At 42.7% G+C, this 121,896-nt stretch overlaps 4 protein-coding genes across 4 annotated transcripts in view; 2 read left to right on the forward strand and 2 right to left on the reverse strand.

Annotated features, from left to right (window-relative positions):
* Positions 1 to 4,936, forward strand: part of LOC120025390 (prostacyclin synthase-like) — a 24,391-nt gene extending 19,455 nt beyond the window's left edge. Inside the window, exons 6-10 of the mRNA XM_038969945.1 lie at positions 621 to 802; positions 2,404 to 2,557; positions 3,181 to 3,362; positions 3,914 to 4,065; positions 4,422 to 4,936. Of these exons, the coding sequence (XP_038825873.1) occupies positions 621 to 802; positions 2,404 to 2,557; positions 3,181 to 3,362; positions 3,914 to 4,065; positions 4,422 to 4,572 (821 nt within the window). The 3' untranslated portion in view covers positions 4,573 to 4,936. The remainder of the gene's footprint in view (positions 1 to 620; positions 803 to 2,403; positions 2,558 to 3,180; positions 3,363 to 3,913; positions 4,066 to 4,421) is intronic.
* Positions 4,937 to 10,817: 5,881 nt separating this feature from the next.
* Positions 10,818 to 83,042, forward strand: LOC120021278 (potassium voltage-gated channel subfamily B member 1-like). The gene is made up of 2 exons (XM_038964960.1): positions 10,818 to 11,372; positions 81,156 to 83,042. The coding sequence occupies exons 1-2, from the start codon at positions 10,818 to 10,820 to the stop codon at positions 83,040 to 83,042; spliced, it is 2,442 nt and encodes an 813-aa protein (XP_038820888.1).
* Positions 83,043 to 93,439: 10,397 nt separating this feature from the next.
* On the reverse strand, positions 93,440 to 105,426 carry LOC120061521 (exportin-2). Its single transcript, XM_039011429.1, has 25 exons — positions 105,312 to 105,426; positions 104,275 to 104,365; positions 104,018 to 104,160; positions 103,806 to 103,907; positions 103,460 to 103,605; positions 103,259 to 103,349; positions 102,974 to 103,081; positions 102,768 to 102,860; positions 102,491 to 102,658; positions 102,066 to 102,195; positions 101,867 to 101,932; positions 101,554 to 101,756; positions 99,814 to 99,898; positions 99,641 to 99,702; positions 99,377 to 99,513; positions 99,074 to 99,177; positions 98,784 to 98,881; positions 96,862 to 97,012; positions 96,467 to 96,675; positions 96,232 to 96,329; positions 96,036 to 96,121; positions 95,769 to 95,850; positions 95,307 to 95,453; positions 94,994 to 95,225; positions 93,440 to 94,290 (listed from the first exon to the last, which is right to left on the reverse strand). Exons 2-25 carry the CDS (start codon positions 104,357 to 104,359, stop codon positions 94,201 to 94,203), a joined length of 2,916 nt encoding a protein of 971 aa, XP_038867357.1. The 5' UTR covers positions 104,360 to 104,365; positions 105,312 to 105,426; the 3' UTR covers positions 93,440 to 94,200.
* A 557-nt stretch (positions 105,427 to 105,983) lies between these two features.
* Positions 105,984 to 121,342, reverse strand: LOC120061528 (protein polybromo-1-like). The gene is given in 30 exon segments (XM_039011441.1): positions 105,984 to 106,156; positions 106,433 to 106,631; positions 106,766 to 106,803; positions 107,134 to 107,292; positions 107,749 to 107,820; positions 107,945 to 108,146; positions 108,424 to 108,625; positions 108,830 to 109,013; positions 109,189 to 109,346; positions 109,455 to 109,600; positions 109,707 to 109,958; positions 110,097 to 110,254; positions 110,474 to 110,659; positions 110,852 to 111,063; positions 111,220 to 111,859; positions 111,984 to 112,086; positions 112,300 to 112,579; positions 112,769 to 112,869; positions 115,996 to 116,137; positions 118,192 to 118,408; positions 118,567 to 118,652; positions 118,761 to 118,846; positions 118,931 to 119,029; positions 119,125 to 119,193; positions 119,286 to 119,402; positions 119,585 to 119,734; positions 119,905 to 120,052; positions 120,160 to 120,257; positions 120,502 to 120,653; positions 121,257 to 121,342. Coding segments are annotated over 29 exon segments (4,818 nt in total). The 5' UTR covers positions 120,643 to 120,653; positions 121,257 to 121,342.
* Between the last annotated feature and the right edge of the window lie 554 nt (positions 121,343 to 121,896).

Here is a 121,896-nt window from a genome sequence, read left to right on the forward strand (position 1 = left end):
CAGCTATTTTCAGGTCTCTCCAAAGATGTTCGATCAGGATCAAATCTGGGCTCTGCCTGGGCCACTCAAGGACATTCAGAGAAGCCACTCCTGCGTTGTCTTGGCTGTGTGCTTAGGGTCGTTGTCCTGTTGGAAGGTGAACCTTCGCACCAGTCTGAGGCCCTGAGCACTCTGGAGCAGGTTTTCATCAAGGATCTATCTCTGTACTTTGCTCCGTTCATCTTTCCCTCGATTCTGACTAGTCTCCCAGTCCCTGCTGCTGAAAAACATCCCCACAGCATGATGCTGCCACCACCATGCTTCACCGTAGGGATGGTGCCAGGTTTCCTCCTGCATAACTTTATTTATTAAATAAATGTAAAAAGTATCCAAATATTGTGTTATATGTTCACTCAGGTTCCCTTTATTTAATATTTGGTTTTGGTTGATGATCTGATAACATTCAGTAAAACTATGTAAAAATAGAGAAAATCAGAAAGGGGGCAAATACTTTTTCACGGCACTAATCACATTAACTCTGTTTAACCTGTGTGTGTGTGTTTGTTTGTTTGTTTGTGTTTACTCTTGACTCACCTGTCTGTGCCTGTGTGTTTTTGTATGGGTGTCTGTCTGTCTGTCAGAGGAGAAGAGGACTGCCCAGAGTGTGCGGGTGCGTCTGTGGGAGCTGTTGGCCCCGGCGGGGCTGGGTGAGGGCTCGGGGTCCAGCACCTGGCTGAGATGCTATAGGCACCTCCTGCAGGAGGAGGGAGCTGACGAGGAGACACAGAGGAGAGCCCTGCTGCTGCAGCTCTGGGCCACACAGGTCAGTCATATTCAATGCCCTAACTCACCTCCCTGTGAGTTCTGTCATTGTTACAAAGCAAGGGCTGCCCAGCTATTTAAAGCTGTTCTGAACAGGTCTCATGAATGATTGGTGAAAATCCCTGTTGTTCCATTACACACATAGATAGAAAAATTCCTTTCTATTCAATAGCTTTTTGGAGGTGGGCCAACAATGACACCAAGTTATTTAGCAGCACACCCTTCTGGCTAGCAGCCATCTTAAACATGACAATGTTCCAATACAAAGACGCTCACATGCCAATGTCAGATGCTAGTCTCGATTGGTTAGGGTTACCCTTTGTCAAATTCAGCTTTCAACACAGTGCGCCTCTCAAATTCTGATTCTACTGTGCCTGTTTGTCTGCCACACCTTTTATGCCTTGTCCAACCATTGTAGAATCGTTTTATAATAAGTGATTATTCTTGAAAGACTAGAAATAATTACGAGCCCGTGCAGTGCTTTAAGATGAATACTAATGCTGTATTCTCAACCACTGGAGTGTATGGAAAACCCCCAGAACAGTTAGTCCTTATTTTAGTGTTGTTATCTAAGAGAGGGCAGATATACTATCTCTATGTTAGACTACTGCGAGTCCCAGTGGCCTTCAACTACACATGGCCTCAGTGGGATTGTCTCAAGCTGTGTTTCTCTTCCGTGCTAGAATTGTTGTCTGCACTGCAGTCTGCTCCTCCTGCTCTAATAAGTATTTCACAACAGAAAGACAGACATGAGTTTAATACTCATCTTTACCACAAGAGTGCACTGGTAGCCTCTTTATGTAGAGAAAAGTGTATGATGTCAGCGAAATGAACCCTTGGAATCCCAAGATGGAAAAAGTAGGCTGTAAACATAAAGATGTCTTCAAGTGCATCTGAACACATTCTGAGACTAAGTACATTCTGAGTACACTCTGCTTTGCAGGGTTGGGGTCAATTCCATGAGCCCAACCCTGCTGCTTAGACATTACTTCACCCATTGAGAACTGATAACTGCCTCTAACATTTCCCACAGACACATGATCTACCATCATCATGTAACTCTTGATTGCCATCTTTCAGTTCCCTTTTTTTCAGTAACCCTAATAATTTAGTTAAGAACAAAAGGTGTTACCAACAATATCCTCACCAAACCCAGTCTCTTCCTTGTGGTATTATATTGCATACAACTCCTAGATTGTATATTGTGCAGTTTATTACATAGGAAACATTGTTTGGTCTGGAGGCAATGTAAATTCAGTGGTCTTTCCAGTCATGTACAAACACAGAGAGATGGCCATGGACAGGCCAGTGTGCCCTCAAACACTCCATATTGAGTATCTGTTTGGTGTCTAATGTATTTCCTTTTGAAGTAAGCCATTACAGCACTTACTTCCTGACAGGAAAGGATTTAACTGTACAGACAAGTGTTGGTTGCCCTTTGTGTGAACTACACGACTATGAGAGAAAATAATAAGAGCTGTCATGTAGTGTGTAATGTTCTCTTCTCCGATTACATAATTGCTACCTGTACAATCTCTCTGTGAACTACCAGAGAGGGAACTCACTGTCATTGCCTTCATATCAATCTTCATTTGTGGCCAGGGTAATGTTGGACCTGCTGCATTCTGGCTCTTGGGTTTCCTGTTGACCAATTCTGAGGCCATGAGGGCGGTGAAGAAGGAGTTCAGCAAGATCTCAGGGCAGGACTCAGTACAGTGTCCCCTACTGGACAGGCTACAGCACACACCTGTGTTTGGTGAGGGTTTCTTGTTTCATGGGTCATCGGCACAAAGACAAGGAGCTTCATCCCTATGGGCACATGTACCCTAATGAACAGGGTATTTCTGTTTAAAATCATGAAAGAGAGAGGGGAGGGGGAAAAAGAGATGGAGAGGTGCTGAGAGGGGGAGAGGAAAATTGAAAAGAGAGACACATACAACACACACACACATACACACTGTTCCCAGGCGAGTGGCCACACAGTCTTTCCCTGAGACCCTAATGAGCTCAATGACTAAAAGACCAGGGCAGATCCACCTGCTCAGACTATGAAAGATGCTCTCAATTAGCTAATGGCTCCCATGTCACCATCAACAGGTGGTCTAACCTCTAGTGCAAATAATGACACTAACCTGAATATAGTAACCTGACTAGCCCTTTTTAATGTGTAACTCCTCTGCAGGGAGTCATCAAATAAGAATGACCTTGGTGAATCTATTATGAGGACATAACCCCTACAAAACCCCAAGCATTTCGCTACACCCGCAATAACATCTGCTAAATATGTGTATGTGACCAATACAATTTGATTTGATATGCCTAATGAGTCTGTGTACATTAGTGTTCATCTTCTTCTTTTCTTTGCCCTCCCAATCCCAGACAGTGCCTTAGAGGAGACGCTGAGGCTCAGTGCTGCCCCTTTCATTACCAGAGAGGTAGTGCAGGCAAAGACCTTGCACATGGCCGATGGGCAGGAGTACAAACTCAGGAGTGGGGACAGAGTGTGCCTGTTCCCATTCATTAGCCCTCAGATGGACCCTGAGATCCACCAGGAACCACAGGTATGGATGTCACTTGTCCCTCCCACATTATCAAAGAATAGCTCCCTAATTAATGGACAATAAAGATTAGTTTCAAGTCCATCTGCGCATGTTGTCTATCCTATACAACACTAGTTGTATTAATTGTATAGCACAGGTTGAAGAAAAGGTACAGTAATAATCATTGACATTTGTTTACATAAGGAGGAAGCACACCTACACAGTTTCTAAGTGCCCCTGGATTACTGATGGAGAGGGAGAAAAGGTTAAACCCGTAACACTGGACCACTACAGGATTAGCCTGTATGGCACAGGAACACAAACAGAAACACGGCTAATAGGTGTGGGAAGGGATTTAGTAACACGGCTGTGTCATTCTGTTGTCCTTCTCCACCCTACAGTACCATCCAATTAGTGGAATATGCAGGGAAATTGAAATAATAGGCTAATATTGCCATGTGATATGATATGGTTGCGTGTTGCAGGAAGCGTGAGGGAACGGTCATGTTTGATCATCATTTGTCAGTATGAGCTGGATTCACTGCTTTACCTCCCTGTGTTTCGTGTCATAGAGATTCAAGTATGACCGCTTCCTCAACCAGGAAGGCTCTGTGAAGAAGGACTTCTTTAAAGGAGGGAGACGGCTCAAGTACTACACCATGCCATGGGGCGCGGGCACCAATGGCTGTGTGGGAAAACGCTTTGCTATCAGCTCAATCAGACAGTGAGTGTCTGAGTGTTCCCTGTGGGTGTTAGGGGAGGGCAGAGGAAGTCGGAGGGGGTCAGAGGTCCCCACCTCACCAGAGTCAGGGACAAACTAAATTCTGGGACAGACAATTGATTTGGGGAGATGGAAGGCTTAGCAGCTGTTTGTGACTACGCAGACTCCTCCAGGTGTCTATGCAAGATTGGGTTCCAGTGAGATGAATTTCACTGCTATGCAAATATCCCATTCCAAAGGAAAATACAAATGGGGTATGCAAAAACTGGTATATGCAAATAGAAAATGTTACAGTTTAGACACGTTTGTAATGTATTATGTCAACAACTTACCTATTGTGTCTCTCTCTGTGTGTTCAGGTTTGTGTACCTGGTGCTGTCTCATCTAGAACTGGAGCTGTGTGATCCAGAGGCTCAGATGCCAGAGGTGAACACCAGTCGCTATGGGTTTGGAATGTTGCAGCCTGAAGGAGACCTGGCCATCAGATATAAACCTAGACGGTCACATTGAAGACAGAGAGGGGTGCGGAGATCTCTCAAACCAGACATCAATTTATGCTCATATCAAAGTGTTTGACATATGTCAATATAAAGTCAATATATGTCAATATAAAGTATGTATTTTTGTAACAACACAAATGTACAGTGTAATGTTATTGTGCTATTTATCTTGAATTATAATTTATATATTTCACTTTAAAGTGTTTGTTTTTGTTCTTCACTATATGCTGTATCAATGATTAGCTTGGCTCAATAAAACCAGCCCCAAGTGTTTAAAGTGCTTTCCATATAAACTCTTGCCCCACCTAATTACAATGATATATATTTTTAAATGTTCACAACAATTTGGAGCTTATCCCAGTGATTAAATGGTGTCATAAATCCCCTCCAGTCTCATGACAGTTGTGTCCATTGCATCAGAGAACTATTTGGTAGATGCTTTGAGAGTAATGGCGTGGCTGGCCACTCTCTAAACAGAGCTAACCACACATTCGTTACACTGACATTGCCCTGCTGGTCGGGGGCAGAGTGAATGGAAAGTTTAGATTTATATGTCATTTGAAAATAAATTAATAGCCCAGGTGACCAATAAGAGCTGACCTACTTTTTAGTCACTCTACATTACTGAGTCCATATCCCTCTCACAGGTTTCTGGGGATCCCAGCAGCATAACATTGAGTGGTAAGCTTATGCATGTACAAAGAGGTTACAATTGTAAAGCATGTTGTACCCAATGATGTATATAAACCCTGGCTTGCTGAAGCAATGTATTGCCCATTGAGAAGCTTTGGAAACCACCGGTCGGCCATATTGGCACTCCCTAGTAGGAGCAGTCCTCCATAGGAATTAATGGAATTCTACAGTATTTTAATTAAAAGGACAAAATTACATGTATTTAAGTATTTGTTGTTTGTAGTGGGGACAGTAACATTGGTACTCTCTAAAGAAAATACATTAAGGAAAATGTTTTAACATTTTTTTTCTTTTTTTAAATGTTTAGTTCACATAATATAATTTCTGTCACGATCGTCGTAATGAGGCAGAGTGGACCAAGGCGCAGCATGATAGAAAGACATCTTCTTTATTATGAAGACGAAACAAACAAACAAAACAAAAACAACAAACGACCATGAAGCTATACAAACAAATAGTGCTGCCACTAAACACTACACATAGACAATTCCCCACAATAGCATACTGCCTATGGCTGCCTTAAATATGGCTCCCAATCAGAGACAATGCATGACAGCTGTCTCTGATTGAGAACCATTCAGGCAACCATAGACTTACCTAGACACCTACACTCAACACAAACCCATACACTCTACCAAAACCCCCTATACCATACAACCACCCAATACAAGACAAATACACACAAACATCCCCCCTGTCACACCCTGACCTAACCAAAATATTACAGAAAACAAAGATAACTAAGGCCAGGGCGTGACAATTTCAAAGTATGCGTTAAGGCGTCTGTAATAGAATAAAGGTGTCAAAAACGAATGTAGACATTAATAAATGCATTCCTATTGCTTCCTAAATATTTTGTACAATTGAGGAGTACCAAGATAACTGTGAGGTTTCTTCAATAAAGCGCCCCCTGTCAGTCATCCTAGGTTTGTACTGTACACATCGTTGGTTGTACCAAGTGCAATGAGGGTTCCTCAAATGACAAACTTTGGAGACCCGCAAATGACCCTCATATCCAGATTGTATAACTTTGTTATAATAGCCTAATAGGGTATAAAATACAATAGAAGGCATATCATAGTAATGATGTAACATAGACACCTGCTCTCTCTTGTGCACGATGGTGCTGTTGAACCCCATGATTGCTGCTTGATTTGTTCTCTTATGTTTTTGTGTCATCGTGTACATTGGCCATTGATCATGCCTACTGCAGGGGACACCAAAGCAGCTACCTTGCCAAGACTGTAAATCTTGTAAAATACCTTTAGCTTAGATCTTTTCCCACAAAATACTGGTTAATGATGATACTAATATTTAGTCTGGTTTGTGCAAATTATAGTCTAGTAAGCTACTGTACATAAAAGTTGCTTATTGCGCTAAATGGATACATTTCAAAACTTTGTTCTGATTTAAATGGTGTGATTTTTAAAAATATTTCCTAAATAATGTCTTATTTGATTATGAAAGCCTTCGTTGTTTGCTTAAATAGAGCACTTAGTGGTCAATATCATTATTTGCGGTTTCCAGAGTAGACCTGTCATCATTATGTACTAAATGTTGGCCGTTGATCATGCCTACTGCAGGGGACACCAAAGCAACTACCTTGCCAAGATTGTAAATCTTGTCAAATATATATGTATACACTAGTGTGCAAAGCTGTCATCAAGGCAAAGGGTGGCTATTTGAAGAATCTAAAATCTAAAATATATTTAACACTTTTGGTTACTACATGATTCCATATGTTATTTCATAGTTTTGATGTCTTCACTATTATTCTACAATGTAGAAAATAGAAAAAATTATTTGCTACGTCACTCCTCCACCGGGCTGACTCCCTTCCGGTGTGTTCTGGGTTATCAACCGGCCCTGGTTCCGTGGACCCAGGGCCAGACCAGCGCTCCTGCGGTGGATGAATGGTTCAAGTGCGCAGAAGTGTGGAGCGACGCTCACGTGAGACTCCAGCACACCATCCACTGTCAGAAGCAGGCAGACCGCCACCACAGTGAGACTCCAGTGTTCCATCCTGGTGATCGTGTATGGCTCTCTACCAAGAACCTCCCACTCCACCTGCTCTGCAAGAAGCTGAGCCCCCAGTTTGTGGGGCCGTTCAAGGTTCTCTGGAGGGTCAGTGATGTGACGTATAGATTACAGCTCCCCAGTGACTACCGCATCTCACCTTCGTTTCATGTCTCCCTACTCAAGCCGGTGGTTCCTGGTCCCCTGGCTGAGGCTGTCCCCCACGACACCCCTCCACACCCCGTGGATGTCGAGGGAGGGCCCGCCTATGCCGCTAGATCCCTACTGGACTCCCGACGTTGTGGGGGTCGGCTACAGTACCTGGTGGACTGGGAGGGGTACAGTCCAGAGGAGCGGTTGGGTTCTGGTGGAGGACATCCGTGATTTCCATCTTTGCCACCCGGACCGGCCCGCTCCTCGTCCTTGGAGCCGTCACTCTGGCCGGCATTGTCCTGTGGCTGGAGCTGCGCATTATGGGAGAGTTACAAAGAAAAACCCATATCTCAGACCGGCCAATTAAAAGAAAAGATTAAGATGGGCAAAGAACACAGACACTGGACAGAGGAACTCTGTTTCTCAAACTAGACACTCTAATGTACTTGTCCTCTTGCTCAGTTGTGCACCGGGGCCTCCCACTCTTTCTATTCTGGTTAGGGCCAGTTTGCGCTGTCCTGTGAAGGGGGTAATACACAGCGGTGTACGACATCTTCAGTTTCTTGACAATTTTTCGCATGAAATAGCCTTCATTTCTCAGAACAAGAATAGACTGACGAGTTTCAGCAGAAAGGTCTTTGTTTCTGGCCATTTTGAGCCTGTAATCGAACCCACAAATGCTGATGCTCCAGATACTGAACTTGTCTAAAGATGCCCAGTTTTATTGCTTCTTTAATCAGAACAACAGTTTTCAGCTGTGCTAACATAATTGCAAAAGGGTTTTCTTGTAAGAAACGACGCTGCAGAAGAGAAGCAGGTACCGGGAGTTGACATTTAATTAGGAACGGACATGCAACAGGACAGGAACAGCGTCAGCCCACGGATAACAAAACGACATGCGAACGTTAATGCGGAAGCGGGAAACAGAGCTGTGGGACAGACAGATATAGGGGAAATAATTAACATTTGGTTGAGTCCATGTGAGTCCAGTAAATCGCTGATGCACGTGATGAGGGAAGGCAGGTGTGCATAATGATGGTGGCAGGAGTGCGTAATGCAAGGCAGTCTGGCACCCTCAAGCACCAGAGGGGAAGAGCGGGAGCAGGCGTGACATGATCAACTAGCCTTTTAAAATTTTAAACTTGGATTAGCTAACACAACTTGCCATTGGAACACAGGAGTGATGGTTGCTGATAATGGGCTTCTGTACACCTATGTAGATATTCCATAAAAAATCTGCCGTTTCCAGCTACAATAGTCATTTACAACATTAACAATGTCTACACTGTATTTTTGATCAATTTTATGTTATTTTAATGGACAAAAAACAAGGACATTCCATTTTTGAACGGTAGTGTGTATGTATATATATATATATATATACACAGAGTACAAGCCAAAAGTTTGGACACCTACTCATTCAAGGGTTTTTCTTTATTTTTACTATTTTCTACATTGTAGAATAAACTATGAACTAACACATATGGAATCATTTAGAAAACAGAAAAGTGTTAAACAAATCAAAATATATTTTAGATTCTTCAAAGTATCCACCCTTTGCCTTGATGACAGCTTTGCACACTCTTGGCATTCTCTCAACCAGCTTCACCTGGAATGCTTTTCCAACAGTCTTAAAGTTGTTCCCACATATGCTGAGCACTTGTTGGCTGCTTGTCCTTCACTGTGTGGTCCAACTCATCCCAAACCATCTCAATTGGGTTGAGGCCGGGTGATTGTGGAGGCCAGATCATCTGATGCAGCACTCCACTCTCCTTCTTGGTCAAATAGCCCTTACACAGCCTGGAGGTGTGTTGGGTCATTGTCCTGAAAAAACATTGTCCTGAAAAACAAATGATAGTCCCACTAAGCGCAAACCAGATGGGAGGGTGTATCGCTGCAGAATGTTGTGGTAGCCATGCTGGCTAAGTGTGCCTTGAATTCTAAATAAATCACAGACAGTGTCACCAGCAAAGCACCATCACACCTCCTCCATGCTTCATGGTGGGAACCACACATGCAGAGATCATTCGTTCACCTACTCTGCATCTCACAGAGTGGTTGGAACGGTGGTTGGAACAGAAAATCTCAAATTTGGACTCATCAGACCAAAGGACAGATTTCCACCACTCTAATGTCCATTGCTTGTGTTTCTTGGCCCAACCAAGTCTCTTCTTCGTATTGGTGTCCTTTAGTAGTGGTATCTTTGCAGCAATTCAACCACGAAGGCCTGATTCACGCAGTGTCCTCCGAACAGTTGAGATGTCTGTTACTTGAACTCTGTGAAGCATTTATTTGTGCTGCAATCTAAGGTGCAGTTAACTCTAATGAATGTATCCTCTGCAGCAGAGGTAACTCTGGGTCTTCCTTTCCTGTGGCAGTCCTCATGAAAGCCAGTTTCATCATAGCGCTTGATGGTTTTTGCGACTGCACTTGAAGAAACTTTCAAAGTTCTAAACATTTTTCGTATTGAGTGACCTTCATGTCTTAAAGTAATGATGGACTGTCGTTTCTCTTTACTTATTTGAGTTGTTCTTGCCATAATATGGACTTGGTCTTTTACCAAATATGGCTATCTTCCTTATACCACCCCTATCTTGTCACAACACAACTGATTGGCTCAAACACATTAAGAAGGAAAGAAATTCCACAAATTAACTCTTAACAAGGCACACCTGTTAATTGAAATGCATTCCAGGTGACTACCTCATGAAGCTGGTTGAGAGAATGCCAAGAGTGGCGCACAAAGAGAAAGCAACTGCATAATTTCTCGTCACCCTTTAATGAACCATTGAGCTTTTTTTTACAACTACATGCACTTTTGGGAAGACTATTTCACCGAGTCTGGAGCCTCTTACTTATCGGTGTTAGGCTAAGATCTATTTAGGGTGATCAGTTCAAGAACACCTTCAAATGTCAGGCCGTGGCTGCCTCGCTCTTGTGAAACACCGCTCTTCTATGTGGTGCTAAAGTTAAATGATTTCAGAGCCGAAGTATAGGGACAGCGCACAGCGGGGAAATGTGATGGTTTTCTATACTGACATATAGGCGTTTTCAGCACTGGACAGCGCTCGCGAGTGTTGTCGAGTTTATCATTACGCACCCCCCCACCATGCTCACTCATCAACGAGGAAAGCGGCTGTGCGGATTAAATTATCTATTTGTTTCTCTAATGAGTGGATAAACCACCTGACATTGCGTTCTTTATCAGCCCCGTAGGTCATCGGGCTCGATGGCAATTTTATATAGTTACCCCTGATGTTTCTCTTTTCCCCTTTTGTAGCCATTGGAATAGGGGAGAACAGACCCTAATGTAGGACCGTGTCTTCTGGACCTGTCTGGCCATATAGTTTCGGACATTATTCATTCTCAAGTGACTGAACGTCTTGAGTAAGGATGAATAAAGGGGGCTCTCGGTCGACCACCTCGCTTCCACCGGAGCCGGTGGAAATAATCCGGAGCAAGGCGCACTACCGTCGGGTAAGACTTAATGTTGGGGGTCTCCTCCACGAAGTTCTATGGAGAACGCTGGACAGGTTGCCCCGAACAAGGCTGGGCAAACTACGAGACTGTAACACCCACGAGTCTCTCATGGAGATATGCGACGACTACAGTTTGGATGATAATGAGTACTTTTTCGACAGACACCCCGGGGCTTTCACGTCCATTCTGAATTTCTACCGCACGGGAAAACTGCACATGATGGAGGAGATGTGTGCCCTGTCGTTTAGTCAGGAGCTGGACTTCTGGGGTATAGATGAGATCTACCTGGAGTCCTGCTGTCAGGCCAGGTACCACCAGAAGAAGGAACAAATGAACGAGGAGCTCAAAAGAGAGGCCGAAACTATGAGGGGCAGGGAAGGCGAGGATTTTGATACCACATGTTGTTCCGAGAAACAAAAGAAACTGTGGGATCTCCTGGAGAAGCCGAGTTCCTCGTTAGCTGCTAAGGTAAGCAAAGTCAGGTATAGCTCTTCAAGTTTGTCTGAACTTTTCCTTGCATGGTCTTACTGCTCTGTCATGGGATTGCATGTCATCTTGCTTTAAGTGGATCGGCAGTTAATACGCGAATGTAACTTCACCTAGGTCCTCCTAGATAAACATTATTGGTGGCTTACCGCCACGTTGAAAAGTTCAATTTAGTCATTTGCATTATACTCAACAAATAATAAAAAGGTGCCACATTTTGTTTATGACATTTTGTTTATGACACGTCATTTGCTTAAATTGTTCATATTTAAACAATTACATGGCCTGTCCTTGAGGGTGGGAGTTGTTCTAAAGAGGTAAGTCATAACTAAAGATAAGCATAACTTTAAGTTTCTAGACTTGTAAGTGCTATGACTCTCAGTTTGAGTGTGTTTGTGACGAAGTATGTCATTGTAGGTTGACTTCACTAAAGTTGACATAAACCATTGTGTGGCCTCTGATGCCTGGCTGGCTCCCTTCATCTCGGATCCAGTGCTTTTAATCTGTCATGTTCAATGGCTCTGTCGCTCTCTAGTCTCTCCATCTCAGCTCCATCTCAGCTCCCTCTCTCTCTCTCTCTCTCTCTCTCTCTCTCTCTCTCTCTCTCTCTCTATCTCTCTCTCTCTATCTCTGCCTCATTTCCAGCCTTGCATTTACTCTCATAATAATTTATCTAATTTATAAGCTCATTGATCACGCTGCTTCAATAAGGCCATTTCACTAGGCTGGATCAATGTCATATTCAGTCATGTTAACAGCATTTTAAGTGAAGTGTTTTCACTACTGTTTGACTGTGTCAATAATTAATTAGCATGATTAATAACAGCCCAGTAACATGTTCTGAATACAACATCTGTAAATAGATTGAGTAATAATTAGGAGAGTGGGGGTCAATATTACACAGGTATCATTATATAGCTGGCTTGGCAAATGTGAGTGTTGTGTTGTTTTCTTGTTGTTGACCTTTTTCTGCTTACTTGTAACCAAGACAGCATTACGTTTTTATGAAGACGTTATAGAGTTCATGGATCATGCCCACTCCGATTTCAACCTTCTGTATTTTTCACCTGCTCTGCCTACTATTATATATTACAGTGAGGTCCAACAGTATTTTGGCAGTGGTACATGTTGTGTTGTTTTGGCTCTGTACTCCATTACTTAATATTTGAAATGATACACTGACTATGATACACACAATGATACACAATTATACACTGTCCTTCCATTTTAGGTAACCCAAAGTATTTGGACAAATTCAGTTATATGTGTGTTAAAGTAGTCAAACCTTTAGTATTTCCCATATTCCTAGCACACAATGACTTCATCAAGCTTGTGACTCTACAAACTTGTTGGATGCATTTGCAGTTTGTTTTGGTTGTGTTTCAGATTATTTTGTGTCCAATAGAAATGGATAGTAAATAATCTATTGTGTCATTTTGGAGTAACTTTTATTGAAAATAAGAATAGAATATGTTTCTGAACATTGAATATTGTGGATGCTACCATGATTATGAATAATCCTAAATGAATCGTGAATAATGATGAGCGAGAAAGTTACAGAGACACCAAAGATCATACGCCCAAGACATGCTGACCTCTCACCATTACCAATAACAGGGGAGGTTAGCTTTTTGGGGTGGTGTGATATTTATACGTAGGAAGATAGTAGTACAGAGTTACTATGTTTTTCTTGTCTAGTCAACATTATTCAGATTCATCTCAGTGCATTTGGCTCATGCTGCACAGTAGGATTAGGGCTGTCTGAGGACATGGATATCTCTAAGGGGCTCAGAAACCTCTGAATGGAGGGGTGGGGGCAGAAGGGGGATGCGGAGATGAGGCAGCGGGAGTAATTCGTTCACTTGACAAATAGGGCCCTTGTCCCATGTTTTCCCTCCGTAACGGGGGAGTGGGATAAAAGTGTCATGCTGAGGTCTAATGGCAGGTGACGGACGCAGCCTTGTTTTCCCGTGCTTAATTGAAGGGTGGCATCGTTAAAATAAGCTGTTCCTAAACACAGATTCCACGTAATTTATTTTTCAGTGCAGATACATTTTAAATTGCACATTAATTACGCTTGACTTTGTGTCAGGTGATGGGTTAAGGGAAGGTGCGATTCGCAGTATCTATAACTCAAGATGTCACCCTGGCTGTGCCTGGCCCTTTGGCATTATAACCTCCACAAAATACACATATGAACATGGGCTCTGAGACAAGCCATTCCTGATAGTCAGACCTGCTGTACAATGAAGGACACTGTGTATGCACGAGCCTCCCCACTGGTCACAGACGTCAATTCAACATCTATTCCATGTTGGTTCAATGTAATTTCATTGAAATGACGTGGGAAAAACATTGATTCAACTACTGTATTTTTGATACGCTCTCATGTGGTTGTAGACTCGCAGAGGTCTCCATGTCGACATATTTTGGGTTTTTCCTTCTGAATAATTCACCCAAAGAATATAGAATCTCTGGGAAACAAAACGTTTGAGATCATTAATTCATCCATTATAAATGAGTCTCCTTTCATACATACAGTATGTCTGCAAAGCGTGTACAGTGTGTATTCACTGAGAGGAAATGGAAAGCAGCTTGTGAATGGAAGACCTGGCTGGTACTGCACTAAAGCATGTCTCGGCATGTTTCTGCCTCATAGACCACAGTTCACTCTCAGTGCCCTCCGCACCATGGCCATACAATATGACAGGCTCACAGTGCATCAGAGGGTTGTAGCCTGTACACTTCCAACTTACCTTACATTGGAACACTGTTTAAAGAGAAGATCACACACAGACAGGATCAGATGACAAAGCTACTATCAATGATAGTACTAGTTTGATTCAATATTTAATTGATTGTCCTACGGCAACATTATTTTCCCTATACAACGTCAGGACATGTCTGCTGGGTGATAAAACATACCAGGGGCAAGCAGGTTGTTGAGTCACCTGGTCGTGGCTATCGGTTGTGAGTTGATGGTGATATTTCCATATTTCCACTCTGCCCTATTCCACTGACATCGCTGATTCTCCGTCTCCACATACAATCACAGCACCCTCCCCAGTCCAACATCCCCATCCCCTGAAAGTCAAGCAATGGAACCTAAAACTACTGCAGTTTGGACCCAGAATTGGACTTTAGCTAAGCAAAAAGGGTGCTAGTATGGTATTAACTAAATGGCTTGGAAAATCAGTCATCAGACATTGTAATAAGAGTATATGCTGTTACAGCCATGATTCAGTGGTGCTTGACCGTGATCCAAATGCACCATTCAGCTGTAGTTAAAAAGCCATTTAGTTAATACTATTTCATAACTATACCGAACAAAAATATAATCGCAACATGCAACAATTTCAAAGATTTTGCTGAGTTACAGTTCATATAAGGAAATCAGGTAATTTAAATAAATTCATTAGGCCCTAATCTATAGATTTCACAAAGGTGGGCCCACTTGGGAGCCAGGCCAACCCACTGGGGAGCCAGGCCGAGCCAATCAGAATGAGTTTTTTACCCCACAAAAGGGCTTCATTATAGACAGAAATACTCCTCAGCACCCCCGTCCGCCCTCCCCCATCTGATGATCACACAGGTGAAGAAGCCGGATATGGAGGTCCTGGGCTGGCGTGGTTACATGTTGTCTGCGGTTGTGTGGCTAGTTGGACGTACTGCCAAATTCTCTAGAACAACATTGGAGGCGGCTTATGGTACAGAAATGAACGTTCACTTCTCTGGCAACACTCTGGTGGACATTCCTGCAGTCAGCATGCCAATTGCACCCTCCCTCAAAACTTCAGACATCTGTGGCATTATGTTGTGTAACAAAACTGCACATTTTAGAGTGGCCTTTTATTGCCCCCAGCACAAGGTGCACCTGTGTAATGATCCTGCTGTTTAATCAGCTTCTTGATATGCCAAACCTGTCAGGTGGGTGGATTACCTTGGCAAAGAATAAATGCTGACTAACAGGGATGTAAACAAATGTGTGCACAACATTTGAGAGAAATAAGCTTTTTGTGCGTATGGAACATTTCTGGGATCTTTTATTTCAGCTCATGAAACATGGGCCAGCGCTTTACATGTTGTGTTTATTTTTTTGTTCAGTATAAATCCTAATGTATAGATTTACTACCACAGTATATTTCTGTTGGACTTTCCTCATACAGGACTGTGATGCCTCTTGAGCATCCCTGAACCCTGACCCTCACAGTAAACTCTTGGCTATACTCCTGAATGGGTTTTTGCTAGTTACAGTCACCCACTGCTATTTACGGTCACCTGCTTTAAGTTCTATCTCCTATTTTCCAGAAACATGTTTTTTACTCAACCCCCGTCTCTGTCTCTGGTTGAGTGATGATGATTAGGCTTACATTATGGCCAGGTTGACAGGTCCTCTGTAAATAATGAATGAGGGACTCCAGCAGCCTACAGTACAGCGGCCCTGTTCACATCTCCTCACGTTTGACCTCTCACTTCTTAAATGTCACCATTGGAAATTATCTGCAGAAGTTGACTTTTCTACCCATGTAACGGCATTCCTCCTCCTCTTCATACGAAGAGGAGGAGTAGTGATTCGACCAAAGTGCAGCGGGTTGTGAATACATAATGATTTAATAGACAAAACGACAAAACACGAAATAACACTTTAGAAATACAAAATAACAAAACGAACTAAACAGACCTAAACTTACGAACTTACATATAACACGAAGCACGTAGGAACAGGTACAGACTATAACAAACGAACGAACAAACGCTACAGTCCCGTGTGGTGCGCAGACACAGACACGGAAGAAAATCACCCACAAACAAACAGTGAGAACAACCTACCTTAATATGACTCTCAATCAGAGGAAACGTCAAACACCTGCATCTAATTGAGAGCCATACCAGGCAACCAAAAACCAACATAGAAACAGAAAACATAGACTGCCCACCCAAAACTCACGCCCTGACCAATAAACACATACCAAACAACAGAAAACAGGTCAGGAACGTGACAACCCACACAAGTTTTTTCAAGTTTTATTAGTCGTATGTACAGGATACACACGGTATACACCTTCCAAATAAATGCTTACTTGCAGGTTCCTTCTCGACAAAGCAACAACAATAAGAAATAATAAAAGCTAAGAATATGAACATACAGTAAACGGTTCAGTAGAATATAATTTTAGGATAAGTATATTACAGGAATCTCAATTTCTAGTCCAATATTTACACGTCTTTTGGGGAACGGGGGATTGGGGGGCAAGTGTTTAAATTATGCAGTATTTAGCAATCATAATAAGAGTCTGTTAGCAGAAGATGTGTGTGTAGTATGAATGTGTGTGTGTGTGTGTGTGTGTGTGTGTGTGTGTGTGTGTGTGTGTGTGTGTGTGTGTGTGTGTGTGTGTGTGTGTGTGTGTGTGTGTGTGTGTGTGTGTGTGTGTGTGTGTGTGTGTGTGTGTGTTTATGTCTGTGTGGGTATGTGCGTAAGTGAGTGCATGTGTGCTAAGGTGTGGAGAATCACAGCAGGCTGTCAGTCCGGTTTAAGTGTTCAGCAGTCTGATGGCTTGTAGATTGTGGCTTGTAGACCTAATGCTCTGATACCATCTGCCCGATGGTAAGGGAGTGAACAGCTCGTGGCTAGGGTGTGTGGTCCTTGATGATGGCGCAGGCCTTCCTCAGGCACTGTTTCGAGTAGATGTCGTGGATGGGTGGGAGGACAGTTCCAGTGATGTACTCGGCTGTCTCCACCACCTGCTGGAGGGCCTTGCGGTCGTGGACAGAACAATTCCCGTACCAGGCTGTGAGGCAACTGGTCAGGATGCTCTCGATGGTGCAGCATTAGTATTTAGAGAGGACCCAGGGTGGCATGCCGAATTTCTTCAGCCACCTTAGGAAGTAGAGACGCTGTTGCACCCTCTTGACAAGAGTGGTGATGTTGTTGGTCCATGGCAAGTCCTCGGTGATGTGGACGCCGAGGAACTTTAAACTGCTGACTCTCTCTACTGCAGTCCCTTTGATGTGGATCGGAGCATGTTCCCTCCTCTGCTTTCTGAAGTCAACAATCAGCTCCTTTGTTTTGCTGATATTGAGGGAGAGGTTGTTGTCCTGGCACCACAATGCCAGTTCACTTACCTCCTCCCTATAGGCTGACTTGTCGTTGTTGGTTATCAGTCCTACAACCGTGGTGTCATCAGCACACTTGATGATGGAGTTGGGGTCGTGCAAAGTTACACAGTCGTAGGTAAACAGGGAGTACAGCAGAGGGCTGAAGACACGCTCCTGGGGTACACTGGCTATGTGTGAGTAACGGCTTGGAGCTGCTACATACTGTAAGGTATTCAGACTGTCTTAGAACACACTCTCTGCATTATAAGAGGGTTGGTCAGTGTGTGTGTGTGTGTTTGTGTGTAGTAGTGGTAGTAGTGTTACTCTGATACGGTAGGCTTAGTGGCTCCCTCCATTAGGCAATAAGCTTATGTAGATCACCTCTCTGAGTGGATACCCTCCAGTGCCAGTAGTACAGTGTTGCCTAGTTCCGCTCCAAACCAAGTGGGTCAAACTGCTCTTGGCAGACTACTGTGAAAGCACAGAAAGCAGATGTCTCTGCCACGTACCCTATGGTCAAATGAGATTACCTTGTTAATTGGATGTTATTATTTATACCTGTCCAGACCTTACAATATTTAGCAAGCAGAGACTTATTAAGCTATTTTAAACCCATTACGTAATTTACTACATTCAGATGCCTATGGTGTATTACTGTAGCGGTACAGAAATATCCATCCCATTGAGGATGGATCTGTTCCATTTATAGACGATCAACCCAGCCATGATGACAGGTATCTACAGTCAGCCAGTTGTTGTAGGCTAATTCGGATGTCCTCATTAAAATGTGAAAGAAACCCCACATTTGTAAGGGAAGCCTTCTCAGTCAAAATGTTTACAGAACATCAGCCTGTGTCTAGCCTATTAGAACCTCTCTAATGCTTTCTCCATATCATTAGAACCTCTCTAATGCTTTCTCCATATCCCTAGAACCTCTCTAATGCTTTCTCCATATCATTAGAACCTCTCTAATGCTTTCTCCATATCCTTAGAACCTCTCTAATGCTTTCTCCATATCCTTAGAACCTCTCTAATGCTTTCTCCAGATGGTGTTGCAAAAATTTTAAGTGAATCTTCTTTGAAATCCGAAGCAAAGACGTTTACATATTTTGTCTGCTATCAGACCTAACCAATATTCTTAGAGGAATGTGCAGCCTTGGTGAAAGTGCTTTGTGGTTCTTGTTGGTTACTCTCTCATTGTGTCAATAATCCCCTATATGCCTCTAAAGCAGGGTACCCCAACTGGTGGCCCGCGGGTGATTTGATTTGGCCACCAATGTTTTCTGAGCAAAAAAAAGAAGTATTTTTTTGTTGTTGTTGCAATTTGTTATTGTTCAACATAAAGACTGTAAAAACACCAGAAAATCAGCTCCAAGTATTCCCATGCATAATAGAGAAATATTTGTAATTGTATATGAATATTATATCTATTTGGACTTCTTGTGGTCAATTTGCAGTCTACAAATGATTTGTATTTATGTTCCGGCCCCCTGAAAAGAAAATGGCTTGTGGCTGAATCTAGTTGATGATCCCTGCTCTCTAGCTTAACCTTTGAGAAAACAAAGGCATAGCTCAAAGAAATAAACAGACAATTAGACAACTTGTTGATTTTGCCTGTTACTGACATATCTTTAAGCCGTGTCTATTTTTAGTTTAGATTTTAAATCCATGACCACAGGGAGACATCAAGCACACAGCTCCTCTTCACACCTTGCTCACAAACCAACATTTACATTATCGATTTTTCATGTCTTTGATAGCATTTGATCAATGTGTGGCAGGACATGGCTGGAGAAGGAGAGGAGCCTGTAATCGATGGAGAAAATCTCCTCCATCAGTGTGCTGCTGAAAAGAGGATTAAATTGTTTGTGTTGTTGCCAGTGTTTCCCGTATGTGCCATATTTTCTAAGCCTGGTAGATTTTTTAAAGCCTTCAAAGACTGTCTCTCTTTGCAATCACAGTAAACTACTGAGGCAGTAAGAAACATATATTCTGCTGTCAAGCAGACATTCAGATGCATGTAGTATGAGATATTCCCTTATTAACTTGCCTCTGAAAGCAACCTTGTGGCTATTTGGCAGAATGGGGTCCTGGAGAAATGTGTTGTTAATGTGTTGAAATTGAGGTCATACCTTTGGGCTACGGTTTCCTCTCCATAGAGATTATGAGTGGTGAAGAAGGTGGTTCCCTGGGACACTATTCAGGGTATGTGACCTACAAATAACTTCCTCCATTGATGGAGGTCATCTATTACCTGTATGTACAGCAGCTCCTGCCTGGCTCACTATGCTCCTCCGGGGCAGCCTTTGAGTTGACCTGAGCATGTGACTAACCATACAAAGCTGTGTTATTTGTTTTGGGATGTATTTTTTGATTGCTTGATGTTATTTGGGATTTTTTTTAATAATTCACTGATACTACGGCCCATACACTGTAAAACCAAGTGTTTTCTGTAACACTTTTAAATGCTTCAAGGCATTTAGAATTTAAATGAAAATGCGTCACGGTGTTTAGATTGTAAACACCAGAACATGCTTATTTGCTGTAACACTTTAAACAGATGAACACGTTTATTCAGCACAAGGCGTTTAGGTTTTAAACACTACTGCATGTATTTGCATATTTCCCAGCATGCCTTTCAAGTGAATGTGAGAGATACCCATCAATGACTGTGTTGTTAGTGACAGTGACATGGTTATTGCATTCAGAAACTGAGATTTTGAATTTATTATTGCTGAAGCCTTCAACAAGTGACTGTGTAAGTGAATGTGTATCAATTAAAAGTTAACAAGTTCTGGCCACGTATAATTCATTTCATAAGACATTTGTTATGGGCTAGTTATCTTTGACCTTATGGTCTGAAACTCTTGGCCCACGAGCCACATTAGACCTGTGAATTACAATACTGTGGTTTGTGAAGTGATTAGTATTCCTATCACAATCCAGTCAGAAGGAGGATATCCAACAATTGGAATATTTGACCACCCCACAACCTGCACTCATAATGATTGCGATGATGAAAGACTTAATAAACAAGACTACCTAAAACATCTAAACTGGAATAACCATCTCAGTAACGGGTCCAATAAATCCAACCCCTTACAGATTGGATTAGTTTAGAAACATGTAAGTTATTTATCTTTGTTTAGTATAAGATCAAGTAATCAATCAATGTGTATGAGGGCGGCAGGTAGTCTAGCGGTTAAGAGCGTTGGGCCAGTAACTGAAAGGTCGCTGGTTTGAATCCCAAGCCGATTGGGGGGGAAATCTGTCGGTGTGCTCTTGAGTATGGCAGAAGCATTTGCTAAATGACTCAAATGTAAATGTAGGAAACATGGATATTAAAAAAAAATCTACCTGCAACAAAGCATGCTGGGAAATATTATAATGAGGCCCCTCCCATGTCTTGTTCACTATGAGAGAAGATGGGTTATAAATGTGTCAAGTTTCATGGTTTTAGAGTGTAAATCATTAATCACGCACTTGATATACATACATTGGAATGGTCTCAGGGGCAACCACCACAAAGAAAGGTTAAATGCTAGGGTTGGTCAATATGAAAGCTGCGTCTCTCAGACCATATCTATACAGTATACCCAGGAGCAACAGGCTTGGCTGTGCGTGGGGTGCTGCAGGTGAATTAAACATCTGTACCCCATTTCTGTTCTGTTAGAGCACTGAGAGTGAGCATTAAGAAATTGCATGAATAATTAAATGAAACAACAACATCGAACAGAGTGCAAATTATACCATGACATTCAAGAGGGCCTCTATTGGGTGCACACGCTTTTGAAACAAAAATATGGGCCTAATTCTAAAGACGTCATTTAACGGTAAAAATGTATTACTTATTAATGTGGCATGAACCTGTCGTGATTGTGTTCATTCCTGCACAGCAGCAAATGCAAACCTGTAGTGTATTCAATGTTTAAAAAGGCTTCTAAAGTTTATAATTTTCACTTAAAATGTCCATTAATTATAATCCACATAATAATTCACATTTCCTGTTGCTGCAGGATTATTTTCCTGCTGTGAGAAACTATTCAAATTAAGATAGCATATTTATACCTGCGTATGTTCATCCACTCCAAAATAATTCTAGCATCCAAACAGCACCCGCCGTTTGATGAATGGAACACCAAAAAGTGCAGTGACATTCAGCTGTTGTCATTAGGCCTACTCTCTTGTAGCCTGAATTAATTGATGCGTCTTTATGACAAATTAACCTTTTTTGTTAAACGAAAAGTCGGGACAACTGAAAAGGGGTTGAAATACGGGATTGTTTTAGGATGACAAGTGCACCCACAAGGAATATTTAAAAAAAAAACATGACAGAGAGGTGGGGGTGTTTGTTAAATTTGCCATATTTTTTTCCTTCATATTTACCACTGTAGCAGTTCAAAATTGCATTTGAAACAAATTGAAGAATGGTTAAATTAGCAATAAAGTATTTTGAGCCCCACCGTAAATCACACTAACATCGGAACAAAACAAACAAACTGACTGAGGAAGAAGACTTTCGGAATAGATCCAGTGTTATGGTGATTTTGCATGATTATGCATGTTTGTATATTTACCTCATATCTATGAAATGGTTTATATAAATTACTGCATTGCATTTCTTGTATTATTTCATCTCAGTTGTAGGTGAAATGTTATATCATTATCTCTGGTAATAAGTGCTAAAATGCTGATTAAGTTATTTTGACCTAAGTAATCAGAGCGGAGAGAGGGAGAGAATGAGAAACAGGGAAGGAGAGAGAAAGATGAGAATTAATGATGTAGAGTAAGGAGGAGAGAGAGATGAGATGGAGAGACGAGAGAGAGAGAGAAAGAGAGAGAGAGACGAGAGAGAGCTGAGATGGAGAGACGAGAGAGAGAGAAAGAGAGAGAGAGAGCTGAGATGGAGAGACGAGAGAGAGAGAGCTGAGATGGAGAGACGAGAGAGAGAGAGGGAGAGGGAGAGAGAGAGAGAGATGAGATGAGATGGAGAGACGAGAGAGAGAGCTGAGATGGAGAGACGAGAGAGCTGAGATGGAGAGAGAGAGAGAGAGAGAGAGAGAGAGAGAGAGAGAGAGAGAGAGATAGATAGAGATAGAGAGAGAGAGAGAGAGAGAGAGAGAGAGAGAGAGAGAGAGAGCTGAGATGGAGAGACGAGAGAGAGAGAGAGGGGAAGATAGCATGTGCGTCAGTGCTCTCTGTCTGTCACTTTGCCTAGCGGTGTCAGGCCAGTGGGAGATATATGGCAATTGAATCAGCAAGGCAGCGGAGAGGCTATGTGCCATGGATTTTATAGGCATTCAGAAAGCACCTCAGCACCACAGCCAGACACTGTCACCCAGCATTGACCCCTCAAAAACATCTCCTTCAACACAGATCATAGGACAGTCTCTCACACATCTTGTCAGCATACTCCACTCCTCACACATGTTCACACGATCATTGGCACGCATACACACACACACACACACATCCATCCCTAGTCTAATCTTATGTCCTAGTAGTCATAAAGCATCTGTGGTGTCAATCATTTATATAACACAAACCCCAGCATGCTACTGTACTGTAATTCTAGAGTGGCCATCCATCGTCAAGTCATGCTGAGCCAGTGGTCTAGTGGTCCATGCACGTTACTTTGCCTTTCAGCCTTTCTCTATCTCTCTGTCTGTCCAGGGTGTGTCCTGACTGTCCTCACCCGACCCAACTTGCCTTTCATCTTAATGCAATTGTCATCGATTTTCTCCGCAGCTTAAAACAATTTGCTTGTCAACCCATACTGGGTGAAAATATATGGGACCTGGCGGGAGCTGTAGAACACTGTTGATGGCTTCACCTTGACAGAGCACATAAAACTGTCAACCTCAGCCCAGACGGATACCCAGTTAATCCTTAAGAGTCTAAGCCAGAGGGGAGGAACTGTTTGGAATTGTTTTAAGATGGTCATATCAAGGATCATTTAGCAATATGATTTGGAATGGAAACACTTTACTTGACTGCCAGCACTATAACACGTTATGACACGGTCATAACCATGTCATAATAAGTCATAATAGCTGACATAACTTGTCATAACCTTTTATAATATGGTCATAACACTGTCATGACACATATACTGTATTTAGACCTATTGTGACATATATTGAGTTATTTTATGGCTGGTTATGACACCTACATAACAGTGTCAAAACCCACAAAACCTACCACACAAGGCAAAACATTCCATTACAACATAGCCTATGTGTTAACAGTATGTTTACGTCATATATACAGAACCAGTCAAAAGTTTGGACACACCTACTCATACAAGCGTTTTTATTTATTTTTACTATTTTCTACATTGTAGAATAATAGTGAAGACATCGAAACTATGAAATAACACATGTAGAAACCAAAAAAGTGTTAAACAAATCAAAATATATTTTATATTTGAGATTCTTCAAAGTAGCCACCCTTTGCCTTGATGACAGCTTTGCACACTCTTGGCATTCTCTCAACCAGCTTCACTTTGAATGCTTTTCCAACAGTCTTAAAGGAATTCTCACATATGCTGAGCACTTGTTGGCTGCTTTTCCTTCACTCTGTGGTCCAACTCATCCCAAACCATCTCAATTGGGTTGAGGTAGGGTGATTGTGGAGGCCAGGTCATCTGATGCAGTACTCCATCACTCTCCTTCTTGGTCAAATAGTCCTTACACAGCTTGGAGGTGTTTTGGGTCATTGTCCTGTTGAAAAACAAATGACAGCGCAAACCAGATGGGATGGCGAATCGCTGCAGAATACTGTGGTAGACATGCTGGTTAATTGTGCCTTGAATACTAAATAAATCACAGACAGTGTCACCAGCAAAGCACCCCCAACCATCACACCTCCTCCTCCATGCTTCACGGTGGGAACCACACATGCAGAGATCATCCATTCACCTATTCTGCATCTCACAAAGACACGGTGGTTGGAACCAAACATCTCCAATTTGGGCTCATCAGACCAAAGAACAGATTTCCACCAGTCTAATGTCCATTGCTCATGTTTCTTGGCCCAAGCAAGTCTCTTCTTATTATTGGTGTCCTTTAGTAGTGGTTTCTTTGCAGGAATTTGACCATGAAGGCCTGATTCAAGCAGTCTCCTCTGAACAGTTGATGTTGAGAAGTGTCTGTTACTTGAACTCTGTGAAGCATTTATTTGGGCTGCAATTTCTGAGGCTGGTAACTCTAATGAACTTATCCTCTGCAGCAGAGGTAACTCTGGGTCTTCCTTTCCTGTGGCAGTTCTCATGAGAGCCAGTTTTATAGCGCTTGATAGTTTTTGCGACTGCACATGAATAAACTTTCTTCAAATGTTCCATATTGACTGACATTCATGCCTTAATGTAATGATGGACTTATTTGAGCTGTTCTTAACATAATATGGACCAAATAGGCTATCTTCTGTATACCACCCGTACCTTGTCACAACACTGCTGATTGGCTCAAAAGCATTAAGAAGGAAAATAATTCCATAAATGAACTTTTAACAATGCACACCTGTTAATTGAAATGCATTCCAGGTGACTACCTCATGACGCTGGTTGAGAGAATGCCAAGACTGTGCAAAGCTGTCATAAAGGCAAAGGGTGGCTACTTTGAAGAATCTCACATATAAAATATATTTTGATTTGTTTAACACTTTTTTGGTTACTACATGATTCCATATGTGTTATTTAATAGTTGTGATGTCTTCACTATTATTCTACAATGTAGAACATAGTAAAAACAAAGAAAAACCCTGGAATGACTAGGTGTGTCCAAACCTTTGACTGATACTGTATATTTTTTTAATTGACCATATTCAATTATCATTGTAATTGCGCACCCTTTGATGTCAGACATGCACATACCTCAATGCTCTGTTGTTGATGACTGGGATGAATGCAGGAGCAGATTTCAGGAGCAGGACAAGACACCATCTTTTTGACTGATGACTGATATAAGGGCATGCACGTGATAGGCCTATCTGGCTTACAGTTTATGATTATGATGATCATAATGCTTCTTGACAGTATCATAAAGTATATTTTCTTTGTCCAAGCAAAGTGACACAGGAGGGTCATAATGCAGTATGCCATTGGAAGGGAGGACAGTAGCAGGTGACCGAACTGTGGTTTTTAGCCAATTCAATTTCAGTATTTTGTATTTATTATGGATACCCACTATCTGCTGCCACGGCAGTAGCTACTCTTCCTGGGGTCCAGCAAAATTAAGGCAGTTTATACCATTTTTAAACATTACAATACATGCACAGATTTCACAACACACTGTGTTCCATCAGGCCTCTACTCCACCACTATCACATATCTACAGTACTAAATCCATGTTTATTTGTGTGTATAGTGTCATTCTGTCATTCTGTTACAGATTTTGTAAGAGTGTATTTACAAGTTATTTAAAATATGATTTAAAAAAACATGACAGAAGATTTCATTACAATAACAACAAAAGATTTAAGAAACAAACTTTCAAACTCTAAGGAAATTCAGACGACCGTCCTACCCATGATAGTATAGTTTGGCAGGTAAGGGTGCTCTCGAGCAGCTAGATGTTCTTTACCATTCGGCCATCAGATTTGCCACCAATGCTCCTTATAGGACACATCACTGCACTCTATACTCCTCTGTAAACTGGTCATCTCTGCATACCCGTCGCAAGACACTCTGGTTGATGCTTATTTATAAAACCCTCTTAGGCCTTACTTCCCCCTATCTGAGATACCGACTGCAGCCCTCATCCTCCACATACAACACTCGTTCTGCCAGTCATATTCTTTTAAAGGTCCCCAAAGCACACACATCCCTGGGTTGCTCTTCTTTTCAGACTGGAACGAGCTGCAAAAAACACTCAAACTGAACAGTTTTATCTCCATCTCTTCATTCAAAGACTCAATCATGGACACTCTTACTGACACTTATGGCTGCTTCACGTGGTGTATTGCCGTCTCTACCTTCTTGCCCTTTGTGCTGTTGTCTGTGCCAATAATGTTTGTACCATGTTTTGTGCTGCCACCTTGTTGTGTTGCTACCGTGTTGTTGTCATTTGTTGCTACCATGCTGTGTTGTCATTTGTTGCTACCATGCTGTGTTGTCATTTGTTGCTACCATGCTGTGTTGTCATTTGTTGCTACCATGCTGTGTTGTCATTTGTTGCTACCATGCTGTGTTGTCATGTGTTGCTACCATGCTGTGTTGTCATGTGTTGCTACCATGCTGTGTTGTCATGTGTTGCTACCATGCTGTGTTGTCATGTGTTGCTACCATGCTGTGTTGTCATGTGTTGCTACCATGCTGTGTTGTCATGTGTTGCTACCATGCTGTGTTGTCATGTGTTGCTACCATGCTGTGTTGTCATGTGTTGCTACCATGCTGTGTTGTCATGTGTTGCTACCATGCTGTGTTGTCATGTGTTGCTACCATGCTGTGTTGTCATGTGTTGCTACCATGCTGTGTTGTCATGTGTTGCTACCATGCTGTGTTGTCATTTGTTGCTACCATGCTGTGTTGTCATGTGTTGCTGCCATGCTTTGTTGTTGTCATAGGTCTCTCTTTATGTTGTGTTGTGGTGTATCTCTTGTTGTGATGTGTTTTGTCAAATATTTGTATTTTTTATCCCAGCCCCCGTCCCCGCAGGAGGACTGACTTGCCTAGTTAAATAAAGGTGAAATAAAAATATATAAAAATATGACCGTGTAATGTAACTGGGTGTCAAGTAAAGTGTTACCAAAAACAGATAGTCAAAAATAAATCAAAAGGAAGTTTGTTTTAAAATATCTGTCCTATATCTGTGCCAATTGAACTGATATGTTGCAGTAGTGCTCTAGCAATTGAATGTGTATAGTGGACAGATTAGAGTGGTTGAAGTCTTAAACCTTTACTGCAACATTTCCCAAACCAGTCCTGAGCACACCAAGGGGTGGACATTTTGTTTTGTGTTTCTTTTATCAACCTTGCACTGACTGTAAGTCACTCTGGACAAGAGAGTCTGCTAAATAACCAAAATGTAAAGGTTAAAATTAACACTTGCAAAGCACACTGCTGGGTATTATTCTAATGAGCTCAGCTCTATTTATATTTTGATTAAATTTGGCCTTGTTTGGGGGCGAAGTCATTAGAATAATACCCAGCAGTGTGCTTTGCAAGTGTTCATTTTCAACATTTACATTTTGTTCATTTAGCAGACACTCTTATCCAGAGCAACTTATAGTCAGTGCATTAAACTAAGGTAGATAAACAAAAACATCACAGTCATAGCAAGTAAAAAGATGGCGTTACCATTAGTGCGAATGTTGTAGTGAAGCAGGCTACTTTCAAGTTTATTTCTGTATTAGAAAAACCAAAATACATGTATTTTAATTAAACTGTTACAAAATACATAAATTGTACTTCAGGCCCAGTGAAATACAAATTAGGCATTGAAACTATTGAAATACCCATATTATGAAGAATAACAATATTAATGCAACATGCAACAATTTCAAAGATTTTACTGAGTTACAGTTCATATAAGGAAATCAGTCAATTTAAATAAATTGATTAGGTCTTAATCTGTGGATTTCACATGACTGGGAATACAGATATGCATCTGTTGGTCACAGATAACCTTTTAAAAAGGGAGGGGCGTGGATTAAAAAAACAGTCAGTGACCACCATGTAGCACATGCAGCGTGACACATCTCCTTCGTATAGAGTTGATCAGGTTGTTGATTGTGGCCTGTGGAATGTTGTCCGACTCCTCCTCTTCAATGTCTGTGCGAAGCTGCTGGATATTGGCGGGAACTGGACGCTGGGCCAATTGTGCGCCGCCCCATGGGCCTCCCGGTCACGGCCGGCTGCGACAGAGCCTGGGCTCAAACCCAGAATCTCTGGAATCCTTAGACCACTGGAATCCTTAGACCACTGTGCCACCCGGGAGGCCCAGAGTGGCCTTTTATTGTCCCCAGCACAAGGTTCCCCTGTGTAATGATCATGCTGTTTAATCAGCTTCTTGATATGCCACACCTTTCAGGTGGATGGATTATCTTGGCAAAAGCGAAATGCTCACTAACAGGAATGTATACAAATTTGTGTACAACATTTTAGAGAAATATGCTTTTTGTGCATATGAAACATGGGACCAACACTGTACATGTTGTACATGTTACATGTTTATATTTTTGTTCACTAACCACTGTGCTTCCACTAATGGACGGTACATTCTAGAAAAACAGCATGTTGCTGTAGTCAGGTTTTACAGTAATATGCTGTAAATTTAAGTTTCAGTAAAGGTCTTTCCTGGCTTCTGTGATGCCAGTATTTTACTGTAAATTGACAGTAACCTACTGTGCTGCCAGTAATTTACTGTAAAAATTACAGGAAGTTTTTTTGACAGTGTACAGTAAGCGAATGGAATTTAACCTAATTGTTATCAGCCTGTGATAGTAGAACAAAGGGATGGCTGAATCATTTGTATTTGCTCACAACAACTACACACAACACCAGACCTGGGATAACCATAGTTTTAAATATGTTTTGTGGAAAGTAACAATTTTTTTGTCGGAAAAAATAGTTATGTTGGCGGTGACTACAACTATTTAAATACAGATCTCAGAAAGTGACTACTTTTTTACAATCTTTGAATATAGATCTAATAAAGCAACTACTTTTTAAAAAAACATGTGAATACCAATCTCAGGAAGTGATTACTTTTCAGAAACTATTGGATTTCCTGCCTTCAACAAAAAGGCTCTGCATGACCAATCTGCCGTCTACAGTGGCTGTACAGCATTTACAGCGATGCGGCCACCGCAGAAGCCAGAGCATTCATACTTTTTGCGCTTCGCAGAGCACAGCTGTTGTGAAGGAAGTTGTCAAGGAAGTGAGTTGGTGTTTATACAGGACCTCCCGCCCCCACCTACCATCAACCAATCATGTCAATGTGGAGCTTTACGGAGCTATACGGAGCCCTCTGTATTCTTACAAAATTTATGTGGCGAATGGCGATGCGGTACGGAGCTCGATTTGGCCTCTGCAAGCCTCCGGATGATCCGCAATTGCATCCTCCGGAATCGCATTCACAGAGCAAGCATGAATTGGCTTTCTATCTGCATGTTGCAGATAGAAATATGATGAATAGAGCACACACAATGTCCTATAATATTTCAATCTATCTCACAATAGATCATATTCGATTTACATAATTAGGGTGAAACTAGGCCCTCAAAAAAAGACCTTATGAAATATATAGAGTACATTTGGGAAATGTTTGAATAAGGCTTTACACTAAGCAGTGTGTTAATTTAACCAGTGTCTATATGGGTCCACAGACTGCACACTTTCATTGTTGATTCAACACTCTCAGTGTTGATTCTTATTAATAATTTTATGCTCGCTTCGTGGCAAGCGTGGACATTTTGTTTGGTGTGCTCAGGACTGGTTTGGGAAAAGACCTTTAAACATTCACAAAGCCGTGGGGCCAGACGGATTACCAGGACGTGTACTCAAAGTATGTGCGGACCAACTGGCAAGTGTCTTCACTGACATTTTCAACCTCTTCCTGTTCGAGTCTGTAATACCTGCATGTTTCAAAGAGACCACCATAGTCCCTGTGGCCAAGAAAGCGAAGGTAACCTACCTAAATGATTACCGCCCCGTAGCACTCACGTCAGTAGCCATGAAGTGCATTGAAAGGCTGGTCATGGCTTACATCAACACCATCATGCCAGAAACCCTAGACCCACTTCAATTCGCATACAGATCACACAATCTCAATCACACTCCACACTGCCCTTTCCCACCTGGACAAAAGGAACACCTATGTGAGAATGCTATTCATTAACTACAGCTCAGCGTTCAACACCCACAAAGCTCACAAAGCTCATAACTAAGCTAAGGACCCTGGGACTAAACAGCTCCCTCTGCAACTGGATCCTGGACTTCCTGACTGGCCACCCCCAGGTGGTAAGGCCAGGCAACAACACATCTGCCACGCTGATCCTCAACACTAGGGGCTCTCAGGGGTGCGTGCTCAGTCCCCTCCTGTACTCCCTGTTCACCCACGACTGCGTGGCCAAGCACAACTCCAATACCATCATTAAGTTTGCTGACAACACCACAGTGGTAGGCCTGATCACTGACAACAATGAGACAGCCTATAGGGAGGAGGTCAGAGACCTGGCAGTGTGGTGCCAGGACAACAACCTCTCTCTCTCTCTCTCTCAATGTGAGCAAGACAAAGATGCTGATCGTGGACTATAGGAAAAGGAGGACCGAACAGGCTCCCATTAACATTGACGGGACTAAAGTGGAGCGGGTCCAGAGTTTCAAGTTCCTTGGTGTCAGCATCACCAACAAATTCGTGTTTGCACGCGCAATGAAGAAAGGACCTGCTAAAATCGGTTTTCTATTGAACATACTTCTTTCGGTAAGAAATATTATAGTTTGATTACATTTTAGGATATCTGGGGAGTAAATAGAAATGTATTTTGACTTGTTGAAACAAAGTTTAGTGGTAGATCTTTGGATTCCTTTCTCTGCATGTTGAACGAGTGGATTACTCAAATCGATGGCGCCAACTAAACAGACTTTTTGGGATATAAAGAAGGATTTTATCTAACAAAATGGCACTACATGTTATAGCTTGGACCCTTTGGATGACAAATCAGAGGAAGATTTTCAAAAAGTAAGTGAATATTTAATCGCTATTTGTGAATTTATGAAACCTGTGCTGGTGGAAAAATATTTTGATGTGAGGCACCGTCCTCAAACAATTGCATGGAATGCTTTCGCTGTAATAGCTACTGTAAATCGGACAGTGCAGTTAGATTAACAAGAATTTAAGCTTTCAACTGATATAAGACACTTGTATGTACCTAAATGTTTAATATCCTTAATTTTTATGATTATTTATTTGAATTGCGTGTCCTCCAGTTTCACTGGAAGTTGTCCCACTAGCGCTTAAGAAATTTGTTAAGGGTTGCAGTCATTTCAGTTGCCGTAGTAGCTGAAGTGTATAGTGTTGAGTCATCCGCATACATAGACACACTGGCTTTACTCAATGCCAGTAGCATGTAGTTGCTATAGATTGAAAAAAGTAAGGAGCCTAGACAGCTGCCCTTGGGAATTCCTGATTCTACCTGGATTATGTTGGAGAGGCTTCCATTAAAGAACACCCTATGTGTTCTGTTAGATAGGTAATTCTTTATCCACAATATAGCAGGGGGTGTAAAGCCATAACGCATACGTTTTTACAGCAGCAGACTATGATCAATAATGTCAAAAGCCATACTGAAGTCTAACAAAACAGCCCCCACAATATTTTTATCATTAATTTCTCTCAGCCAATCATCAGTCAGTTGTGTAAGTGGTGTGCTTGTTGAATGTCCTTCCCTATAAGTGTGCTGGAAGTCGGTTGTCAATTTGTTTACTGTAAAAAAGCATTGTATCTGGTCAAACACATTTTTGTCCAAAACGTTACTAATGGTTGGTAACAGGCTGATTGGTTGGCTATTTGAGCCAGTAAAGGGGGCTTTACTATTCTTAAGTAGCGGAATGACTTTTGCTTCTCCCCAAGCCTGGGGACCCAAACTTTCCAGTAGGCTTAGGCTTTACTGAGCTGGATAAACTTATCTCTTCCAGGAGAACCCACTGCACTTCACTCATGTTTGTGCAGATCAAGTATGCATATATTTGCGCAGTCTTACAAGAATTGGACAATTGTCTTGCTGGCTGGCACTCACTTTGCCTTCCTTGTTGTTTTCCTTACACATAATAACTTTGGACATGTTCCATATTTTCTGTGTTGATATTTCTACTGTAGGCGCATAAAGTATGTATGGAGCATAATGTATTTACAGTTTTATTCACATGTTTTCAATTACTGGTGACAAATAATGCATTCTGATTATTACATATATTGTAATGGACACCTATGATGTGTGTAAAATACTTTTTTGAAGGTTGAACTGATTATAATGAGCTAAGCTATTTGCCGTCTATGTGTGGCGCCATGTTCGTTGACATTATACAGTGCATTCTGGATGTCACGTAATCTGCCAGACCAAAGATGTTATAATGAGGTGAAGGAATGGTTCACAAATTTTTCGGGTAAACTTTCGGAAGTAAATGAAGGGAAGTGAATGATCGTATACGACACACCCCCTTCAACATGCATACTATAAACAGACCAAACTCATCTTGTCTCCTCTTATTATCTTTGGTTGATGCGAGAAAAAAAACAAGCATGGCGGCGCGCAAAAACAACCCATTGTCGGATTACTTTCAATTTCTAGAAAGTGTTTTACTCAATTATTTCGATCAATGGTGAGCTCACCCATGATGTGATTAATTATAAATAGTAATTGCCATTAGCTAATTCATATTTTAGTTTCTATCGTCCTCAATAATTTTCCATCCAGGTTAGCGGGTGCTTGTCATTGTTGATAGACTGTCACGATCGTCGTAATACCACTCGGACCAAAGCGCAGCGTGAAATCAATTCGACATATTTTATTTGAAGTGAACCGCACAAAAACAATAAAGAATAAACGACAAGTGACGCTATGGAGTGCTCACAGGCAACTACACATAAACAAGATCCCACAAAAAATAGTGGGGAAATGGCTGCCTAAATATGATCCCCAATCAGAGACAACGCTAAACAGCTGCCTCTGATTGGGAACCATACCAGGCCAACATAGAAATAAAACAACCTAGATTACCCACCCTAGTCACACCCCGACCTAACCAAAATAGAGAATAAAAAGGCTCTCTATGGTCAGAGCGTGACATAGACAACAATCATTGTTTCACCGCTTCCACACTTTACGAAATAAAAAATTACAATTCTTGTCTTTCATAATTTGGTCAGATATACTTGGATATGTAGCGTCAGCATTTGTTGCTGGCATGTCAGGCCTAAATTTGCTCATCTTTCCAATGAAAAAAATCATTAAAGTAGTTGGCAATATCAGTCAGTTTTGTGATGAATGAGCCATCTGATTCAATGAATGATGTAGCTGAGATTGCTTTTTTTCCCAAAATGTCATTGAAGTTGCTCCAAAGCTTTTTACTATCATTCTTTATGTAATTTATCTTTGTTTCATAGTTTAGTTTCTTCTTATTTTTATTCAGTTTAGTCACATGATTTCTCAATTTGCAATACGTTTGCCAATCGTTTGCCAGCCAGACTTATTTGCCATTCCTTTTGCCTCATTCCTCTCAACCATACAATTTTTCAATTCCTCATCAATCCACGGGGATTTATCAGTTCTACAGTAATTTTCTTAATAGGTGGATGCTTATTAGTAACTGGAATAAGCAATTTCATAATGTGTCAAGTGCAGCATCTGTTTGCTCCTCATTACACACCACGGACCAACAAATATTCTTTACATCAACAACAAATGAATCACTACAAAACGTATTGTATCACCTCTTATACACTATATTAGGCCCAGCCTTTGGTTACTATATTGTGATCACTACACAAGCATTCCGCTACACTCGCATTAACATCTGCTAACCATGTGTATGTGACAAATAAAATGTGATTTGATTTACATCCAATGGATCTGGATACTGATTTCAAGCTAATTTCTGCAGCATTAGTAAAGATGTGATCAATACATGTTGATGATTTCATTCCTGTGCAATTTTTTACTACCCTGGTAGGTTGACTGATAACCTGAACCAGGTTGCAGGCACTGGTTACAGTTTGAAGCTTTTTCTTGAGTGGGCAGCTTGATCAAAGCCAGTCAATATTTAAATCACCCAGAAAATATACCTCTGTTGATATCACATACATTATCAAGCATTTCACACGTGTTATCCAGATACTGACTGTTAGCACTTGGTGGTCTATAGCAGCTTCCTAAAAGAATGGGCTTTAGGTGAGGCAGATGAACCTGTAGCCATATTACTTCAACAGTATTTAACATGAGATCCTCTCTAAGCTTTACAGGAATGTGGTTCTGAATATAAACAGCAACACCGCCACCATTGGCATTTCTGTCTTTTCTGTAAATGTTATAACCTTGCATTGCAACCATTGTACAGTACAATCAAATGTATTATCTAAGTGAATTTCAGAGATAATCAGAATATGAATGTCATCTGTTACTAGAAAATTATTGATTTCATGAACCTTGTTTCTTAAGCTACATATGTTAACGTGGGCTATTTTGAGTACTTTTCTGGGATGCTTATTTGTTTTCATTGCTTTACTGCAAAGCTTAGCAGAAGTAGATATTCTCATGTTATTTATGTTAGTGCTGGGTGAGCTGCACACAGTGGACTTCCTACTAGGGCACACCACCTCAGTGCTAACAGTATACATCTGGTTCATAGGCACATGATTGCTGCATACAATAGTTGTAGGATCAGCAGAGGCATTCAGGGCAGTTAGAGGGACATAAATTAGGTTACATTGTGTCTACCAATACCCCTGGTATAATGTACATTTGCTGAAGGATTATGACAATTCAGCGTCACAATGGTAGGGATTAACTGAGCTGGGCTTGGGTCATTGATAAGTCATTGTCTCAACGAAGCCTTATAATGCTGTGAAAGGATCCAGGAACCCAAATGAATATGTTATCAAAAAAGTATAATTTTTAATACAATACCATACATATTTCATAAGGCCTTATTTTGACGGCCTAGTTTTACCCTAATAGAGGGGCCTGAAACTTATACACATCACTTGAACCAAAATCACACCTATCATTATTATATTTCCTAGCAGGCTCTATTGGAGGTAGATGTTTTTAATTGTTTGTTTATCTCTGTTTGTGCATGTACATTTATTGATTGATTCATCTTATGCTACGCAAAGATAAATAACATACATTTTTCTAAACTAATACAATCAGTTAGTTAGATTTTCTTTGCATCCGTTACTTAAATGTTTGTTCCAGTTTACATGGCTTAGGTAGTCTCCTCACAATGTTGTAAACTCTGACACTTGTTCCGAATGCAGGTTAATAAAATTCCAACTGTTGGATAGTCTATCTCTGGCTGGATTCCAATAGGAATTACACATCACTTTGCAAGCCAGCATAATGTGACTTGCAGATAGGGTTACAAAACTGCAAAAAGAAGCAGAAAATCCAAAATTCTTCAACCAGGATTTTGTGACCATACTTGCAGGCCAGTGATGCACTTAATACTAAAGGTACAAATGATAACCTTACTGGGTACAACTACAGTGACAAGTGTTTGTACCCCTTTACAAACAAATCTAAAACTTATTTTCTTAGAGTCTAATACAATGTCCTGGAACTCACAAATTATAGGCCACAAAAGGCCTGCAAGTCATATTGTGCTGGCTTGCAAAGTGATGTCTAATTCCTGGCAGAGGATTTAGCAGTGTGTTCATTTAACACTATTTCAGTGTCTATATGGGTCCACAGAATCAAAATTGTCTGTGTTGCTGCAACACTGTCAGTGTTAATTGTTTGTTTTGTTTGTTTTATAGTGTCACAACTTATTTATACTTATCTTTACACAATATCATTGGTTGATTGGTTTGACTTGATTATATACACCTGTTCAGGAGAATGGACATTTACAGAAATGTATTGTGTAGATCAAATATGATCTATTGTCAGATAGATTTAAATATAATAGGACATTGTGTGTGCTCTATTCATCATATTTCTATCTGCAACATGCAGTTCCAGATGCAGCCCTGCAGCATATCCAATAGTTTCTGAAAAGTAGACACTTCCTGAGATCTGTATTAAAATATATTTTTTAAGTAGTTGCTTTCTCAGATTTGTATTAAAATAGTTTTAAAAAGTAGTCACTTTCTGAGATCTGTATTCAAATATATTTTTTAAGTAGTTGCTTTCTCAGACCTGTATACAAATAGTTTGAAAAAGTAGTTACTGGGATCTGTATTGAAATAGTTGTAGTCACCTCTAACGTAAATATTTGTTCTGCCCAAAAAACTGTTACTTTCCACAAAGCATCTAACTATAGTTATCCCAGGTCTGTCACACAGTCAAATCTGACATAATTAATGTAGATTTGGAGAGAAATATTTTCATTGCTTCCAGAAATACATTTCATGGTAATTGGACATATAACGATTCCTTTATCCCCTGCAAAGTGAAAACAGTTAATTAATGACAAGATAAATGGAGCTGTTGATAACTTGTTGCTAGATGCAGGCTTTAGTGGGATAATGGTGGTCTTCATGTTGGTTGTGTGTGAAGGGGAGTGAGGTCAGGGGACCTCCCAGAACTATAGATCAGCTCTGATCTAGAAAAGGCCAGTATGGGTGATAAGGGGATCCAGGGGTGCCTGTGTGTAGGCCTCCATTGATCTACTGACTTTTCATTCTCCTACACGGATGGAGGAAGAACAGTGGTTGCCATAGAGATTGGCCTATGTATCCAAGGCGATGCTCGGCCAGCTGGTGAGAGGGAAACAGTAAGAGGGAGTTCAACTGGATTTCTCAATCAATGTCTCCTCCTTTAACCCCTCTTAAATTCGTCAGGGGAAGGACCTATTCAAACAATGACAGTCAATAACGATGGATAGAAAACCAAATGAAAAATCAGAAAGAGAGAGAGAGAGAGAACAGGAACAAAATCTGCCTGTGTTTGCATGTCTGATGACTTCTGTATTGACAGATCCCATTCCAGATAGTGCACTCAGGAAACTCTGACCTGGAGGACATGGGAAGTATCAGTGTGGTGAAGCTAGTTCCTATTCCCTGGGGGATCTGGCCCAGTACATAATGTGATGTGTGTTTAGGGAGATTTAGAAGGACCATGCCGGAGAGGAGAGCCCTGGTACTGTAAATATTCTACCGTGTGCTTCTCTTTCTAGTTAGACTGGGATTCTGTAAGGAGTATGTGTGTGTCTGTGTAGAGGGCTGCCTCTATCCGAGTGTGTGTGTGTGTGTGTGTGTGTGTGTGTGTGTGTGTGTGTGTGTGTGTGTGTGTGTGTGTGTGTGTGTGTGTGTGTGTGTGTGTGTGTGTGTGTGTGTGTGTGTGTGTGTGTGTGTGTGTGTGTGTAACACACTCTCTCTCTCTGGGCTTCTATAAATATATAGCCGTAGACAGGAACACACACGTGGAGATCTAGCTAATGTATTCCCCCACATATACACACGTACACAGAAGGTAAGCACACACACAAACAGACACGCAAATCAAAATAAATCAAATGTTATATTCGTTACATGATTCGTAAAACAACAGATGAAGAGTAACAGTGAAATGCTTACTTATAGGCCCTTCCTAACAATGCAAAGAGAAAGAAAATAGAGAAATAAAATTTAAATAATAATACGTAATAATGAAAGTAATAATAAATACACAATGAGTAACATTAAATTGGCTATTTACACAGTGTACCAGTACCGAGTTGATGTGCAGGGGTACGAGGTAATTGAGGTAGATATGTACATATACAGTGCATTCGGAAAGTATTCAGACCCCTTGACTTTTTCCACATTTTGTTACATTATGGCCTTTTTTCCTCATCAATCTACACACAATACCACATAATGACAAAGCAAAAACAGGGATTTAGAAATGTTTGCCAATTTGTTAACAATAAGAAACAGAAATACCTTATTTACATAAGTATTCAGATCCTTTGCTATGAGACTTGAAATTGATCTCAGGTGCGTCCTGTATCCATTGACAATCCATGAGACGTTTCTACAACTTGATTGGAGTCCACCTGTGGTAAATTCAATTGATTGGACATGATTTGGAAAGGCACACACCTGTCTATACAAAGCCCCACAGTTGACAGTGCATGCCAGAGCAAAAACCAAGCCATCAGGTTGAAATGGGGAACGGTACCAAAACATTTCTGCAGCACTGAAGGTCCCCAAGAACACAGTGGCCTCCATCATTCTTAAATGGAAGAAGTTTGGAACCACCAAGACTCTTCCTAGAGCTGCCTGCTGCCTGCCTGGCCAAACTGAGCAATCGGGGGAGAAGGGTCTTAATCAGGGAGGTGACCAAGAACCAGATGTTCACTCTGACAGATCTCCAGAGTTCCTCTGTGGAGATGGGAGAACCTTCCAGAAGGAGAACCATCTCTGCAGCACTCCATCAATCAGGCTTTTATGGTATCGTGGCCAGATGGAAGCCACTCCTCAGTAAAAGACACATGACAGCCACTTGGATTTTGCCAACAGGCACCTAAATGACTCTGAGAATCAAGATTATCTGGTCTGATGAAACTAAAATTGAACTCTTTGGCCTGAATGCCAAGCGTCACATGTGGAGGAAACCTGGCACCATCCCTACGGTGAAGCATGGTGGTGGCAGCATCATGCTCTGGGAATGTTTTTCAGCAGCAGGGACTGTGAGACTAGTCAGGATCGAGGGAAAGATGAACGGAGCAAAGTACAGAGAGATCCTTAATGAAAACTTGCTCCAGAGTGCTCAGGGCCTCAGACTGGGGCGAAGGTTCACCTTCCAACAGGACAACGACCCTAAGCACACAGCCAAGACAATGCAGGAGTGGCTTCGGGACAAGTCTCTGAATGTCCTTGAGTGGCCCAGACAGAGCCAGGACTTGAACCCAATCGAACATCCCTGGAGAGACCTGACCTGAAAATAGCTGTGCAGCAACACTCCCCATCCAACCAGACAGAGCTCAATAAAATCTGCAGAGACAAATGGGAGAAACTCCCCAAATACAGGTGTGCCAAGCTTGTAGCGTCATACCCAAGAAGACTCTGAATACTTATGTAAATGTAATATTTTTTATTTTAAATGTTTTATCATTTTGCAAAAAATTACGAACAACCCATCACTACAGAGTAGGGATATCCAACATCACACTGCACTGGCTGGCACACTTTGGCCAAAATTCTAAGCGTAACACTGACAATTAACAGAAAAACTCCACAGCAGGCATTAGGGTAAAACTAGGCCATCAAAATAAGGCCTTATGAAATACGTATTTTATCGTTTTAAAATATAATTGTATTGATAACATATTCGCTTAGGATCTCACAATGCATGGATCAGAGGATGAAGGATGGAGGGTGTGTGTGTGTTTGTGTCTGTGTGTGGTGTGTGTACCTATGTGTGAGAGAGAGGGGGGAGAGAGAGAATGAGATAGAGACTTTTCTAGGTCAGCACAGGGAAGCGTTGTATCTGGTTCCATTTCTATTTAAAACTGAGCATACTGTATGAGGACACACATTTATTTTGTTTTGAATTGGTTCTGTGGCAGGATGAGTTTGCAATGCAAAAGCCCTCACATTGGTATATTGTAATTCAGAGTAAAATTTGGGTCTTGAGAAAATAAGAACAGAGGTAATTCAGCCAACAGTAAGCTAACATTCCCAAGGAGCAATGTTCATTTAACAGATATAGTATGTGTGTTCTAGAGTTGTGTTTGGTCTGTCAATTTTCTTCACTGTGCTAGAACTGCTTTGGAGCAGATAGAGAAATACCTGGAGAAATACATTACGAAAGTGCCAGGGCCATATGTGAACATGATTTGTGAGGAATGAGGAGCATAGGTTGTGTCCCTGGGGTCATTCTATGCTAATATCTGTGGTACTTCTGACATCCGTGACATTTTGTTTAACAAGGATCCTCTGCCTCTTACAGTACCGGCTACATGTGAGCTAAAGCTAATGGTACTACTGGTGATGACCTGAAATAGTGTCATATCACTTAAGTAGTGTAAGTGGACTGTGTGAGGCTCATTCATCCCCACTCAATTAAAGCTGTTGGAGTCTATTTCATTCTCATGACATTACTAGGGCAATCTCCAGGGAGGAGTATCCTGTAGTTACAATGCAGTAGACTACTACCAACCTGAAGCCCTATGACAACTCTGCACAGGGAATGATTGACATCTGAGGGCGTTTCTCATTAAAGGATGTCCTCTAATTATCTAACTGATTGAGTACTGCTCTTCTAACCAAGCAAAGTGGCTGCCTATTCAAAACAGTGGGAAAGGTGTTGTTGCTGTAGTGTACTGTATGTGAGAGTCAGTGCTGTGTGTTGGTGTGACTCTATTACAGTGTAGTGTGGGTGGACTGACTGTGTGAGACTCAATCACAATCCCATTTCTCTGCAGGCAGGCAGGAGTCCCAGTGGTCCCCTTTCTTCCCGTCCCAGGCAGACGGCTGGGTAGCCTCCATCCCACTCAGGCTCTGCTCTACCCCCCCATCCCCAGCCTCCGCCACCCCCTCTCCCCAAGTCACTATGGAACAGCCGGGACACAGGAATATTTCTGCTTGTTTCCTTGACAGTGTCTAGGAGGAGAGCTAAGTGGGCTGTGCCAGCTCCCGCCACTGTGCTATATACAGCCCAAAAAGGATCAGGAGCTGAGTCGAGATAGACTGCCTCTCCAGAGAAAGAAAGAAAGGATAGACAGTGAAGGGGAAACGGGGAAGGACAATGAAAGACAAAGGGAGGGAGAAAGGAAAGATGAAAGACTAAAAGTGTAGGAAGTCAAAGAAAAAAGAGGAGAGAAAGAGAAGAAAATGTGGTATAAGAGTGGGTGAGAAGAGAGAGAAGGGGCAAGCAGGTGAAGGTTGGGGATGAGGGAAGGAGAATGGGAGCAGAGTGAGAGAGAGAGGGGGGGGGGTGGTTAAAGGAGAGGAGAGGGGAGATGCAACGCAGCAGGTCAGAGACTTTTGACCAACCACAGATCCTGAACTGTGGGCACACTCCTTACACTATCCTCCTCTCCTTTTTTCCTTCACCTCTCTATTTTCTCTCCCTCCTTCCCCTGGTTTTTCATCTCATCCTCATGTGCTCTGTACACTCCTCCTCAATCTCTTTGTTCTCCCAACCATTTCTTGCTGTCTTTGTCCTTTCTCTTATGCTCCTTTTTTATGTTTTTTATGTCTTTCCCCTGTGTCTCCCCTTCTTCTTTCTACCCCCCAGCCTCCCTAATCCTTTTTACATCGCTCTTTCCTCTGCTTTTCCCTCCCAGCCCATCCTAAACCTTGACAGTTATGTAATGAAGATTACACAGCCACATTGCTGACTCAGAACATGCACTGAATATCGTTGCTCTGCAGCTCTCTCCCATGGCATGTGTTTACAGATACTGATTTGGTGTTATTATTATTTGCCCTCATAAATGACCAGAAGTTATCATCTGGCAGTCTTTTGTGGGTGGAGCTTGTGTGTTTTCGTGCTGATCGTAACTTTTTTTGTACATAATGTTTCCACCATTGTTTCCTGTGACCGAAAAGAGCTTCTGGACATCGGAACAGCGATCACTAACCTCGTTTTGAATGAATATTTCTACTTCAACGAGTCGGCGGTGTTACAGCTCAAACCGGACCAGGCCCTAATCCCTGAGACTTGAAAAAGGAAGAGACGAAATAGAGAGAGGCTGATGTGCTAGAACCCTGATGAAACTACGTTGGCGAGTAAATAAACCGTCTCTACCCTTCTTTCTGTTGGCGAACGCACAATCATTGGAGAACAAACTGGATCAGCTCCGTTCAAGGTGCATCCTGTTTCTATTGATCATTGTTGAGATGTTTCCACAACTTGATTGCAGTCCACCTGTAGTAAATTCAATTGATTGGACATGATTTGGAATGGAAACACACCTGTCTAGATAATGTCCCACACCTGACAGCGCATGTCAGAGCAAAAACCAAGCCATGAGGTTGACGGAATTGTCCGTAGAGCTCCGATACAGGATTGTGTCAAGGCACAGATCTGGGGAAGGGTACCAAAACATTTCTGCAGCATTGAAGGTCTCCAAGAATACAGTGGCCCCCATCATTCTTAAATTAAAGAAGTTTGGAACCACCAAGACTCTTCTGGCCACCTGGCCAAACTGAGCAATCAGGGGAGAAGAGCCTTGATTGGGGAGGTGACCAAGATCCCAATGGTCACTCTGACAGAGCTCCAAAGTTCCTCTGTGGAGATGGGAGAACCTTCCAGAAGGAGAACCATCTCTGCAGCACTCCAACATTCAGGCCTTTATAGTAGAGTTGTCACGGTTTTCTAAAGTAGAACCCAGAAGCAGACCAGGACAAGGAGAGTAGGACGAAGGTGAGTATTTATTTACAAGTTTAAACGTAGAGGTAGAAAGATCCAGGTGGCGGAGCGGGCAGCGGAGGTGAGTTGATGGGAGTGAATAGGCAGATCCAAGGGAGTAACAGAAGCCACCGACGACCAGGCACGGATGGGGTTAGTGTTCCGGGTGAATGACTGTAGACAGAACAAACGGAGGTAAGTTCAAGGCAAGCAAGATGTACAAAACAACAAAACAAACTCTATCAAACTGGAGGCTGATACGCTGGCACAACATACTGTTCATGGCTAACGATCCGGCAGGGAATGGATGTCAGGTCAGAGCTTATGAAGTGGAAGGGTGATGATCAGGACCAGGTGTGCAGATAGCTGATGGGATACAGGTGCGGGTAATCAGAGATCTCCCAACTAGCTACGTCGCCCGGCAACCAGACAGGGTGCGTTCCAGGACACCGGAAAAACACTCCAGGACAGAACACAGGCAAAAACAGACTCAGGAAGCGGGATTCGTGACAAGAGTGGCCAGACGGAAGCCACTCCTCAGTAAAAGGCACATGACAGCCAGCTTGGGGGTTGGCAAAAGGCCCCTAAAGGACTCTCAGACCATGAGAAACAAGATTCTCTGGTCTGATGAAACCAAGATTGAACTCTTTGGCCTGAATGCGAAAAGTCACGTTTGGAGGAAACCTGGCACCATCCCTGTAGTGAAGCGTGTTGGCAGCATCATGCTGTGGGGACGTTTTTCAACGGCAGGGACTGGGAGACTAGTCAGGATCGATGGAAAGATGAACAAAGCAAAGTACAGAGAGATCCTTGATGAAAACCTGATCCAGAGCGCTCGGGACCTCAGACTGGGGTGAAGGTTCACCTTCCAACAGGACGACAACCCTAAGCACACAGCCAAGACAACGCAGGAGTGGCTTTGGGACAAGTTTCTGAATGCCCTTGAGTGGCCCAGCCAGAGCCTGGACTTGAATCCGATCATAAAGTACTTAGTAAAGGGTCTGAATACTTATGTAAATGTAATATTTCCGGTTTTTATATTTAAGAAATTTACAAAATTTCTAAAAACCTGTTTTTGCTTTGTCATTGTGGGGTATTGTGTGTAGATTGATGAGGGGAAAAAAAACATTTAATCCATTTTAGAATAATATGTGGAAAAAGTCAAGGGGCGTGAATACTTTCTGAATGCACTGCACATCTAGCTAGTTTTTCTATGCATCGGAAGGATTGAACGGCAGCCTCGGGTAAGCTCAAGGGGGGGAAGTGTCTCGAGTTTACGCTTGCCTGAGTTAGAATACCTCATGATCAGCTGTAGACTGTACTATATACCAAGAGAGTTTTCATCTATATTTTTCACAGCTGTCTATTTACCACCACAATCCAATGCTGGCACTAAGACCACACTCAACGAGCTGTATAATACCATAAGCAAACAAGAAAATGCTTATCCAGGGAAGTGCTACTTGTGGCCGGTGATTCTAATGCAGGGAACCGAAATCCGTCTTGGCTAATTCCGACCAACATGTCACTTGTGCAACTAGATGCGACAAAACTCTAGATCATCTTTATTCCACACACAGAAACGAGCACAAAGCACTTCCTCAACCTCCACTTGGAAAATCTGACCTTAACGCTATCCTTCTGATTCCTGCTTACAAGCAAAAACTCAAACAGGAAGTACCAGTGACGCGCCCAATACGGAAGTGGTCCGATGAAGCAGATGCTAAGCTACAGGACTGTTTCGCTAGCACAGAATGGAATATGTTCCGCGATTCATCCGATGGCATTGAGGAGTTTACCGGCTTCATTAATAAGTGCATCGACGACGTCGTCCCCACAGTGACCGTACGTACATATCCCAACCAAAAGCCATGGATTACAGGCAACTTCAGCACTGAGGTAAAGGCTAGAGCTGCTGCCTTCAAGGAGTGGGACAGGAGTGATGGGGAAACGAAGCTCCCTGAAGCATTGAGTATTTCCAGCCAATTGTGTCGGAAATAGGTTCATTACTCAAGGCTGATCAACACAGTGTACACTAGTGGAACCTGCTGGTCAAAAGAATTTAGAACAGCCAAATTATTATGGATGACATCGCACACGCCGTAGAGCATGCACAGGATAGCCTTTTGTCTTCTACTGAAACCAATACCAAACCAATCAGGTGGTTGTTCGACAAAGCAGACGTCATTGATTACGTGCTTCTGATAAAGTGACACAAGCATCGGCACACTGTTTCGAAGCAAACTGCTTACCGATTTTGATGCATGCCTCAGAGCTCCGGTGACAAACGTAACATCCCTATGGGACACTAATACATACACTTATAATAAGTCCCAGTACGACCTCTGATGAGCCATCAAGCAGGCATCACGCCAATACAGAACTAAGATCAAATGCTACTACGCCGGATCTGACACTCGATGAATGTGGCAGGGATTGCAAACTATCACGGATTACAAAAGAAAACCCAGTCGCGAGCTGCCCATTGACATGAACCTACCAGTGGAGCTAAATGCCTTCTATGCTCGCTTCGAGGCAAGTAACAATGAACCATGCATGAGAGCACCAGCTGTTCCAGACAATTGTGTAATCACGTGCTCTGTAGCAAATGTGAGAAAGACCTTTAGCTAGGTTAACATTCACAAAGCCACATGTTTCTAGTAGGCCACCTTTTATTTTATTATTTAACTAGGCAAGTCAGTTAAGAACAAACTCTAATTTACCCTGGCCAAACCCAGACGATGCTGGGCCAATTGTTCACCGCCCTATGGGACTCACGGCCAGTTGTGATTCAACCTGGAATCGAACCAGGGTCTGTAGTGACACCTCTGGCACTGAGATGCAGTGCCTTAGACGGTTGCGCCATTCGGAAGCCCAAAAACCTTATTCCCTCTGCCAAGAATACCAAGGTAACTTGCCTAAATGACTATCGCCCAGTAGCACTCACTCCTGTAGCAATGAAATGCTTTGAAAGGCTGGTCATGACTCACATCAACACCATCATCCCAGACACACTGGACCAACTCCAATTCGCATAGAGCCCCAACAGATCCACAGATGATGCATGCTCTATTGCACTCCACACTGCTCTCTCCGACCTGGACAAGAGGAACACCTATGTGAGAATGATGTTCATTGACTACAGCTCAGCGTTCAACACCATAGTGCCTTCCAAACTAATCACTAAGCTAAAGACCCTGGGACTGAACACCTCCATCTGCAACTGGATCCTGGACTTCCTGATGGGGCACCCCCAGGTGGTGAGGGTAGGCAACAGCACATACACTATGCTGACCCTCAACACGGGGGCCCTTCCAGGGTGTGTGCTTAGTCCCCTCCTGTACTCCCTTTCACCGATGACTTTGTGCCCGTGCATGACTCCAACACTATCATTAAGTTTGCTGATAACACATTGGTGATATGCCTATAGGGAGGAGGTCAGAGACCTGGCAGTGTGGTGCCAGGACAACAACCTCTCCTACAACGTCAACAAGACAAAGGAGCTGACCATGGACTACAGGAAATGGAGGGGCCAAGCACGCCCCCATTCACATCGACGGGGCTGCAGTGGAGCGGGTCTAGAGCTTAAAGTTCCTCGGTGTCCACATCATTAAGTATCTATCATGGTCCACACCACGTGTCAAACTCATTCCACGGAGGGCCGTGTGTCTGCGGGTTTTCACTCCTCCCTTGTATTTGATTGATAAATTAAGATCACTAATTAGTAAGCAACTCCCCACACCTGGTTGTCTAGGGCTTAATTGAAAGGAACAAACTGTAACATGCATACACTAGGCCCTCTATGGAACGAGTTTGACACTCCTGGTCCACACACAGCAACACAGTCGTAAGGAGGGCACGACAACGCCTCTTCCCCCTCAGGAGGCTGAAAAGATTTGGCGTGGGCCCTCAGGACCTCAGAAAGTTCTACAGCTGCACCATTGAGAGTATCTTGAGTAGCTGCATCACCGATTGATATGGCTTGGCATCTGACCGTAAGGCGCTACAAAGGGCCAAGTATATCACTGAGGCCGAGCTCACTGCCATCCAGGACCTCTATATCAGGCGGTGTCAGGAAGGCCCTAAAAATTGTCCAAGACTCCAGCCACTCAAGTCATAGACTGTTCTCTATGCTACTGCACGGCAAACAATACTGATGCACCAAGTCTGGAACCAACAGGACCCTCAACAGCTTCTACCCCCAAGCCATAAGAGTGCTAAATAGTTTGTTAAATACCCAGACTATCTGCATTGACCCTTTTTGCACAAACTTTTTTGACTCATCACATACGCTGCTGCTACCGTTTATCTATCCTGTTGCCTAGTCACTTTATTCCTAGTTATATGTACTATCACTTTATTCCTAGTTATATGTACTACTATATGTGTTATATATATCTATCTCAATTACCTCGTACCCCTCCACATCGACTTGGTACTGCTACCCCGTGTACATAGCCAAGTTATTGTTACTCATTGTGTATTTATTATTACTTTTCTATTATTTCTCCATTTTCTTTCTTTCTGCATTGTTGGAAAGGGCCCGTAAGTAAGCATTTCACTGTTAGTCTGCACCTGTTGTTTACGAAGCATGTGTCAAATAAAATTGTATTTTATTTTATTTGTATTGTAGCCCAGGAGAATGAGGGCTCAGGGGCGGATGGGCCTTAGCTAAACTGAGCAGTGTGATTTCAATTGAACGGGTTAGTGATCTTTGGGAAACTTGACTCCCTCACCAACCATTACATAAGCACACTTGTGGTCCCTGAGGCAGCCCAGAGAGCAAGCAATCTGGTTAGATGGAGAGATGAGGGACTGCTCAACTACGACAGAATTGACAAATTACATTTCTCAGTATTTGATGATTTATCTGATGATGATTTATCTGTCATTAAATAGTCACATACATACATAAAGATCCCAGAACACAGGTATCTTTTGGTTATCACTACTGCAACAGCCTCCAGGAACAACACAATATTTTGTGAATGCCTGCTCACTGTTTGCTGCTACTTAATGTCTCTGCATATTGGCCCACACTAGCTGTAGCTTTATCAGGACACCACATAGTCCTCCATAGACAGAGCCCATAGTAACCACATGGAGACTGGAGAGGTACCTCTTAATAAAGGCCATGATTGTGAGAGGACATTCCACTGTCACCTTGTCACCCCCAAAAGGACAAAAAAGACCTTCATCAAACTTTCATGTCAATCTCCCTCTTCTTCTCTCTTTCACTCTTCCTCAAGACTGAATAGTCACCTCAAAGTGAAGGTTTACTTGAGACTGAGGACTTTAACTGAGGACATTGCTTGGTAATGTTATTGTGTAATGCTGTGCACTCTGCCCACTGGCACAGAGTTTCCAGTAGGACAGGACAGGGGTCTGAGGAAATGAGGAGGCTGGTGATTAGATAGTGAGTGTTTATCACCCCTCAGCCCAGATCACACTCAGTATTAACAGGGAAATCCCCCGGGTCTATTCCATGGAAACCTTGAGTGCGTGGCCACAGAGTTACAAAATCTCCCCGGATTTGCTTTCTAATCTTAGTCTGATCCTGGATTCTCTGAGTCTAATGGTAAAAAGTGATTAGATAAATGCATGTAATGGCTCCTGTTTCCCCCTTAATAAATCCACCTCCTGAATCCAAGTGTTTGACATTGGGGAGGTGACCAGTACCTTTATGATCAAACTTTAGCAATGCAGAAGCAAAAGTCATTTTTCCTACCTTGGTCATCATAATTTGATCTGGTTTCATCCAAATATCATCCAATTTCATAAAATACATGATTTCAACCATTGAAGGTTTGAGACTTGCTGCCACTCTGATCTGTCCCATATATATTATTTTTCATGGAACCACTACCACATATCACTTAAATTGGTACAGGACTCTCTCTAACAAGAGTAACAAATATAGTCTCATACAAGACACACCTCCAAAATTGTTAATGAATGCAAAACAACAATACTATACAGTTTCAGTGCACAGTTTATAGAATTCCTAAACAATATATTACCATATTCTGTGTACAGCATTCTCACTCACGGGTGCAACATATATAGCCTCTTACACGGAACGCCTTAAAATATGTTAAAATATGTTTCCATGGCAACAACATTTTCCCACAATGCACCATAGTTAACACCGTAAAACACATTGCCGGTATTTTACTGTGCATTTTAGTGTTTCACTGTTGAAATTACAGAAAGGTCTTAGAGTGTGCTGTAAAGCAATTGTACGGTATTTTACTGTGGATTCTATGGTAATCTACTGTATTCAGTTTATTAAGTATCATACTGTTGTTTAATACTAAAATTACAAAATTACAAAACAACTGCTAACAGTGTACAGAAAGAGACCAACAGCAACTGACTGACAGATCCAATACCAAACAGACACAGTTACAGACATATTATCAGACATATTATCAGACATACTATCAGACATACTATCAGACATACTATCAGACATACAGACAGGGTAGGAGTGTGTTGGGAAGTGGTGGGGGAGGAGAGGCGGATAACAGCCACAAATTAAAAGTCTCAGCATGGCTCCATGATTGATTCACTTCATAAAGTGAAGGGTTGTGTTCTCGGCTGCTTGGGGCTGTGATTGCTTCCTCATTAGAGAGAGGCAGTAAAGTACTTTGACTGAAGGGAGGGGGGTGAGAAGGAGAAGGAAGAAGAAGAGGGGGAGGCTGGTGAGGGAGTGTTACAGCTCCATGTATGGCAGGGGCTGTCTGGGCCAGCGTGCCAGAGTGACGGGCTGTTTACTTGCTGCTGGATGGATGTAAGCAGTGTGCTGTGTGTCACCCCCAGTCTGACGTCTGTTTAGCCTTCCCTCTGCCGGAGTGTGTCGAACCCACTTCACTAACCATGCCTGGGAGACTGGAGAGCTACAGCTAGGGCTGGAGAACTGGGAAGATATTTTCTCTATGTTTGGCTTCCTCTCTCTCCTTGCCTTTCTATACCCCTCTGTCTTGTATTCCTATTTTATAGATGCCCATAGTTGTTCAGGGACATGTATCTCTCTCATTTAAACAGAGACTCCCCCCTCTCTCTTTTGCTCTCTCTCTCTTTTTTCTCCTCCTTCCCATCCTCTATCTCAGCAGCTCCAGGATCCTTGGGATGACAACTGCATTACACACATCCTGTTGTGATTTAAGGTTTCATTCCCCTTGCAAATCACCCTGCCTGTCACTCTCTCTTTATACAAGCGGGATGCGCTGGCCGTTCAGACTGGAGACGGGCAGCCAGCCACAGTCTCCGCTGGCCACTTATCACTCTCACAACAATATGACACAGCCAGAATGGGATTGGCAACGGAGAGTAGAAAACTTTGACGTTTATACCTCCATGTGTGTGTTTCTGTGTGTGTGTGTGTGTGTGTGTGTGTGTGTGTGTGTGTGTGTGTGTGTGTGTGTGTGTGTGTGTGTGTGTGTGTGTGTGTGTGTGTGTGTGTGTGTGTGTGTGTGTGTGTGTGTGTGTGTGTGTGTGTGTTTCCCTTTCCCTCACAGCAGAAGCTTCAGGTTTTTCCTTATTAATTATTCAACTGAGGACACTACTTGAGGGGAGAAATCCAATCTCTCCCTCATTTTCTTTTATTCTTGGTCTCTGCAGCCTGAGAGATTGAAAGGAGGTTTGGGAGAGGTGATCAAGAAGTCACTCTGACACACAGTCTCTTCAGGGTGTTCTGGGCCACTTATGTCCAACTGATCTTACCGATAGTGATAGACTTACTCACTAGCTCCCATTCATCAGAGCGCTATACTAGCTCCCTGGAGCCAGAGTTCCCAGTAATCACTCCTCCACTAAAAAGAAAGAGTTTCTTTCCACTCCTTTTAGCCCATATTGCTTTTCTGTAGAGATTGAGAGATGTACTCCCACTGCTATATCCCACCTCCCCCTCTCTCTCTCTCTCTCTCTCTCTCTCCATGTCTCTCTCCGTGTCTCTCTCTGTCTCACAGCCAAGTTGGGATGTCATTCCTCCAGGCCATCCTCCTCTTTCTGTGTTTTGTTTTGTCCTGTTTTTGTGAATGCCTTGTGTCTCTGCTATGCAAAAAAAGCCTTACAACACCATGGAAACTATCACTTTAGTTATAGCCAAGATACTGCAGTCTCTCTCCAAATTGGAGCATGTGGTAAGTGCATGTGCTTGTGTTTAGTTTTCCCATCATTCAAAAAATAGCCATCCATTGTCATGCATTAGCTTAGATCCTACCATTTTATCAATGATCTTCAGAGGGCAAACACCCCACTGGGCACTGACTGTCAATTCAACGTCTATTCCATATTGGTTCAACATAATTCAGTTGAAATGACCTCGGAACAACGTTGATTCAACCACTGTTTGCCCAGTGGAACCACTTGCTTCCACAGTATAGACAACAAACCCATGCCATGATGTCCGCATGCCCATCCTATGCCCGTCCTATCACGTGGCTGGGCATTGTTTTAGAGATGCCATAAGGACTGTGACAGCCAGCTGGCCATGCTCCCCAGTCCTATTACAGCCCTGTCTAGACTGATCACAGTGTGACCAAGGCCCACTGGACTGGCTGTCCTGCTCTGCTACAGCTGGAGAGTTCCCCTCCACAGTAAAACACACAGACAGACAGAGAGTCAGCAGGGACTTCCATTACACAATGCACACGTCCATTACAGAATGCACAGAATGCACAAACCTTAGCTGGAGAGAGTCTTAATAAGTGAAAAAAGGGTGTGAACTTCAGCAGAAAGGGAGATAATCGGGATGCACCCCTAGAACCTATGGGAGAGGTCCTGTGCAGGTCATAGGAGGGGAAAACATTGTCATCCATTCATCATGTCTTTACTTTATATGTTGAAAACACGTCACCTTGACATTAAACTGGAGCAACACAGTGTAAATATGGTGTATAAGAGCTGAATGTGTATGTTCTGTGTCCCATATGCTTTACTGGCTTAACAGTCACTGCCTGTGTGGAATAAGTACATCTTAAAGTGTTATTTGTAATGAATGGCTACATTTATGTGTCTCAGGAGCTCTCTAAGCCAAGAATGACTGTTCATGTTTAAAGGTTATATCTGTCATGACTTGACTTTAACATTAATCTGATGACTGTCGATTTATCTAATCAACTAACTATGTTTAATTGTTACCCGATTAAATTAATCATGTAACAATTAACTCATTAGGGTCTGGGGCACCACGAGAGCAGTTTTTTAAAGAGTTACCATCTCCCGAATGAAACTCTAAAATGTCTTTACCTATCACATCTATAAACAGTCAACTTATTAATAACCTCGTATCATATCATCATTCTGAACAGTCGTAACCTCCTTGCATATGCAAAAACCTGAGCCTTACTTATGATTAAGTACTACACAAATTTGTTTAATTATTTATTTACTAGCTAATTAAATGGTAACACAGGATAAACATACACATTTAATACGTTAAAAACAGGTTCCTAGCGGAATGACGACAATATAGCTGCTTGTTACAAAAGAGATGGAGAGGGCGAGAGAGGGACATGAGAAATCATTAATGTATTTACATGAAATGCCTAGGGTCGCAGGGTATCTCTCTTGGAATCGGGCCGCCTTGGAAAGGGGGCTGGGCCTTTTCGCGGCACACTTGTAAGGCTCTGATTGTCCAAAAGGGTTCCAACAACTCTTCTACTGTTGTTCTTCTCTGTAGTTGTCTTTTATTTATTTTATTTTTATTTTACCTTTATTTAACCAGGTAGGCCAGTTGAGAACAAGTTCTCATTTACAACTGCGACCTGGCCAAGATAAAGCAAAGCAGTGCGACAAAAACAACAACACAGAGTTACACATAAACAAACGTACAGTCAATAACACAATAGAAAAATCTATGTACAGTGTGTGCAAATGTAGAAGAGTAGGGAGGTAAGGCAATAAATAGTAGGGAGGTAAGGCAATGTCTAGTAGCCGGTGACTTGTCATGTTGTCCTGAACAGAACTACAGAGTTCATTTTCCTTCCAATTGCTCTGGAAGATGCTTCTTTGAAGATAGGCTAGCCAGCTGTGTCGATGGTTCCCAGTGGGGTGAGGAGAGTAGCGTAAAACGATGGTTTGAACAGAGTAACAGGATGGTCCTACTTAAATTCGCTTTCGAAGATACTTTCCTTAGGACAGCTAGTCAGCTGTACCAGTGATTGTCCGGGAAGTGAGTTTATCGTATCTACCTTGTGTTGATATTCAAAGTTCAAACCATTTTAAACGTAAAGCTGCAGCTCTACGTCTCTCTGGGCTGGTATGTTAATTCTTAACCCATAATTTTATACAGTTTGTTCAAAGGGCGTTTTTTTTGTTGCCTCCTGCCTGAGGAGAGCTTCCACAGAGGACTACTGGGCTTATGGCTAACATTATCACATGTACAGTACAGTGCATTCGGAAAGTATTCAGACCCCTTGACTTTTTCCACGTTTTGTTACGTTACAGCCTTATTCTAAAATGAATTAAATATTTTTTTCACTCAAAATGACGAAGCGAAAAAATACCTTATTTACATAAATATTCAGACCCCTTTGCTATAAGACTTGAATTTGAGCTCAGGTGCATCCTGCTTCCATTGATCATCATTGAGATGTTTCTACAACTTGATTGGAGTCCACCTGTGGTAAGTTCAATTGATTGGACATGATTTGGAAAGGCACACACCTGCTTACGTAAGGTCCCACAGTTGTGTGCAATTAGGTTGAAGTAATTGTCTGGAAATATAATCAAAATGTTATTTGTCACATACACATGTTTAGCAGATGTTATTGCAGGTGCAGCGAAATGCTTGTGTTTCTATCTCCAACAGTGCAGTAATATCTAACAATACACACAACCTAAAAGTAAAAGAATGGAATTAACGAATATATAAATATTAGGATGAGCAATGTCGGAGTGGCATAGACTAAATACAGTAGAATGAAATACAGTATATACAAATGAGATGAGTAGAGCAAACATATATAAACATTATTAAAGTGACTAGTGTTCCGTTATTAAAGTGGCCAGTGATTTCAAGTCTATGTATATGGGGCAGCAGCCTCTAAGGGTGCAGGGTTACATAACTGGGTGGAAGCCGCCTGGTGATGGCTATTTAACAGTCTGATGGCCTTGAGATAGAAGCTGTTTTTCAATCTCTCGGTCCCAGCTTTGATGCACCTGTACTGACCTTGCCTTCTGGATGATAGAGGGGTTAACAGGCAGTGGCTCGGGTGGTTGTTGTCCTTGATGATCTTTTTGGCATTCCTGTGACATCGGGTGCTGTAGGTGTCCTGGAGGGCATGTAGTTTGGCCCCGATGATGTGTTGGGCACCACCCTCTGGAGAGCCCTGCGGTTGCAAGATGGCGCCGACAGATAGGGCAGTTCTGCTTCTAGCTCCTGTAGAGCTCCGAGACAGGATTGTGTTGAGGCACAGATCTGGGGAAGGGTACCAAAACATTTCTGCATCATTGAAGGTCCCCAATAATCATCTTACATGGAAGAAGTTTGGAACCAACAAGACTCTTTCTTGAGCTGGCTGCCCGGCCAAATTGAACAATCGGGGGAGAAGGGTCTTGATCAGGGAGGTGACCAAGAACCAGATGTTCACTGACAGATCTCCAGAGTTCCTCTGTGGAGATGGGAGAACCTTCCAGAAGGACAACCATCTCTGCAGCACTCTACCAATTAGGCCTTTATGGTAGAGTGGCCAGACGGAAGCCACTACTCAGTAAAAGACACACGACAGCCCGCTTGGAGTTTGCCAAAAGGCACCTAAAGGACTCTGACCATGAGAAACAAGATTATCTGGTCTAAGGAAACCAAGATTGAACTCTTTGGCTTGAATGCCAAGCGTCATGTCTGGAGGAAACCTGGCACCATCCCTACTGTGAAGCATGGTGGTGGCAGCATCATGCTGTGGGGATGTTTTTCAGTGGCAGGGACTGGGAGACTAGTAAGGACCGGGGGAAAGATGAACGGAGCAAAGTACAGAGAGATCCTTGATGAAAACCTGCTCCAGAACGCTCCGGACCTCAGACTGGGGAAGGTTCACCTTCCAACAGGACAACGACCCTAAGCACACAGCCAAGACAACGCAGGAGTGGCTTCGGGACAAGTCTTTGAATATCCTTGAGTGGCCCAGCCAGAGCCCGGACTTGAACCCGATCGAACATTGCTGGAGAGACCTGAAAATAGCTCTGCAGAGACGCTCCCCATCCAACCTGACAGAGCTTGAGAGGATCTTCAGAGAAGAATGGGAGAAACTCCCTAAATACAGGTGTGCCAAGCTTGTAAAATTGAATCAAATCAAATTTTATTTGTCACATACACATGGTTAGCAGGTGTTAATGCGAGGGTAGCAAAATGCTTGTGCTTCTAGTTCCGACAGTGCAGTAATATCTAACAAGTAATCTAACAATTCCCCAACAACTACCTAATACACACACATCTAAAGGGGTGAATGAGAATATGTACATGTAAGTATATGGGTGAGCAATGGCCGAGCGTCACAGGCTGTAAGGCGTGCGTACTGGCGGTAGAGAAGTCAGGCGCAGGAGAGCAAAGACTGTGTTACAACGGCGCAGTTTAATGATAAAAATCACCGTGAACAAAAACCATATAAACAATGGGACAAAAACTCCAGACATAACGTGCACAAGCACTTACAATAAACAATACCGGACAAGGACATGTGGGGAACAGAGGGTTAAATACACAACATGTAATTGATGGAATAGAATCCAGGTGTGTGGGAAGACAAGACAAAACAAATGGAAAATGAAAGGTGGATCGGCGATGGCTAGAAGGCCGGTGACGTCGACCGCTGAACGTCGCCCGAACAAGGAGAGGGCGACGGAGGAAGTTGTGACACAGGCAAGGTGCAATAGATGGTATAAAATACAGTATATACATGTGATATGAGTAATGTAAGATATGTAAACATTATTAAAGTGGCATTATTTAGAGTGCATTGTATAAAGTGACTAGTGATCCATTTATTAAAGTGGCCAGTGACTGGGTCTCCATGTGGGCACCAGCCTCTCTGAGTTAGTGATAGCTGTTTAGCAGTCTGATGGCCTTGAGATAGAAGCTGTTTTTCAGTCTCTCGGTCCCGGCTTTGATGCACCTGTACTGACCTTGCCTTCTGGATGGTAGCGGTGTGAACAGGCAGTGGCTCGGGTGGTTGATGTCCTTGATGATCTTTTTGGCCTTCCTGTGACATCGTGTGCTGTAGGTGTCATGGAGGGCAGGTAGTTTGCCCCCGGTGATGCATTGTACATACCGCACCACCTTCTGGAGAGCCTTGCTGTTGAGGGCGGTGCAGTTGCGGTACCAGCCCGACAGAATGCTCTTGATTGTACATCTGTAAAAGTTTGTCAGGGTTTTGGGTGACTTCAGCTGTTTCCTGAAGTCCACGATCATCTCCTTTGTTTTGTTGATGTTGAGTGAGAGGTTGTTTTCCTATTGTCTGCATCTAGCTGATTGATCTAGGGTGTAAATCATTAGTCCAACAGTTAAACACAAGTTTCTATTGGACAAATTCAGGTATGTTTATCCCTGTTTCGTTCTGTTTGCTTACGTTTAAGAAAAGTTTTTCTACAGAATCGGCGCAATGAATACATCCCTGATCACACGCAAACACAGTTCACTTTCATACCAGACACATGCAAACAGCTCGTTGTATATATATATAGAGAATTTATTCTCGCATCTATCTTTGCGCTTTCTTCCTCTCACCTTTCCCCTTCACTTGTGCACAACACATCAGCTGTCTGTGACCAGGCAAAAAAAACTTTCCCAGCCAAACCTTCATATCATGACCGCTAACCGCTAACCGCTACGCACAGCCTACATCGTTGTCTCGCCATAGTCAACATAGCTACTAGAATGAATGCGTTAGTTAACTTCTACTTGGTCACCATCCCGGATCCGGGAGCATCCTCATCAGTAAAAAAGCTGACTAGCATAGCCTAGCATAGCGCCACAAGTAAATACTAGCATATAAATATCATGAAATCACACGTCCAAGACACCAAATGAAAGATACACATCTTGTGAATCCAGCCATCATTTCCGATTTTTTTAAATGTTTTACAGCGAAAACACAATATGTATTTCTATTAGCTAACCACAATAGCAAAAGACTCAACCGCATATTTTCACCATTTTTTAGCATAGGTAGCTATCACAAAACCGACCAAATAGAGATATAATTAGTCACTAACCAAGAAACAACTCCATCAGATGACAGTCTTATAACATGTTATACAATAAATCTATGTTTTGTTCGAAAATGTGCATATTTGAGGTATAAATCATAGTTTTACATTGCAGCTACCATAAAAAAATATCACCAAAGCAGCCGGAATAATTACAGAGAGCAACGTAAAATACCTAAATACTCATCATAAAACATTTATGAAAAATACATGGTGTACAGCAAATGAAAGATAAACATCTTGTGAATCCAGCCAATATTTCAGATTTTTTAAGTGTTTTACAGCGAAAACACAATATAGCATTATATTAGCTTACCACAATAGCCAACCACACAACCGCATTCATTCACCGCAAAGGTAGCGATTGCAAAAAAACAGCAAAAGATATAAAATTATTCACTAACCTTGACAAACTTCATCAGATGACAGTCCTATAACATCATGTTACACAATACATATATGTTTTGTTCGAAAATGTGCATATTTAGCGGTACAAATCGTGGTTTTACAATGTGAATACGTAGCCAAACTGCACAAAATTATCCGGAGATATCTTGGACAGTCACCTAATCTAATCAAATAACTCATCATAAACTTTACTAAAAAATACATGTTGTACAGCAAATGAAAGATACACTAGTTCTTAATGCAACCGCTGTGTTAGATTTTTAAAAATAACTTTAGTACGACATACAGCTTACGTTATAGCGAGACAGCGCCCAAAATAAGGGCGGAAAATATGACTAAACATTTTCCACAGAAATACGAAATAACATCATAAATGGTTCCTACTTTTGCTGAGCTTCCATCAGAATCTTGTACAAGGAGTCCTTTGTCCAGAATAATCGTTGTTTGGTTTTAGAATGTCCTCTTCTCCTGTCGAATTAGCAACCATAGCTAGCCATGTGGCGCAAACGTGGCCAACTTCACATGACGCAAAGAAAAGAAAATTCCAAAACTCGCAATAAACGTTCAATAAACTGATATAACTCGGTTTAAAAAAACTACTTTATGATGTTTTTAACACATATATCAAATAAAATCAGAGCCGGAGATATCTAACGTGTATACCGAAAGCTTTTCAGAAGGCAATCTGGGGTTCCTTTTTGCGCCTTCCAAGACAATGAAATTTCCAGACACGTCATTCCAAAAGCTCTTGTTCGGCCTCAGATCAAGCTAGACACCCCATTCCACCTCTCACTGCCTGTTGACATCTAGTGGAAGGCGTATGCAGTGCATGTATATCCATAGATTTCAGGCAAATTAATAGGAAGGCCCTGGAACAGAGCCTCGATTTCAGATTTTTCACTTCCTGTCAGGAAGTTTGCTGCAAAATGAGTTCTGTTTTACTCACAGATATAATTCAAACGGTTTTAGAAACTAGAGAGTGTTTTCTATCCAATAGTAATAATAATATGCATATTGTATGAGCAAGAATAGAGAACGAGGCAGTTTAATTTGGGCACGATTTTTTACAAAGTGAAAACAGCGCCCCCCTATTGAGAAAAGGTTTTAACACACTATAATCATGCAGTGCAGTGTAGTCAGTAGCAATCAGTTTAGCAGTTACGCCAGCCGGCCCCAGTGGCAATAAATTAATAAAACCAAAAGCTTACCTTGACTTCTCTGTTTGAGCTGGGTGATTGAGTAGGCTAAACTAGCTAGCTGCATTTGACACTAGCTAAGTGAAAGTGAAAGTGAAAAAAGATATACTACGAAATATAGATAGCTTTCTCTCTCTCTCTCTTGCTTCTCCTTCATTTTTGAATAAATTAATTTGTGAAAAACTCTGGCTACACCTTGGTGCTACCCTACAGGGTGCTGTTGAGGCTACTGTCGACCTTCATTGCAAAACAGTGTGTTTTAATCAATTATTTGGTGACGTGGATATATTTAGTATAGTTTTATCTAAAATGATAACTTTTTAAATGTTTCACTATTTTTATTTTTATGAAATTCACTGAGGAGAATGGTCCTCCCCTTCCTCCTCTGAGGAGCCTCCACTGATGTACACATGCACACAGAGACACACACAAATGGCAATGTCCTCACTGCAGTCCTTGTCATTCTTACTAAAGTAAAGTTGATAAAGAGGCTGTAGCCACCAAGTGTGCACTTCTAACTGCAGGATTCTAACTAGATATTACAGTTTTTTTGGATTGCTTACACACTAAAATTAAAAGTAGTACACTATTAGCAAAACCTTACACTCAAGAAGCAAAACATCAGCCCATATTTGCACAACTATAAGCACATTGTCAACCTCACACTTGTTGCAAAACTCTACACACAGTGATTTGCAAAACACTAAACACACTTAACATACATTACACACAAAAATCTATCATGAAGTCACGTCCTTGCAATACCAAAGCACTGACTGTCAAATTACCACACCGTCCAACCAATTGGTTCAACACAGTCATCAGGTGTGCAAACACTCGTTTGCTTAATTGTAGACACACCAATCAGGTGTATAAGCACTATAAAAAGCAGCAGGTGAGTTCATCGGTCTTCAAGCACAATGGAAAGAGTCAGAGAAAGAGTAAGACGAGGAGGAGGAGGACGAGGAGGAGGACAAAGAGGAGAACGAGGAGGACGAGGAGAACGAGGAGGAGGACGAGGACGAGGAGAACGAGGAGGACGAGGAGGACGAGGAGAACGAGGAGGACGAGGAGGAGAACGAGGAGGAGGAGGACGAGGAGGAGGAGGAAGGGGAGGAAGAGGAAGACAAGAAGGTGCTCAAAGAGGACCGAATCTGACAAATGAGATCCGCGCAACACTGGTTGACCACGTTGTTAACCACGGCCTGACGCTGAGGGAGGCTGGACTGCGAGTACAGCCAAATCTAAGGTGTACAGTGACAAGTGTGATGAGAACATTTAGACTGGAAAATAGGTATTGTAAAAATATCATCATATCAAAAACATCTGCGCGGTTTCAGTAACTGCTTACAGTACTGTATTCTATGCACTATCAGCACTTCTGTTACCTTTTCCTGTGAAATTACTGTACTACTGTATACTGTTTTTTTTTCTACATAGGATTGAGGGTCAGGGACGACAAGGGGGAAGGCCTCCTATGTTCACAGAACAGCAAGAGAGGGAGATAGTAAACATGGTTTTGGCCAACAATGCTATAACACTCAAGCAGCTCCAAGCTAACATTGTCAATAACCACGCCATGTTCAACGATATCCATCAGGTCTCAACATCAACACTGGCACGCATCCTAAAAAAAAACATATTCAAATGAAGCAAATTTATCGAGTGCCTTTCGAGCGCAATTCCGAAAGGGTGAAACGACTGCGGCATGATTATGCAGAGGTATGTATTCACTTTAGCAGTGTGATCTTACATACTGTCTCATAATCTTTTACTGTACTGTAATATGTATACTAGATCTACACTGAACTACACAATTTTGCCTGACACTGTTTTTCAGAGAGTTTTACGAATGGATGGAGAGGAGATCCAGCATGAGTTCATTTACGTAGATGAGGCTGGGTTCAACCTGACGAGAACACGAAGGAGGGGAAGAAACATCATTGGCCACAGGGCTATAGTCAATGTCCCAGGGCAACGTGGGGGTAATATAACACTCTGTGCAGCCATTACACAGAATGGGGTCCTCCACCGCCATGCCCATATGGGCCCTTACAACACAGCACTCATACTTACATTCTTGGACCAATTGCACAACATAACAGCAGCAAATCAAATCGATCATATGCAATACATTGTTGTCTAGGACAATGTGTCTTTCCACCGCTCTGCTCTGGTTCAGAACTGGTTTCAGCAACATCCACATTTCACCGTCCTATATCTTCCACCATACTCTCCATTCCTCAACCCTATAGAAGAGTTTTTCTCGGCATGGCGGTGGAAGGTATATGATCTCCGTCTCCAGGCTGAGGTACCCCTCATCCAAGCCATGGAGGAGGCCTGTGACCAGATGGAGGTAGCAGCAATGCAAGGATGGATTCGTCATTCAAGACGTTTCTTTCCAAGGTGTCTTGATAATGACAACATTGCCTGCGATGTTGATGAAATTCTCTGGCCAGATCCAGCTAGGCGAAGAGACAATGTCTAGTTTTTTTTAAAGTTTTTTTAAAAAACTTACAATACGTAAAGTGACGTTTGGTTACAGTATTATGAATCTCCATGTCAACATTTTGGGCGAATTGAGAAATAAATTAGTTTCTTCAGTCTGCAACATTGGTCTTGTGTAGTGTTTGGTGAATTTACATTATATTTGTACTTTGTTGATAGTAGCCTACTCTAATCATAGGGAAGTAGAAGTGATAAAAGTGTTTTAGGTTTATCACAGCAGAGTGTAACTCGTGCAAACAGAGTATAGTAATGTGAAATGTGTGTGTTTCATATGGTAACAAAGTGTGGTTTTTAAAAAGAAGTGTATAGTTTTTACAAGAGTGTTTAATTTTGCAAAGGATCTGTAGTGTTTTGCTAATTGGGTGTGTGGTTGTGCTAATTGTGTGTAGTGTTTTGAAAACACGGGCCCTGTTTTGAAAATCGTGCTTAAGCAATCAAAAAAAACTGTAACTAGAGAGTAGCTGAGCTCTTCTCTAGCTGGTAGAACTGAATATGAATGAGGCAGTGGTCTCAGACTGACCTATGAGAGAGAGAGAGACATCCCCTTTCTATTTATGACCATTTGCTAGGACAGGAGGGTTCAGATATAGACCCAGTTATCCTCTCCTCAGTCCTTACCCACTGAATTATTCAACCACAGACTGACTGCTGCAATGAAGAAGTGTGTCCCCTCTCGACAATGTAATATTCAAGTTTTGTGTGTTCTGCTAACTGTGTGTGTGTGTGTGTGTGTGTGTGTGTGTGTGTGTGTGTGTGTGTGTGTGTGTGTGTGTGTGTGTGTGTGTGTGTGTGTGTGTGTGTGTGTGTGTGTGTGTGTGTGTGTGTGTGTGTGTGTGTACACCACCGGTAAAAAGTTTTAGAAAACCTACCTATTTAAGAGTTTTTCTTTATTTTTACTATTTTCTACATTGACGAATAATAGTGAAGACATCAAAACTATTAAATAACACATGGAATCATGTAGTAACCAAAAAAGTGTGAAACAAATTAAAATATATTTTAGAATTTAGATTCTTCAGAGTAGCCACCCTTTGCATACTCTTGGCATTATGATTTAAAGAAGGTTGTACCTCATATGTCATGACTCGTGGTACATGAATACCATGGATATGCTGGCAGTTGTGGACAGATCATTTTATATTAATATTCAGTGTGAATAAAAGGGAAAGTGTTAGTATGGCAAAAAGACGTGTGAGACTGGGTGAGAGACAAATGAAATCATTTATCTGCATGTAACAGGAGATTTTAGTCGTATGATAAAATGTGTCTTTAGTTCAGAATTACCGGAGGTAGTGAAGTTTTCTGCTGTCGGATGAATAGATAATACTCCAAGGGAGAAGTTTGTCAGTGCTGTTAGATGTCAGAAACAGACTGCAGGCAATTTGTATGTCTGCTCATTTTTCTTTCACATCACAAATGTTATAAATGGCTGCCAAAGTGACAGTTAGAGGTAAGTGCCATCATGGCTTCAATATCAACCATAACAGGTCATGGTTTTGAAAAGGAACGTTTATCTGAGACAGAACAGACAAAAACATGCGATCAGGATAGGAAGGCGAGAAAAGTGGTGAGAAAAAGAAAGATCAAAAGAGCAGAGTGATTTGTCAAACTGGTAATGGTCCAGTAACTCTCTATAATCACCACCTGGTGAGCTCTGAGTAGGTTGTCATGACCACAATGAGTGATGGGCTGGGTGGCAACAACAGTTTGATTATTTTCTGGTGATGTGCCCACAAGTTACAGACCACTGTGGGAGCTCTACACCTGTGCTTCCCAAAGAGTGGGTCACAGCTGGACCCTAAGGCGACTATAGAGACACTGTCTCTGGTGAATTGACGGGTCAAGAAAACTCTAAAGGCTTTATGTGGGAAAACTTCTACTGTTCTAAATACGCCCTCCACAGGCTACAGCTTGCTGGACAGGAGAGCACTTCTCCACCGCTCATCAGGGCCGTTGTTTGTCAGAGGTCTAGAGGAAAATATAGTGGACCTGCCGAAAGCAGGACCTGCTGATCTGAGTGCACAAAGCCTTCTCCTGTTTCAGGAAAAAAAAAACTGTGGGTCCATCCAACCTACATTTTGCTGTGACAACCTGCTGTTGCGTCAAGTGACACCTCTCTTTGTGGAAAACACAAAACAGGACTGAACAGGTCGCTAGGGTCACTGGAGCGGGATATATTAGTGACTGTTAATTAGTGGTCAACTGATCAGCATAGGCATCTTATCGCTTCCTGTTGTACCCAGCTTTCAACAGTGGCTGATATTGAGCTTCAGGTTGTGGTCGATAACATTGGAGATGACCAATCAAACAACAGGGTTTAGCCACAGGAAATCTTGAGATTTACATCGATGCAGAACAGCAAAGATCTAGCTGTCACTAAGCTTCTGTATTGTATCTCATGTGATGTTGAGCACACCAACGTTTCCGGCTCATCTCAGTCTAACTAATGCGAACATGGGTCATGACCCTTGCCCTTAGCCCTGTGTAGTTTAATCTCTGATTTGTACAGTATGTTCTCTCTGATCCTAATCATTGTTTGCAATCAACCTCTTATTGTCCTGTGGCCATCTCTAGCTCAATGGTTGTTTCATAGCCCTCCTGTCACTCCAGATGTTTCAACATGCCTCAGTTACTTTAATCGTGATCAAATCCTCATATTGTCCATCAGCTAATCCCCATGTTACACACTCGGCCCGCCAACTAAGGACAGATGGCCCACACTGGGTGTTGTTTAAATATGTTTACTGGATGGCAATCTCAAATCTCATAGATATCCTAGTCCCCACTTAGTTCACTAGAGAAATCCTGGCAATAGACACCACTGCCAGCCCTGGTATACCGTACGTGTGTCAAAACCATAACAAGACAAGAGAGCTGTACTTTATGTATGAAATAAGAAAAAAGAACAGTCTTTAAGTACTTGTCATGTCAGCGGTGTGAGATATCTTTATCAGTAGGAAGAGTGTGAGTGCTGTGAGCCTCCTGGTGTTGTGTGTTCCTGGCCCACTCAGACACATGCCCACCACACGTAGATCAGGGTCACAGCCACATTACTTCTTCCATTAGAGGGAGCCTCACAATCTGTCTGTTTTTCCACTGCCCTGAGGAAAGCCTCACTGACAGTCTACTGAGGGTTCCCACTGCAAACGCAGCCAAACAGTAACTCAGAGAAAACGAGAGGTGCCTCCTCCATACCAAGATACAGCACAAAGAGAGGGAGAAGGAGAGAGAGAGGGGGGAGATAGAAGGTGGTGAGAAATAATGAGAGGGGAGAGGGAGAAAGAAAGAAAGAAAGAAAGAAAGAAAGAAAGAAAGAAAGAAAGAAAGAAAGAAAGAAAGAAAGAAAGAAAGAAAGAAAGAAAGAAAGAGGGAAAGAGAAAGAAAGCAAGAGAAAGACACTATTTAACCACTCACCAGTCAAAACATATAGAAAACATCTTCAAAGCTTATAGAAAACCAGAGCATGTGGGCTGAAATAGCTTCTTAATAAACCATGAGTCATATGTAACATGTCTCCTGCCATGACTATCTGTATTTTTCATGATGATGTCATTTGTTGTCTTAGGAGCACATGAATTCATCCCTGTCTTATCCCTGTGTCAAAGTCTTTCATTTGTGACCCCAGACCCTCAGTATAAGTGGGCACCATGGTCAGCTAAGTGCTCGGGGCCATCAATCTACACACTTGCTGACCCCACTCCACAACCTTGACCTGTTCCATTGTAAGAGTACTGCAGTTCTTCATTGGTAGAAGGTGATATAGGAGCATAATATCACACCACATAACATACACATAAAGAAGCCTCTGGAATCGTGACCCACACCGATGAGCTAAACTTGTACAGTGCCTTCAGAAAGTATTCACACCCCATGATTTGTTCCACATTTTTCTGTGTTACAAAGTGGGATTAAAATGGATTTAATTTTTAAAAAACTTGTCAACAATCTACTCAAAATACTCTGTTATGTCAAAGTGGGGAACAATTGTAGACAATTGTAGAAAACATAGGAAAAATAATACACTAATATACTGTATCTTGATTACATAAGTATTCAACCCCCTGAGTCAATACATGTTAGAATCATCTTTGGCAGCGATTACAGCCGTGAGTATTTCTGGGTAAGTCTCTAAGAGCTTTCCACACCTGGATTGTGCAAAATTTGCCCATTTTTCTTTTCAAAACCATTTTCAGGTTTGCCATAGATTTTCAAGCAGGTTTAAGTCAAACCTGTAACTTGGACACTCATAAATATTTACTGTCTTCTTTGGCCTTGTGTTCTAGGTTATTGTCCTCCTGAAAGGTGAATTCATCTCCCAGTGTCTGGTGGAAAGCAGAATGAACCAGGTTTTCCTCTAGGATTTTGTCTGTGCTTAGCTCTATTGCTTTTTTCCCCCTGAAAGCTCCAAAGTTCTTAACGGTTACAAGCATACCCATAACATGATGCAGCCACCACTATGATTGAAAATATGGAGAGTGGTACTCGGTAATGTGTTGTATTACTTTAGTGCCTTGTTGCATAAAGGATTCATGTTTTGTCATTTTTATTCTGTACAGGCTTCCTTTTTTTCACTCTGTCGATTAGGTTAGTATTGTGGAGTAACTACAATGCTGTTGATCCATCCATTTCTCCTATTACAACCATTAAACTCTGTATCTGATTTTAAGTCACCATTTGGCCTCATGGTGAAATTCCTGAGCAGTTTTCTTCCTCTCGAGCAACTGAGTTATAAAGACAGCTGTATCTTTGTACTGAATGGCTGTATTCATACACCATCCAAAGTGTAATTAATAACTTCACCATGCTCAAGGGGTATACTTCTATTTTGACCCTTCTTTGCGAGGCATTGGAAAACCTCCCTTGTCTTTGGTTGAATCTGTGTTTGAAATTCACTGCTCGACTGAGGGACCTTACAGATAATTGCATGTGTGGGGTACAGAGATGAGGTAGTGATTCAAAAATCATGTTAAACACTATTATTGCACACAGAGTAAGTCCATGCAATTTATTATGTGACTTGTTAAGCAAATTTTTACTCCTGAACTTATTTAGGCTTGCCATAACAAAAGGGTTGAATACTTATTGACTCAAGACCTTTCAGCTTTTCATGTTCCAATTCATTTGTACAAATTTTGGAAAAAAAATTCCACTTTGATATTATGGGGTATTGTGTATAGGCCAGAGACAAAAAAATCTACATTTCAACCATTTTAAATTCAGGCTGTAACACAACAAATTGTGTATACTTTCTGGAGGCACTGTAATTCGTCCTCTGGCTGTAAACCATTCTAAAATTCCTTCCCCACATAGCAACCCATGTGTAAGTAAAAGTTGTGACACCCATTAGAGAATGTCCACCCTGCTCCAGTAGATGCTCCAGATGCTTGCAGAAGAGAGAGTATTTCCTGCCAGATGTCCTGGGAGAAAGGCCGGTGTTAAACAGCTGTTCTAGTGGAGGCCAGTGACACGCAGGGAGCCATTTCCCCTCTTGTACCCGCCCACCCACAAGGGACCATGCTTATGCATTCACACACAGTCAGACACACTCTCTCTCTCCTACCTGTCTAAACCAGCTAATGTGCTTTAGCACAGCTGAGAGGCAGAGGCATAAGCTCAGAGTTACACCCACCCACCTACACCCACCTACACCTACACACACACACCTGTTTCCCGGTGACAGCGCCACCTTCACAGCTTCAGAGGACACAGCCCACTGCTTGGGAGCCCAGCCATCCATCTCTCTGTCTCACACTCTACACGCCATTTATCAGGACAGGCCCAGAGGTGGGAGGGGAAGGTTGGGGAGGGGGGTAACATTTGCTGTCATCTCCCCATGATTGCATATTCACAGTCAGCTCTTCAATGTGACAAAGGAGAGAGGAGGTTTGAAGAGAGGAGAGAGGAGGTTTGAGGAGAGGAGAGAGGAGGTTTGAGGAGAGGAGAGAGGAGGTGTGAAGAGAGGATAGAGGAGGTTTGAAGAGAGGAGAGAGGAGGTTTGAGGAGAGGAGAGAGGAGGTTTGAGGAGAGGAGAGAGGAGGTTTGAGGAGAGGAGAGAGGAGGTGTGAAGAGAGGAGAGAGGAGGTTTGAAGAGAGGAGAGAGGAGGTTTGAGGAGAGGAAACTGTCTCGCTGTACTGTTTGTTTGGCATCCAAGCCTCTCTCTCTCTTACTACTCCATCTCTCCTCTCTATGTGTCCTTCCTCTCTCTATGCCTCTCTGTCTCTTTACCGCTCCACTCCACTCCCCACCTGCCTCATATAAGGCTGTTTGTTAGTTGTTCTGGGACGGTGATAAAGGAGTAGGTTAGGAGGGGAGACAAGTTTGGGGGAGTTTGAGGGTAGACTTGCAAACACCTGGGTCACTCCCAACATGGAACTTTCCGACCAGTCTGTTCCACATTGGTGTAGGTGTTTTTGTCTACACTGTTCTCTACCCCATACTATTCTCACGTCGGCCTGAGGAAGACTCAGTGTTTACTGGCAGTGGCTGGGTAATTCCATCCATCCTTTCCATTACATTGTCATTAATAGAAACAAAAACAAGTGACAATGAATCCTCCAACCGTGGCCTGTACGACCTAGTAATAAGCGGGGAGTGAAGGAGGTCAAGCATACAGTACATAGATCATAGCACCGCTACACATAACAGGATCAGAAATACCCTATGTGTGCCAATTTCATCCAGACTAAATAGAGTGAGATGATGTGTGTGTTTGTGTGTGTGTGTGTGAGAGAGAGAGAGATAAATAGAGAGAGAGAGAGAAAGTTCCCTCTACAGACAAGATCAGGTGGTGAACTGGGCGAGCAGAGCCATGATTAAGTGCAGTGGAACTGAATCCATACTCTGTGGCCCAGGAGAGAGGGATATAAAACTTCCCATCCTATAGCAGGCTTTATAGAGCAATACAATCCTATTACATTTATCCTTCTCTGTCCTCTCTGCTCCAGGTGGCAGACATGTTTCTTGTATCCTCTTTTCCATCCCTCCCCCTCTCTCACGTCTCCCCCTGGCCCTGGGCTGGCCTCAGCTCCCATCAGACTGGTGGTAAAACTAGATGTGAAGCCCAGGGTGGTGCAGACAGTACATGATAGCACAGATCTCCATACAAACCCCACAGCAGAGCTCCTAAACTACCTGCTCTGGTGGGGAGTGGAGTGGAGCAGCCCTCAGCAAGTTCTCTCTCCCTCTTTCTCTCTCCCTCTTCCTCCCTCTTTTCATTCTTCAACCCCCATAAGGCTTGATGAAGCTGATTGAACTGCTACCTCTTTGCGCACCCCACTAAGCACCCACTCACACATACCCTGTTCAGGACAGGAGGATCGCTCTGCTCGCACTTCAGGACATATTAAATATTCACAATGCCTCCAAGGAGACGAGGGAGGGGCCGCTAGCGCTTTGGTCTAATTACTGAAACAGGAGTATATATGGGCAGGGTGGGGAGGATTGCATGTGTGTGTCTGTGTGCTACTGAATTTATAGACATGTACTGTGTATGTGGTATGCACACAAGTGTACAGGAGTGAATGTGTCTACATCTCACTTGAATTAATGTTTGTCCTGTCTTGTATGTGAATATCTGCCAGATGTAGCAGTAGTGAACGGCAGTGGATCCGCGGGCTCCTTTACCTCATCATTTACTCCTAATGACGGGCAGTGAGGTCATGGGGACCATCTCGTCCCGTTTCCTGTTTGCGTAAGACTCAGACACCAGAGACACATCCAGCCCTGCTGGTCCTTTCCCCCTTCCCTGCCTTGCCGCCTTAGAGACACATCCAACCCTGCTGGTCCTTCACCCCTTCCCTGCCCGGCCTCCTTACAGACACATCCAACCCTGCTGGTCCTTCACCCCTTCCCTGCCCGGCCTCCTTACAGACACATCCAACCCTGCTGGTCCTTCACCCCTTCCCTGCCCGGCCTCCTTACAGACACATCCAACCCTGCTGGTCCTTTCCCCCTTCCCTGCCCGACCTCCTTACAGACACATCCAACCCTGCTGGTCCTTCACCCCTTCTCTGCCTTGCCGCCTTACAGACACATCCAACCCTGCTGGTCCTTCACCCCTTCCCTGCCTTGCCACCTTACAGACACATCCAACCCTGCTGGTCCTTCACCCCTTCCCTGCCTTGCCACCTTACAGACACATCCAACCCTGCTGGTCCTTCACCCCTTCTCTGCCTTGCCGCCTTACAGACACATCCAACCCTGCTGGTCCTTCACCCCTTCTCTGCCTTACCGCCTTACAGACACATCCAACCCTGCTGGTCCTTCACCCCTTCTCTGCCTTACCGCCTTACAGACACATCCAACCCTGCTGGTCCTTCACCCCTTCTCTGCCTTACCGCCTTACAAACACATCCAACTCTGCTGGTCCTTCACCCCTGCCCTGCCTTGCCGCCTTACAGACACATCCAATCCTGCTGGTCCTTCACCCCTTCTCTGCCTTACCGCCTTACAGACACATCCAACCCTGCTGGTCCTTCACCCCTTCTCTGCCTTACCGCCTTACAGACACATCCAACCCTGCTGGTCCTTCACCGCTGCCCTGCCTGGCCACCTTACAGACACACACACTATGATTCAGTCCCCTCGAGAATACCTCCCACTCCCACTTACCACAAATCAACCCTACTCCTCTCACATCACTGCTCCGGCCTCTGCCTGGCTCCCACACCCACACGAATCACCATCCTCTGGGACCCTGATGCCATCTCCACACACACACACCTCACACTTCCTCCTCCAGGAAACTCACACGTTTCTGCCACACTGCCTGATTCCCTGCTTCAGTCAGTCACTCTAGTCTAACCCATCCACCTCTGTAGAGTGTTGTCTTTGCTATGAGTGGCCTGGGTATACTTCTCTCTGAGTGAATCCATGTCACTGTGATCTCTTCTCTGCCTGGCTGGCTGGGACTGGCACTGCGCCCAGACTGGAAGACTGGAGAGGGAAGGTGTATTATGGGAGAGAGATTGAGGGGGGGGGGGGGGGGGGGGGGGTGTCATGCTTCGGCTGCTCTTCTATAGTTAGCACACACACACACCTGGAGTCAGTTTCAAGGCTGCCGTTCGAATTTAGTACGAGTCATTAGGCACGCTGCAGCACTGTCTGCTCGTCAGGCCACATTAGCCATGATCTGATCAGTGTGAGTTCCCCTCAAAGGCCCGTTTTAGAACCAGGGCTCAGGAGCCAAGAGCTCCGTGTTCCCTGGTACGCTACTTTACTCACCCACTCTAGCCAGAGAGATGTGCATGCAGTTCCCATTCACACCACACTGTGCTGCTTGGATTGTAGTTGATATACACTGAACTAAAATATAAATGCAAAATGTAACGTGTTGGTCCCATGTTTCATGAGCTGAAATAAAAGATCCCAGAAAGTTTCCATACGCACAAAATTATTTATCTCAATTTTTGTGCACAAATTTGCTTACATCCATGTTAGCGAGCCATTCTCCTTTGCTAAGATAATACATCTACCTGACAAGTGTGGCATATCAAGAAGGTTGATTAAACAGCAGGATAATTACACAGGTGCACCTTGTGCTGGGGACAATAAAAGGCCACTTTAAAATGTTCAGTTATGTCACACAACACAATGCCACATACATCTCAAGTTGAGGGAGTGTGCAATTGGCATGCTGACTGCAGCAATGTCCACCAGAGCTGTTGCCAGAGAATTTAATGTTAATTTCTCTACCATAAGCCGCATCCAACGTCATTTTAGAGAATTTGGCAGTATGCCCAACCGGCCTCACAACCGCAGACCACGTGTAACCACGCCAGCCCAGGACCTCCACATCCGGCTTCTTCACCAGAAGGATCGTCTGAGACCAGCCACCCGGATAGCTGATGAAACTGTGGGTTTGCACAACTGAAGAATTTCTGCACAAACTGTCAGAAACCATCTCAGTGAAGCTCATCTGCTCGTCATCCTCACTAGGGTCTTGACCTGACTGCAGTTCGGGGTCGTAACCAACTTGAGTGGGCAAATACTCACCTTCGATGGCCACTAGCACGCTGGAGAAGTATGCTCTTCACGGATGAATCCCGGTTTCAACTGTACCGGGCAGTTGGCAGACCGCCTGTATGGAATTGTGTGAGAAAACGGTATGCTGATGTCAACGTTGTGAACAAAGTGCCCCATGGTGGCAGTGGGGTTATGGTATGGGCAGACATAAGCTACCAACAACAAACACAATTGCATACTATCAATGTAAATTTTAAGATGCCGTGATGCCGTGACGAAATCATGAGGCCCATTGTCGTGCTATTTATCCACCGCCATCCCCTCATGTTTCAGCATGATAATGCGTGGCCCCATGTCGCAAGGATCTGTACACCATTCCTGGAAGCTGAAAATGTCCCAGTTCTTCCATGGCCTGCATACTCACCAGACACGGTCACCAGTGGTGGAAAAAGTACCCAATAGTCATACTTTAGTAAAAGTAAATGACTCAAGTAAAAGTCACCCAGTAAAATCTAAAAGTCTAAAAGTATTTGGTTTTAAATATACTTAAGTATCAAAAGTACATGTAATTGCTAAAATATACTTAAGTATCAAAAGGCAAGGTAAAAGTATAAATAATTTCAAATTCCAAATATTAAGCAAGCCACACGGCACCATTTCATTTTTTTATTTACGGATATCCAGAGGCACGCTCTAACACTCAGACATTATTTACTAACAAAACACGTGTTTAGTGAGTCCGCCAGATCAGCTGCTGTAGGGATGACCAGGGATGTTCTCTTGAAAAGTGTGTGAATTTTCCTGTCCTGCTAAGCATTCAAAATGCAAAGAGTACTTTTGGGTGTCAGGGATGTATGGAGTAAAAAGTACATACTTTTTTAAAGAATGTAGTGAAGTAAAAGTAAAAGTTGTCAAAAATATCAATACAGTGCCTTCGGAAAGTATTCAGACCACTTGACTTTTTCCACACTTTGTTACGTTACAGCCTTATTCTAAAATTGATTGAATTGTTTTTATTCTCATCAATCTACACACAATACCCCATAATGACAGAGCAAAAACAGGTATTTTGAAATGTTTGCTAATTTATTTAAAAAAAACTGAAATATCACATTTACATAAGTATTCAGACCATTTACTCAGTACTTTGTTGAAGCAGCTTTGGCAACAATTACAGCATCAAGTCTTCTTCGGTATGATGCTACAAGCTTCGCACACCTGTATTTGGGGAGTTTCTCCCATTCTTCTCTGCAGATCCTTTCAAGCTCTGTCAGGTTGGATGGGAAGCGTCGCTGCACAGCTATTTTTAAGTCAAGGTGTCTTAATACTTTCAGTACAGATACCCCAAAAAACGACTTAAGTAGTACTTTCAAGTATTTTTACTTAAGTACTTTACATCAGTGCATGTCATCCATTGAGCATGTTTGGGATGCTCTGGATCGACGTGTACGATCAGAGTGTTCCAGTTCCCGCCAATATCCAGCAACTTCACACAGCCATTGAAGAGGACAACATTCCACAGGCTACAATCAACAGCCTGGTCAACTCTATGCGAAGGAGATGTATGGGATCAATCTCACGCAATGTGTATTGAATTCAAAATAAAATAAATCGTGAACATGAATTACCTGTTGCACAACGTTTTGCGCAGGTGTTGGTAACTGGTTCGCCATACACCTGCGCCGAACATTGTGAAACAGGTCATTCATATGTTTACCTAAGTAGTTAGATGGTTTGTCATTAAATGTATTAGATAGACATGCTTATAATATCCATACATTATTGACACGTGACTGACAATTTTGAAGTACGTTAGCTAAAACCCTAAAACAAGGTGACGTCAGAACGTCTACTTAAGTAGGCAATAGAAAAAAGCCTGTCTATCATGTTCATTGATGGGTTAAGACGAACCGCCACTCGAAAACTAACAGACCAATAGAGACTCATTGTCTACGCCTCCCTCTAAACCCCGCCCTTCATGGGAAAATAATGCCTAAACTCGCAATCGAAAAGACTGGCAGTGAAAGCAAAGAAACAGACATTGAAAGCAAAGATACGAGTAGCGTAACCAAAAGGTAGTACATGCAGGCAAGAGCGTATGCAACATGTATTCAATACGATTGGTTGCTGGGAAAGTTTAACAGAAAATGATTTTTGCGATCGTTTTCAAATATTTTCTTTAATCATTTGTCATAGAGTATTGCTCCCGCTTTAAAATTATTTGCTTACAAGTTTTTGGGTTTTGCTTTTGATGTATTATTTTTGTTTACAATTCTATACATTTTGCTTTCAATTGTTTGGTTTTTGATTTTGACATCCGTTATTTCACCCGTTCTCGAAAATATAATGTTTACATTCTCAACTTTATTTTTCATGTTCTCGATTTATTTTATTTTGAATTCAATACACATATGGCATGAAATTGACCCCATAGAGATGTGTCGCGCTGCAGGAGGGGGTCATACCAGATACTGAATGGTTTTCTGATCCACGCCCCTAACTTTTTTTAAAGGTTTCTGTGACCAACAGATGCATATCTGTATTCCCAGTCATGTGAAATCCATAGAATAGGGCCTAATACATTTATTTAAATTGAATGATTTCCTTATATGAACTGTAACTCAGTAAAATCTTTCCAATTGTTGCATGTTGCGTTTATATTTTTGTACAGTGTAATTGACCTGGATTCTCAGTGCGTGGAGCTGGCTCTATGGCTTTACATGGTCCACGTTCTAACACTTAAGCTCTCCCCATCCCGGCGTTGTAACCCAACACTGAGTGTGAGAGTGTGAGAGATGAACATCTACATGTCGATTAGACACAGAGAGCAGGTTAGATGAATCTTTCAGTAGGGAAAGCGGATATCTCTGCTTTATTTAATGCTATAGCATAATACCTTTAAAGGTGTGATAATGTTCACGTGATACAGTGTGTTATGTCTTGAAGTGTGTGGAATGTTGTGGAACGTCTTTTGTGTTTGGTCCACAGGCAGAGTTACAGTATTGCATGTCTGGATGTCAGGCGTAATGTGCACTTAGTCATGCATGAGGTACAGTATACCTAACGACCACATCAGCCAATGTGTGTCAGTTTAAGTGTGTCAGTGAAATAGTCAAGAACCATAAACACTACACAGTATCCTTATAAACACATTTGGAAATATAAGGAGACATACAATGACAATATTCAATGGTCAGATAGACTTCGTCCTTGCCAATAGGTAAAGTGCAGTATACACTTGAAGTGGTGTGAACTTGAGTCAGTAACGGTGATTGGTTGAGAGAATCGTTAATGGGAGCAAATCCCCTTTGGATCTAATGTGTTTGTAGATTTTTATACATCACTTTGGTCCCTCAGGATCCTGACAAGACGAAGGACATGTTAGGTGTGGCTCTGATTGAGTTTGAACTGTCTGGCCTTTAATTCACTCTCTTTTAGCTGGGGCATTGAGCTGATGCTGGAACACTATAGCCCAGACTGCCTCTACCTCTTTGTCTCTTTCTTTCTCTCTTTCTGTCTCGCTCAGCCTCTCCCTAAAGGCCAGGGTGGGTTTGCAGGCACCTCACCTGCCAGGATTAATTAAAGCTAATGAATGCTGAGCGGTGCCAGGGAGTAATCCTGCATTCCACTGACCTGGGACAGGGATAGGGACACAACCTCCACTGTGACCTTGTGTTGGAATGACACACACACTAGCCGGGAGAGGACTAATAGGTATGCCACACCCAGCATACATGGCCCTGATCTGAATGCGCTCTGTTAATCCACAACACCTCATCCAGATCCTGATCTACTTAGCATGTAGTACTCATCATCCTGTCCCCTGTAACTTCCACACAGGTTCAAATGCTCTTATCATGCAGGGGAGTCACAGGCTGTGCTATGAATCTAGGTCTCTAGTAGTCTGCTAGTAGTACAGACTCACTTTGCAAGGTGCTTTGTAGAAGAACTAGGACAATAAGTCTGAGGGAGTCAGTCTGAAGGAGAGAGGCAGATGGGAGGGACTGAGAGGATAGGCAGAAAGAAGGAGAGGAACAAAGTCACACATTTGACAGGGATATGACACCACAATTTGCAGCTGCACAGCAAATTTGAAATAAAAAACTTAACACCCACAATGTTAAATGTAATAATTTCTTAGTGTGTACTGTATATGTGACCATCAGAAATAGTGTTAAACTAACACTTTTCAACGTGTTGATGAACTAACACCCTAAGAATGTTTGGTCCCTAAAACCATGGGCAACTTCCGACTTAAATTAACACTTTATTAGAGCTGATGCTGTTACACTTTCTCAGTGTTAGGGAATTAACACCTGTGGTGTTACAGTAACTTGCTTAGGGGTGTTGTTTTAACATTGGAGGGCAGGGATGGGAAACTTTGATGGGGTGGAGGCCACAAAAAATATATCTATATGGTTTGCGTACCCACATCCAAAGCCTCCACATTGCAAGCAAAACATCATAGTGGCCCCCCTCTTGACAGAGAGAAAACATTTTTGCATGACTCAATAGGCACGCTGCAGTCCTGTTTAGAGTTAATTTTGTGCAATTCTACACATTTTACAATGGTGTGCAGAGCAAATGTTACAATTTTAAAGCAAGTTTGCTGCATTCTATACATCTTGCCATGGGCCAGAGAGAAGATTTAGCAATTTTATAACACATTTCATGCAATTCTACTCATTTTGCCATGGTGTGTAGAGCAAATGTTACAGTTTTAAAGCAAGTTTCATGATTTCTACACATTTTGCCATGGGGCAGAGAGCAAATGATTTCTACACATTTTGCCATGGGGCGGAGAGTAGATTTTGCAATCTTATAACACGTTTTATGCAGTCATACTCATTTTGCCATGGGGCGGAGAGAAATGTTTGCAGTTTTTAATATGAGTGAGACTGACTGATAAAATCATTTGGGGGGGGGGGGGGGGGGGGGCAGGCAGTTATTTGTTTAGATAGCTGGCTGCTAACCTAATTTAGAAAAAAAAATCTAAAAATTGTTAGCTGACATGGACTAATTCACTGACTATTGGTGACTGACATAACAAGAGGACAACTGCTGATGCACAACCAAATTTAGAAATTGCATCTTGTGTATACTACTATTCTAACTCGCAACAGTAAGTTGAGACCCCAGCTGAGTTCCAAAATAATAATGGGGGGGTGGAATTGATCCGAGGGCCTTCGAAGGCACCCTGGGAAATATGTATTTATGCCTTTCGAGTGCATTTTAAATGGTACCAATGCCACCCATGATTGTGTTTGCTAATGACAGAGACAGAACTGTTGCAATGGATGACAACCAGTCCTGTAGCCTAATAAGTGAGGCCCTAAGTTCATATTTTGTCATAAAAATTACATTATAACAATGCTTTGCTTTTTTGACAATACCATACATTGACAGCCTAGTTTTACCCTAACACAGTTGTCTGAAACTCCTGATTTGCAAGTCACGTTATAGCTTCGCAAGTCATATCACTAGCTTGTGAAGTGTTACATAATTCCATTCGGAATTCAGCCAGTCAGGATATCCAGCAATTGGAACTTTTAATCACCCACAATTTGCAGTTAGAATGACTGTCAAGGTAGGGAAGATTGAAAAATTTGACTACCGGGGCTCCCGAGTAGACTGCATCGCAGCGCTTGAGGCGTCACTACAGACCCGGGTTCGACCGGGAGTCCCATAGGAAGGCGCACAATTGTCTGGGTTAGGGCAGGGTTTGGCCTCTCTAACGACTCCTTGTGGCGGGCCGGGCGCCTGCAGGCTGACTGTGGTCATCAGTTGAACGGTGATTCCGCCAACATATTGATACAGCTGGCTTCCAGGTTAAGCGGCAGGTGTTAAGAAGCGTGGTTTGGTGAGTCATGTTTCGGAGGATGCGTGACTCGACCTTCGCCTCTACCAAGCCTGTTGGGGAGTTGCAGTGATGAGACAAGGATATCACGAAAAAGGGGTAAAAAAATATGTACAGTACCGGTCAAAAGTTTTAGAACACCTATTCATTCCAGGGTTTTTCTTTATTTTTACTATTTTCTACATTGTAGAATAATAGTGAAGACATCAAAACGATGAAATAACACATATGGAATCATGTAGTAACCAAAAAAGTGTTAAACAAATCTAAATATATATTATGTTTAGATTCTTCAAATAGCCACCCTTTGCCTTGATGAAAGCTTTGCACACTCTTGGCATTCTCTCAACCAGCTTCATGAGGTAGTCACCTGGACTGCATTTCAATTAAAGGTGTGCCTTGTTAAAAGTTAATTTTTTGAATTTCTTTCCTTCTTAATGCATTTGAGCCAATCAGTTGTGTTGTGACAAGGTAGGGGGGTATACAGAAGATTGCCCTATTTGGTAAAAGACCAAGTCCATATTAGGTCAAAGGTTTTAGAACACCTTCTCATTCAAGGGTTTTTAGTTAGTTTTACTATTTTCTACATTGTAGAATAATAGTGAAGACATCAAAACTATGAAATAACACATATGGGATCATGTAGTAACCAAAAAAGTGTTAAACAAATCAAAATATATTTTGTATTTGCCTTGATAACAAAATGTATTTCCTTTCTTAATGTGTTTTAGCCAATCAGTTGTGTTGTGATAGTGTAGGGGGGTATACAGAAGATAGCCTGTATACCCCCCATAAAATACCAAATAGGGCTTTTGATTCAAATAACGCTTCATTGTGCACTTGGCGTTAATTTCAATCTTACCGTTTTTTTTTGTAATTGTAAAAAAAAAAAAAAAGTAACCTTTATTTAACTAGGCAAGTCAGTTAAGAACAAATTGTTATTTACAATGACGGCCTACACCAGCCAAACCCAAACAACACTGGGTCAATTGTGCGCCACCTTATAGGACTCCCAATCACGGCCGGTTGTAATACAGCCTGGAATCAAACCAGGGTGTCTGTAGTGACGCCTCTAGCACTGAGATGCAGGGCCTTAGACCGCAGCGCCACTAACCCCACTAGCATCAACACTCAATGATGGTAGGTAGCCTAGAGGTTAAGTAACCAAAAGGTTGCTGGTTGAAATCCCTGAGCCGACTAGGTGAAAAATTGGTCGATGTGCTCTTGAGCAAGGCACTTAAAATTTCTTGTCAATAGGGGGGCGCTGTTTTCACTTTGGAAAAAATCGTGCCCAAATGAAACGGCCTCGTACTCTTTTCTAGATCATACAATATATATATTATTATTACTATTGGATAGAAAACACTCAGAAGTTTCTAAAACTGTTTGAATTATGTCTGTGAGTAAAACAGAACTCATTTTGCAGCAAACTTCCATGCAGGAAGTGAAAAATCTGAAAACGAGGCTCTGTTTCAGGGCCTGCCTATTCAATTGCCTTATATTTATCGATATGCATGCACTTCATACGCCTTCCACTAGATGTCAACAGGCAGTGGAAGGTGGAATGGGGTGTCTAGCTTGATCTGAGGCCGAACAAGAGCTTTTGGAGTGGCAGGTCAGGAATTTTCTTTGTCTACCAAGGTGCGCCGCGGAGCTCGACATTGGCTTCTGAAAAGCGTTACGTATACACGGCGAATATCTCCGGCTCTGATTTTATTTGATACATGTGATAATAACATCATAAAGTAGGTTTTTTCAACCGAGTTTTATCAGTTTATTCAACGTTTATTGGGACTTTTGGAATTTTCCGTTCTTTGCGCCAAGAGTTGATGGGCATGTTCGCGCCACATGGCTAGCCAAGGTTGCTAATTCGACAGAAGAAATGGACATTCTAAAACCAAACAATGATTTATTCTGGACCAAGGACTCCTTGTACAACATTCTGATGGAAGCTCAACAAAAGTAAGAAAACATTTATGATGTTATTTCGTATTTCTGTGTAAAATGTTGAGTCCTATTCTCCGCCGTGTTGGTGAGCGCTGTCTCGCAATAACGCAAGCTGTATGTTATGGTAAAGTTATTTTTAAAAATCTAACACAGCGGTTGCATTAAGAACCAGTGTGTCTTTCATTTGCCATACGACAAGTATTTTTATGTAAAGTTTATGATGAGTTCTTTGGTCAGATTAGGTGAGTGTCCAAAATATCTCCGGAGATTCTGGTGAATCGATGCTACGTATTCACAATGTATAATCAGGATTTGTAGCCCTAAATATGCACATTTTCGAACAAAACATAAATGTATTGTATAACATGATGTTATAAGACTGTCATCTGATGAATTTGTTCAAGGTTAGTGATTCATTTTATATCTTTTGCTGGTTTTTGCGAAAGCTACCTTTTGCGGTGAATAAATGCGTTTGTGTGTTTGGCTATTGTGGTAAGCTAATATAATTCTATATTGTGTTTTCGCTGTAAAACACTTAAAAAATCTGAAATATTGGCTGGATTCACAAGATGTTTATCTTTCATTTGCTGTACACCATGTATTTTTCATAAATGTTTTATGATGAGTATTTAGGTATTTCACGTTGCTCTCTGTAATTATTCTGTCTGCTTTGGTGATATTTTTGATGGTAGCTGCAATGTAAAACTATGATTTATACCTCAAATATGCACATTTTCGAACAGAACATAAATGTATTGTATAACATGTTATAAGACTGTCATCTGATGAAGTTGTTTCTTGGTTAGTGACTAATTTTATCTCTATTTTGTCGGTTTTGTGAAAGCTACCTATGCGGTAGAAACATGGTGAAAATATGCGGTTGTGTGTTTGGCTATTGTGGTTAGCTAATAGAAATACATATTGTGTTTTCGCTGTAAAACATTTTAAAAATTGGAAATGATGGCTGGATTCACAAGCTGTTTATCTTTCATTTGCTGTATTGGACTTGTGATTTCATGAAAATTATATTATATGATATCCCTGTCCCGTTAGGCTAGGCTATGCTAGTCAGCTTTTTTGATGAGGAGGATCCCGTATCCGGGAGAGAGAGAGAGAAGCGGTAGAGGTTAAACCTAATTGCTCCTGTAGATCACTCTGGATAACACCAAGAGTTTAACACCCGGAAATTTTCTCTGATAGGGAACGCTGGTAATACACTCACACCATCTGTGGATCAATGTGCACCCTCATCTCATGTGTGTTCTGTCAATCACAAGCCACATAAAAGACGAGAAGAGTCCGTTTTTAAGCTAAGACTCCCGTACAAAGGCGGGAGGCAGGGGCGCTCCAGTACAGTAAGTGGCTAGCTAGGATACCGGTAAACAGTGACCGTAGCCCCGACTTTCGGGCATTGCTTTCCTGCAGTTCTGATAATGACAGTGGGGCCAGGTGCTCAGCAGGCGGGAGCAAAGGACACTGTCTGCTAGTGAGCACTGCGGTACACATCAGGTGGGAGGCGGGGACGATACCGGTGTCTAGGTCACCAGTAGACAGTGGCATTTGCCATCGAAAAACTCAGATAATACCAATATTTTAATCGCATATCAGGGGAAATCCAGAACATCAAAAGTGTCACACAAGCATGAGGATGACGTGCTCAAGGGGGGGGCATTCATGCATGAACAAATGGGGTGCTCGAGGGAGGAGGGGGGGTCAGACTTGAATGCTCAACCAGGCAATCTAAATCATATTTTTTATTTTAATTTTAATTTATTTTTTTACCCCCTTTTCTCCCCAATTTTTCATGGTATCCAATCGCTAGTAATTACTATCTTGTCTCATCGCTACAACTCCCGTACGGGCTCGGGAGAGACGAAGGTCGAAAGCCATGCGTCCTCCGAAGCACAACCCAACCAAGCCGCACTGCTTCTTAACACAGTGCGCCTCCAACCCGGAAGCCAGTCGCACCAATGTGTCGGAGGAAACACCGTGCACCTGGCCCCCTTGGTTAGCTCGCACTGCGCCCGGCCCGCCACAGGAGTCGCTGGAGCGCGATGAGACAAGGATATCCCTACCGGCCAAACCCTCCCTAACCCGGACGACGCTAGGCCAATTGTGCGTCGCCCCACGGACCTCCCGGTCGCGGCCGGCTGCAACAGAGCCTGAGCGCGAACCCAGAGACTCTGGTGGCGCAGCTAGCGCTGCGATGCGATGCAGTGCCCTAGACCACTGCGCCACCCGGGAGGCCCCATCATATTTATATTTATATCATATCTTTTTTTCTCTTAAAAAGCTGGTAGTCCTGATATGACAGTAGCCTTTTCATAATGTTCAGGAGGAATCAGTCAGAGAGCTAAATGGGTCATGAATTAATCATATTCTTCAGGTGTCAGCCTCACAAAATGACTGTTATTATTTGCCGCAGCCATACTTAAGATGTTTGAAGCGCCTTTGAAAAGTAATTTTGTCCCACAGTTGGATTCAGACAAAAAAGCGTTGAAATGCTTTGGCATTAATGTTCTACGTGTCAATGCACTGACGTTTGACTGATGCCTGTTGTCTTGGTTGTGTTTCAACAGGTCCTGGCCATCATCTCCATCCTCTTTATCGTGCTGTCAACCATTGCCTTGTCTCTGAACACCCTCCCGGAGCTGCAGGACATAGACGAGTTTGGCCAGGTGACAGACAACCCTCAGCTAGCTCACGTGGAAGCGGTGTGCATCGCCTGGTTCACCATGGAGTACCTGCTCCGCTTCATCTCCTCACCCAGCAAGTGGAAGTTCTTCAAGGGTCCACTAAACATAATAGACCTGCTGGCCATCCTACCCTACTACGTCACCATTTTCCTGACTGAATCCAATAAGAGCGTTTTACAGTTCCAGAACGTCCGGAGGGTGGTGCAGATCTTCAGGATCATGCGTATCCTCCGTATTCTGAAGCTGGCCAGGCATTCCACAGGGCTTCAATCTCTGGGCTTCACCCTGAGGAGGAGCTACAATGAGCTGGGCCTGCTCATCCTATTCCTGGCCATGGGCATTATGATTTTCTCCAGCCTTGTCTTCTTCGCTGAGAAGGACGAGGAGGACACCAAGTTCAAAAGCATCCCGGCCTCCTTCTGGTGGGCTACCATTACTATGACTACGGTGGGGTATGGGGACATCTACCCAAAGACTTTACTGGGTAAGATTATTGGGGGTCTATGCTGCATAGCTGGAGTGTTGGTGATAGCCTTGCCCATCCCCATCATCGTCAACAACTTCTCAGAGTTCTACAAGGAGCAGAAGAGGCAGGAGAAGGCCATCAAACGGCGGGAGGCCCTGGAGAGGGCCAAGAGGAACGGCAGCATCATCTCCATGAACATGAAGGAGGCGTTTGCACGCAGTGTCGAGCTCATAGACGTAGTGGTAGAAAATAATGGAGAGAACATGGGGAAGGTGCAGGACAACCACCTGTCTCTTAGCCACAGGAAAGAGACTCCCAAGAGGACCACCTCAGAGATGGGCTCCACTCAGTCATTAGAGCCCAGCTCACCAGACAAAGCCCATCCCGCCAGCCCTCAGCAACTCAACACTCAGAAACTGGAGGAGATGTACAACAAGATGGCCAAGACCCAGTCTCAGCCTAACCTTAACAGTAAGGACAAGGGGCATTTGTCTAAAGCGCCCAAGAAGAGAGACGAGATAGAGATGGGTATCATCCCCACAGAGCCTGCCCCAACCACAGACATGAGGAGCATGTCCAGTATTGACAGCTTCATGAGTTGTGCTGCTGACTTCACCGAAAGTGCCCGCTTCTCCCACAGCCCCAGCACCATTGTTCCAGGGAGGGTTAGCACCAACCCCGTGCTCGAGACCACCCTGGAGCACGAGGCCATGGTGTCCTCCCACAGCGCCACCAAGGTCCCTGGAGGACGAGGCTCCAAGCACGGCCTGTTCTCTGACAGCCCCCGGGGCCTACGCTTCAGCAACCCGCTAAAGAACCGCTCCCTCAAGGTCAACTTCAAAGGCGGGGACGCAGACCCTTCCTCCTCCTCCTTAGCACAGGGGCCAGGGGGCGGGGCCCTCTCAGATAGCTCTGCCCTCTCTGCCCACTCCCTCATGAGTCCTGAGGTGTCTGTCTACACCACTGCCAGCAGCAAGACTCCACCCCCTGAGACCCTGATCCCGACAGTCTTCACATTCCATGACGCGTCCATCAGTAAGTTCATTGATGCTGACACGGACGAGGAGGAACACCTCCATGATAGCTCGGGAACAAACGCCTCCCAGAGGCTTCTGGGAAAAGCCAGCCCCAAGCTCAGCTCCTACAGCAGTCACCACCGCGTGGCCAACCACCTGGAGGGCTCCCAGAGAATGCTGGGTAACAGTGTGTTCCCCTTGGAGGCCAGGTCAGGTGGGGGACAGGGGAATCATGTGCTCTCCCGGGGAGAGAGGAGTCGTTCAAACACCCATAATGAGAGCAAGTGAGGTAGGGGGAGGGAATAGATAGTACAGAGAGGACCCAAACAGGAGGACATTGTGCAAATACCAGAGAGAAATAAAATAAAACATGAGCTCTAACCCATAAAAGGGACTGCATTCCTACTTACATGAATAAAAGGAACTTAAACACCTGCAGCGACTGGGTTTTTTGTTTTGTAACAAATGCCCAATAAGTAGAACGTATGGGACACAGGAAGGAGCTCACTCGTCCTTCCATTTCCTGCTACTTGAGGGCAAAGACTGTCAGCAAAATGACCCAGGGCACTGGGAAATGCTACAGTACTGCTGGATTGAGAAAGAGAGAGAATTTAAAAGGGTGCATTGCTGTGTCCAAGGGGGATATGCATAACTCTGCAAATCTGGTCACACACTGTAGATTTAGGCATTACTGAATCAGCATTGTGCTAAAATAAATTTTGTTGATTTCCTTGTGTTTTCTTCCTCAAAACTGGCCTTAGTTATATGTGACTATGTGTATGCATAGCGTGTACGTGTGTTTGTATGTCTGTAGATGTATGTGTATGCAGGATGATAGGCAGATAAACATACACACACAGTTATGCAGTATTTTATGTGTATTGTTTTCCTTTTTTTATAATATAAATAGTATATTTTCTTTGGTCTGTTATTTTGTGACGCTATCTGAGAGGTGAACTTTCATCCTTGTTAATCAACAGTTTGGTTAAGCCATTGGAGAGGAAACAGCCACTTTGATATCCTGTCTGTTTCCTCATTCCCATCACACCTCTGCTTCCCACCTCCCGCCTCCCGGGTAGCACTAACCGCATTAACCGAATATTTTCAATTCTGTACAGGGTATTCTTTGTTGTTTTGTTTGTTTACTTATTTTTTTGGTTTTGATTGTGTGTTTTATCCAGACAGGTTAGGGTCTCCTTTATATTTTAATACTCTCTCAGATGTGTGGTTGTGGTTGATTGTCATACTTCATATCCAATCACCATTGATACTGGGGAGGGGATAAAAGCATTCATTTAGGCTGGATTGAAAGTACTGAAAACACTCAGATTTTCCATTTTAAAGTTCCACATTTGTACAATGGATAATCCTGTAAGAGCATATAACTCAACAAGAACATGAAAAAAGAACACGCTCATTGTGCAAAAAGTAATATTTTTTAAATATTTTTTTAGAATGGTATATTAGAAGAATGAATTATGCTAAACTCATAGTTTTGCATTTCAAATACATTGTTTTATTTTAGAGGGAATATTACAAGATAATGAATTTGTATTTTTTGCTAGTAGTTTGGGTAAATGTTTGTCCTTCTATCCTTCGTACAATGTGAATAACTTTGTATAACACTCTGTTAAATCCAGGGCATCTTTAATCATATCATGGACCCACACAATGTTATTAATTAATTATAACAACAATAGTTTCAAAACAGCAGAATGTCCGAAATATTTCATGAAGCCAGGACAAATTCAAACACAGCAGAGATGAAGGGAGAAGGGAGGAGTGGAATGATGGAAGGGGGAGATGGTAAGATGGCACACAGGAAGAAAGGACAGGAAGAAAGAATAGGGAACAGCACTTTATTTTACAGAGGGAATCATGATCTCATTGGATGACTTCCACACTATGGATGGTAGAGCTGGGGACCAGCTGCCAGAATTCACAACAAGCATCATATGGCTACATACACAGACACTGACAAACACAGAGCCACTCACATGCTCATACACATGCAGTCAACACATGCTCACAGGCACGTTTTATGTGGGTTCAATCTAAACTTAACCTATCCCAGTACATCTCATAGGTAGTATCTGATACAGACCACATTTCCAGCTCAATATATCCACTACCCTCATACACTTTACAATGTTAAAGATACGATTTTAATTTAGCCTTTAATACACCCGGCTAAACACTCAATATAGAGTGAGAAAAAAGTGTATTGTTGACTTCCATTTTCCTATTTTTCTATTGTCAGACTACATGCAAAGAGATAGGTATTTCTGTGCCTCTGCCAGTAACAAACTTGCTTCCCTCCCCCATCTCCACTCTGGAAAGTCTGTCACTGTAGCCTCAGTTTAATAGAGCTCACATGACAATTCAATAAAGTGTAATGCAAATAAACACAGAGAACTAGTTCGCCATGCTGTCAGGGTGTGCTATTAAAGCACGCAAACACAAAGACACGCAATACACACAACACACACACACACTGGTAGCACACAGAGACACACACAGCAATAGTGTGCTGCCCCATAGACTTAAATAAATACACTCATTATTTTGAATAACCAAAGCCAAACACAATCACACATGAGGGCATGGCCTACTAGAGAAATATACTATCAACAATTCAAAGAGAGCCCTGGGGGGAGGAGGGGGGGTGGTAGGCTGGTGTGACCAACCATGTAGTTAGTTACAGTCAGATGATGAGAGAACAGTGGGGCAGAGAGCTGTGTGTCTACTGTTCCTCCTGATGTCTGTAGCTATTCCTGTGGACCTCAGGCCCTAGTCCAGCCCCACTCTATATCCATAGCCAGTCCACTATTAGATGATTTTATCCCTAACAGTGGAATATTGGGCCATTTAGTCTGTATTGGAATTAATTGAATAAGCATTACAGAGCAGTGTAGGACACTTGACCTCTGAACCCACACCCGGTAGAGAGACCATTACCCCCTGACTTACCAGAGCAGCATTACTTCCTATAAGACACATATTAAATATAGATCACTTTATCATCTATGTTCATGCTTTCCTTTTCAAAGGGAAGATGGCTATTAAATCAGTAGGACTACTGTACTGAGTCAAGGAATAATGCCTGTCTGTTTGGTGACTCAAACACTGAGGGATATTTTGAGTGTGTTCCATTCTCCTGTTTAACACAAAACCCAAGAGTGTCTGTGATAATTTTTGTGTATTTCCTACTGAAAGGGTTGCACTCTTGAGCATGTTTGTGTATAATGACAATGTGCAAATGATGGTTGGTTTGAGGCAGGTTTTTGGATTTGAATCCATTTCTCTGGTCCCATAAATACCAGTCTGGGCAGGGCAGTGGAAAGATCAGGCCACCAACAAAGTGGTGCCTTTGGCAGTTCAAGTCATAGAGTTCTTTGAAAGTAAACGTTTTAAAGAGTAAAGTGTCAGGGAAAGGTGGAATTGGCATTTCCAAGAAAACAACAGGCCAGGTAAAGTTGTGAGAGGGTTCCGTTGTGGGAACTGCACATCCATGGATAAGTTGCATTTTAGATACAAGAGGGTAGGCCTACATTGTTCTCTTATTGCAAGGTGTATTATTATTCTCGTAAAATGGTATTATTATATACCTGCTTCATCTGTCTCAGAATACTTTGTAAACTGTCCCGTTCTCTATAGCTGAAAGTCCTCAAATTACTCGGTGGAATCTAACCTTGAAGTCGGGTTCAGTTCTGAAGCCCCCACAATTCACGTTCAAAACATTCTGTAATTGCTTCAGTGAGTGGGCCCCTAAGTAACTACTGATTATGTGCATAACATCAAGGCCCAATACAAAGTTAAGTCATTCAAAAATGTAGTTGGATCTTTCCTAGTAGTCTTAGTAGTCTTCTAGGTCTAGGATATTGATGTATAACAATCAATACATTGTAACAAAGTTGGAGATGGGGAAATGGGAGGATATATGTATAGATCATACGAAAGTCAGGGTCTCCTTCCACATAAAATACTACAGCAGAGCTCATTCACACATGGTAAAGTGAAATTTAACAATCAATTAATCAAATGTATTTATAAAGCCCTTTATTTATTTATTTGTCACAAAGTGCTATACAGAAACCCAGCCTAAAACCCCAAACAGCAAGCAATACAGATGTAGAAGCACGGTGGTTAGGAAAAACTCCCTAGAAAGGCAGGAACCTAGGAAGAAACCAAGAGAGGAACCAAGCTCTGAGGGGTGGCCAGTCCTCTTCTGTGCCGGATGGAGATTATAAGAGTACATGGCCATTTAAGGCCAGATTGTTCTTCAAGATGTTCAAACATTCATAGATGACCAGCAAGGTCAAATAATACAGATTTCAAACCACGCATAATGGTGATCATGATTCCTGTTTCTCTTTTACACTCTGGTGTTGGATGAACTTCTATGATTTTAATGTGGCTTTTATTTGTTTAGTTTTTTTGTTATAAATAAATGCGCTCTATTGGACCCTGAGCTATCTCTTTGAAACGGGCCTCCTACTTGGCCAAACCAAACACACTGTCTCCAGACAGACTCATTAATAACATTCTTACTACATGGTTGTAAATATGATGTCCCAAAAAGCACAATTTATTATTTATTTGATTCATCATTTTATTTTATCATCACCAACTACCAAACAAACAGATGCAGCCAACTGCTAATGCTCCACAAACTGAACAGAATTATCCCCCTTTTTCAGAGAATTGATCCTCCCCCTCCTCTCTCTCACGCAGCCCTCTATGCTGTCCTTTTTAAGTTTCATTGTTTGTACCAGTTTACTTTCTAGGCTCTTGTCTCTGTGGTGTTCTGTTGTTTGAGGCGTGTAGCGCTACCAAGTTGTGACACAGAATCTGTACATTTCTTGTACATAGCAAAAACAAAATGTCTATGATCTTTTTGAAACAATGTTCTCCCTTTACTGACTGAAAACTAAATACAAGTCCAGAAATAAATATCAGTCTCTGTCTGTTCTTGTAGGTATGTATTTATAAATACATCAACGCATTTCAAACAGTGTCCAGTTCCACTAAAAATGTGAGGAACTGAATGATGTTTGCGTTAGATCTAAAATGTACACAGTATCTGCTATCTAATAGCGCCCTCCAGTGTCCGAGATCTACATTGTCATAGCATACACTCAACGAGTGAAATATTTCTGTCTCTCGGTTGGTCTCTCTCTCGGTATCGCTCTCTCGATCGGTCGGTCTAATCAATAATTCAAAGAGGGAATTCCAGACCTCATAATTTTTTCATCAAAATTTTATGAAGCAAAGCCCTGCCCTGGAATCACTGCATTCCAGCCATGCCACTAACTACGTTTCCATATATAGTTTTTATGCGAGTAAAGTCATACCATATAAAAAAAAATCACGACCGCTGTGATAGAAACAGGAAGTTTGGGTACAATTTTACAAATGCCGACAGATAATTTGTTCGTTCGACATGGTATGATCTTTTTGTGTGGGTAAACTTAATTACACCTTTATGCGCAAATATTGATATAATAACCATCATATCGAAGTAAACTTGGAGTCACACGATGATATGGTGTGTGGAGCTCCCACTACGAATCGGGAAAACATGCAGTTTATTAGGCTATATATTAAATAAATTATGATGAACTTCACAGGTTGGCGAAAGTGCACGGTATGAACTTGATGCTCCTTTCTAATAAATGTCGAGGGTCTTATTCTGGTGACATGATGATCGATGCTTGACTGCCGTTTGACAAATACAAATATTGTCACTCTTATCCAAGGGTGAAAGTAGATTTAATTTGATCTCCTTTGTGTGCACGCGCGTGATAAAAAAAAAATGCAGCTGAGCAGCCCTGTACGTTCTGCCGCCGTAGGCGAGACAAAACATTGCCACCCCCATTCTATCCCCGGGTAACTATAATAGTGTACAGCAGCCGTCAGCAATAGATTTGGCCTTAGGCCATTTTTTTCTCAGCTAATAGTAGGCGGAACAGAACATAATAGCAGGCCAATTCATATGCCTATGCTCCAAATTAAACAGAATTTTAACACATCTGGTTAATAGGCTAAACAATGTCAATAACATATCCTACTATTTTCAATCTGATTACAGTGATAAAATCCCCAATGTCTATATTAAAAAAAATTGAAAACAGTGCAAAACTTACTTTCAAAGATGTTTTTGAAATTTGTAATTTCACCCTTGAGACGTTACTTGCTGTCCATTTGCCATATCGTTTCTGACGGTAGAGCGCACGCGCCATCTGTAGGATTTTTGGTTTATTGCACGTCCATTAGGCATATGCCATTTGCAATACGTTTTGGCCGTCCAAATCGGTGGTATTTGCTTTTGTGTATATGGTTTGTCCAATGGCAATAAGTTGCCATTCATTTTTGCCCATAAAGCATATGGTTTCCCATACCATCGCACGGAAAAACAACAAATAAAGCTTGACTTGCACTGGGTCAGTTGTTGGCTCTGGAGTTTGCCAAAGAGGGTGTTGAGCTTGAGCTCTGGGACTGTAACACGGCAGCCAACGAGAAGAATGCCAAGCTTGCCCGGGAACTGGGGGCCCAGGCGCACACCTACACAGTCGAGCTTTCCCGCTGGTTGAATATTAAAGACAGCTGAGCAGGTGCGGCTCGAGGTCGGCGATGTCACCATGTTGGTGAACAACACCAGGGTGGTAGCGGATGAATGCTGCTGGAGTGTCCTGATGAGCTGCTGGAGAGGAAGCTCTTCGTCAACTGCCATGCGCTCTTCTGGGTGAAACTACAGAAATCACCTGCACCACATTCATTTCACATTAAATGCTCAGATAAAATGCCTGTGTTAGAAATAAAATCAGAGAGCATCAAAAAGCATCTCTTTGAATGACATAACTCGACCATTATATTTGTGCATACTGTGTGAAATTGTGCAGACAATGTTTGCACACTGAAATGTGAAAAGTGGAGTATGTAACGTCAGTTGATGACATGCATGCCTTTTGAATTCAAGGCATGCATGTCACCTCTGACTTATTCACTGACCCCACTTACCCCTGCAATCCAAAATGGCACACCACCAATTATGATGGAATGTGAATCTTCTTAATTTGACTCTCTTACTGTAACCTTAGTCCCATGCTCAAAAAACCGATAAGCTCCAGAAAAACAAATGCCTAATCATCCTATTACATGTTTCTTTCTTTCATGTGTGACACCCCACCTCAGAATTACATGTATTAAACAGTGGCCTACAGTAACCCAGGGTTACTGCAAGGGTTTGGGGTAACTGGTTTTACCCCTCCATTCAACAGATGGCCTCAGATGAAAGCTAAGAGCCATGGCCACATTGGGAAAGGGGGATACATAGTCAGTTGTCCAACTGAATGTATTCAGTCTTCCACATTTACCCCAACACCTCTGAATCAGAGAGGTGGGGGGGCTGCCTTAATCAACATCCATGGCACCCAGGGAACAGTGGGTTAACTGCCTTGCTCAGGGGCAGAATGACAGATTCTTACCTTGTCAGTTCAGGGATTCGATCCAGCAACCTTCTGGGGTTACTGGCCCAATGCTCTAACCACTAGGCTACCTGCTGCCCCAATTGCAAGTGCCCTGGGGCTTTTCAGCACTGCCTGTGTAGAGGTGAGACTGGAGGACTGGACATTACTTGGTTTCCTCTTCATGCTTAAATGTACTTTAAATGTCTGTTGGGTTGTTGTAAACCATATCAGATAAGATGAATGATCACACAATTTGTCATGTAGTCTATTGATGAAAGAAACTCCCTTCTGTTCAGTTGGTGCCTAGCCAAACTTGGCTAGACGAACTGAACGAGTGTGCTCGCTCGCATACATTCAACCTTCGCTTGAAAATACCTTTGCTTGACAAATGAGAAAAAAGTGCCAATAGTACTGTTTGTCCATCTTGAAATACAGTAGCCAGTATACACTTCCTCAAAATATAATTAATCTAAGATAACTCAAGAATTTGTTATTAATTTTGGCCTTTTATTCAGAGGATATCTTAGTTGCACAATTTTAAATCTAACTAGGATGTTTGGTGCAGTATTTCCGAAGTGAAAAATGTGCATGAAAATGAGTTGTCTATCATTAAATGACAACAAACACTTCGTCAAAGAATACCTACTGTTGACCAATCACCGACGAAGGGGCGTAGTCCCAAAGTCCAAAATGAACAAAAACGTCACAAATGTCATCATAATATATTCACAAACTGTTCCGAATGGGAATGTCTTTTAGCGAGATTTGGTTGGGCCCCCCTGGCTAGACTAACTTATCAATCTAAAAATTATTATTTGACATGGCTAATTGAGTGACTGTCAGTGACTGACTGATATAGAATTTTATTATCAATGTTTATAATTGTGGTCCCGTGTGGCTCAGTTGGTAGAGCATGGCGCTTGCAACGCCAGGGTTGTGGGTTCATTTCCCACGGGGGGACCAGGGTTCAATTCCCACGGGGGGACCAGGATGAATATGTATGAACTTCCCAATTTGTAAGTCGCTCTGGATAAGAGCGTCTGCTAAATGACTTAAATGTAATGTAAATGTAAATAATTTTCAATTATTCTAATGTGTCTGCAACCCAGAATTTGTAAAGTTCTGGTTTAAACGAAACAGACAGAATTCCCAGTTCACAATAGTCAAATCAATGTTTATTCACGAGAGCTCTGCCGTTCATATACAAAGATATTCCTTTTATAACATTCTTCTAACCTACGCACACACATGCACACTACCATTAGGAGAGCTATCTTCTTCTCCAGAATTCTCAGTTTATCACTACCCAGCTGACAGTTCCATTCCCCCCTAGATAAGGGAAACCTGGAGGGGTACTCCCTGTCCTATCGTACTTTCTCAGAGTTATAGCCGGGTCGGTTCAAACATAGTTTAAAGATCCCCTTTTTTCTTTCGGCACACACATACATTCCTCTCTTCCCCAGTCCAACCTAGTTGGACATATGTTTAATATTTTTAATTACTCCTTATCCATGCTACATAACCTCTAATCCCTAATGGTTAAGTTTCTGGGTACTATTATTTAATCATTTATCTTAAACCTTATAAATTATTTTATCACTGACAAAACAAGAGAAAAACTGCTGATGCACAACCAAACTTGAAACTTGCGCCTTGTGTATTCTACTATTCTAACTCTCAACAGTCCCTCCCAATTTGTAAAAATAATTTGGGGCCAGGGTCCCTAATGTCGCTTATGCCTGGAGCCGACCCTACTCGGCTGCTCCACACCATAGAGGAACAAACAAGAGTTATTTTGCAAACCCTATCAGTAATGTGCTGTTTATAGGCCAACATATGTAGCACTATCTCCTTTTCACCCCTCAGGACTACTGTGCAAGTAAATTTGGGGCGGTGGGGTTTCATTAACCCATAGTTTTTTGGCAGAAGAGGGCCTGGTCGGCATCAAAACCACACTGGTCTGTCCTTATATTGTCGACACCGGCATGTTCGCTGGCTGCGAGATGAGGTTAGACACCCTTGTTGGCCATCTAGTTCCACAATGATGCCATGACCTGTGCCATTGAAACTACTGCATCTCTTTTTGCTCTCTGGCACACTCTACAGGAAGGAGCTGCTGGGTTTAATTCCCCCCTGGACACATCCTTGGGGACTGTTATGAATTTTATGAATAATGACTAAATTATGTATACATTTAACCTAGAACTATAACCAATTGAATTCTACCGTTTTTCTGTATTGATAAATAATGTTAGTTCATAAGAAAGAGGTTATGTAGCATGTACATGGGAAGAGAGGAAGGTATGTGTGTGCCTAAAGAAAACAAAGGGGATCATGAAACTATGTTTGAACCGACCTGGCTATAACTCTGGGGAGATAAGATAAGGCATGGAAAGCCCCTCCAGATTTCCCGTATCTGGAGGGGACTGGAACTGTCAGCTGTGTGGTAATAAACTTGGGTGAGACTCCAGGAGAGAAAGAGAGAATCCAAAGTTTAGTGTGTAGGTTAAGAGAATAGTATAAAAATAACGTTTTTGTATATGCACGACAGAGCTCTCTAAATAAACATTCCCGACAATTGTAGCTGGGCCTCCGCCTGATTCATTCCAACCAGTTTCCTACAAATTCTGGGTATCAGGCAGAGTAATCAATTCAATTGGGTTTATGAACACTGAACATAATTCTCGTGACAGGGACAAGCACATAATCTTCATACTATGCTTTATGTACATACAGTACCCTGAATTACACAAGCGTAAGTATCTAATTATTCAAGGGGATGGGGACTAAAAAAAGAAACTCATGTGATAGGTTTCCTTGACCAAAAAGTAGTTAGTTCAACATCATTTGTCTATAGACTGCTTCCTTGGGAGACCAATGTTGCGAAGTAACGCTTCATGGGAGGTGACAAGTGCATGCTGCCCTTCAAGACAATGGAGCAGAAGGCTGACACTACCAACGGCCATGCTAAATCCTCATAGGACCAATCCTTCCTGCCCAAATGGGTTTTGTCACCAAATACCAACACTATCTGCACACCAAAGGGTCAGTTGAGACAATCTTACTACACCCTGACAGGATATCTGAAGGGTGAGAAAGTGCATTATAGCAGCTGTTATCACTTTTTGATAAACTTTTAAAATCTTCATAACAGGTTGTCAGGGTAACAATCTGCTGCATCAAATGCCATTCATGTGAATAAAATAAATGGAAATGTGTATTAAGTGTGATTTTATTTGAATGCCACGGCTAATCAAGAGGCTGTACACAATGACTTTCACTGAAAGTGCAAAACAGCTCAGGTTTTATACAAGATCCTCTTTAATCACATTTATAGACAGTTTCTGCACTAAGACCAGACATAACAAAGTCAATGCTATGCGCAACTACATGCAACAGAGAAACATTTTAAGCACTATATTTTGAGGTAATGACCACCAGTCCTCCATAAGAGTAAAAACAAAGGAAATCCAACTACTGAAAAACAAGGACAAAGAAAAAAACACTTCTCATTTGATTCTGCAAAGAGCCATGAAGTCCAATTCAGCCAGTTAACTCCAGAGTGCTGTCGATGTTGGTCGGGGTTGTCAATGTATGGTCAATGACAGGTCGTTATGGCAAAATCGACAAACAAGCAGATACATTGGTCATATCAAAGCATAACATTCACAAAGTTGAGTGTTGGTGAAGCCAGCCTTCCACAACTTTCTATAACTGCACAGCATGCCAATAAAGGACAAAGACAACCCCACCCCCCCACAAAAAACTATTGCTCTTCCATTTCTTTTAACACCATTTAAAAACCCTTAAAAATCCCAATTTGTAGATGAACATGTTGACCCATTGTCCAAGTATCCACCATGAGTAGTCAATTGATCAGTCTTCGTTTTGTCCATTCAATCCCGATGAGTCAGTCCCAGTTATTGTGCAGTGTGATGGTGTCTTATGCGTCAGTGAGGAAGCTTCTGTGTCCATGTTCACACCAGCTGTACAGAGGCAGCCTGGAGGTAACCCTGCAGGTACTGGAGGGCCTCAGCATTCAGGCTGGTGCTCAGCATAGAGGGGACCTGCCATGGGAGGTGAACAGGAGAGATTCACTCAGTTGACATCTACTACTGAAAGCATATATAGTACTCAAAGAAAAATAATTCAGCGAGGCATTAGCAATCTAGGAGCCAAAATGTTGTACACTACTCCCCGCTCTGCTATTCCTGGGGCCTCAAACAGTCTATGCTGTGCTAGAGCACCTTCAACACTCTTGTTGGGTGACTGGCTCTCAGTCAGCTGGGGCTTCACTTTTATAAGTAAGCCTTGTCCGAGACAGAATGCACCATAGGACAGGAACCCATCTTCAGTGTCTGTAGTATGCGGCAGCTTGTTGTACAAGTACACCCCTTTGAAAGAACACTAGTCTGTCGCAAGGTCTTACCCCCATCCAACTCATTAATTCTGAGTGCCAAACAGAGACATTAGGAGCCATTTTAAAGTCTTTGGTAGGACTCGACCGGGTATTGAGCCAACCATCCAATCTCAGAACAGACACTAACCACAAAGACACCGAGTTGGTACTTAACTTTTATACCATGTTGTTTTGCTTAAAATGACCGACTAAATCATATGAGAGTAGAAGATTGGAACACAAGGTGGACATGAAAATAAAGAATTGGAGCCTTGCTGTGTAGGTGTTCCTGCTATAAGGAGTGATTTAGTCAAGAGGCCCACTGCCTCTAACATAGCCTAGTATTAGTGCATTTCAATAAATCAACTTACCCGCCCGGGACATGCAGTAGAGAGCTTGTGGAGAGACTGCGCTAGCAGGATCTTGGGGTTGCTGACCACCTCTCCGATGGGGTCATGCTCCTTCTTCCCAGCAAAGGCCAGCTGGGAGAAAGCAGTCTGGTAACCGGGTGTGTCCTCTATGTCAATGAAGTGCTCGTCGTCAGGGATGCTATCATCCTCTGGTAGCTCAAATAGCCCAATCAGGGCCTGAAGCAGGGGGGTCCTAAAGAATAAACAATTTAGCAGGCCATTCATTTAGTAAAAACACTACAAAGTGTAATAATATTCCAGGACAGTTTCTCACCAGAGTTTGGTGTACTCAGTATCTATCATGGCAGGGCACTCGGTGAGGATCTTGGTGATGCCCACAGCACAGATCTTCTTCTCCACTGGTCCAGACACTTTCTGCACCTCTGGAATGACTATCTTCTCCAGCACCATGCCAAACATCCTACAAGAGAAATTAGACTCAGCACTGAGAATACCTCTCCACGTGGTTCTTATCTTTTATTACATTCATTAAGGCCTATAATATGGACTATGATAAAACATTCCAAGCTCAGCCTAACATGCCATGCAAGTGTGTGTAATGCAGTACGAGGACATGGTTGGCCTTTAAAAGCCAAAAGAGACAACTGACTGGCTTGTATGCAGATCAATGTAAATGAGTCATCTGCACACTCAGCTCCAAGGCTACACTAATGGACATAAACTGAATCAAACGTGTCAAAGGTCAGTCTCATTTAGTCTGACAAGAGATACTTACTTTGGCTGTATGCTGTCAAAAATCTCCTGCAGAGCAATGGCTCCGTACTTGACACCATACAGATTGATAAACACCATGAAGCCTGTGGAAAATAGGAGGGCCTGTGAAAATGTGCAGCATTGAGAGATCACGCAGAGCTCATTCTAAAACTAGGGTAATATAACCCTACACACTCCTGTTGTGCAAGCATAACAAAGAGGATGTGGGTGCAGTTTCAATTGTACTTCTTAAATAAACATGCCAACATTTGTTTTAAGCTATACTCACTCTTGATGAACTTGGTGGTTTTGGAGCTCTGCAGTCTCTGAAAGAGCAGGATGAAGATCTGTTTCCTGTACTGAACAATGGACTCCCTGAGAGGGAGAGCGAGAGTGAGTGAACAAAATAACTCAAAATACAGCCCCCATGTCAACTACACACAAAGTTCACCGTTAGAAGACAGAGGTGGAGGTTGTTGACTCACGTCGGCATGTGCTCTATGATACTGTTCATCAGGTAGAAACCTTGGTGGTCATTGGCCTTGGAGGCTATGAGCTTCTGGAAGACTCCTAGCAGGCCAGGCTGTATAGGGAGAGCACTTTAACATCAGATTATCACAACTAACTAATTGCATGCATCAACAGGTAAATTAAGACAGGTAGGTTTCAGAAAAGTACAGTAAGACTCCTCTTATTACAGTACCCCCAGCTATAACTCACTATTTTGTCAGCAGCAGAGCTGGCTATGGTGGCTCCCCCCTTCTCCAGATAGGCCTGAAGCAGGCGCACCAGCGGGGGAATGTTGCCAGTGCGTTCCCACAGCACAGGCTGCAGCAGGTGGGGGAAAAGGGCCATGTAGGAGTTGGGGATGGAGCTGGTGTGGATCTCCAGAAGCAGGGACATCACCTGGAACACGTACGGCACAAACTCTGCAACAGGAAGTGGGACAGTTGATGTAGGAAGGGCAATGTATAGTTTGCCAACAACACTGCATCCATGCAATTCAACCCCTTCATCCACCTACTCAGTTTCCTAGGCATGTTCTAGTCAGACAGGCATCTTATACTTAACATGAACTTCTATAACCTGCTGCTTTCTAGAGTACAGCCACATACCCTGTACATCATTCTGTAGGATCTCAGTGAAGACTGGGAAGAGGGCCTCCTCAAAGCTGCCCACAGTGGTAGTGTTGGCCTTGCAGGTGATCCGGATAGACAGGCACAGGGACTCAAACAGGTAGTGGTTAAAGTGAGGCTTGCTGGGGTTCTGGAAGAAACATGATACAGGTAAATAATAGGGATGGAAATTGCCATGGACCCCACGATACGATATCACTTACGTGCCGATACGATATTTATTGCGATTATATACTGATTTTATTGCGATTCCAAACATAATGCTCACCATATGTCTGCTGCAGAGGGACAAGAGAGACAGTCACGGAAATAAGTGCTGAAAATAAATTGTCTCCCTATTTAAAAAGATGGAGAACAAAGCTATGAAGGAAAAATACTGCCGTTTCTGTACTTGGTACATCCAAGTAGCGCAAAAATTGTATGGTGATATTGTCAAAAACGATACTAATAATATCCTGATTTGTAACTATCAATGGTGCCAGATTTCAGATTTCCTCCAGATGTGACGACTCTTGGCATTCAGGCCAGAGTTCAATCTTGGTTTCATCAGACCAGAGAATCTTGTTTCTCATGGTCTGAGTCTTTAGGTGCTTTTTGGCAAACTCCAAGTGGGCTTTCATGTGCCTTTTACTTAGGACTAGCTTCAGTCTGGCCACTCTTCCATAAAAGCCCGATTGGTGGAGTGCTGCAGAGATGGTTGTCCTTCTGGAAGGTTCTCCCATCTCCACAGAGGAACTCTAGAGCTCTGTCAGAGTGACCATCGGGTTCTTGGTCACCTCCGTGATCAAGACCCTTCTCCCCCGATTGTTCAATTTGGCCGGGCAGCCAGCTCTAGGAAGAGTCTTGGTGGTTCCAAACTTCTTCCATTTAAGAATGATAGAGGCCACTGTGTTCTTGGGAACCTTCAATGCTGCAGAAATGTTTTGGTACCCTTCCCCAGATCTGTGCCTCGACACAATCCTGTCTCGGAGCTCTACGGACAATTCCTACGACCTCATGGCTTGGTTTTTGCTCTGTGGGGCTTTGTATAGACAGGTGTGTGCCTTTCCAAATCATGTCCAATGAATTTAATTTACCAAAGGTGTACTCCAATCAAGTTGTAGAAACATCTCAAGGACGATCAATGGAAACAGGATGCTCAATTTCAAGTCTTACAGCAAAGGGTCTGAATACCTCTGTAAATAAGGCATGTTTTTTTAAATAAATGTGCTAAAACTTCTAAAAACCTGTTTTCGCTTTGTCATTATGGGGAATTGTGTGTAGATTGCTGAGGATTTTTATTGATTTAATCCATTTTAGAATAAGGCTTTAACGTAACAAAATGTGGAAAAAGTCAAGGGGTCTGAATACTTTCCGAAGGCACTGTATGTTATGGCGAAATTGTGACGTTTTGGTGTTCGGCAATTTATTCCCAGCTGTTTTTCTTGAGGCAAGTTTAAGTTCGGTGGTCGAAGTCCACGCCCCTTCATAGAGATTTGTTAATTGAGTGTTTGTCATTCAACGATAGATAACTATTTTTCATGCATTTTTTTCACTTGAGAAATACTGCACTAAACATCTTAGTTAGATGTAAAATTGCACGACTAAGACGTCCTCGACAAAAGTGTAAATTTATTACAGATTTCTTGAGATATCTTAGATAAATTTAGAGACGATTTTTAGGAAGTGTGCTGGCTACAGCGTCTCAAGCGGGACAAACCGTAATATTGCCAATTCTTTTCTTGTTTTGAAGTGAAGGTATTTTAAGGGCGTATGCGAGCACAGACATGAATTACGCCTAGCCAAGTTCTGCAAGGAGCAAACCGAACCTATGTATCCGGATGCCTTTAGACACAATGCAAGTCAGCTCATGTGTACATGCATCCACAGCAAAGCAGACAAGCGATGAGTGTGTGACCAACCTTGCTGACCAGCAGGAGCTTGTGAGTGAGCTGGCCAATCAGAGTGGGGATGTAAGAAACAATGGCCTCCTGCAGGAGGGAGAAGCTGCGCATGATGGCTGGAAGAAAATTAAGGAGAAGTCTGAGTAGAGGACAAGGATCAGTACACACTGAAAAACGTTGTCTGCAACCTTAAAAGGAAGGTGACATTAGGTCCTCCGTGACGACATTAAGCAAAAGGACGGATAGCTAAAAATACAATGAAAGCCATAGAATTATAAGCAGAGCATTTAACACTCAAACTCAAGTACCTTTCATGATATATTCATTCTCTGAGGAGCCAGGCAGAGCCAGGGCCTTGAACAGGTTGTTTAGCAGCTGTTCTGTGAAGGGGGCCATCTCTGCAGGAGTGATACTGAAACATGATGACAGATGATTAATCACTACTGACATGAGGCACCAAAAGTTACAAACTAAGGTTATTGGTAATGACCAAAGAGTTTTATTAACAAACAAACAACTATGGATGCGGTGTATAGTTGATTATATTTGTGTAGTGTTGGAAAAGACAAAGTCTTTATTTAATTATCTAAGTATAGATGGTTACTACTCACAGAGTGGAGTTGTTGGGGCCCCTCATGGTGAAGAGTCTCTCCAGTGCATGGGCAGCGTAGGTGTGCTCTACCGTGCTCTCTGCCTGCAGGTGGGCCACAAGCAGAGGGACAGCCTGAAGCAGCTGCTCTTTGGGCAGCTGGAAGACAAGAGGGGACCGAGGACTGGTTATTCACAGGCCCCTGCAAGCGTTGACTTCAACCCTTAGTAAATGGGCTGAACTCATGACAGTGAATTTTCAGAGGGTAGAGAAAACAAAATCATACCTGACTTCTGAAGATCATGACATATTTGATGGCATCAGCCTTCAACACTGGAAACTCATTGACTATAATAGAACAGAGTAAACATGTTCCATAACAGTGCAGCTATAAAGCAATCACCAGCGGTGATTGTTAATTCATTCATCGTTTGTTTCTAAGTTCAACTTTATATTTACCGTTCTGGGATTTGAGGTCTGTGAGAATGTGGTTCACAAAGAATTCTGTAAGGTTCACCAACTCGTTAGCTTGCGTGATACCATGCTGAAAAATAAACATTTTGTCCATGTAATTAGCTCAATGTCTCTACTGCAAAAACATTTACAGTTGAAGTCAGATGTTCACATACACTTAGGTTGGCGTCATTAGAACTCGTTTTTCAACCACTCCAAATTTCTAGTTAACAAACTATAGTTTTTGCAAGTCGGTTAGGACATCTACTTTGTGCATGACACAAGTAATCGTTCCAACAATTGTTTACAGACTGATTATTTCACTGTATCACAATTCCAGTGGGTCAGAAATTTACATACACTAAGTTGACAGTGCCTTTAAACAGCTTGGAAAATTCCAGAGAATGTCATGGCTTTAGAAGCTTCTGATTGACTCAAATGATGTCACAGCCTATTGGAGGTGTACCTGTGGATGTATTTCAAGGCCTACCTTCAAACTCAGTGCCTATTTGCTTGACATCCTAGGAAAATCAAAAGAAATCAGCCAAGACAGCAGAAAAAAAAGTATAGATCTCCACAAGTCTGGTTCATGCTTGGGAGCAAATTCTAAACACCTGAAGGTACACTGTTCATCTGTACAAACAATAGTACGCAAGTATAAACACCTTGGGACCACGCAGCCGTCATACCGCTCTGTCTCCTAGAGATGAACGTACTTGGGTGCGAAAAGTGCAAATCAATCCCACAACAACAGCAAAGGACCTTGTGAAGATGCTGGAGGAAACAGGTACAAAAGTATCTATATCTTCAGTAAAACGAGTCCTATATCGACATAACCTGAAAGACCGCTCAGCAAGGAAGAAGCCACTGCTCCAAAACCGCCATAAAAAAGCCAGACTACGGTTTGCAACTGCACACGGGGACAAAGATCGTACTTTGGAGAAATGTCCTCTGGTCTGATGAAACAAAAATAGAACTGTTTGGCCATAATGACCATCGTTATGTTTGGAGGATAAAGGTGGAGGCTTGCACGCCGAAGAACACCATCCCAACCGTGAAGCACAGGGGTGGCAGCATCATGTTGTGGGGGTGCTTTGCTGCAGGAATGACTGGTGCACTTCACAAAATAAATGGCATCATGAGGGAGGAAAATTATGTGGATATATTGAAGCAACATCTCAAGACATCAGTCAGGGAGTTAAAGCTTGGTCGCAAATGGACAATGAGCCTAAGCATACTTCCAAAGTTGTGGCAAAAAGTCTTAAGGACAACATAGTGAAGGTCTTGGATTGGCCATCACAAAGCCCTGACCTCAATCCTATAGAAAATTTGTGGGCAGAACTGAAAAAGCTTGTGCGAGCAAGGTGGCCTATCAACCTGACTCAGTTACACCAGCGCGGTCAGGAGGAATGTGCCAAAATTCACCCAACTCAGTGGGAAGCTTGTGGAAGGCTACCCAAAACGTTTGACCCAATTCTGACCCACTAGGAATGGGATGAAAGAAATAAAACCTGAAATAAATAATTCTCTACTATTATTCTGACATTTCACATTCTTAAAATAAAGTGATGATCCTAACTGACCTAAAACAGGGAATTTTTACTAGGATTAAAATGTCAGGAATTGTGAAAAACTGAGTTTAAATGTATTTGGCTAAGGTGTATGTAAACTTCTGACTTCAACTGTATAACCCATCAGATGTCACAATCACACCCAAATACAATAGGCATAATGACCTAATCATACCTTCGCTGTCTGGGCTTTTGAGGCCAGAGATGTGACCAGGTAGATGGCAGCGTCTTTGTGCTTCCAGTTCACCCCTGGGTTCTTGGCATACTCCCCAAGCATGGAGTTGACATAGCCAGAAAAGATGGCTGTGACCGGGCCCTCAAAGAACTTACACAGGCCTCTCACCAAGTCACAAGCAGCCCTGCGCCGAGTGTCTATGTCTGCAGGAAGGAGACAGAACCGAGGGGTGAATATCAGTGTACCTTGAATACCTATACTTCAACAATCCTCCAGTTCAATTGTGGTCTTGTTGAGTTAAAAAAATATATACCTGATCCTTCAAGATCTCTTCGGATATATTCCTCAGAGTTATCCTCAAAGGCCTCCTCATCAGCACCTGGAGAAAGAAATCTATGTATCAGTATCAGAGACCATTATGCAAATCGCTGCCATTAATGTACAATGGCAAGAGCAGAAACAATAGTCATGTAGCCATTCATCTCCAAGATACTGTTTCAGTCTAAACTCACTTCTGAACTCCATGTTAGGCACAATGACCTTCTCACAGATGCTGGTGAGTGTGTTCTGGTCCTCAAACAGATGCTTGTAGTGGGGCCTTTCACACACAGATGCCAGGAACTGAATAGCATTGCTCACAAGCTACGTCACAAACATAAAAGGAGCAAACATATTATTTTACCTTTATTTAACTAGGCAAGTCAGTTAAGAACAAATTCCTATTTTCAATGACGGCCTAGGAACAGTGGGTTAACTGCCTTGTTCAGGGGCAGAAAAACAGATTTTTACCTTGTCAGCTCGGGGATTCGAGCTTGCAACCTTTCAGTTACTAATCCAACGCTCTAACCACTAGGCTACCTGCCGCCCCAAGCAAACGTATTAGTAGGTGGTCAACATGATCTATTGATAAGCTACATGAATGTATCAGCAGTCTCACCAGATCGTACTTGACCTCCTGGCCAGTGGAGACCAGCAGGTTCCAGATAGCGGTGACAAACCGAGGCAGGTAAGGCTGGAATTCTTCATCGTACTTCTGGGCATACAGAGCAGCGTTGTCACAGATCTGAGACTTGAGCAGCTCCAGAAGACCTGCCTCCTCTTCATCCTGTTGGGAGGAAAAGACAAGACCGTATCACAAGTTTAATCAACTGATTCATTAATAGCCACTTGAACATCTTACAGTGAAAGTGCTGTTAATCACCAGGTCCACTCACATCTGTTTGTAGTAGCTTGTTATCCAAGGTCAACAAGTTATGGAAATTAGACATCCATGTCTCCATGTTGTCCTCAAAGAACTCTGGAAGGTCCTGTGAAGGCAGAGACAAAGACGGAAGAATGAGAACTCCAGTGAAAAAGCATCACATTTAAATACAGTAAGTTCTTGTGGGCATAAAGCAGGTAAGAGGCAGAGGGGACGCACCTGAAAGTTGAGACTGTAGAAAAGCTTTGAGATCAGAGTAAGGGACGAGAAGAGGATCTTCAAAGCATTGATGTCAGTCGCATGGGTCTGACACAGCTCAATGGTGGCCTGAAAAAAACAATAGACATGAATAGCAGATAATGTCTTCCCATGTCTGAATAATTAAGGTACTATAAAGTAAAAGCAAGGGACGGCAAGCAACAATTTCCAGACGCATGTTGTTTTTACTTGAAATACACTTCAATTGTTCGAGTTGAATAACTCTGAAACCAATCCACCACTAACCTTGAAGAGTTCAGTCAGTGGATTCGCAAACGTGTCCAACACCAGCTTAATCTCCAGCCATAGCTCATTTGACTTAAACTCATGTCGATACCTGGGAAAACAGATGATCAGTGTTAATATCTTTCAAAATTAACCACAAAGACATGATTTACTATGACACCTATCATTAGAGGGCCACGTGTCATGCTCATGGTGGTTTACCTCTTGAAAAGTGAGTGTGCGGTCCGGAGCACTCCGTTGATTATGTGGAAGTCTCCGCTCTGGAAGCGGGTCACCATCTCTGTCAGGAGGTCCGGCCACTTCAGAGGGAAGTCCTCTCTACCGATGATGCTGATGGCATCACTCAACTGTAGAAGAACAGTAAATACAGAAAAACTGAACCATCTCTACAAATCTCCCTTTTGATTGTATACATGTATTATTCTAAAGGATTGTGAACCCATGGATTCCAAGAACCTCATATGAAACTCAAAACAAGCACCAGCCCACTGACTTTGATTTAGAGTAGATGAACAGGTAACAGGTCTTGACTCATGTGAAGACATACCTGTTTCTGAATCTGTTCAGGGCTGCTCAGCATCAAATTTACAATGTTGGCCTTGATAGTGGTTCGGTCCGGATCTGAGATTTTGTTGGGTTCATCTTCAATCTGAAAGAGACAGAATACAAAGTAACACTTGTCATGCCAACATTGGGACAACAATACTTGCACAACCCATAACATTTCTTCCAATATTCAGGCCACCACCACTAACTTACTATGCGCCAGTTCCTCTTGATGTAATTTTTGAAGGTGACAGCTGCACACACCCGGATCACATTGTCTTGGGATTTCTCCAACAATGTAAGCAGCAATATTGGGTAATTCTGGTTCCCTTCAACTGACTCAAGAAACTTTTCAGCTGGAAGAGGGAAATAAGAACATTCCAGTCAAGCACTGGGAAATTGTACATAAATGCCAATGTATATATCATTGTATATGTTTATTGCAAGCATTCTACTCTGAGCTCCCATACCTGGACGTCTTACGGATGGATCTGGGTCCAGAGTTTTGCGCATAAATTCTGTGAGGGTCTGAAGGTTTCCATCATTTATCTCCATGGTGCCCTGGAAATATGGTCATAATCAATACATTAGGCATAGTAACGTTAACGGTAGTGATGGTCTGAACTGACTAGTACCATTAACTGATTGTCTTCGCTACAAGTTCATGAAAAGTTATATTTTCACCAAAAAAACGCATATGGTATATTCACCCGATCAATATATGATTGAGTAAGTCATACTAGCTAGCTATACATCACTAAAACACCAGTTACTGACAAATACTTTGGCCTAATGCTAGCAAATGTTAGCCCATTTTGCCGTCCGACAAATTTTTCGAAAACATTTTAAAATGACAACCTTTGTGCTCCAATGAAATTCGTTATTCTTCTCTACGTCAGACACTTTACCCACTCACAGTAAATCTAGGGAAGGACTTTGGGGGGTGCCGTTAGCAACTAGCTAGCAAAATTAGCATGGTACTCTGGCATGGTGATGCTGATTCAAAATACTTCAGTTTCACTACTTTATGTCAACTGTAGGGCAGGTTTCTTACATCTCAAATATCCAACACTTGTTTCGAGGATATAAACTTAGCTACGGAGTAGAGTAAGTAAATCACAGCAAGTTGATTTAATGACTGCGCAAGTTAGCTAGCTAGTTTGGTAGCCAACTAGCCATAGCGGTCTGGTAGGCTAACTTTGCACGTCTTCTCACTACTTGTACGTTAGTAGCTAGCGAGCTGATATTGTGTTACACTTGGTTAGGCCAGATAGCCCTTTCTGTAACAATTCATTTTCTGTTTAGGGAACATAGCTAGATAACTAAACGTGAATAGCTAGCAAGTATCGCAGTGACAGTGTTCTACTAGTAAATGTTCGCTAGTTTGCTGATGCTAAATTATCCACGATGGGCAAATTAGAAACTACCGCAGTTTTCCGTCTTTCTACAAGCAAGCCAGTAATGTACATTAAACTGTATAATTTGATACAGCGGTGAGATGTTATACCTTCTCTTGCTATGAGTTGTCTTTCAGCCGGTATGTGCTGTTGTACGATTCGCTGCTGCCTGACTAACGTTAGCTTGTTTAAAGAAATCTCAAGCCACTGACTGCGCGGTATGTGTACTGGGCGTGCGCAAAATAAGTTTGGAAAACCACGCTAGACACACCCCTGTGCACTTGAAAGGGAGTGAATGGCATTGGCAGGTGTTCAGAACAGATGCTATGTTATTGATGAATTTATCACTATTATTGATTGATGAAGTGTGTTCACTGAGTTATAACCCCATATTCATGTCATGGAAGACCAATAGAACAACTTAAAGAGAAGAATCAAAGTGTCTGTTGGTTCCTCTTTTCTTGTCTGGTGCCTTTGAGTCAGGACATGGCTGCCCACTAGAATGTTCCATATTGCAGCACAGATACTAAATTAGCAGTCAAGAACAAGTCCATTCTTCATTTTTTATGAAAACGTTTATCCATCACAGAGAAACATTTAATACAATAATAATGCACTTGTTAGAACAATTAAGATGCAAATACAAAACAGCTTGAACAGAGTAAGCAAGCTCATTTAACCATTCTACAAACGAATGACAACTCTAACATGACAACAACATTAACACTTTTTTAAATGAGCCTAAACCCCCTTTCCTGTCTGACAGTGTAAGGAGCAGTGGCTCAGACATTCTACAGGTTGTACGTCTGGCGGATGTTCATTGTGTCACGCAGCATCAGGTCTCGCAGGCGCCACAGTGCGTCCGCCATGGTGGAATGGGCGCCCTTGCTCTTCAGCCAATGGGACGGCAGCCGGCTCTCCTGCTCTTTGGTCAGCCGCACATCTTTCTTTCGAGCTGCTCAAACATGTCCACATACAGAACACATACACAAGGTCATCACACTCACACACTTCTGCTCTGATCTTAATGCAAACATTCATCATGGGAAATTATACATGCATTCACGATACACTATGCAGGTGAATCGATAAATTACAATACTGTCTGTATATACATTTTTCTGTTATTCAATAAGGTAATTTACTGATAAATCAATCTCTGACATGTTATATAAGTGATTTGTAGATTTGTTGTGGTGTAAATCACTTTCTTTCAGTGAGGAGAACTCACCTGAGAGAGTTTGGTCCCACTTGCTGATGGTGGAGGACTCTGCATTGAGTCCCTCAATGTACTTCAGGTACGCCTCCGAATGGAGCAGGCGCTGGGGCTTGGGTGGCGGGGCTACAAATATGGGTGTTGAGGGCTGCTGGAGGGCAGGCTGGCCCTGTCCTGGATAGGGTGGCGGGGCCTGCTGCCCAAGACCAATCATCTAAAAAAGCATCAAGGGCCTCTTTACTTCTCATACTCAAATACAGATGTGAGTAATGATGCAAGTAATAAAATAACAAACATTTACAGTCTATGTGCTTTTCTTAAATACAATTGTATAGAAGTGTAGATTACCTGGGATCCATAGGCTCCAGGAGCACCCGTGTTGACACCTGTAAGGAAGGCATCAACAGTCACAGAGTGCTCCAGACCACAGCTGTCAGCAGCTGGCCATCTTGGATTGTGTTGTGTACTACTGACTTTACTACTGCTCTTTTAAGAGAAAGACCAATTTGGGCCATTACAGCCTCTCAGCAACAATCTGCATTCAAGATAAGGGTACTTCAGAGAATACATGACCCTGTTGATGAATCACTCAGCGACTGAGTATCACTACAGGACCTCAGCCTACGTTACAGGTAGCCCCTCCAGTGAGTTAGAGTGGCATACAGGAAGCATCTGCAGTGGCGTGGCAGGTAGGGTGGCTGTGAAAGTGTTCTTACCCGGGTATGGCATGCCAGGGAACCCAGGGATGCCTGGCATTAGGTGATGATGGGGCAAGAGAGGCAACCTCATGTGATGTGGTGGCATGCCAGTCATACTAAACATGCCGTCAACTAGGTCCTGCAGCATCATGTGTGGCATATATGTACCCATCATGCCTTTGGGGAGGAGGGTATAGCAACAGATGCATGCATCAGTGCGACATGCAACTGCAACTAGCTAGCAGAGATCATGCACTAGCTAAATGACTAAACATCAATCTAGATTTAGGATATTTGATATTCCATAATCAGACATTCATACACATGTAATTCATTCACAAATCACAAGCACTACTTGAATCAGACTGATGGTAGAATGATGCAGTGAAACTGGCAAGCTTCTAAATAAATGTTGAAGCAGTGTATCATTGGAAAGAGGGGAAAGTACAGTACTAGAATAAAGATTAGTAATGAAGAAATGAAAAAGGTACAGCTTCTTATTGCAGCTCCAAGTGTCCCCAGGGGGGTGCATCCCCCTCTGTTATGGGATACCTGACACATGTCATGCTGGGATAAAGCAACACCATGGGGGTCGGGGGAGGAACCACCCCCATCAGAGCCCTACTGGGGTACCTGCTCTAGGGAAAGCCAGCTGCTGGGCTGCCCTCTCCCGCTCCTGCTGCTCGGCCACTTTAGCTGCTCGCTCTGCAAACACAACAAACACACACACATACTATTACAACTTTTTGCAAGGGAATTTGCAGAGATACTACTGCAAGGGGCATTGAACAAACTACCACAGTCTAAGTACATTTGTAAGAACTTTTACCCTCATACTCAGCTTTCTTGGGAGACTCCAGGTTCCTCCACTCGGTGCCCACCAGACGGCTGAGTTCCCCGAAGGAGAAGTCTGGGTGCTGCGCCTTGATGACCGCTCGCATCTCACTGCTGAACAGGATGTAGCCACTCATGTTAATCTTCCTCTTGGAGCCCTCCTTCTTGGACATCCCCTTCATGGACTTGGGAGTGGACTGCAGTCAAGTAAGGGAGAGTGTGTCATGTCATCTCTCTACTGTCATTGCTATACACACCTCCAACTGGATGGCTAAGAGGCCTTTTTCTTGAATCTCACCTTGAACATGCAAATAATTTGACACATGTTTTGTTTCAATCAGGATGCATGCGATTCAGTTGACACATCTTTATCAGGGTGCGACGATCTTACCAATAACTTTTGAGACAAATGTAAAAGAGCTTTACCTTCACAACATGACCACACATTTGCCCAGTGTATGTTGCTGCTCTGACCTGTGGAGGGGTGTAAGGCATGTCCATGTCGCTGCCTGCCATGGGACTCTGGAGCTGAGGTATGGAGGTGTCTCCCAGCTCCCCATCATCCTCCCCCAGGTCCTCCAACTCCTCATCTGTCATGTCGGCAAACTTGGCCTCCAGCACTGCGATCTTCCTGTCCAGCAGAGGGGATGGCTCCTTCTGGGGCACGATCAGCTTCCTGTACGGGACACGTGGAGTAGACTGCAATTACACCTGGGTGTTGAGTTCTGTTCTACCTTAACTAAAAGGAGTGTTTTTGACTGACTCCGAACTCCCACTTTCAGGGTCACTCAATTCTGCTTTACTACGTTGTGGAATGGTTTCTAACTATTGCTGATTATGCGACAGTATCTTGAGGCACGTAAAAAGTCAAGCCACTCACCTGAAGTAATAGATCTCGTCCTCCACCACCTTCCCAGAGAGGGAGAAGCGCTTCAGGCCCTTGAACTTCTTCATCTGTTTGTCACTCTCGATGTAGCGACTCTCACAAAGCAGAACGTCCTCCTCAGGCACTTCAGTGGGCCGGCACGAAAGGTACTCCTTGAAGGAGGACACCGCACACTTCCCTGTGGAACAAGTCAACAGAGAGGGATATAAGCATGGCATATGCCCAGTGAAATACAATCAACCCATGCACTTAAACTTGTTTCTCTTCTCAACATTTGAAAATAACATTGCATATCATCAACCCAATAATAGGGTCTGTCAAAAGGTGAAACTATGTCAGGGCAGAGAGAATACCTATGATACAGGTCATGGGGCAAGACTCCTCCAGGTTGCTAAGGAACACTTCCTTCTTGTAGAACATCCTGGTGGGCTCGTGTTCTGTCTCCTCTGGGTGGATGAAAATGGGCCCAAGGAAGTAGGCCGCTCCGTCCCGCATCCACATCTTCTCAATCCTGGCAGATAAAAATAAAACCCACTTTATTCAACTAAATAAATAATCACTATATATCAAGCAACATCCCATTTTGGATATTGTGTCTGTAGAGTTGTATTTACCCTACCTGCCTACTCGGTGGCGCACTAGTCCATGTGAGCGAATATAGATGCAGTCTCCCACTTTCAGCCAGCTGTCATTGTAGCAGAGCTGCTCATAGTACTGGCAGCCTGGCTCCCCATTGGTCATGTCCAGGATTACATCCTCCCTCTCCTACACATACACACACAGTATGGTTGTCTTTGTTTGCACTCTGTTGGATCACATATTAATCCAATTTAATCTCATTCCAATTGCACAAGATTTTCTAACCACTCACCTTATCCATAGTGTCCAAGGCTTTGCCCTCTTCTTGTATCTCTGCAGGCTTCTCTTCTTCTTGCTTAGGGGCAAACATGGATGCAACCCGGACTACAGGCAACGGTACGCCCCGAGGGACAAACCTAACGGAGCTCAGGGGCATGGTCCACATCTTGATCTTCTTGAAGGACTTGGTCTTGGCTGAGTAGCGAGACTCACAGACATACACATCGTCTGCCCTGAAGCCCTCTGGGTGAAGCTTAAAGTAGTCCTGGGATCAGTTACAAAACAAAAGCCAAGGCCAATGATTCACTTGAAACGTTTTATGCATTCACTTGAAACGTTTTATGCTTCAACCATATTAGAAAGAGCTGGAACATGAAAATGGAAATAGAAAAGAGCTTAGTACCTTAACAAACATGACAACACATTTGCCCAGTATCTTGCTGACAGGAATCTTGTTGAAGTAGTCGCTCTTGAAGACCTCCTTCTCCAGGAACTTCCGTGTAGCGAGGTGGAAGGTTTCATTCGGCCTGTAGAACCAGCAGCCATACAGCCACTTCTCACCTGGAATGGGGAGGGAAGTACACAGAGCAATACTATTACAAAAGGACAGCACAATTGATTCATCATGTGTGCATGCTTTTTGAAGCAGTCAAACTGAACACATATACAGCAAAAGGAATGATTGAATGTGACAAGTCGGACCATTTCCACAACAAAATGTCAATAGAATACAGAATCACTACTAATGCTTTTCAGTAGTGGCTGTGCAAAGCCACCAACCTGCATCATCCTGCCACAGGCGCTCAATGCAGACGATATGCGGCTGCAGGTTGGGCTCAGCAGGCTCCACGTACACATAGTCTCCCACGTGGTACATGCTGTCTTTGAAGCTGCAGTCCTGGCTGTAGGTACGCTGGAGACCAGACTGCCACGCCCCTCCAGCAGGGTCCTCACTCTTCTCAGCTTCTGTGGGTTCACGACTCAACTCAGTTAATCAGTCAGTCAATAAATACTATTTCATAGGGGCATAATGATGACTAAAGCCCTATAACTGATGCCACTGGGTAACTGTTGTTGACACTGCTTTGATTGGTGGGATAGGTATATCTATCTGCCTTGCTACAAGTTGCTAGGTTCAGAGTGTCAGTGAGAGCATACCTTTTTTCTCCTCCTCCCTCTTGAGCTTGTCCTCCTCTATCTCCTTGGGCAGCTTCTCCTTCTTCTCCTTCTCCACGTCGCTGTGCAGGTGTTTGGAGGTGTAGCTGAGGGCGGGGGTGAGCAGGATCTCTCCATTCTTACACAGCTCATCTCGGATCCGGATGAAGAACTGCTGCAGCTCCACCGCATCCTCAAAGATCTCAGAGTCCGTCCTGGAGTGACAATCACATATTTCTCCCAGGGTAATTTCATAGGATGTTCTAACTGTTAAATGCACAGAAATCAGCTCTATGGTTGATATTACTCAAATATTGCAGAGAGAAAATAAAAGAGAAAATGGCAAACACTGTTTCCTAATTGTGCCCCACCTGTGCATGCGCCTGGCCTTCTCCAGCACCTCAAACATGTGATCCTGAAACACGTCCAGTCTCTTGTAGCGTCCCCGGTCCACGTTAGCTCTGATGATCTCAAAGTTGAGCGGCGGTCTGTCGGGGCTGCTGGGGTCAGTAGCGGGGATCTCAGCCAGCGAGTCGCTGTAGCAACGCCCCTCGTCGTCCTGGTGACCAAGCACGGAGACGAAGAGGCTGCGGATGAGCTCCTGGATGAGGCGGGCCACGTCGGGCACATGGGCGTCCTCGCCTCCCTCCAGGTCCCGGCGGGTCTCCAGCAGAACACGGTGCAGCACAAGAGCGTCGCGGTAGATCAGAGACTCTGGCTCGTTGTAGGTGCAGGCATTGTTGAACATCAGCACCAGGTCCTCCACTAGCGCGTCCACATCCTGGTACTTGTTGGCCAGCATGTGGCTCCTGACCTTTTCCATGTCCACGGGCTTCTTGATGGCGATGTAGTAGTTGGGCAGTTCGGCGCGCGACGGAAGCCGCAGGAAGATGGTGCTGAGGCGGCGGCCACGCTTGTCTGTGAAGTTCTTCACCGCCTCGTACAGCTCGTTCAGCTTCTGCTGCAGGGGGGTCAGGTACTTGGACTTCTTAGGCGTGATGCCACTCTTCCCTGGAATTACAGAGTGTGTGTGTATTATTATTTTGGGGATGAAGTGATAATACGAAATGACTAGACTAAAATGACATCCATGTACTGTATCTGAATTATTTAAGCCAAAATGTCAGCAACGTACTTATTTTCAACTTTGGTGACATGTCATCATCGTCAGGCGTTGGGCCAAGATCCCTCCGTTTGTCTTTTATGACTTTCTCCAGGACGTTGGCATCGTTATAGACCTGGAACAACGCCAAGTGTTCAGTGGCAAAATTGAGGGGCATTTAGAGCCAAAGATATAATTGCTGCACTGCATACCGCTGACATTATGGAAATGTAGTGTCTATCTTAGGAATCATGGTTCATGATTAAAGGTAAGACACTAGTACGTTACTGCTAAATAATCTAGTATGCACACTTCGTTGCCCTGAGTCTGACCCCTGTTGGCCCATCACCTGTGAGCCCTCCTCGTTGTAGTGGCGTGCGTTGCGGAACATGAGCTTCATGTCCTCCAGCAGAGCTTCCTCTGTCATGTACTTCTCAGAGCGGATGTTGTGGTCGATGATCCTCAGGTCCACGGGCTCCAGGATGATCTTGTAGTAGTCCGGGTAGTCCTTCTTGGAAGGCTTGATCATGAAGAGCTCACAGAGCCTCCGGCCTGTGCCCATCTCCCGGGCCTCCGTCACTGCGGAGTACAGGGCTTTCATCCGGTTCTTCTTGGTGTTCTTCTTATGGCTGGTGGTCACAGGGGTGTGGGTTAGTTAAAAGAAGGAAACATTGCCTTGAAGGATCAATAAAAAACAATGCAATGATATTGTGGCCAAAACAATCATTTTATAAACCAAAAGTACAGGGACTTTTTTGAAGAAGTAGCCTGGCATGTACTATTACCTCTGCTGAGAAGGTTAAATAAGAAGTGCGTACCTCTTCCTCTTAGTGCTGCCAGTATCAGACATGGTAGAAGAGAGCATGCTGTCCCCATCCATGCTGTCGTCCTCCCTCCTCAATAGCTCTGTTCTCTTTAGCTAGGAAAACCACACACACACACACACACAATATCAACCAGCTGCTCTTCCTCCCACACGTTCATGAATATAAACTACCACCTCTAACTCTCCCCATCTCTCTCTTTAACATATCTCCACTTACACAAAAGTAGTGCACTCAGACATAAAAGCCATCATGGTTTGGCAGGTCCACTATTTCATCTTCTATCTTTTGATAGGTACAACATGCAACTATCCACCAAATAAATGATTGCAACCAAGTACAGTACATAGAGAACACTGACCAAGACACTATTGCATAGTAACACAGGTGTGAGTCAGACCTAATCAATGTTTAAAGGTCCCGTACAGACAGAGACAGTGAGTCAGACGTAATCAATGTTTAAAGGTCCCATACATTCATCCTATTTCCCAAGTAAAAATAGCCTTTGAATGACCAAAACATCATCCATAATATTTTTACACTATTAAAATGCTCAGATTTGAAGAAATTGTACCTTCTCTCAACTATCAGGAAGCCTGAAAGAACAGGCTGTGTGGGCGGGGAGCTTATATTCATGAGCTCGCCTTGACTGACAGTTCTTTGAAACAACCTTGTGGTCATTGCCAGGTAACAAGGTAAATAATGGGCCATGTCATTGATGACAAGATAAACAATTGGTAACATGTCATTCCGAGCCTAAATAGTATCCCACTGGGCACACACTGGTTGAATCAACGTTGTTTCCACGTCATTTCAATGAAATGACGTTGAACCAACGTGGAATATTCGTTGAATTGACATCGGTGCCCAGTGGGATACCTTAACCCATTTTCTCTGCAAAATGCTCTCATGGTCAACAGAGCTGATCATGGACTGTTGGATATCAGACAAACAGCAGCAATACACAATTGCATTTCTATTGTTTTGTAAATAATTACAGAATAAAGTTCACTGATACACTTCTTCACAATAATTAGTAATTACATGAAAACAGCATACAATAAGTGTACTGGACAATTTATTGGTGCCTCTGCATTATAAATGACAATATGTTCAGAATTGTACGCATTGATCAGACATTTATTTATTTACAATAGGCCAGCATTGCCTAAATATTGATCAACATGAACACTCATGAGAAATAAAGGCGAGAAATAATGGTGAGACATCATTTGACATAACAAAAAGTATTAGAGCCATAAGCCTAATTTAGTCACCCGGCCGCCCTACATTGTGTAGGACCCAGTGATTCGTGCAATTTGTAACACTCCCGACCAAATGCTTGAACAAAAACATATGTACAAGTGAATTACTTAGGCTTTAGGAAATACAACCAACTACAGAGATTGATAGGAAGCGTGAGAGGAAGGGGACCCATGTACCCGCTTCAATTAAGCAGGCTTAAGTCACCCACAAGATTGAAGCGGGAGACAAATTCAGCCATGGCCTCCTTGTCAGGCCTCTCACACTGGGCAGACAGGGGTCCTGGGATGGACAGCTCACACAGCTTCCCCACATACGGTGCTGGTTCAAGGATGACCTCGTTGAAGAGGAGATCCAGGAGCCTGTCTACGTAGCCTGTATTGTTTTTGAAAAGGGAAATGTTTGTTAAATGGGTAGTGAATTTCATTTCCTTTTATTTACTGTTCTGAGTTATAATGCTATAAAATCATTGATGAAGTGATCTACTCATTCTACAATGTGTTTTTTGGTGTTTTTGAAGTACTGAATTTGATATATGCAATATTTGGTCGTGCACCTTTTTTGAAACTTTTCTATGCCTGAAATGCTCAATTGATTTTAAATGAATAACTATGACTTACAGTATGTTGGGTCTGTCTTCACAGGCTTCACAGCATACCCCCCTTCTTTGCCTTGGGAAAGCTGATTTTGTATTACAGCATTCCTGATGCAGTGGTTGCCTGGGAAGCTGTGCAGAAGGAGTGGATGTTGAATTTTCTAAAATGTCTATCATGACAGCTTGATGATAGTGGAAAGACAAATGGAGAGGGAATTAGCCTGTAAGACAACAACCACACAATGGAATGGCAAAATGGGATTTTCAGGGTTAAATTACAAATACTATACACACCGTAACTCCTTAGTGGACAACCTTCCTTCGTGCCAGCTGTGCGCTGGCAGTTCTAAGACTCAATGTTGGGGGCTTAGGGATGGAAAAACCAAAACCATATAGTGACTATCAGGTGTGTTATGGAAAATATATAATTCACAAGTCATAGCAGCCACAGCCGCATTATCTAACGTTAGACCCTCGATCCCCCCCAAAATGTTGGCTACCGTGTCAGACTCATCAAACTCTAATACTTACATCATGGTCAGCGCTTGCAAGATCCACTGTCAATGATGGTACAGAATCCGTCTTCAGGATTAGCTTCCTGGCAAGACCTATCGAATGTTCTCCCCAATTGATAAAGTAACTTCACACTAAATGTGCACTGCACACGCGTGACATGATCATAATTTTCGGTGCAGCCTGTCCACCCGAAATGAAAAGCAGCCATTGCTGTCAGATGTCTTCATAAAAATAGTGTAAGTTTAATTTTACACTATGGAATCCAGTCACAACACAGTGTGCTTTTGACGGCATGCTGGTAAGTAGATTGCTAGCTAACAGTCACACCACAGATTAAAGGTTACCAGTATCTTTGGTTGTATGTTCTGCGTAGGCGCACGTGATGCCGGTTTTAAGGCGGTACATATTTAAATGAGTTAAGACGATAAGACGCTACCTTTATATGACGTTGTATAAAGCCGGAAGTAAATCCTTGGTAATTCCTGAATCCAAGTGTTTGACACATAGGGAGGGAACCAGTAACTTTATGATCAAACTTGATCAATGTACCAGCTACAGTCAGTTTTCATACTACTTTGAACTGGTTCCATTCAAATATCATCCAATTTGATGAAAAACAAGATTTTCAATGTCTGGGACCTATAACACTAGAGAGGCCTGAGAGACCAGATTGCCTAAACAGCAGTACCATCTCATTGTTAGTTAATACTCCAGCAATGTTACACCCAATAATCACCAAAGGATACTTTACAGCCCACTAAAAACCATACAGATATTGATACACAACTACAGCAGAGCTTGGGTTTGAACTTGAGTTTCAGCATTGGCAGCTCATACACCCACTGACCTGCTGAATGTGCTGGAGTTTCAGCACACGCTTATAGATAGAGGAATGAGGCACATTGTAGCGCTTGGCGTTCTCAAACATCAGAGTGAGGTCGGTGTCTAGCTGATCAACACTCTCATACTCGTTGTTCTTCATCTTGTTCCTGTGTGTGGGGAATTAAGGGCTCTCACATTTGGAAAAGGATAGGGTAGAAATACACTGTACAGCTCATGCCATGTCATGCCACACAAAACATAGAGCAACTGATTTGAGAAAATTATGAAGCCTGAATAAAATGTTCAAGACATACACTACTGGTCAAAAGTTTTAGAACACCTACTCATTCAAGGGTTTTTCTTTATTTTTTACTATTTTCTACATTTTAGAATGATAGTGAAGACATCAAAACTATAAAATAACACATATGGAATCATGTAGTAACCAAAAAACGGTTAAACAAATCAACATTTGGCATCTTGGCATAGTTCTGTTATAATCTCCACCCGGCACAGCCAGAAGAGGACTGGCCACCCCTCATAGCCTGGTTCCTCTCTAGGTTTCTTCCTAGGTTTTGGCCTTTCTAGGGAGTTTTTCCTAGCCACCGTGCTTCTACACCTGCATTACTAGCTGTTTGGGGTTTTAGGCTGGGTTTCTGTACAGCACTTCGAGATATTAGCTGATGTACGAAGGGCTATATAAAATAAACTTGATTGATTGAACATTTATTTTTTATATTTGAGATTCTTAAAATAGCCACACTTTCCCTTTGCACACTCTTGGTATTCTGTCAACCAGCTTCATGAGGTATCAACCTGGAATGCATTTCAATTAACAGGTGTGCCTTGTTAAAAGTTAACTTGTGGAATTTCTTTCCTTTTTAATGCGTTTGAACCAATCACTTGTGTTGTGACAAGAAGATATCCCTATTTGGTAAAAGACCAAGTCCATATTATGGCTCGAACAGCTCAAATAAGCAAAGAGAAATGACAGTCCATCATTACTTTAAGACATGAATGTCAGTCAATACGGAACATTTCAAGAACTTTGACAATTTCTTCAAGTGAAGTCGCAAAAATCATCAACCGCTATGATAAAACTGGCTCTCATGAGGACCGCCACAGGAATGGAAGACCCAGAGTTACCTCTGCTGCAGAGGATAAGTTCATTAGTTACCAGCCTCAGAAATTGCAGCCCAAATAAATGCTTCACAGAGTTCAAGTAACAGACACATCTCAACATCAACTGTTCAGAGGAGACTGCGTGAATCAGGCCTTCGTGGTCAACTTTCTACAAAGTCAAAGAAACCACTACTAAAGGACACCAATAAAAAGAAGAGACTTGCTTGGGCCAAGAAACACAAGCAATGGACATTAGATCGGTGGAAATGTGTCCTTTGGTCTGGAGTCCAAATTGGAGATTTTTGGTTCCAACCGCCGTGTCCTTGTGAGACACGGTGTGGGTGAATGGATGATCTCCGCATGTGTATTTCCCACCGTAAAGCATGGAGGAGGAGGTGTTATGGTGTGGGGGTGCTTTGCTGGTGACAGTGTCTGTGATTTATTTAGAATTCAAGGCACACTTAACCAGCATGACTACCACAGCATTCTGCAGCGATACGCCATCCAATCTGGTTTGGGCTTAGTAGGACTATCACCTCCAGGCTGTGTAAGGGCTATTTTAAGGAGAGTGATAGAGTACTGCATCAGATGACCTGACCTCCACAATCCCCTGACCTCAACCAAATTGAGATGGTTTGGAATGAGTCGGACCACAAAGTGAAGAAAAAGCAGCCAACAAGTGCTCAGCATATGTGGGAACTCCTTCAAGACTGTTGGAAAAGCATTCCAGGTGAAGCTGGTTGAGAGAATACCAAGAGTGTGCAAAGCTGTCATCAAGGCAAAGGGTGGCAACTTTGAAGAATCTCAAATATAAAATATATTTTGATTTGTTTAACACTTTTTTGGTTACTACATGATTGCATACATGTTATTTCATAGTTTTGATGTCTTCACTATTATTATACAATGTAGAAAGAAGTAAAAAATAAAGAAAAACCCTTGAATTAGTAGGTGTTCTAAAACTTTTGACCGGTAGTGTACATCATGAAGACCAGATTACGTAAATCACACTTGCATGAATTTGTTTCAAATAACCTATTTTGTGGAACAGCACAATCTGCCATTTATTTAGCAGAGGTCCTTCCAATGGCTGGCCTACCTAATCTGGTGCAGGGAGATGGGCTGGCTGATCTGCTGGAAGTAGTCTGGGTAGTCTTTCCTGGAGGGCAGCTGGAGGAAGGGCTCGGAGATGAGCTGGCCCTGGCTGTTCCTGCCGCCACGCACAGCCTCGTACAGCTGGAAGATGGGGTTACTCATGTCCATGCTGTGGTGCATGCTCTCTGCCTCTGACTCCCCCTCGTCATAGTGGACAGACCCTGGGCAATGAGAGAGACAACTGATTCAGACAGATGAAGTCTGAAGTATTCTGACAAACCCTCATACACCAGTTTACTTTGCACTGCAATGCCCCCTCTGTTCTTATATGTTCCTCCAAAACAGCTAAATTAGTGAAGTGAAGACCAATGAGACGTACCAGCCAGAATGCCATCGTCATCACTATCATACTGAAGAGCCATGGTAATAGCCGAGAGCCGGTCTCCCTGGGCTGACCTTCTGTTCCTGACACACACACAGCTGTTTAACTCATGGAAAAATGCTTCTAAATGTTGCATGTTGTTTGTTTGACTCGTAAATTCTACTTTCTACCATGTCTATGGTGTTACTTGCCTGATGCGAATACTGGACTTGATTGGTTCAGCATGCTCAATTTCTGTCTTTCTCTGTGCAAAGACCTTTTTGATGGTGTTGGCATCCTTAAATGAATAAGAATGAGAGAGTTATAACAAACAAAACTGACATAGAATTATGACTCAATTCTGAATGTGAGGACAGCATACCTTAAAAACTTGTGACCCAGGCTCATTGTACATTTTGGCATTCTTAGCCAGAAGATCTATGTCTTTTGCCATGGCACCAACACTTCTGTAGAGGCTCATCTAAAAAATAAATAGACCAGTGATTTACTGTACGCACACTGTAGTGTTACTTTAACCCCTTACAGTACATTCAGTCAGATGGTTGGGTAGCATACCTGTATCTTCTGGGCAATGATTTTCAGATCTATTGGGTCCTTTATTATGGCATAATAGTCTGGGTATTGCTGAGGGGAAATAAATCAAACTGTATAATATATAAATATTAAGTCACAAAAACATGCAAAGGCCACAGTTTCGGAGATAATTGTTCTATTACCACTTTTGAGGGCAGTTTCTGGAATAGATCACTGACTAGATGCCCTGAGGGCTCGGAGAATGTCACCACAGCATCCAGCAGCTGCTCAAGGACCTCCTTCAGGCAATTGGGTGCATTCTGTCATTCAAAGTAAAAAATAATCATAAGAAACACTTACAGTTCAACAGAGTGAACAGATATCTTCCATTCATTTGCCATTTTGTGCTATGTTTTGAAGGTTTACATGTACTACATGTGTGACAGGTTAGTCATCATGTAATAAAATAATTGTCATGCTACATCAGAAGTACTGGTGTTACCTCATCCTCATTTGACCCTCCAGGATTATTTTGTGCATCATCCCCGTCCTCATCATCGTCATCATAATCCCCCCGCTGAACAAACTCATTCTTGGTACGCAGGTAGAGGTCCCACAGCTTGCAGGCTGCTCTGTACTCTGGAGAATCCGACTACAGACATGCAACACATTCCCTTTCATTTGGTTAATTCCAGGTTTTAGGCCCGAGACAGGGCATTTATTATGAAAACTCCTTCATACAAAACATGCCTTGTAAACATGATTTGTCTCGCCTAAAGAATCCAGTAAATGTGTTTATTATTACAGGGAGAGATACATTACCTTGTAGTACGCCTTTGCATTGTTGAATAAGAGCTGAAAGTCAGCCGTTATCTGCTCCACATCATCGTACTCCTCCATCTTCAGCTTCTGCTGGATCTTCATCATGTCAATGGGCTGAGTCACAACGTCATAGTAATCCGATTGATTCCTTCAACACAGAAAACACAATAGATAAGTTAATTTAATGAGGCTTATGTTCGTAGTAATGGAAACTCTTTTTTTTTTTACCCATTCTATGTTAACCATCCTCTTTACCGTCTCTTGGGTGCTCTTATGAACAGCTCACATAACATTCTTCCCTGGTCATCCTTATAATCTCTGATTGTGTTGTACAATTCATGGCATACTGCAATCTGGAGGCAAAACATAGTAGATGAACACAAAACAATACAGGAAACAACAATGTTTATGAACACTCAAAAACTACACATGGGTTTGACTTGTGACTGTGGATTTAGAGTTCACAAAATTCAATAATTCATTTTTGGGGGAAGACATTATCCGAAAGCCATTACCAGAGAAGTCGAGTACACACAATATATTTGAATCGGAATGCAACGTTTCCACACACAAAAAAAAGCTGTTAACTGAACTTACTGGATCAACAGTGGGAATGTTTGAGGTTCTTCTCCTTTTCCGACCTACCGAAGATGCTGAGGATGAAGGCTGTCCATCGTCAAAGTCCCCCCCACTGACACTACTAGAGGGGGACGTAGCCCTTCTCCTTTTTGAGCCCATGAGTCTAATACCTGGAAAGAAGTAAAAGGAAAAATAACTACAGCATTTTAAGTCAATTTACCTAAAATGTGACAAATATTGTGGTAATATTGTATTAACATTATCATCAAAAGGGCGCTAACCCTGCTTCAACGCCATTACCTAGAATGTAATAAAGGCCCTGATCAGTGTTTAGTGGTCCTCATTCGACGACTCTTCACTGTCAGATGAGGAGAGCAGTTGGGTGCTGATTTGACAGATGTCTGGGATAAAGCAGCTGTAGCCTAATGTGGTAATTTTATTCCAAATTTGCTGTGTCACCATTAACACTACTGGCAGATGAAAACATACTTGTTTCTCTTTTGCTGCGAGATGACAGAGCCGTTGTGGCATTAATGACTTTACAGACAACGATGGTAAATCTTGCTTGCTAGCTGGCTAACAGTAATGTTACCTGGCTGGCCTCCTCAGCATCAATTACGGCAAGCTAGCTAACGTTAGCTAGCTAACGCTACCCATCATCTCCAGACACACAAAGACGATGCTGTGAATAAGTAACTAAATACTTTACCACACTGATCGGTGAATAGTCATCGTTCAAAACTGCAAGATATTACATTTAGTCTCGTACAAACCTTAATATGTAGAAGAGAATGCAAACCATTCGCGAAAGCTGACAATTTTGAGAGAAAAAATTAGTGTGAACCTAGCAGCAGTGAAGACACAGCCGATCACTTCCGTTATAAACTTCAAAATAAAATCACTGATTGACTCGAATTTTACTTTAATGATTTGATCTATTCTAATCATTTTAGGCTGCGTTTACACAGTAAGCCAAACGTTGATATTTTGCACAATTAGATCTGAAAAAGATCTGATATGAAACGACCTGATGTGATTGGTCAAATGACCAATTAGTGGGAAAAAATATCAGAATTGGGCTGCCTGTGTAAACACAGCCAAAGACCACAATCTGCCTAGCTTTTATTTTGACTATTGTAGTAATTTTAGACCAAATCAAAGTTTATTGGTTGTGTACACACATTTCCCAATGTTATTGCAGTTGCAGCGAAATGCTTGTGTTTCTAGCAACAACAGTAATACCTAGCAATAAAAAAAAAAATACATTATCCAGGATCATTTTCTAAAATAAGGTATATAGGATGAGCCATGACTAGAATACAGTATATACATATAAAGTGGGTGAAACAGTATGTAAACATTATTAAAGTGACCAGTGTTCAATGACTCTATGTCCATGTACGTAGGGCAACA

Source organism: Salvelinus namaycush, chromosome 2, assembly GCF_016432855.1.
Source record: "Salvelinus namaycush isolate Seneca chromosome 2, SaNama_1.0, whole genome shotgun sequence".
Taxonomy (NCBI): domain Eukaryota; kingdom Metazoa; phylum Chordata; class Actinopteri; order Salmoniformes; family Salmonidae; genus Salvelinus; species Salvelinus namaycush.

What these genes read in the sequence shown, in the direction of transcription:
- LOC120021278 (XM_038964960.1), top strand. Translation starts at nt 10,818, where the DNA reads ATGAATAAAGGGGGCTCTCGGTCGACCACCTCGCTTCCACCGGAGCCG. An exon ending in GTTCCTCGTTAGCTGCTAAG is followed by an intron (nt 11,373 to 81,155) that starts GTAAGCAAAGTC and finishes GTGTTTCAACAG; the next exon opens with GTCCTGGCCATCATCTCCAT.
- LOC120061521 (XM_039011429.1), bottom strand. Translation starts at nt 104,359, where the DNA reads ATGGAGATAAATGATGGAAACCTTCAGACCCTCACAGAATTTATGCGC. An exon ending in ACAAGCTACTACAAACAGAT is followed by an intron (nt 102,659 to 102,767) that starts GTGAGTGGACCT and finishes TCCTCCCAACAG; the next exon opens with GATGAAGAGGAGGCAGGTCT. An exon ending in CTACTGCATGTCCCGGGCGG is followed by an intron (nt 94,291 to 94,993) that starts GTAAGTTGATTT and finishes CTCCCATGGCAG; the next exon opens with GTCCCCTCTATGCTGAGCAC.